The 121,896-nt window shown below is 42.1% G+C and overlaps 5 protein-coding genes across 9 annotated transcripts; 4 read left to right on the top strand and 1 right to left on the bottom strand.

The window, feature by feature from the left end:
• The first annotated feature begins 7,624 nt into the window (after window positions 1–7,624).
• On the top strand, window positions 7,625–23,190 carry LOC121683783 (integrin alpha-V-like). Its single transcript, XM_042063599.1, has 31 exons — window positions 7,625–7,888; window positions 8,032–8,162; window positions 9,470–9,555; window positions 9,662–9,776; window positions 10,516–10,577; window positions 10,930–10,981; window positions 11,607–11,729; window positions 13,083–13,127; window positions 13,234–13,277; window positions 13,391–13,447; window positions 13,538–13,590; window positions 13,796–14,001; window positions 14,148–14,342; window positions 14,926–14,971; window positions 15,083–15,190; window positions 15,548–15,609; window positions 15,905–16,056; window positions 16,190–16,327; window positions 16,471–16,538; window positions 16,801–16,945; window positions 17,645–17,737; window positions 17,847–17,926; window positions 18,060–18,140; window positions 18,234–18,339; window positions 18,820–18,978; window positions 19,276–19,407; window positions 19,710–19,823; window positions 20,856–20,963; window positions 21,286–21,408; window positions 21,753–22,454; window positions 22,704–23,190. Exons 1-30 carry the CDS (start codon window positions 7,722–7,724, stop codon window positions 21,840–21,842), a joined length of 3,141 nt encoding a protein of 1,046 aa, XP_041919533.1. The 5' UTR covers window positions 7,625–7,721; the 3' UTR covers window positions 21,843–22,454; window positions 22,704–23,190.
• Window positions 23,191–23,770: 580 nt separating this feature from the next.
• Window positions 23,771–51,934, top strand: LOC121683782 (dynein heavy chain domain-containing protein 1). Its single transcript, XM_042063598.1, has 43 exons — window positions 23,771–23,805; window positions 24,271–24,794; window positions 25,000–25,188; window positions 25,371–25,574; window positions 25,849–25,959; window positions 26,154–26,310; window positions 26,895–27,146; window positions 27,564–27,707; window positions 27,810–27,933; window positions 28,177–28,406; window positions 28,709–28,952; window positions 29,209–29,366; window positions 29,520–29,645; window positions 32,783–33,059; window positions 33,167–33,294; window positions 33,385–33,583; window positions 33,797–33,888; window positions 34,165–34,366; window positions 34,522–34,647; window positions 34,763–34,860; window positions 35,154–38,409; window positions 38,540–38,633; window positions 38,723–38,912; window positions 40,761–41,043; window positions 41,352–43,140; window positions 43,250–43,473; window positions 43,614–43,803; window positions 43,899–44,001; window positions 44,102–44,251; window positions 44,475–44,666; window positions 44,887–45,318; window positions 45,643–46,054; window positions 46,137–46,235; window positions 46,790–46,966; window positions 47,147–47,325; window positions 47,682–48,689; window positions 48,897–49,068; window positions 49,319–49,426; window positions 49,526–49,754; window positions 49,961–50,052; window positions 50,193–50,342; window positions 50,645–51,237; window positions 51,394–51,934. The coding sequence occupies exons 2-43, from the start codon at window positions 24,388–24,390 to the stop codon at window positions 51,778–51,780; spliced, it is 13,977 nt and encodes a 4,658-aa protein (XP_041919532.1). The 5' UTR covers window positions 23,771–23,805; window positions 24,271–24,387; the 3' UTR covers window positions 51,781–51,934.
• A 1,240-nt stretch (window positions 51,935–53,174) lies between these two features.
• rrp8 (ribosomal RNA processing 8) lies at window positions 53,175–57,675 on the bottom strand. Its single transcript, XM_042063600.1, has 7 exons — window positions 57,242–57,675; window positions 56,873–57,158; window positions 55,892–56,768; window positions 55,527–55,656; window positions 55,167–55,273; window positions 54,092–54,188; window positions 53,175–53,978 (listed from the first exon to the last, which is right to left on the bottom strand). The coding sequence occupies exons 1-7, from the start codon at window positions 57,329–57,331 to the stop codon at window positions 53,865–53,867; spliced, it is 1,701 nt and encodes a 566-aa protein (XP_041919534.1). The 5' UTR covers window positions 57,332–57,675; the 3' UTR covers window positions 53,175–53,864.
• Window positions 57,676–57,812: 137 nt separating this feature from the next.
• On the top strand, window positions 57,813–79,884 carry ilk (integrin-linked kinase). Its single transcript, XM_042063601.1, has 13 exons — window positions 57,813–58,013; window positions 59,516–59,811; window positions 64,701–64,866; window positions 72,880–72,975; window positions 73,161–73,257; window positions 73,519–73,602; window positions 73,861–73,946; window positions 74,356–74,465; window positions 75,597–75,724; window positions 76,697–76,818; window positions 77,085–77,184; window positions 77,869–77,999; window positions 78,398–79,884. The coding sequence occupies exons 2-13, from the start codon at window positions 59,723–59,725 to the stop codon at window positions 78,545–78,547; spliced, it is 1,359 nt and encodes a 452-aa protein (XP_041919535.1). The 5' UTR covers window positions 57,813–58,013; window positions 59,516–59,722; the 3' UTR covers window positions 78,548–79,884.
• A 438-nt stretch (window positions 79,885–80,322) lies between these two features.
• On the top strand, window positions 80,323–91,932 carry LOC121684029 (amyloid-beta A4 precursor protein-binding family B member 1-like). 5 transcript variants are annotated; one of them, XM_042063955.1, is made up of 15 exons: window positions 80,323–80,468; window positions 81,349–81,988; window positions 82,127–82,332; window positions 82,525–82,581; window positions 83,156–83,232; window positions 83,361–83,421; window positions 83,708–83,854; window positions 84,385–84,512; window positions 85,305–85,310; window positions 85,624–85,738; window positions 86,513–86,597; window positions 86,867–86,947; window positions 87,095–87,210; window positions 88,362–88,538; window positions 88,942–91,932. In XM_042063955.1, exons 2-15 carry the CDS (start codon window positions 81,361–81,363, stop codon window positions 89,095–89,097), a joined length of 2,040 nt encoding a protein of 679 aa, XP_041919889.1. In that variant the 5' UTR covers window positions 80,323–80,468; window positions 81,349–81,360; the 3' UTR covers window positions 89,098–91,932. The 5 variants fall into 5 exon arrangements, with proteins under 5 accessions (XP_041919889.1, XP_041919886.1, XP_041919890.1 ...); XM_042063952.1 differs by having other exon boundaries at window positions 86,867–86,962; XM_042063953.1 differs by lacking the exon at window positions 80,323–80,468 and adding an exon at window positions 80,598–81,125 and having other exon boundaries at window positions 86,867–86,962.
• Window positions 91,933–121,896: the final 29,964 nt, after the last annotated feature.

Below are 121,896 nucleotides of genomic sequence, written 5' to 3'. Positions count from 1 at the left end.
AAGAGAGAGCACCGCCATTTCTTCAATTGATGTAGATATTGAGATCAAACAATGGTTGTGGCTTTGGTGTGTCTGCGTCTGGTTGCCTGGCTCTCCAGTCGTCTGGGGAGAGAAACAGCAATAGTGTAACAGAGCCAATGATAAGTACACCAGACCGGTTGCCAAAAACATGATCTTGAAACAAGCCTTACAGAGTGTGAATGAATGTGAGGGCAAATAAACCAATGATGATCAGCTGTTGTGAAATGTTCAAAAACAGACGGTAAATGGTGTCATAGTGATGTCCAGGGACATTAAGAAGGTAGTAACTGCATGCAGACAGATCCACATTCAGGACAGTCCGACTCACCCAGACCCATGAAAAACCTATTACTTTCATCTGCAACCAATTCAGATTGTGTAAAACATTCCCCTTATTACATCTCACATCCCTTTGGTCTTTGACTGATAATTCAGACTAGGAAGCCACAGCACTTAAGCCTGAAGCAAACTTTTTATGCCAAATACTTTGTCTATCACTAGAAATACCACCTACATTTTTGCAGAGATGCAGTCTGACACAGTGAAAGACGATCCCAAAATAGTAATGCAACCATGACATTTCCTCTTATCTTAGATGGTGTTTCCTTTAGAGCTGATAACTGTCTGGATGAGGAGTTGTCAGCCAAAGAAAGCAGTGTGTGTAGGCCAGATCAAGACGGACAAGCATGAGGCCAGCGGGGAGGTATGTTGTCTGTGGAGGATCTGCGCAAATGTCTTCAGGAAATAACCGACACTTTTAAAAAACAGCCTCATGTTCAGCGTCTCTAATAAATGACCATCTTGTTTTTTACCTCTTGGACTTTGGAGGAATCACCAAAGCAGCTGTTTTCACAGCTGTTCTTGAGGTAAAGTCTGGAGCACTCTGTGAGCTGTAAATATGAAAAATGAAAATAATTTCATACAAGTTTCTTTGCTAATGAACAACACCAACATGAAAGTGCTGTTTAGGTTGCCTTATGTTCCCACCCATAACTAAAACTTTGCCTTTACAGTGTGGGTTTGTACAGTATTTGTACATTAGAACTACATTAGACACTTCAAACCCAGTATTAAAATGACCTAATTTAGTTTCACGAAATTTAGGTTAAATTTGAGTAATTCCATATCTCTGCATAATTACAGCAATTTGCCTTGTCATGTCACATCACTAACTACAAACACCCATGAGTGTGAAGTGTGAACTCCGTCTTTAATGTTTGTTTTAACAGATGTGACAGATGAAAGGCCTTTTAAGAAGCCTGTCACTGTTTTAAGAAGCCTGTTCTCAAATGTGCTTTGAAAATCCATCATATTACAAAAATGTTTGCATGTCTGTTCCACACATTTTCCACACTTCTTCTGAAATACCAAATGGGTAATGACACAGGTGCCTTGTTAAATGAGGACAGCAGCAAATGTTCATTTGCTTACGCTATTAAGTAGGTGTGTTTTCCATCCATTAAAATGGAATAATATAGATATAATCCTACCATGATTATTTGTACTTCTAATGAGGCACTGTCATGTTACTCTGCTTCTTAATAATGCCAGTGTTGTTTGAGCTAATGATCAGACTTCAGCAGGCCTATCACCTTTGGTGATGCAGACTAATGAATTACAAGTGAAATATATCCATTTTATATTTCCACTGTAATTATGGTATTAGAGTTCATGTACGTATCATAAACTGTAACTGTGTTGAAGTGGATCATGGTTAAACATGAAGAGGGTGCCAATAAGAAAAACAGTGTCTTTATCCAAGCCCTTTTTTCATTTTGAGAGAATGCTGCTGGCACGCAAGGACTCCAGACGATTGGAATTTTTACCATTTTGGTTTTCTGTGTGAGCGTGTGTGTGTATGTGTGTGCGCGCGCGTGTGTGTGTGTGTGTGTGTGAGCGTAAGCGCGCGTGTGTGTGTGTGAGAGAGAGAGTGCCAGATAGAATCTGATGAGATTGTACATGACTCTCCATAGCGTTCCCAGGCGTGCCTGCCCAACCCACATGAGCACAGTGTTGAAATTAATTTCATGCAACCACAGACACATTTCACAGGTTCACAGGATTATCTTTAAAAGCTCTGAGTGATGCAGCCAGCAGTGGTTCCAAACTGTAGGCTCTGGCCTGGGACCTCAAATTCCAGTCGAGGGTCGGATAAGGACAAGCATCTCGAGGAACAGTCATCTATAGGGCTAAAGGTGTTAGGGAAATGACTTTGTTATGGTTTAAAAAAACATCCACATACCTATCAGCAGGGCACCTATAAAATGAACATTAAGAACACCTGCACCCTCTGTTTTCCCTTGATAACATGTGCAACATGAACACACCTATGAGGTCAGTGGCTCCCAACCCCATGCTTAACAGAACAGGAACGCCTGGGGTAGAAAATGTTGAGCTGGGCATCACTTGTCATTCACCATTTTCAACATCTGCTTGCCTTACTACAAGTGTGGCAAACTAGCGGTGGAGAGTTCAGTTGGGTTTGAGTCTTACGCAGCCCAATAGGAATCCAAGCCAAATAAGTCACTAAGTCCGGTTTTTATCCAGCTGTCAGTTAGGAGTTCTGGGACGGGATAGCCATTCATTTGAGCCAGTTAGCTAAAGACCCAAATAGCCTCTAGAAAGACAGACATATTTTACCTCAATGGAATCTCCGAAGACCCCCCTTTGAAGCATTTCATGATGGTGCATAAAAAAGGGATTACATTAAATCCCTCCACAGTCCAATGCCACATTCCAGAGGTAAAGAGCATGTGTCTCAAGTCAAACATACAACATGTCAATTTTTTTTGGTTGTTCATCTCTTCTTCCCTCTTTGGTTCCTTGCACATGATGAACCAATCTCACTTTGTCCATCTCCTGCATCCGCACCCTATTCATTGGCAATCAGTGTAGGCGCACCAGAGGAGAGTAAGCTGCTGCTAAACACAATCTGACAGCGAGTGATGAGGAGAAGAAACACACAAGATGAAAAGGCCTCTCTGACACCAGCTAACGATCACATTGGCTATACGTCAGCAGCAAAGCATTGTCGCAGACAATGGCTGAAGCTGCGGTATATGTTTCGTTGCGGAAAGCCACTTCTATCATGTCATCCAGTGATACCTTAACCTGACTCTCGCCAGATGAATTTCGTTCCGCCTAGCTCCACTCAGGCGGAACGAAATTCATCTGGCGAGAGTGAGGTTAGTGATACCTTAGGCTACTGCAAAAGTATTTCCATTAATATGCACAATTTTACAAACATTGCTTATCCACAATTACAGTTTGTGTGTCAAACAAAAGACACATAATTCCGTCAGGCTGTTACATGGGTGTGCTACAGCTGCACACGGACCAGCGCTGGCTCATATTGGATCCCAGATCTCCTGAGGTTTGGGAGTATTTAAGCCAAAGTGTTGTGGTTTGCCGGTTGAACTCACTGACAGAGTGACATAAATTCATTTAATTATTCATTAAAACATTCTTTCATCAAGTTGGTTTACACAAGCAGACCCAGATTCTTCTCTTTTATTCACAGCCAAGCTTACAGTTTTAATTGTGGCTAGACAACAGACAAACAGAACTAAGGTAATAAAAGAAATGTGCTATGTCAGGGACTCTATATACTGTATTTGCTATGGTAGATACACCATATAAACAGCAAAATCGCAGATTGCTCCAATCAGTTGAATGAATGACAGTTGAGGTTTGCTTTATACACTGTATATATCAAAGACTAGCTATGACACAATCATGAAATAAATTGAGCTAGATCTAACCTGGATGTGTATTCTCTTTTGGGAAAGAATCATTAAGAACCAAAGCTTTGTAAATTGATTCAGTGATTAGTGATTAAGGTTAAATGGGTCTATTAGACAAAATAAATGTTTAGACAAAATATACTGCTCAAAAAAATTAAGGGAACACTTACAGTTTTCCACAATTGTTAAAACACATTTTTTGAAACCTTCCACCCTTTTCTCCATTCTCAAACTACATTCACAGAATGTCTGACAGTTCTTGCAAAATAAAACATTCGCCTCAAATGTTTTACTTGTGCGCAGAACCAAACAGTGTCAGAGTACCGATCCAGTGTATGATTAAAGTGTTCCCTTAATTTTTTTGAGCAGTATAGATTTGACCTATTAGGTATTTTTGTGGGCTGTATCTTGACCTAAATGTGCTGATGCCCATTGGGTGCTGGGTGCATTCAAATATTAATATAAATTTTGATGGTGTGTAGCGAAGGGAGAGAGCAGTGACCCCACCCGGTCATGAACCCGGGTCTCCGAGGCACTAATCCTGCAGCTTGACCACAATGCCAAAGAGCCAGGCCCGTTGGTATGGCAGTCAGAGCGCATACTCAACTGTAGTGATGGTACTCCGTCATGGTGATTTACTAGCAATAATTTGTCGACCTTTGTAATAACTGCAATACATTTATAATTGTAATGTAATGCTATAGTATAATAATCTGGTCTATTAATGTTGTCACGACAGTATAGTTTAGCACCTTTATATAAAGTCAGTCTTTAAAAGCCAGTTTGGCTCCTTGTAATCTAACTTTCTATTCCAGCAGCGATATACCTTTGTGAAGCAATATCTTTAATTGCAGAAACTTTGGAGTATGTTTCAGATTCATAGCATTATCTGACATCAGCTCACATAGTTTGGGTCATATAACATCCTGAGCCTGGCCTGTAACTTTCTGTGATATAATCTAAATCTGTAAATAAAACTGCCATTGCACTTGATGAAGCTGATCTGGCAGAAAGAAGAAAAAAAAATGTCAAAAAAATCATCCTTCAGGTCTTCAAACACAGCCACATGGGGGCAGTGAAACCCTGTAACAAATAGTGTGGCATTTCAGTGAAGTCAACTTGCCAACTATGAACTGGACAGAACCGCATCATCAAGTTCATTTAAGGATGCCATAGCATGAGAGGTTTGGAGCTTTATGGGTGCAGTTTGATTTGATTTCATATTGTTTTGGTGCAATTTCATCTTTGAGGGAGTGTTTTCTTTAAGTGTTTTGAATTCTTGCAATGGTCCTCATTGCGGCATGGTGCGCAAAGCCTGTCTAATAGACAACTCACAGGCTGTGGGTTTGTGTTCTTTTTTCTTCTTCTTTTCTCCTGGGGATGATAAAGATGTTTAATGTAAGTTAAACCTCAGAGCGTATAACGGGCTGGGTGGAGCCTGTGCGATTCATGCAACATGGATGATTCTGTCCGTCTGGATTCCAACTCGTTTGTGTCTGTGTGTGATGAGCACACCACACAGCTTACCCAGGGAGCTCGTTCCACTTTCAAAAGGGGGTAAATTGTTCCCAGGCTGAGGCCTGCATGTTTCTGAAGTCTCAATAGGCCCACATGCCCAGCTGCAAGCTGTGTTCGGCCTATGCCAGGGCCATGATTGAGGTCTCGGACGCCCCTTGCCAAGAATCACAACTGCTGGAATGCCTGGATGCAGGCTCCCCCCTTTTCACTTAATTCCTCACTGAGTGACCATAAAAGGCCGAGAGACGTGTTCAAAAGACCCATGACATATGGGAAAGGTCCAGGACCATTTCCAGTCATTTAGAGGTAACAGGAACATCAGCTGCCTGGACATGCATTCCTGATAAATGTCACATTTATGTTAAACAGTCACTTTTAACAAGAGTGTGGAGTCAGCAAAACAGATCACCATAACTCTTTTTGCCAACACTGAATTACATGCCATTGATTTCAGTAAAGAACTATAACACAGAGAACTATTATATTTTAAAATAAATTACATTTAAATAATTACAGGCAGAGGAAAAGTTTCAGGATCATGTTGGTGTTGGTGAAGTGAAAAATTCCCTCTGTGTTCAAAGTTGGTTGAACAGGTATTTATTTCATCAGGATGTGGCAAACAAGTGTGTGTGTGCCACCATGAGGAGTAACTATGTAACTGCATGAACTTTCATTTGCATTGGCAAAACACTTAATTCACCCTACTGGTAATGTAAAATATTTGCTTAACAACATCTCATACAGTATATAGCCTATTGAAAATACTTGTAATTCCAACTAAAAACATTCAAAAGCCAAAAATGTAGGTTATCAGAGGAAAGATTGTTCAAAAGAAACGCATGAGCATTCACCAAGAATGCAGCCTGTTCAGTTTTACAGTAACCCCTTAAACACACTCTTCACTCCAAAAACGGGTATTTGCTACGTGAATGTTGAAAAATAGCTATTTATTGCATGATGTGCTAAAAATGTCATCATGAAATATCAACTTGCACCGTTTGATGGAACAGATTTTTGAGTTTGTGACCGAAAAGCTGCTTTGTACTGCCATCTTGCGGCAGGAATTTTTGGCAATAAGTAGCCTAGATCTACCCTAGAAAATCAAGAGTTCACCCTGGCAATGAGTAATGATGCACGTTACTTTTGCCATAGATATTAGGAAGCTATACCGCACTGGACTTCAGAACGTACGTAAATAGCAACGCCATCTTGGTGGGGACAACAATCACTGGAGGCCAATAGAGGAGCATGTGACTCTGACTGGAAATCAGACAGGTTTCTCTGATTGCCCGGCAAGTGTTGCCCATAGACAATACAGTTGTTGCCCAATATGGCGGCCGCGTTCATGATACCACCTAATAGAACTCAACGGCCAATGGGTATCTATAACTTTTGCCACAAGTATCACGGGGAGCCAATCACATCGGCTTATTTGATATAGGCCGGCCAGAGGCGAGCTAAACAGATGACAGTCGTAGTGTTATCCAATTGCATCGAAGTCCGGAATCAGTCAGTAAACATTGGTCGTATTGTGTTATCCAATTGCGTGCCCGGTGTGAGATTTTCAAATGCACGCTTGGTGCCGCCTTCGAGTTGGGCCATTTATTCGTGGCCAGATTAGGGTCTGAATCTCCAGGCTAGCCTAGATCTTCATCAGCATACAAAAAGTAAAGCCATATCCTAATCACACAGACCAGATTCGAAAATAAACGTAAATTAATTAACTTAGCAGACATTTGCTCAGTTTAGAATTTAACTTTTATATGTACACTAAATCAATAAATCCTAAAACATGGGATATAGGCCTCTTGTAGCCTATGCCTCATAGTATGAACATTGCAGAATCTCTTTGCAAACATGCATAACGTGAGTTCACTGTGTGTGCACGGAAAACTCCTGCAATATTTTTTTTATATAATAAGTTAAGTGCTGGGAATCACATGTTAGGCTACATCAGAGATCTTGGGACTTTAATTTAAGTCATTTAAACGCCCCCGCCCCCCTAAGAGAAACTGTCCAAGCAAAATATACGGAACCTTGCTTGTACTGGGTTAAATTTGAAACACCATTGTGAACTATTTTCCTCCCATAACAGGAATGTCACATTATAATATAGGCAACATTCATTATGTTAGCAGGCTTTATGTCAATGTGAGAATGTTAAAGGATAGGCTAGGCCTATGTCAGGTTACTTTCGCAACATGAGTCGGGTGCAGACAAGCCAACAGCCAGGGCAACGAAATCCTTCCTGTAGCCTAGTCTATGTGGTTTACAAAACCACATGTGCTCTTTCGTTACTCACCAACATGGTAGGCGTTCCTCTTAGTACATCCGTCCTTTGCGCACCAGACAGTTCAAAAAGTGTGCAATCGAAGGAGGGTCGGAAAGACGCCAAAGCATATGATTTTGTTGTATTATGCTGCGGCTTTCTCTTATTGAATGACAATGGGGAAACGTTTTGTTTGTTTAGATACTTTGTTGTTTTTATTGTTTCAGTGTTCACAAATAAGTGCGTTTAATTTGGACATGGTCAATCCTTTAGAGTACTCTGGCCCAGTTGACAGCTACTTTGGCTATTCCGTGGATTTCTTCTCACCGGATAACCAGTAAGTTAGGTTATCTCTGTGTTTTTGAAGGTAGGCCTATCGTGGCTTTCTATTTACATGTTTACAGATTTTACAGTGTTCTCAGAGCATTCATAACTAAGCTACATCATTATCACTGTTAATTATACCTACTTATTCTGCAGGTTGAACCTCCTTATTGGAGCCCCCAAATCTAACTCGTCTTCATCAGCTACAGTGGTGGAGCGTGGAGCCGTGTACAGCTGCCCTTGGCAAGATGTAAGAAAGTGCCAACAGATTGTATTTGACAACACAGGTGAGTGCTGTAACGGTGTAGTGGTGACCCAGATTTTTTCCCCCGTGAAATATGGAACGTTGCCATGACGCGTGGTTAATTTCTGTGAAACACTTTCCTGTGCCAATGTGTAAATGTGAGAGTTTGTCTCTCCGTTTGCGTGTGTGGTGTATTCAAAATGAATAAACGGATCAACACACAGTAACATTGGTTGTGTTGAGGAACGGTACTGTTAAGGCGTGCAACCCATTAGACACTTTCGTGTTACAACTTGACCTGGAATGAGGAGCTTGAACACGTCAACCCATATAGGGCAATGACCAAAAAAGACAACGCGGAAGGAGAGTACTCATCTTTTCTGTGAAAATGAGGCTGTATGCAACGTTACAGGCCCTTTTCTTGAAGACTAACAAATGTCTTTATTTTTTCAAAAGTGTCCCTAAATGCAGAAGTTCACAAGAAATGCATGGCTCAGTGACTAGGCTATCACATTTCCTATCACATTTCATCACCTGAACATTATTATAATTAGAGCTGCTTTCTGCTAGTGAAGGACCTGTCCAATGTAATGCACATATTTATCCCATGTCGAAGTGAGCCAAAGGTCAAGCATTTAGTTTGTCAAGGCTCTTATGATGCCGTAAATTCACAGCAGTTCTCTAGAGGTGGCAGTGTGTTCCTGAAGAGTCCTTTACTCTAAACACTGTCCTTTATTTCATCACTATTGGCCAATATTGTGTGTCTGAGTTGTTTGAAACGTCTATCCAAAACTTCTCAGTCCCATTATGCTTTCTAATGCATTGTCATCCTGTGTCAAACAGGGTGTTTGCTAAAGATGCGTTATGGCGAGCCAGTCTTAGCATGTGTCGGAGCAGAATTATGAGGCAATTATGAGGCAATTCAAGTGCAGATGAATCTGCTTTAATCACCGAGGACCAGTCAGCTACAGTTCATGTCTTATCATGCCTTGCTGTGACATCACAGTGCAGATTCGATCACAATAATATTTCTGATCCTGTAAACTTTAGGTAAAGGTGCAGGTGATGACCTGTTCTATATCACAGAATAATGTTTTGCTTTGTTTCATAAAGAAGGGAGTTATTGTGTCATTGGATTCTGTAACTTGTGAGGACACATTTTGTGACAGTATGACAGGGAACTAGTGCATGCCCGTCCTGTCCAAGTACATTTCAAAGATGGATAGATGGATATATCCATCCTCAGAATGTCCATCTCTGCACATGTACTTGGACTAAATGCCCCTGGTATTTTCACAAAGCTCTGAAAACATTCTGGATGGCAGTAATACATTTGCCCTTCCCGTGCAGGTGATCGCAGCACTGCTTCGGGGAAAGAGTTCAAGTCCCATCAGTGGTTCGGTGCCACTGTACGTTCGGATGGAGAACACATACTGGTGAGCATTCCGGAGCTCTAAACAACAAGAGAGCACCCTTTATTAGCCTTTATTCAGGTGCAGCAGCCAATGCGTGGTCATTTTAATTCTCCCTGTGTCTTCCTAGGCCTGTGCACCTCTCTATCAGTGGTCCACCCCCAAGTTCTCGGACCGCGAACCTGTAGGAACCTGTTATCTCAAGAAAGGGTTAAAGATTGTGGAATACTCGCCTTGTCGGACCAGTATGTATATCATTGACTTTCTCACAAAGATTAATAAAGGAATATATGGGAAAATAATCATTCATTTGGTGACATGCAATTTTTTGCTAAAGCCACTTTTCACCTATTCTAGGTCCTGACATTTTGTAATTGTAACAAGAATACTTACTGTTTGTGACTCAAAATGGCCTCCACAACGTCACTCAGCATATAACATTTAGTAACATTAGTACCAATGGACAGTGTGCAAGAGCACTCTCGATGTTCTATCACACAGTAAGTTACAGTGTTGATAGTCATTGTGTTGACCATCTGATAGATATATTCAGACACAACTTTTCAAATAGCTTTTGCCAGTCTTGAAAATGTGTTGCAGCAACAAATGAGGAAAGAAAGCAATAATACTTCTGAATGTCCATTTACAACAAAATAGAAAGCATTGAATGGTCAGTGTTCATAGTCGTTAGGTCAGATGAATCACATAAACTGAGACAGAAAAACTAAGGAAATGGTTAAGTTCTACTTCTGTATTTGACCGTTGGAGTCTGAATATGGCATTGTGCTAGAGGACTTTTAAATTGAATTAGAGGGTCAGTTGAAACTGATTAGGCTGAATTATTTAAACCAGCTAGGAGTAATGGACCTTGGATCTGGCAAAACTGTTCTAAAAGTACCAGTGTCTGCCTTTCATACTGCAGTTTTAACACTTTTACATCCATATGCTCATGAATATGTTTGCATTGTTTGCATGTTCTTGCAGATTCTCTTTCTCCTGTTGGTCAAGGATTCTGTCAGGCTGGCTTCAGTGCAGACTTTGTGAAAGTATGCTTTGACCCTACTGCTCACACTGGCTTATCATATTTCAGAGTACAGTATATTAAAAACAACATCCATTCCGGGTTAGTGCAGAAGCACACATTTAATATGACCACAGAGATAACTTCTTATTTAGTCCATTAGATCGTAAACTGAGAACAAGACAACTTAAACTGAGCTTAAACTGAACTAAAAGAAGTATTCTGTGTTCTGTGGACAACAGTTGCAGGATAACACTGTGTAATCCATGAAAACTGAATTTGCATAGTTGTATTAAAGCTATGCAATTGTACTGAATATAGTCTTTCTCAAGCAGTTGTGGTTTTGCAGTTAGTGAATGTCTTTAATTGTCTTGCAGAATGATAAGAGCAGATTGGTGATTGGAGGACCAGGTAGCTTCTACTGGCAAGGTACGTTTCCAGATGTGTTTAGAAGGCTATTAAAGCTAGTTGTGTGTGATGTGTAATTAATAAGGCCAAAGCTACTACTTACCATTATGTTTAACTATTGAGCGCCCTAATTTAAATTTGGTGGGCAAAGTCTAAAGTCTAACTAATGGCGTTTTACAAACGGAAGTTGGGGAGGAGCGTGACAGAATTTGCCACTCCTCCTTCTTCAATCAGTCAGGTTATTTATTCGCAGTCTACCAGCCGAAGTTGCAGCTTCGGTGTTAATAATGAGGAAAACTCTATTTTCCAATTTAATAACATGAGCAAAATCCTAATTTGTGGGTCATTTAAATAAGGGCCCAGAGTCAATTTTCACAAGACTGTTTAAACATCTCTGTATACCTGTAATTTCCAGACTATTGACTGAGATTTATACATTGCAAAATCTCTACAGCTATGAGGTTAATACGGTACATGGTTTTGTGTTTTTTCATTTGCATAAAACATTGTCCTGTGGTTTATAGACAATGTGGCCAATACACAGGAAATTACTGTATTCATGTGGTATTATCTTAGTATAATCGGATAATAATTGACATTTCAGAGAATTTAAATACTTAAAAATTACAACCATTTCTGTTTACAGGGCAGCTGATCTCTGATGACATTGCAGAAGTCCTTAGCAGGGTCACCAACCAGTTTATCACACCATATGGGAATCAGCTCTCCACAGCATCGTCTAGTCCAAACTATGATGACAGTTATCTTGGTAAGAGCACACTCTATGGTGCAATGATGCGATAAAAATTACTTTTTTATAGTCTGTCTCTGTGGTCATTTACAGCAGCACTAAAGAAGATTTGCTCTTGGGGTCCCCCTGCAGTTGAAAAGCACAATAACAAACAAGCTAAATATCTGTCTTTTGCTACAAAGTATGAACACAACTCTATACAATATAGAGGGAATGCACCGACAGCAGTCTGTAGAAGGAGATCTCCAAATTCCTGTAGTATAGCAGCTCTTTTCCAATTTGATTTCGGAGGGGGGGGGGGGGGTATGTGCATTGATACCAGAAACATCTCTTCACTTCCTCTTTTGAATGGAAACGCTTCTAACACGCTTGTGCGTGTTGCATAAAAAATTGGCATCAGTCCTATTTCTAGCATGCACGCGTTTTCGGTGCGGCTTGACAAACGGGCATGCCACGCAGGCAGTCTGCAGGAGCCCTTAGGGCTGTTTCACATCGGGTGCGTGAGCGCGAACGTTGCGTGCCTCTGGTGAGGCGGCTGGGTGGCATTTTCTATGTCTTTGCTTACCAGAAACGTGTCTGACGCGGCGCTGTGGCGGCCTCTTTGCCACTGTTTTGAAAACTGTTTTGAAAACTGTTTGGAGACACTTCGAACACGCCTGCGTGTCGCGTGAAAAATAGGCGTCGGTCCTATTTCTAGCATGCATGCGTTTTTGGCTCGGTTCGAACAGCACCTGAGACGTGCGTCTCGCGCAGGCAGTGTGCAAGCCACGCCACGCAGCTGACACGCTTAAGCCACACACCCAGTCTAAATCAGCCCTTAGGGCCTAATTACACTACAGGCATGGCGACTGCATGTCAGCTGCATTACCGGTCTGTTTTCATTTCAGTGTCCATGTTAACAGGTTAGAGCATGCACACTGCCTGCGTGACACACACGTCTCAGGTGCGGCTCGAGCTGCGCTGAAACAGCATGCATGCTAGAAATAGGACTGGCGGCTATTTTTCGAGCGACATGAGAGCGTATTGGAAGCGTTTCCATTCAAAAGAGAAAGTGAAGAGATGCTTTAATAAGCAGACTGGCACAGCAGCAGCGCCATCAGAGATGCTTCTGGTATGAATGCACATAAAACGTGACACAGCAGTCACGGAACAGACGAAATACACACGCCACACTGGCGGTGTGATTAAGCCTTTACAAGCGATAAGTCCTGCTCAGAGTGCGGCAGAAGTGTCGTTGGCCCTATTAAGAGTTCATGTGCCATGAAAATGATTTTGGAAACGTTATTTTAAGGTAAAAAAAAAACTCTTTAGGGGGCCTTTAAAATGTCTTGCAGAACCTTCTTGAGAGAGTAAACTTGTGGTCTTTTTCAGGATATTCTCTTGCAGTTGGTGATTTCGATAATGATGGACACGATGGTATGAAATAATGTCATACCCACACTTTCACACTCACACATGAGTTTATTTGACCACACAGAGTAGCCTGTCACTTTCAAAGATGTCTTCTCCATTTTCTTTTTAGACTACCTCACGGGGGTTCCCAGAGGAGAAAAAGTTGTTGGCTATGTAAGTAATATATTGCATATGGATTTTGTTAACTGAAAACCTTACTGTAATTATTTGCCGGAAGTTGAAACTGAAACTCTTTGAAAATCTGAAAGCTTTTTTTACCATTATAGGTCACCATATTTAACGGGAAAACTATGGAGTCCGAGGCAAACTTCACTGGAACACAGGTAAGGGGTTTTTACATGTCACATGTAACATACTGTACTAAATGTCACAGGTATGAAGTCAGTGTGAACTGGATATGTTTGTCTTGGTAGATGGCAGCCTATTTTGGCCATGCTGTGGCAGCGGCTGATGTTAATAATGATGGGTGAGTAGTACTAACATTAGTAAGTAATAACATTAGCCATATTAGCAGCGTTATTTTAGTGTACTTGTTCCATGATGAACTTGCCTTACCTTTATGATGGTAGCTGTTTATTTGCTTAAATGTTTTTCTGTTTACTTATTCTTCTCTTGTGTGACCATTCCTCTTCACGCTGTCTTCCTCTCAATCTTCCCCCCCCACTTTTCAGACACTTGGACGTCTTTGCAGGTGCTCCTCTCTTTATGAGCCGCGGCTCTGATGGTAAATTCAGAGAGCTTGGACAGGTGTCTGTATATCTGGGCCTCGCCGGGTTTTCTTTCCGGGATCCAGTCCTCCTAACTGGCACTCAAGTGTATGGCCGCTTTGGCAGCGCCATTGCCTCACTTGGTGATCTTGATCAGGATGGCTACAATGGTGGGTCACGTCTACAGTATGTGTGCTGCACATCTGTTGTAGAGACAGACAAAGAAACTGAATGTTACATTTGCCTAGCTGTGTTCATTTACACTATTAAAAAAAAATAGTAAGAGTCATGAGACATCCTCTTCTCTACGTCTCAGACATAGCCATCTCTGTGCCATACGGCGGTACTGAAGGGAAGGGGTTGGTGTATGTGTATAACGGACGAGACAGTGGCATCGGTCGAGTGGCCTCTCAAGTTCTGCACGGCCAGTGGGCTTCCACATCCTCCTTGTCGCCAAGTTTCGGCTACTCACTGAAAGGAGCAACTGACATTGACAAAAATGGCTACCCAGGTGCTGTCACCTTCCATTTACTAGTGTACTTAAAAAGAATCGATCTGATTTAATGTATGCCATCTTTGTGTCACTCTAGTATCAGCAGATGGTAATTCTAAGCAGATGTTCTAATTAGGGCTTAAAGTAATGATCATTTTCATGGTTAATTGATCTATTGAGTATTTTTTGATCAATGTTGATCAGTTAGTTGAAATATGTTGTCCTCAAATGCCTTGATGATGTCCTCAAATGCCTTGTTTTATCCACATAAAGATATAGATAGACATAGATATTTAGATTATTGTCATAGAAGAGTAAGTAGCACAGAAAATATTCAAGTTTAAGAAGCTTATGTAGAGAATGTAGTAAATAAAAACACACAAATTGATTGTTTTGTATTGCAAATTGAGTAGTTACAGTAGTTGTTGCGGCTTTGTTTCCTAGTGTTGATGACCATAATAAGGCCATTTCTCCACCCTCGCCTTCATAATCAACTGCATGGATCTCTCTATAATGAACATGCTGTATATAAAAATGTATGATATGAATATATTTCTTGGAAACTGAAAGTGATTTAACATTCTATTATCTGCTCTCATAGATTTGATAGTAGGAGCCTTTGGAGCTGATAAAGCCATTTTATACAGGTAGAAGAGACATTTTTCTTTCTTTGTCAAACATTGATGAAAAATACTTGTTATTTTTAATACATGTCTGAAACAAGATGTCAAATGTACTCTGTGCCTTTGTCTACTCAGAGCTCGCCCTGTCGTTATCACAAACATAACTTTGGACATCATTCCTCAAACCCTAAACTTAGAGGACAAGAAATGCAAAATTCCTGGTACAACTACATCTACCACCTGGTATGATTACACCCACAACTATAGATAGATGGGATGTGTATATGATTGGGTGTCCCACATCTCCCGATGACAACATTAGGTTGCATTAAGTGTACTGTGATGCTAAAAATCCCATTCTGTGTAAAATTGTGCTTTCCAAGTCTCTAACTTGTGTAACCAGTGTGCAACCAACCAATTGTGTAATACTAAAGAAGCCAGAGGAATATAATTACTTTAGTGGATTTGGATGGATACAGATATGTATCCTGTCATTATTTGAGCTTTACCCCTCCTGTTGTGTTCTGGTCAAATTTGACAGATTATTTGCATGTTTTTTCCCTCAAAAATGCATGTTTTTTATTGTTATTATTTTTTTAGTTTCAAGGTCAAGTACTGTCTTCAGGCTAATGGCAAGGGTATAAAGCTGCCTTCTTCATTCAGTAGGTCACCCTCATATACACATTAACACACATTTGTGTTTTTAAAATGTTGCATATCTACAGTAAAAATTCTGCAATATTAATTTTGTAAATATGTTAATCATGTATAGCCTGATGTCTGAAGGAGGAAGGGATGTGTAATAACTTCAATAATCTTGTCACCAATTATTTTTATTGACATTTAAAGGTTGAGGTTATATATTTGCAGAAGTTTAATAAGAAATCTTGAAATTATTAAAACAAACCAGAAGCATAGTATTATGATGTGCTTACCATGTATCTTTTGTGTCTCTAGAGGTGCAGGTTGATCTGCAGCTTGATCGGCTCAAACACAGCGGGGGAAAGAGAGCCATGTTTGTCCTCAACAAAGCCTCGCAACGAATAGTCAACATTACTGTGCCCAACACCAACCAGCCTACCTGTCAGGAACTGGATGCCTTTGTCATTGTGAGTGACTAAACTCTTCTTTCATCAATGAAGAATTATATCAAACCGGAAACTCAAGCAACACACTCAGACTGATTAATCTTCTCAGGATGATTTCATAACCTCAACCAATCCCAAACGGTCTATGTTTCAGGATGATTCAGAGTTCCGGGATAAAATCACGCCCATCTCAGTCTTCCTGGATTACCAGCTGGATTACGGCACGGCGGCAGACTTGACAGGTCTTCAGCCTGTTCTTAACCAGCTCAGCCCAGGGAATGCATCCAGACAGGTGTGAACCTCTGTACATGTCCTGACACCTCACTGACCATCATGCATGAGTGTGAAGCTATGTGGTGACCAGCTATGTGGTGATTCACGAACATGCCACTGTTAGGATTAGGTTTGTGATGAGTGTCGTTTTGTGCTTGCCAGGCTCATTTTCTACTGGACTGTGGACCTGATAACATTTGTAAACCAGACCTACAGCTCATTGTGAAAAGGTAAATGTCTAAAGAGTAAAAAGAGAAAACCACACCTATTGGTTATGGTTGGAGACATGTTTTTTTTAATAGCAAAGGCAACTGTGATTATACGGAGAATCGAGTTGCACAACACATCTTACCACTTACCACATCTCAACACATCTTGCCACATCTCTCTCTCTCCCTCTTTCTTTCTGTCTCTCTCTCTCACTGTCTTTCTCTCTCTCTTTTCCTGTCCCTCTTTGTCTCCCTCCTCTGTGCTTATTCCTTTGTCCCTTAGTGACCAGGAGCAGATGTATATAGGTGATGAGAGCCCTCTTACTCTTGATGTCACAGCACAGAACAATGGGGAGGGAGCGTATGAAACAGAGCTTTATGTCTACATGCCCCCGCATGCAGACTTTATTGGCGCAGACAAAAAGGAGGTACGAGCAGACTGTTAATTAACTTTCAATTGTGTATAGTTTATATCAATGCAGTCTGCAACTGACAACTACAACATCTACGGTTTCAGGCAGTTTCAGGCTGGTACTGAATTAGGTAATACAGTTGTCCTGGCCAACACAGGATGTTTCGTATGAATGTTCCTGTGTAGACAAGCAGCTGCTAAGGCTGTTTAAGTTAACAGTAGCAATGTAGCAGAACTTTCATTCACAAACATCAAAGCATACTAGCTAACATTAAAATGATGAAATTGTAGTGGTATATGCTAATGGATTGCATATATTCATCTATTGAATCAGTAATTCTGAAATTTGTGTGACAAAAGTTTATGCAATTAAATACCGAAAAATATTGGATTCAAAATGGATGAATTCCATAACTTTAATCTAAAGAATTGGTTTAAGTGACAAATATCACTGATTTATCTGTGAAAACATGTACAACGTTCAGGGGGGAAACATATTTTTAAGTTTCCAACTCAATTTGCACCAACTTGGTAGAATGGCCCATGAAACAACAACAGTCAGCTCTATACTGTAGAAATAGAAAGGACATGGTTTGATGAATGTTTGGCTGTACACTAACATAGCTCCATTAGTACTGTATTTGCACTGTTACAATAACCATGACATTCAGAACACTGGAAAACCCTTGGTTCTGGCTTGCCTTTATCGGGTTAGGGCCAGCCTCGTCTGTCGTGTGCCTACAGACGTGAGAACCAGACCAGGGAGGTAGTGTGTGACCTCGGCAACCCCATGAAAGCAGGAACTTCTGTGAGTAGAGGTTTTACTACATTTGGGTAAACTCATTCAACAGGAATCCCCTGAGCTCTGTGTACATTTCACATGTACCGGTAACAATGATATTGTCTTTTTGCGGCAGCTGTCAACTAGCCTGAGATTTAGTGTCCACCAGCTGTCTGATGAGGACACTGAAGTAAAGTTTGACCTGCAGATCCACAGGTACTCTGTCACAGATAACAAATCAAATATGAACAACACTTATCCAACACTTATCCAAGTATCCATGAGTTATTCTGGCATTGCATTTCTGCTCACTGCATCTGATTTTACTGTATTGACTTTGTTGCCTCAGCTCCAATAAGTTCAATGGCAACAGTGCCTTGGTTTCCAGTATCACCAAGCTGGCTGTGTTGGCTAGGATGGAGATGCACAGGTAATGCAAGTACCAACACCAGTTTAAAACACTTTGTCTTTGTGTGAACCTTTTACATACTATAATACATTTGTATTGTATTGTTGTATTTAGTGCATCGGCACCCAATCAAATCCTTCTTCCCATTGCAAACTGGGAGCCTAAAGACCCACCAGTAACAGAAGATGACATTGGTCCAGGGGTACAACTCATATATGAGGTTTGTACAGTACGATTCTAAAAACAACACAGACAGACAACATGGAAAAATGACACGTAAACAGCAAGATATTGCATAGCGGTTACAAACAACTGATCAATTTGCAGTGCAAGAACACACTTCGTTTTACTTATATTGTTTATGAGGGCAGCCATGGCCTACTGGTTAGCGCTTCGGACTTGTAACCGGAGGGTTGCCGGTTCGAACCCCGACCAGTAGGCCATGGCTGAAGTGCCCTTGAGCAAGGCACCTAACCCCTCACTGCTCCCCGAGGGCCGCTGTTGTTGCAGGCAGCTCACTGCGCCGGAATTAGTGTGTGCTTCACCTCACTGTGTGCAGTGTGTTTCACTAATTCACGGATTGGGATAAATGCAGAGACCAAATTTCCCTCACAGGATCAAAAGAGTATATACTTATATATATACTATATATTGTGAATTCTAAATATCCTCACTGGCTTCTTGTTTCCCCCTGTTCCAGCTGCGGAACAATGGCCCAAGTGTGATCAGTAAGGCTACGATGGATGTCCTTTGGCCCTCTACATTTAACAATGACAGCTTGCTCTACATCACAACGTACGAACACGAAGGGCCCATACAGTGCCGCACAGACACCCCAGTCAACTCTCTGAACCTCACAGTGAGTGCATGCATGTGGTAATGTAGAATTCGCCTTATTCACCCGGGGGCCAGAACGAGGCTTAAGGGTACACTTGCCATTACACCTAAGTCCAGCAGATGGTGGTGGTAATGCACTCCATTTGCAAACTGCCAAAAAAAGCTCACTGAAGAAGAAGAACAGGCCAGTGGACCCTTTAGCCTCGTTCTGGCCCCCGGGTGAATAAGGCGAATACAAACACAGACTCTGAAATCTGTTAACTCTTAATTGTCTTCTGTACGTTGTTGTCTTGGTGTTAATGTCATCTGCATCTTGTAGAGTCCTGTTGTGCAGACTAACTACACAGACCTAGAGAGTGGAGACAGCAGGGTAGAGACACGGACGCGGACTCGCCGTGATGTCGGAGACAAATCAGATCTGACCAAAGCAGAAGCCGACCGGGTGACTTTGGTGAGCACATGCAATCATTACCAAATTCTTTTTAGTCTTACAATGTGTGTGCATTCACACACACACACACACACACACACACACACACACACACACACACACACACACACACCTACTATGTACATAGCAGAGATTGATGTTGCAATTACCCTCTAAAGTTTACATGCACAGGATGCCATTTGCCAGGCTTAATTGCATGTATTTGTAATGTACTTTATTTTTGTACAGTTCTGTCAAGGTTGTGGAAAGACTTGGAGTATGTCATGATTAAAAAATAAACAATATATGCATTCTTATTTTAGGATTGTAACAGAGCAACGTGTTCACTAATAAAATGTGAAGTGGGTCGTCTGGAGAGAGGGAAGAGTGTCATTGTGTTCATTAAATCACGACTCGCTGTGACCACCTTCCTCAAGGTACATACACTTCCCGATTGAAGAACAGATCTAAGAACAACCTAGAGTCTATTTTTGGATGATAATGAGTGTAAACTTTCGTTGGGAACCAAAAAGACATTAATCAGAGCAATTTTGAGTAAGACTAGAATATGCATAATAGCCCTAGGGGCCAGTTTGCTACGTCAAAGTAAATCACTACTTTAAGCCACTGTCAAGGCTCAAAATATCATTACAGAGAGGACAACAGATAAATGGAAGACATTTTAACCTTGTAAGTGTACAGAAAAGGCATAAAAGGGACGGCCACGGTATTACCTAAATTCTTCTTCTGGCTGCTGCTCCAAAAATAGACCCTACAGGGTTCCCATGGGTCATGGAATTTCTGGAATATCATGGAATTTTGGAAAGTCTATTCCAGACATGGAAAGTCAGGGAATTTTATCATTTTGGAGGCAAAGTCATGGAATATCAGGGAATTTTGTCGTAGGACTTTAAAATTGACTTGCCAAAATACATTAATACAAATATATCTCCAATCAGAATTAATCTGGTTATTAGCTTTATTAATTGCTTGAGTAGTTGTGGTTAGCCCAACTTTGTTCATTCAATACCCATTTTCCTTAGCCTGACGAGCCAGACCCACATCAAGAATTACTTTTGCTGCCGCTAGGATGCATCTAGATTTCTAGGCTACATTTTTTCATCTCCCACTCTAAAAAGAAGTAAAAGATTCTTGAAAGCTATGCGACTGTTCTGAAATATTTGGTCGGTATATGTACCCATCATTATAAAGTAGGTCATGGAAATTCAGTTTTTTTGTCAGGGAAAGTCAGGGAAAAGTCATGGAATTTTACACTTAGAGTTCACTTAGAGTGGGAACCCTGACCCTAGATGGTTCGTACACTATAAGATTAATGTTTTAGAATCAAGGGTAAGAATCACTTTTGAGACACTGATACTTCAAAATTGTTTGTCATATCTCAAAAAATATTTAACACTGTTGACAGATGTTGATGTTTACTAAAGAATCTGTGGTCTGTGTTCTCTCAGACAGAAAATCAAAATCGGTCGTACACTATTATTTCTTCTGCCTCCTTCAATGTCACAGAGATGCCATATAAAAATCTGGTGGCTAAGCTACCACACAACTCAACCACTGTAAGTATTGATGCTACTGCAAAACACAAAGGAAAGACACACACACACACACATACAAACACACACACACACACACAATACACACACACACACACAATACACAATACACACAGGGCTCGATAAGAAAGAAGTGATACCTGTTTCAGATGTAATGTGCGCCTGAAAACATGGCATCATATTTTACGAACAGATCGCACATGGATGAAAGCGCAGAACGGCAAACCGTGCTTTCCTTACTCGTGCATATGAATTTGCGGGAAGGACTAGGGAAAAGTGTGAGTACTGCGTAAAAACATACACATTCTAATGTCTGTCTGAGCAGATAAGCACTCTTGTGGATTCAGCGACAACTGGTACGCAACTGCCTGTACCCACATGGATAATCGCAGTGGCTGTCCTGGCAGGACTTCTCCTCCTGGTTCTTCTCATCTTAATCATGTACAAGGTGAGTCTCACCAGAGAATAAAAAAGCGAGGGATTTGAAGGCAGCAGTTCACAACAGATTTGTCAAGAGGGAGTGTCCATCATTTTGCAAGGTTATTTTCCCACTGGATCCTGAGAGACATACTATTCCTCTGAACATCTGTTTTAATGATAGCAATCAGAATCAGTAAAGGCAACTAGCTTATGTATTCTAAAATACAGCCCTCCATGGCAGTCTTAACCAAGTAGCCCATATATGGCGCATATGAAGCCTGAAGCCTGGCTAATCCTGCTAATCACTCTCTCCTGTGTGTTGACGCTACGCAGCTCTCCTCTGTTTGTCTGACCTCTCCGTCATTCTTTCAGTGTGGATTCTTCAAACGAAGTCGCCCCCCGCAGGAGGACAATGAGAAAGAGCAGCTCCAACCAGAGGCAGAGGCCAGTCCCGAGGCCTGAGTAGTGTGTGTGGCATAGCAGCAGTGTTTGTGTTTTTGTCTTGAAGTAACACCTGGTGACCAGTAGGGTGACTTACGAGCACAGCTTATACTACTGTTACTGTAACATCTGGTACTTCAAATTTAAAGTTGCTGTTGAAATGTAAATATAAGCGTCATTTGTTTTTAAAACTCCTACGACTGAGGAGTTACCATTTCAGCCTCTGATACTGAAGAAAATCAACTTGATACTCTGTAAAATCTTTTCCAAATGAATGGTTATGCGTTTATGCATTTCTCACCATCATTACATCAGGTTTAAAAATGTAAGTTCATAATAGATTGTATTTTTTGATAAAGAAATGTCCTTTTGTTTCACATTTGAAGCACATTGGAAGCCAAAGTTGGAACATTATTGTATTGCAAGTACAAGCTTAAGCACTAGTTTTAAGCAGCTTAAGCACTAGTTTTAAGCAGCTTAAGCACTAGTTTTAAGCAGCTTAAGCACTAGTTTTAAGCAGCTTAAGCACTAGTTTTAAGCAGCTTAAGCACTAGTTTTAATGGAGTTTCGCAGAGTTTCCCATGCCATTATCATGGAATCATACAGCACATACACGTAGGGCTTAAAGCAGTGGTTCTCACACTTTTTCTGTCATTTCTCACTTTGGAGGTGAGGAATTTTCAAGCCTCACTTCGGTCCGCTGGATCAGATGCTATTTCAATTCATATGTTGGCCTGTTTATGACTCCTATGTTTGTGTGTGTGGCTATTTTGTTTTGAATCTATAATCTTCCTTGTCAAAAAAGAAAGGCATTATTAATCTCTATTTAATAAATAATTCCCCATCTATTCCCCACTAGTGGGGCCCGCCCCACACTTTGAGAACCACTATTTCTGTGCCTGACGTAATCATAACCATCAAAGCCGTAATATATACATTTTCAAATCCTAAATGGTCTGGCCTATGCATGAATTCAGACACAGTGCCTGAGAATGTAAAGACCTACATACATACAGCACCTTGTAACTTTATTTTTTCACTATAGGGCATGTCATTCTTTCCACTGTAGATTAGCATTATTTCTGCTTTCCAGATGTGTTATTTGTTTTTTGTTGTGTGTGAACCCATTTTTTCATGGGGAGCATTTTCAGATGTGCACCTTACTATTTAGGCCTATCCAAACAGTTCAGATGAAGCTTCTTAACATTCCCATGTTTTGCTTTCCAAAACAATTCAGCTATTTACACGTCATAGATTGAGGCTGTCATATATGTCTGGAATCAGCAAGTGCATACTACTGAAACTGAAACACTGTAACACAAACTGTGCAATATTATTTATGCATTTATAACCACTGTAGAAAATAGAAACTTAGATCAACATCTTTTTTTTTTTTTATTTGAGTTGGGGTTGGGGTTACCATTGTCAAGGCCCTGCATGCCTACTGTAGGGCATCAATGTTTTACTGGGGGATTTAGACATGAAACCTTTACTAAATGTGTTTTTACATTAACACAACCCTGAGTAGATTACCCTACCTCATCAGTCACATAATTTAGATAGATACTGCACACTTCTTTCTTCGGGGTCATTCTTCTTTCTATTTTTCCCCCTCATGACCAATGTTTTTTTTTTTTTTACTTAATGCTGAGCTGTGTTGGCATTTAGCACATGTGTGTTGTTAGGCCTACATGCTATTTTGCAGATATGTTCATGTTGTAGCCTAACATGAAATATTTTTTTCAATAAACTGAACTGGGATGACAAAGTTGACATAGACTGTGTTACTGCTGGACTAAAACTTAATACTTTTAAGGGTAATGAATATTGGACCTAGTAGGCAACAATGTGATAGTTGAGTGGAGTTCAAGTTTTAAGTCACTTCCGAGCAAAGATTCTAGAGCCGCTCCACTCATGATTTAGTGTTTGGTGTCGTTACTATGGAAACATGTCGCGTTTTGTTGTGGAGAACGAAAGGCAACAGGTGAGTCTGATCAAACATTGTAACATGCGAACTAGCCTGTTTCCTTCTGTGTCTGCTTTAATCTCTGACTATGTTTTTTTACTTAGGAACTGTTTGTCTGCTCAAACTTCTTTAGACAAGTTTGATGTTTTGAAATTCCACAGCAGATCCGTAGGCTAACGTTACAGAGTGTCATGTTCTCAAATCATTGCAGCAGTAGGATAATTAGCCTAGATGCAACCTGAGTTTTGATCAGACAACTTGGTGACCTGTGAAAGGGACTGAGCGGACCGTGCATTTTCTGTTACATTAGTTAACATTGTATAGTCAACAACGATATCGTGTTGTAAATAAATGTAATTATGTACAATATATATCCATGTAGGCTAGGCTACTTTTTCTATGTTCAAGTCTGTGGTATAGTCTAATGTAATGTGTTATGTTTTGTAATATAATTGCACACAATTATCTGCCCATTCCCCACAGGGATGAACAGTAGGCTACAAATGTAGTCCGTCTTAAAGAACAGCCTGTTATTTTCCCTGAGAAATCTTTCCCCTGGAATTTCAACCTGATAAAAATGAAACGCCCTGAGCACTGAAAATGCCCTCTCCAAAAAGAGACAGGGATGACAGAACAACACTTCCAGGATGCACTGCAGAGGCTATCAACAGTAATAAAATGGACAAGACACAAGTTACCATGTCTGTTCCAGACGCCCCTTCCAAACTCCCAAAGCTGACGACAGAGTATCGGACAGGCCTTGTCCCCTTACCAGGCTCTTGGTCCAACTTGCCCCTAATTGGTACTCTAGACAAACCAGACCTGGCACCTCATTCACCACCCGTGTCCATGGTGGAGCTTCCACGGATGGTTTCCACAGTGGGCTCTGAGTTGGCCTCTGGTGAGTCACTATGGATGGAGGGCCCTTTGGTGATGCCGTCAGTGTTAGGAGCAGACATTCCTATTAAGGTTGAGCGGTCATCTTGTGAGAATTCAGCAGTAGACAGGTGAGTGAGATACGGACGTGAGACTTCTTCTAGATCTGTATATTGAGGTCTGTCTCTGCTTCAAGTAATATTACTGTGTAGGCCTACAACCTGTTCAAAGGTCTGAATTTGATTACAATATGTTTTAATTAATAGCAATAAGACCATAATAGCCATCAGATCAGACCATACGACATGTTAAAACAGACCATGCTACTCTTTACAGTTTCGCAAATGAAGGAGCTGACAAGCCTAAGTGCACTGATCAAGGCAATAAGACGATAGCAGTAAAAGAGAGCAAGTCCAAAGCTAAACCACTCACTGGTGTTGAAGCTGTAGAAATCCTGGCAAAAAAGCGGCACCTCGGAGAGTTGCAGTTCTATCACTTCCACAAGGTGGAGAGTGTGCATTTTAGGTAGGTCAAGACTTTTACATGCTTTTTTATCCGAAACACTTTTCCCCTGTTACCATTAAGTTAAAATGGTGTGATTTGTTGTGTTATTCCTAAATTAGTATTTGAAATACACCATCGATGCCCTACTACTCAGTGCATAAATACTCTATAACTATGCATATGTTTTTGTGTTTGTTTTGCAGGCCATATGATTTGCAGATGGTTCCCAGTAATAAGGCTGGAACAGATTACTACATCTTTTCACCGTACACTGTGATGCATGTGCAGGATGGCTGCAACACAACAGTCCTATCTCTGGCCGAGTGGTACAGAGAGGCTGTGCTCTGGCGGAGTCTCAGAGACATTCCATTTTTCCGAGACTATTTACTACGCAAGGCTTTTACCTGGTAACCCATGTCTCGTTGAAACATCATCTCTGAGTCAATGGTAGAATTGTGAGCACAGGCTAGTTTATTGGCATGGCATGCTATTCTTTCTGAATTGTAATAATTTCTATTTTTCTTAATTTGTAAATTAACCCAGTGCATAGACTGTAGGTTATATTAAGACCAATGGACTGTGCCACCTGAGGTGATTAAAAAAGGTTTTGGTAACATGGTTTAAAGTTTAAGTGCTTGTTTACATGTATAACTTACGGTAGTTCTCTCCCTGACGGAGCAGGTGGCAGAGGAATGTGCGACGAGTGACATTCCAACGCAGGGCCAACCTGCTGCAGGAGCAGCTCCCCATAGCTGTGCCGCACTTCAGGGATGCTCTCCTCCAAATGTCAAGGTGGATTTATCTGTGAAGTTAGGAAAATGCCATTTATTTGACAAAATGCAATTCTTGACATGTCCAAAGAGCAGCACTGCAATTTGGTTAACAAATACATTAAATTTGGTATGTTCTTTGGACAAAATTGTCCATTCAGCCTTTTAAAATGAATGAGTAGTTTTCTCTCTTGTCTCCTTGTTCTTATATTGAAGATTAATTGAAGAGTTGAAAGAGGTTCACTGGCTGCCGCAGGATGTCTCCAAGATGTACACACTTGTTGACTTCCAGATGACTCTCAATGAAAAGAACCAAGAGTCTCAAGTGTTTCTGGAGAAATTCCTTTTGTATCGCTCAATGATATTGAGCATGGTATGTCTTTTCACAGTTAGCATGCATAGAGAGTATAAATGCAACATTTCAGAACTACAAAAAGTGTACTATGAATGACATAAAAAAGACTATGTTTAGAAGACTATATTTTTCTATTTTCTGCAGTTGACATGCAGTGAGTTCAATCAACCTTGACTGGTCCCAGTCATTGGTGTAATTTCCAAAGAGGCTAGCTTTCACTTAATGGCTAAAGCCATTTCCTCAATGTTTCTCTTCATATAATTAGCTTTCCAACATAATTCAATTTGTTTTGAAACAGTTTAACTCATTGTCCTCAAAATTAGACCGGCTATTCAATTTTCTATGCTGGGAAACCCCTTTATAACCCCTTGAGTATGCTGATTTGATGCCGTTGGGGCACTGAATGTTTGGTCAACCCCCATCAGTGTTCATTTGTGTGGTATTTCTTGTACTGCATTGATACCATTGTTTTCCTTTGCACCAAGGAAAACAATTCTACATTGTGTGTTGAATAGAATATTGCAAAATATATATATATTAAAAAAAAGCATTGCTATGGCGTAATTTCTTACTATATTCTCTATCTTCTCCCTGCCATTCAGGTACATGAAGACAGTTATGCGGCCCACCAGGAGCTGCAGCTCCATATTAAGCAGTGCCAGACCAGCCAGCGCAGCCAACCCCTGCACCAGCTGCTGGAGCACCAGAGTGGCCTTCAGAGGGACCTTGCCCATGCTGAGGCCATCTTGCAGCGGCTCGGTAACATGGCCTCTCTGGTGGACTGCATGATTGTGCAAAGTTTGGTTACCATAATTCATCGTGAAGTCACGTCTTTCCTCCATGTAGTTTTGAAGGTGATACATTTTTACACTTTTCTGCTGTTAGTAGTCTTTTGGCTTGTGTGACCCCTGATGCAGGATTTTGTCTGTGAATCTAAGCTAATGATTTGGTTGATATCATACACAGTAATTGAGAATTTCTGTGCAAACACTGTTGCACAAATTGTTCATATTTGATGAGCAGTGTTTTCTACTGTATTTTAGGTCATCCATAAAGAATATTCTCAACTGAGAAACACTAGTGGTTAAAAGTGACTCAGTCTTATACTATCTTCAGATTTCATCTTCAAGATTGTTTGATCACTTGATGGAACTGCAAAGCAAATTCAAATACGCTCACAGATTTGTCTAGGTTCACTCAGGCTAGCTACCTGTGATTTTGGTGATAAAAATTGGTTGTTGAGAAATAAAATTCTTTGTTTTATTTTCCAGAGAGAGAGACCCGAGCAGGTCAGTCTGTTTCAAGGAGAGCTCATCTTTGGGGCAGAGGACAAGTTGACAATGTTCCCACCACTTCACCTGTTTAAGGATGTTTTACATGGCGCAGTGTCATCAGTTGCAGACTTGATTATGCAGGTGAAATCCAATGTTATCACTGAGCTACAGTTTAATCTCAGAACACATTTATGTTTGTGAACTCGCTGGTCTTTTTTCTGATTAACTGTTGCTTTATGTTAGACATTTGATTCCTGTAGCCGTCTGGCTGACGGAGTATCGACCAGCAGTTCCTTGACTACTGTGAAGGCTGGCTTTACTCCAGACATCAGTCTGAATCACAGTGCAGGGGAGACCATGACCTCAGGTTAGATTCTGTGATGCAACACTTTGCTAATGTTCATGGTTAATCATTATATTGATTTAAGGTCAGTCGATTTGTTCTACAGTACTTTTTACTTTAAGGTTATATTTTATAGTGGTTTTCATTAGGTTTGTTATAAACATACTGTACCTATGTATTTATGATTAACATTCAAAAGATCTCTGTCCATTTACTGTGGCAATTACGTCTTCAGGTTTACAAAATTGTTTCTTGTCATATCCTCAGTTCTGGAGCCTAAGGGCGGTGTGCTAACAGGTGTGAGCAACACAGACTCCAAGCGTGACACATGTGTACTGGGCAGCAGTCTAGTGCTGCCCCACCAGCCTCCCCTGATGCTGCATGGTCAGAGGTTGCGGGGGCATTACTTCCCCCTCTCCCAAAAACAGCTGGAGTGGTACCTGGGACTCAGTGCCACAGTGGAGGAGGTAGTGAGAGAACAGGCCAAGATCATGCAGGTAGTACTACAGCATAAGAAAATGGTTATGGTTATGTTTTTTTAACAGACACTTTTTGTACAATAACAATATTATAACAACATTATAATAAAAAATGTGTAATAGTGTAATAGTGTAGCCTATATAAAAATCTCATTCCATTAGTAATGTTTAGTATATATTACCATTATATAATAATAATAATAATAATAATAATAATAAATATGTTAGATTGAGAACTGAACCAACTGCATTAAAACCAACACTACTCATGGGTATGACATCCTGTCTGTGTCACTGGCATTATTGTCCCCCTCTCCCAGGATGCTCAGGCAGAAGTACATAAGCTTGGTAAGAGTTTCTCCTGGTTGGTGGACATTCATTTGTTCACTAGCCATTGGAGTGCAACCTCCCTGAATGCCATGAGGGGTTGGACCTTTGTGCAATATGAGGAGTGCATTCAGAAGATTCGCCTTTGGGCAGATCAGTTGCGCACCCTGCCACCTTTTTTCACAACATCTAATAAGCTTTTCACTGTGAACTGCATCCAAATCCAGAACAAAATAGGTGAGTGTGATTTTTATTTTATATAGCTTAGGGCTTTAGCCGACACTTTTGTTCAATGCTTGCTATATGTAAATAATAGATAAACAAATGTCCATATTGGTTGCAAAGACAAATGCAGCTGACACAAGGACCAGAGTTATGTTGTCCAAGTGTTGGAGATGATATCTGAGGATGGAAAAAGCTGCTTGAATAGGTCTCTCATGCAAATGGCATGATTACACATGCGTTGTCTTATTGAGAAGTTATGTTTTTGTAGGACCATTATTGAACTCTATTGAAGAGGATTTCCTCTCCCTGATAACAGAGGAGATTCAGCTGCGCTCTGAGAATCTGATCTCGGAGCTCAAGAGTGTTGTGGATGGCCTGCAAGCTCAGCCTGCTGACTTCAATGACTTTACTCATTTTGCCAGCATGGTACAGCTTTTATTGTATAGACTTTTTACTTGTATAAAATCGGTCTGTGCCACTCATACAAACATTACAATCAAATGAAAGCTAATGCAAATAGAGGATGCATAATATGGAGTTCAAGTGGTGTTTTTCTTCTTGCTGTGTGTTATTATGCAGGTGGAACGCTGTAAGAAGATGTCAGAAGAGGGACAGCCACAGCTAGAGTACATCCATTCCCTCCAGGAGACCCTCAGCAGAAACTTCAGACGCATCACTCCTGAGGAGGTGGCACTGGAGGAACAGGTGGGAAGGCTGTGTTGAGGCTGCTGTACACCAGATACGACATAAAATAACAAAAATGTTCACAAACCTGTAAGATACATGGCAGACACAAAGAACAGCATGTACTGTGTGTAAGGTCATGCATCACTTTTACACTCCTAGACAATCACAGCTGGTGAGCTATGCTGGAAGAACGTTAATAAGTACACGTGCAGCACTTGTGTCTTTCTCAGTGCCTACATACATAGATGCGAAAGCTAGTGAGATAGCATGATTTAGCAATGCCTTCTAGTAGTCAGTTGCTGCCTAAACTCAATTTAGCAATTAAATTGTCTCATTATAGGTGTAATTATAGTGGATGGAATCCACTATCTTGAAATCTCCTGGCTTCTTCTTCTTATTAGAGTGCATGAAAAATGCACTCTAATGTTATTCGATTTCTTCTTATTACAGTGCATGAAAATGCACTGTTCTGTTATCCGAAGTCTTCTTCCAGCTGCTAAACTAGGCCTCATCAAAAAGCCAGTTAAGCTGATTGCACCTGTATCAACTGCTTTCTGCTCAACTAGGCCAACTCTCTCTGTGTATCTCCATTCTACATATAAAGATAAGGATATAAGGCACATTCCATCCAACTTTCCATCCATTCATCCTCTTTAAACCATTCACTCATCCACCCATTAAACTATCCCATCAACATCCATTAAACAATCTGCCTATCAACATCTATTCAACTTTCTGTCTATCAACATCCATCTACATTTAACTTTTAAACTATATAGGCCTACTCTGTCTCAGGCTTTAAGCATAGTAGCATACTGTACAATCTGGCTCTCTTAAGACTACAGATCCTGCCATTTCAACTGTCAGTTGTAATCAACTATGACTCCTGCCAACTGTTTCCAAATAAAAGTTTGTTTTGCATTGTATGTTAATATACAGTATATTTATATTTTCATGCACTGGTAATTTCCTCGAAATTACATTTTCTAGTTATTATTCCGCTGACGCTTTTTGTGCGTTTAATGCGGCTTCAACCGTTTAACATAGAAACTTCGTTCAAACTGCGTTGCGTAGGTCTTACTTAGGTGACTTCAGCTATGTATTTTTCAACTTTGTAACTTTTATACTTTTTAAACTATTAATTAAAAACTACTAAAATTTCCCCACAGACTTAACATTGGATTATGACATCACAATAGAGCAATTAGAATCCTATGCCAAGTGTTCCGGCCACCTCCAGCAACTGTCTGTCTCAGGCTTTAAGCATACAATCTGGCTCTCTTAAGACTACAGATCCTGTTCAACTGTTTCCTCTGTCCACAACTTTTTCAAAATAAAAGTCCCCACTACAATAATTCCCTATTAAATAATTTAACCAACTATTTAACTGTTCAACCATTCCAACTGTCAGTGGTCATCAACTATGACTCCCGCCATCTGTTTACTCTGCCCACAACTGTTTCAAAATAAAAGTCCTCACTACAATTATTCCCTATTAAATAATTTAACCATTTAAACTACTCGACTATTTAACTGTTTAGCTATTCCAACCGTCATCAACTATGTCTCCCACCAACTGTTTCCTCTGCCTACAACTGTTTCAAAATAAAAGTCCTCACTACAATAATTCCCTATTAAATAATTTAACAATTTAAACTATCTAACTATTTAACTGTTCAGCCATTTTAACTGCCAGTTGTCATCAACTACAACTCCCGCCAACTGTTTCCTCTGTCCTCAACTTCAACTTTCAAAATAAGTCCTCAATACAATAATTCGCTATAAAATAATTTAACTATTTAAACTACTCAACTATTTAACTGTTCATCCATTCCAACTGTCAGTTGTCATCAACTATGACTCCCCACCAAACTTTTTTCTCTATCTGACCTCCATCTTTTTACTTGGATTATATTTTTAAAAATATTCAACAATATTTCATTCAGCAGCCATTTTTGCGTTTTCATGCACTCGTAATTCCCTGGAATTACATTCTCTAGTTATTATTATAACCTTTTCTTTTTACCTTTTCAAGAATGAATGCGACTCTAACCGCTTGACGTACAGACATGTTGAAATAACCGTTGTGTAGGTCTGGAGTTGGACAAGAGAGTTATTTTTTCAGATTTTCTTAAAAGTTTATACTTTTTGAGAAATAGGGGATTAAAAATGTTTAAAAGCTAATTTTACCCCCATAGACTTGAATGGCTGTGATGTCATAATGGCCTAAAGCCAGCTGCGCTTGTTAAGCTCCCAGAGTTAGTGATGGGCAAATTAAGCTTTGGTGAACCACTGAACCACAGCAGTGTGAACCTAGCGACACTAGCTGAAAAGCAAAAAGATGGCCGCCACACATACATTTTTCAACATAAAAGTCCTTAGCAAACCAATATTTTTGGTTACATATACTGGTTTGGGTAAGGACTTTTATGTTGAAAAATCTACATGTGGCAACCATATTGGAGTTTTTCATTAGTGTTGCTAGCTTCACTGCTGTGGTTTAGTGGTTCACCAAAGCTTCATTTGCCCATCACTACCCAGAGTAGTTCCCTGGCTAATCAGAACACAGGTGTCACCAGTGAATCAAACTGTCTCAGCTTCTAATGCATACAATCTGGTGCTCCCTAAAACTACACATCCTGTTTAAGTGCTTCCCGTGTGTCAAAATAAAAGTCACAGCCATACCTCATGCTTTGCGCATTATATCTCCAGAACGGCTTGACGCATATGCTTCAAATTTGGTACCAGTGTTTGTATGGACTCAAGGATGAAGTGAGTTGATGTTGGAGATCAGAGGTCAAATGTCAAGGTCAAAAACACCTTGAGTGTTATATCTCAAGAACGCCTTGACACACAAGGTCTTTTGGTACAAGGATTTGTATGAACTCAAAGATTAAGTGATTCAGTGTTTTTTTTCCAGGAATCTCCCCACCAAAATTAAGCCAGCAGCTTTCCATCCACTATTGTAATTCCTCTGGCATTACATTTCTAGTTTGTTTAAATATGCAGAGTAAAATGTTTGTATGAATACAGTCTCCCTCTCTCTCTCTCGTTGCAGATTAATACCATCCCTACCCATTCATAAAGTCTCTGGCTTTGAAATTGTTGTGATAAGATAATAATACGCAATTTGGGTTTGTGTGCCCTATGTGCAGATGCTCGATTTGTGGGACCAGTTTGTATTCCACCTCAAACAGGCAGAGGAGACAGTCAGCCAGTGCCTTCCCTCAATGGCAAAAACCCTTAATAAGAGCTTCCAGTCCCTTAAGCAGGAACTAGAGGACATGGTGGCAGATGTAACCATGGCTGACTACCTGGATCCCAACCAGAATGCTGCCCAGGTGGTCTCTAAACTCAAGGTTATGTGCAGACAGCTAAATGTTAGCTCTGCACGTTTGAGGGAGCTAAGCCGAACTAGTAGAACCCTGGGAAGTAAGTTACTATTATAATTTTTGAATGTTTAGATACTGAAAGTCCATGTTATGTTTTACTCATCAGCTCACACTCATCACACACTTTTTACACAATTAACCTTTTAGAGGAGCCACTGGATTTGACCTTTGTGGATGAAGCCTTGCGGAAGATTGAGACCCGAAAGGAACTTTGGGAGCTCATGACAGTCTGCAAATCACAAATCCAAGAATGGATGCAACTACTCTTCAGTAAGGTGAATATGAAGTACAACACTTTAGTTGTCACACTAAGTATACATTAATGACAATTCCACATGGTTTATATTGGACTGTGTGTTTGGCAGTTTGTGGTGGGAAAAGCTCAGGAGAAGGTAGAGGAATGGCAGCAACACGCGTCAGTTTTATCAAGAGTCATCCCATCTGATGATGCTGTGCTGCAAGGGGCTCTGCGTATCATGGAGGACTTTAGTCAACAGCTACCCATGTTGGCTGAACTTAGCAGTCCGACACTGAAGCACAAGCACTGGAAAAACATTTTTAAAGGTTGGTTGAAATGCTGCATGTTGAATCAAGGTATAGTAAACAATCGGGCATTTTAATAATTGTTATAAGTATAAGTATATATACTCTTTTGATCCCGTGAGGGAAATTTGGTCTCTGCATTTATCCCAATCCGTGAATTACACACTGCACACAGTGAACACACAGTGAGGTGAAGCACACACTAATTAATTATATGTGTATCCACCACTGAAGCTATGGGACTGCTATATGCCCCTCAATGGAATCTTACCGTGGCAGATCTCATGTCAAAAAAGCTACTGGAGCATCAAAAGGCAATCAAAAAGGTCAGTACAGACTATAAATGTCTTAGTGTTAATTATATAGCATCTTTTGTTGGCCATGGTGTAGCTTAATACCCATAGACATGTACTGTAGACATTTTCAAGTATGTAATCTTGAATATCAAGTATGTAGTCCCCTGTTTACTAATAAATCAATCATCATGCAAAGGCAGTCATTGATGTAACATCTCTACACAATGTACTTATGTTTTAAAGCTATCAAGCTAATTTAATCAAGCTCATTACCAGGACAGTGATTTAAGCTTTTGGTCACTGTAGATCTGCAGAGATGCTAAAGCAGAGGCAGATATGGAGCAAGTTTTCCGGAAGATTCAGCGGAACTGGGAAGGGGCTCACTTCCAGCTTGCAAAGTTCATAATCACCGTGTGGGATGAAGACAAATCACAGATGGGGAATACCCGAAAGAAGAAGTCCGTTATCACACAGCAGTCTTGTGACAGTGGCACATTTACCATAATTGGTTGGTTAAACATTTTTATTTAAAAATACTCAGTACTCTTAGCAGCTACTAGAGTTGTACAAAAAGACTATAGCGTTATAATAATGATGTTAACAGTTTTCTTTATCCTTGCTTTATAATTAACACTCTGATGTTTGATTGTCTAAATCATTCAGGACTGGACACACTCCTTTCTGAATCAGAGGACAGTGTAATGACCCTGTCAAACATGCTGGTCTCCCCTCATGTGGCTGATTTCAGACACGACATTGAAAATTGGGTGCATCTATTACAAGAGCTTGGTAATATTCTTATAGAGCTATGATCCCATTAAATTGGTTGTTCCCTGCCATGTATATATTTATTCATGTAAGGCTTATATTTCTCTTATGTTTTCTTGGTGTACGACCTTTGCAGAGGAGCTGCTTCACTATTGTGAAATGTACCAAGAAAAGTGGGTCTTTCTAAGTAAAATGTTTTGTGAGACATCAGTAAAAAATCAAAGCTCTGAACTGGTAAGTAGAGATAATATTATTGAATTATTGTCCTTCGATTTTTTTCCATTTTGACCCCTACAGGTCCCTTAATCTCTCAAAATTTTTGACTTGTCACTTGTCACAAAAAATTGAATCTCAGCTATAGGTTTTAATCATGCACACATAGTTTTGAAATATCTGGATGTGGGTGGCACATTTAGCGTTGTATGACTATCAAGACGAATCAAGATCAAGTATGTATATCATTATTATGTGGTTAGTCTCACAGAAATTATGGGCTTTATCACACATTCATTTATTTCCTCTTGCAGTTGGAGAAATTCCAACCGGTGGACAAGATATTCCGAAAGATGATTCAGATAATACTGAATGACCCACAAGTACTGAACATTGTGCATGATAATAAGGATGTACAATCAGCTCACTCCTTCCAGGGAAACAGTTTGCGTGAGCTCATCACTGATGGACTGTTGACTATGGATAAGATTTCCAGTGAACTGACCTATCACCTGGATGCTCCACGGAGGGCATTTCCCAGGCTATGCTTTCTCAGCGATGGTGAGGTGATCAAACTGCTATCACTGCATCCAACACCCATGACTCTGCTGCCAGTGGTGCGCAAGTGTTTCCCAGGAGTACGCTGGCTTGAAGTCGACAGCAAGACAGACATACCCACCGGACAAAATGCTGTTAATCCTAGCAGTGGGATAGATCTGTCAGGGAGCCAGATTTGGGTAAATGGTGTGTATGGTACTCTTAGAGAATATGTGCCATTTCCCAGTCCTTTGGAACCAAATCTTAACCCCTTTGCTTGGTTTGTTCTGCTGGAACAACAACTGAAACAAGCTATGGTTCAGCAGATGATGAAATGTGCCATTGCTCATCAGATGTCTGTATTAACAGAACAAGATGGAGAATGCCATAGAAAAATGAGTGAGACTCTACTTTACCCATCTTCACTTAGAATCTCAGCAGACTTTGCAAGAAATGAGGGACAAACTGAAATGAACAACTCTAGTATCATGGCCACTCTAACTGACTTGCTGTCTCAGTTCCCTCTACAATGCCTTTTGGTGTCAGAGGAAGCCAGGTGGTGCAGTGATGTCCAGAAAACCTTTCAGAACACAAGCAGGGTCAAATGGGAGCGCATCAAAAGCAGGTCCACACTCAAACTTCAGATCCTCTGCCGGGCTATCCAGGATGGGATTATGGACTCCTGTGAAAGAACACACAAGTACCGTCACAAAATGGCATCCTTACGAGCTCTGATTTTACTTAACATGAAACACTCCAGACAGTTGTCCCAGCTGATGCAAGTGAAAGGTGAATTTGAATCGTCTTTTGTGTGGCACAGGCTAATGAAATATCACCTTGATTTACATGCTAATCAAAATGACAGGGAGCCACCGTTAGGCACCCAAGAGAGTCACTGCAATGCTACAAAGTCATGCTATGTTGAGATTTTGGGAAACAAACTCACCTATGGTTATGAATATGTAGGACCTGAGAACTGGATGATAGTAAGCAGTCCTAGCACGGAACGAGCTGTCTTGGGAATCCTACTTGCCCTCACCAACTATAGGTGTGGGTTAGTCAGTGGGCCTTGCATGTCTGGAAAGAGAAAGACTGTGGTTAACTTAGGACAAGCTTTAGGACAGCATGTGGTGACATTAAAATGTCACACCAATACGCATCCATCTGTTGTTGGCCAGATGTTGTTGGGAGCTCTGAAAACTGGATCATGGCTTGTGCTGGAATCAGTTGACTCTTTGACTCAGGGAGCTCTGTCGACATTGGGACAGCAATTATCAGACATACATCAGTCCTTTTTGTCATTGCTTGGCAACACCCAGTCAAACAAAGACACAGGGCACTGGTCAAATTACAGGTTTGAGGAAACTGTTGGAGACATTTTCAACAAACCTGATATGATGGAGGGCCGGATGGTTTTCACAGGGAAATCCATTTTAGCAAAGCTCAGTTATGGCTGTGTTGCCATCTCATCAAACAGCTACTCAGTTAAGATGCCAGAGAATTTAAGATTTGCGACTCGGCCTATCTCTTTAACTGTACCTGACTATACCATCATTATGGAGGTATTGCTCACCTCCCAAGGATTCACAGATGCCCCTGCAATTAGCCAAAGGTTAATGTCTCTCTTTAGCATGGCAAAAGACTCCGTCTGTCTACCTGACATAATCAGTGGTAGCCAAACATCCTGGCTTGCTCTTATCAATAGTATCATAGCTACCTCCAGTTCCCACTTACACAAGTCTAAAGTAGAAGAATTCCGTAGAGACAGCATGGTCACAGAGGATGTCCAACGAGTTGTCAAGCCATCGGAAGAACTTAGCATTGTAAAAGGTCAGACCTCCAGATTCAACAAGACTGCGGCAATTTTGAATTCTTTGGCTGAAGAACAGGCGGTTGTCAAGGGAATTCTTTCAGTAGTAATACCTGCCATTTCAGACCACCAGAAATCCTGTCAATTTCGCAGAATTTTTGAGGAGCTCTTTCCAACCTTTCGGTCCTTACCAGTCCTTCATCACTTCAATGAAGAAAGGGACCAGTTCAATCTCAAAAATGCTCTGGCTGAAGAGCTTCAAAAAACAGGTCTTCATGCTGACAGTGGGGTGATTTCCAGTGCCCTGACCCTATTTCAGTCCCTGAAGTTCTCTCAAGCCGTTCTAATGGTTGGTCCAGCTGGTAGTGGTAAGACTACATGTTATCAAGCTTTAGCAGGTGCACTCCGCAAACTTGCTTCCAGGATAGTGGAAGTTGATGAGGAAAATTTCAATGAAGGACAAACCTCAAACTCAGAACTTCAGGTCCCGGCCTCCACTAGTTGGTATTGGGTTTACACTGTGGTCTTGTTCCCCAATGCAATGTCACATGAGGAAATCTTTGGTGGCTGCTCAGAAAAACAATGCACATGGCGGGATGGGGCTTTCACAAAAGTGCTTAGAGAGTCAGAGCGACATGACCTGTCAGCCAACCCTTTCTACAAGGTGGGAAAAAGAAGAGTCCTGGTACGAAAAATGAAATGGTTAGTTCTAGATGGTGACCCATTGGCAACACCTGGTTGGTTGGACAAATTAAGCACACTTGGAACATCACAACCCTTTCTTTCTTTATCATCTGGAGAGAAAGTGTGGCCTTCAAGAGAAGATATGAGGGTATTGGCTGAAGTAACTGACATTAGTGGTGCTTCACCATCTGCAGTGACACAATGCTGTTTAGTGTATTTCTCCGGGAAAGACTTGTGGAAGTCTGTTTGGAAGGCTGAGATGGATGTCCTCTACAGGGAGCACACACTAGAGCACAAGACCCTCAAAATGTGGAAGAGCATGGCAGCAGACTTGTTTGCTAGGACACTGACATTCATCAAGCTAAACGCCCTTACTTCGGTGTTGCTGGGTGATGAAAATTCAGTGAGAAAATCTAGTCATGGTGTCATAGATGGACTGCAGGAAGTTATGTCTTTCATCAGAATCCTCCATGCTCAGTTAGAACACTGGCGGAAAGGACATGGTATGAAAGCTTCACCAAAAGAAATTGAAAAACAAGGTAAATGTTTGTTCTTTCTTGGTTTGTTTAAGTAAAGCCCTTTCAGAATTCCAATTGATAGAAAATAACAGTAATATAGAAGTAGTCTTATATTTGTTTAATTTGTAGATGGCTCTCAACCTTTTTTCAGATTCACTGAATGCTTCCACTTCCACTGAGATCTATGTCAGAAATATGTTTGTGGTGGCCTACATCTGGGGCTTTGGTGGGCATCTACACCCAAGGTGAGTGGAGTGCAGATATAAAATGCAGAACATCACAGCTTATGGTGTTTGACATCAGGTTAATCATTTTTATATCTCTGTCATTTCAGACACTGGCCACAGTTTAGCCATTTTGCTCGTCAGTCACTGTATGAGAGTCGATACAAAGTGGAGTTTCCCAAAGAGGGCTCAGTCTTTGATCACTGTTTCACTCTCAGTGAAGGTAACCAAAGAGAAACTAGTAACACTCTAAGCTGCTCTATTGGCAAAAGTCTGCAACTCCATGCAAATATACCCCAGGTTAGTGCAATATTTAAAATTTATGTAAATGAAATTATATAATAATTTGATGAAATTATATGTACCGGTATAGGTCATTTTCCAGAAAAGGTGCTGATATTTGGGGAAATACTATGGTTTATTGTTGTCTTTTGCTGAAAATATATAGATATATAAGATGCTGAAGTTTAAGTCACTGAAATTGGCTGGCATTACCAGTAACCAGTACCAGAACCAGTACCTGTTTCCAAAAATGGTGGGACACTGTTAAAAATAAATAAAAACAAAATGTGATAATCTAGAAATTTAGTTGTGTAAAGGACAGACAACATGTCAATGTTGTTGTGGAACGTGGAAACTGACCATTATATGAAAATGGTCCAGTGAAAACCTGTGTGGGCAATTAATGGAGCAATGTAAGAACAATGCTCTTCAACCTGAAGTTGTTAATAATTTGGGGATTCCATCATCTATAGTACATACAGTACTATCATTTAAATGTTCAGACAATCCAGAAAAATCTTTGCAAACACAAAGCAGACGAAGGTATCACCTGAAGCCCAACTCGTGCTTATACATACCTGTTCTATTGAAACACCCTTCCATGCCACTCAAGAGGAAGCCAAGCTCCTTGTGGAGTGGACTTTTAAGCGTTCGGCTGAGGTTTTGTACACTAGAGTGATGGTCTTGACCAACCAGTTGGAGAGCCTTTGTTTCGATAACACACAGCCGACTGACTGCCTGGAGGCGTGGAGCACGCTCATTTGGCAGAGTTTGTGTAACCACATCTCTTCCTGCTGAACGTCAGGACAAAAAGCAGGTAGCTCGCTGATGCTAATCATAATGGCTGAGGTCAGCACTTTGAGTTGGTTGAGTGATTTGGATGAGGAACAATATTAATAATCTGCAGGGAAGTGCATGCAAGCTGGGCTCCCTCATAGGGACATCAGGTCAATCACTCACTTGACCGATGTGCAGATGGCTGCCAGGTAAACTTTGAGGGTGGAGGAGGAACGTCCCAGCTCAAATAGATGTTGTAGGAACGTAAGCACTGGTTCGATGGGGCACGGCTGTGGGTCACAATCATTGTCAGTGCAATGTAACTCTTCTCGACTTGGTTAAATTTAATTCCCACCATTTAAATGAGAAAACCATGTTAACAAATGACTTACGATGGACCTTACACCTACTGTAGGGAGAGGGAAGTGTAAAATTTAAGTCATTACTTAGTGTTACAAATTTAAAAAATGGTGTTATAAATTTTAGTAGCTCGTAAACTCCAGCGTAGTGGCAGTTTACATTAGAACTAAGCTAAAATGGAACTTAGGCCTACCTATGTTCAACTGGTGCAACCGGCTGCGGCTCTCAGCAGTCTTGCATATTCAGGGGCCAGGTGCCCAGGCCCCAGCTCTAGGGCTCTGGGTGCCATACCGCTCCCTGCCCTTGTGTCAGAAGCTGCCAAAGCTGGTCGTGCAGCTTCGGCCTGAGATTGGCCTGCCACCCATGCCTGGTTTGGCCACTGGGGGGCAGTAAGGATAACCGCGTAGCCAGCGCGCACTCCAATAGGGTGCGTGCAGGAGGGTTTGCGGCCATGTGTGCGCACATTCAGCCAAATGTTTGTCGCAAACCTGCGGGTGAAGGTGCCACCCTGATTAATGTGGGCGGCCCATAGAGAGCAGATCTACTCCAGTGTTCTGCGCACCAGGCATGTAGTGATCACAGATTCTGAATGGCCCATGTATTTTTATTTTGTAAATATTTGTTGTCATTTTTTGTGTTGTTTTCATGGTGATAAATGCTGCTATTTTTGAATCAGCCTATAATTTGTGTATTTACTTGGAGCATTTAAAATATTCTGATTCCTTGTAGTATGAGAGGCATGCCTATCTGCTGGAACTACTGGTGGATGCCAATCAGCCAGCAATTCTGGTTGGGGAGACGGGGTCAGGGAAGACCACACTCTGCCAGTCTGTTCTCAATAAAGGCAGACAGCTCATTCGAGTGCCTGCGACCCCTCTTCTTCACATCCCTGACCTGAGGAAAGCTCTAGAAAGCATGAGATTCCAACATTCCAGAGCGAAGAGAATGGGGAAGAGCATGAATCAGTCTGGAATGTTACTGTTTATTGATGACCTCCATGATGCCCCCCTTGGTAAGTGTATGACTCATTATGTTTACATTACGCCGCTCATGCTCGCACACTGTCCCGTCCAGCATCTTTTGTGTTTGTTAACTTTTAAATGCATTTGTCATGTCTCGATGTCGCGGGAATGCTGGCGACTTTGTTGCTCCGTCCGGCCATCTTTTGTCTTTTTGTTATGTGAGTTATTAGAGACACTTTGGGTTGCACACTGTGCATGTTAAATGCACTATAAAAATAAAACTGACTTAACTTGACTTGACTTTAAACAATCTGATTGTCAGCATTTATTAAAGGTTTCACTTCAACACTCTCTCTAGATGCGTCAGGAAAGGAATCGATGGCACTGGAAATGCTGAGACAATGCATTACAAGGAGAGGATTTATGACCAATGATGGTTATCATTTCAAGTTGTTCAGGTCTGGAGCAGTATGTTATTTGGGCACCTGTAGTATACCAGGAAAAGGAAGAAACAGCGGTAACAGAATATCCCAACGCCTAACCAGACAATTTTCTATTCTCCCACTACCAAGTTTGGAAGTTGATATTCTGTTTTCATTTCACTCATCACACTTGCAGAGGTGGCTTAATAGCTTCGCCTGTAAGCCACCAGATATGGCAAGATGCATTATATCAGCAACGCTCAATTTGTACCAGGCAATGTGCAAGAATTTCTGTCCACAAACAAACAGATCCCTGATTTTCTTTTCAGTACATGACCTTCAAAAGGTATTTCAGGGGATGTTTCTCTGGAGTCTACGTGCAGCTACACAACAGGTTACCCAGAAAATGTGTTCTCTTCCAGCTGTTTTACCACCCTCCGCACTGCCTTTATTTCCTCCGGCAGTTTTGGGTCCAACGGCCAATGTGCTCAATATTGCTCGCCTCTGGATGCATGAGTGCTTACGAACCTTCAGGGATCGCTTAGGCTCTGAAGAGGACATCCAAACATTCATCAAGCTTTTAGCAGAAGTGTCGGAAGGACACTTTGGTAAAAGATTAGCTGTTGAGCCTCTGACAGACAAACAGGACACATCTAGATCTGCATGTCCATCACCACATGCAGGGTCTGTTAGGGCTAACTCAACAGACTTAAAGCAGAAACAGACAGTAGATGGGAACACACTAATAAAGGCCTTGAATAAATCTCAGTTGTCCGAAAAAGTACACTGCAAGGAGAAATCACTCTTCAGTAGCTCAGACTCAAGTAGTGGAAGTGACGAGGACATATGTGGTGAAACGCCTATGAAAAGTAATACAAAGATAACCCCCAAAAGAAGAAGATACGTGGAAAGAGGCAATAAGACAGATGATTTAGAAGGTGTTCAGCTGAACACTAAATTTGGAGCGGTGGTGACAATATTGAAAAGCCCGATGTTGAAGAAGCTTCATAAAAAAAGTCAACAGGCCAAAGAGCAGGTCTATTACAGTCCTTGGGCAACGGCTGTTGATTCTGTTCCTCCTCTCCAGTTCCTTAAAGACATGGGAGCCACCATACCTAGCGCAGTGTTCTGCCCAGAACTCTCAGAGCCCCTCAACTCCGTTTCACAGCAGAATAACTTCAAACGCAACTCAGTGTACCAGGAAAGAGACTTGGACCTATTAGCGCAACAGCTAGCGCTCACTGTAAAGGGCAGAGAACAGGAGGAGGAGACAGAGGGCAATGACCAGTGGAAATGCACTGCCAGTTATGCAGTATACAAAGCAAGGGTGCGGCAGCTCAGTCACATCCTGCGTGTCTTGCTAATACCTGGTGGACATGGGGCTCTCTTTTGCACTGCCAAGGGCACAGGACGCAAAACCACGGTGCGTCTAGCAGCCCTTCTGTCTGGGTACAAGCTGATGGAGGTCCATGAGAGGAATGAGGACAAGTTTAGGGAAATGCTCAGGGATGCAGGAAGCCTCACTGGCATGCTGGGTATTAAGATTATATTGCTTGTCCATGAGAATATTAATCAGGCCATCAGGGATGAGCTTCTCATGGTAATGGCAAGTGGAACTGTGCCAGACCTTTACTCAGAAGAAGATCAGAAAGAATTGATTCAGAGGATCATTACCTCCGGGAACAGTTCACGAAATCGGCTAAGTGATGATCAGGCACTTGATAAGTAAGGGTCAATAACAATCTGATAATAAACTGTTAACTAGAAGAATGGTATATTTATGAATATCAACAATTATTAAGAATAAAATAACATAATCCTTTTTGTTTTATAGATACTTCAGAAATATTCAAAGGAACCTTCATGTATTCTTGCTCCTGCCCTTAATTAAAGATGGTGCTGACAGATTTGTCAAGTGCGCAGTACTTTCAGCACATATTAAAAAAGCGCTGCGTCTTTGCCACTGTGTAGAAATCTACTCACCTTGGACAGGTCAGGATTTGGTTGAGATTGCCCGTCACCAATTTAAAGACCACCCCCTAAATGCTGACATTGAAGGTAAATGTGTTGCCATTGAAGATGCATACGCCCAAATCACCAGTTTTCCCTGATGACTGATTCTGTTGTACTTTTTTGTTGTTTCAAATCACGTTTTACCTGGTATGTGTTGCTAATCCCAGTGTCTTCCCTGTTCTCAGTCGATAGAGACACTTTAACAGTGAGCATATCTTGGGCTACGGCCTGTATTCATCAATCAGCTGTGAGATACGCTGACAACTATCTTCCAGGCCAACAACCATTTACCTCTCAGAAATATGTGGAACTGATAGCAAACTACCTCCAACTCTGTAGCCATATGCGTAGCCATGGTCAAAGCCATGCCAATAGGTGAGACTGGGGGTAAGGGGAATGACCAACACAGAAATTAAAATAAAGAAGTGGAATTGACTTGATAAACACCAATGCCTCCACTCTTTTGTCAGGATGGTTATGATTCTTTCACGTGTGAGCGATATTGCAGACATAGCTCAACAAAGCAGACAGCAAGTCATCACTCTGAAGGATAAATTGAAAACTATGCACAAGGTAGTTATTAGAATTTACAAAAATGTTTGTACGGTGTATAAATGGTGTATAATGGACATGGAACAATGGACCCAATATAAATCATTTGAATGTTTTTAAGGACCATGCTCTGTTGCTACGAGCTAAGGAAACAGAATGCACAGTGTGTGCCCGGACACATTGGCACTATATTATGGAGAAAAACAGCCTTGCACAGCTAGAGGAGCAGGCTTACGAAGCCAACAAGCTGGTCGAAGATGCTTTAAAGCAGGTTAGTTACTGATGATAAAACAGGGGAGGGTCTGGACATTGTAGCTCCAGAAAATATTTATCTCTTCAAAAAGCAATTTTTCAATCCCGTGGGATCGAAACATTGTCTTTTGCTGAGATAATAAAATAAATATGTTGTGGAGCTATACTGTGCAGACCTTCTCTAAATCATGAACTGATGACTTTATGCCTTTTGCCGACTTTGCCCATGCTTTCTTGTATAGGTAACCCAACTGTACAAGAAATCTGTGAATGCTCTGAAATGTTTAAGTCAAGTTGACCTGGAAGAGGTCAGGCGATACCGTTGCCCACCTGAAGGAGTGGTGTTGGTCATGGATGCAATATGCATGCTCTTTGACTGCCCCAGGAATTGGGAAAGTAGCAAAAAGCTCCTGGGGCAACCTAATTTCTTTCAGGTATGAGACCAGCATAAAGTGATGCATTTTTAATTAACCAACAAAAACATTCACTCATTAGTTTAGATGAAATAAGAAACATTAATGCAACATTATGGATGAACTATTTTATACATGCCTGAATTTAAATATTAAAATATTTACAATATTATTTTTTTTTTTTCGGTTATTCACCCACCCTTTATTTAAATTGTCCTTGTATTATGTCTGCTGCATCTAGGAATTGGAATTTTATGACCGCAGTAGCATTAATGACAAACTTTACAAGAAGCTCTCCAGTATCGTGCACATGACAGAGTTCCAGCCAGGTGTGGTGCGCTTCAAGAGCCACGCCTGCGAGTCCCTCTGCAACTGGGTGCGGGCGCTGTACGAGCACGCCAGCGTGCTGCGCACCATAGCTCCGCAGCAGGCCCAGAAGAAAATTATGGATGCCAGCGTGGAGGAGAGCCGCAAGCACATGCAGGAGGTCTGCATGCAGGAGGAGTTGTCAAGAGAGCGCTACCAGGAACTAAAGGGCAGGATTGAGGTCAATCGCCAGGGCATGGAGGACGTGTCGATGCAGGTGCGGTTGAAGGACGTGCAGGAGCGGGAGGCGACCAACACCCTGAAGCAGATTGAGTACCACATAGCTAAATGGAAAGCTAGAAAAAAGGTACCAAGATTCAGCACATACAGTACGATAGTGCAATTTTAATAACTTTGCTAACTTCAAATACATTACTGGCTATAATTGGTTTAGCTGAAAATCTTCCAAGCTTGGTTAATTCTCACAGGAGGGTTTTCAGGTTTAGCCTTTGTAGACTCATATCGCTAGACATTTTGCAAAAGGTATTGTTGAACATATTGTGTATAAAGTCCAGGTTTTTGTGTTAGAGACTAATGCCAAATTGTCCTATGGATAAAAACAATGTCTCAGTCCACTCTAAATGCTACTTTCAATATTGAATACATTTGTTCTGCATTTTGCTGCCCATAGGAAATAGAGATGAACATTCAAACAATTCCTGGTGATGCCCTTATCTTGGCGGCTGTTATCACTTACTTTGGTCCATTTGGATCCGATGTCCAAATGGAGCTCCTTGATAAGTGGCGTGAGCTGTGTCTTCATGGTCAGACCAAGTCCAACCTTAGAGATCCTAGAGCATCGTTAGTAACTGACTCTTTGGTGAGCTCTTTGGATATCCCCCCAGCCTTCGCCATCCCCATGGACAAGCATCTGCAGAGGGCTTTAGCAAGGACCATAGGAGATGAGCAGTGCGTGGATCCGTGTGTATCTCCAGGCTCTGTCATAAAGTTGCTTTTATGGTTCTATAGAAGTGCTTGGGTCTCACGTTGGCCTTTACTGGCCGACATACAGCAACATGAAGAATTCCGTTCACAGTGCATGGGTGAGCATGTAGTACCTGGAATTGTGCATTACACAAATACATTGATACTTTCTTGAGACGTACATTGTTGTTTCTTTTCCAGGAATTAAAGGTAAAGTTAATGTGGAGAATGAGTACGGGCTGGTTGTCAGTGCTGATGACCCAGATCTTCTGGACAAACTGAGTCATGGAGCAGAGAAAGGTTTGGATACTATGTAATGAAAAACTGACAAGAGACAGATGTTCGACAATGAGTTTTCTTTTAGTACTGTCCATGTGGGTCTGTTATGCAGATGTGGTTTGTATTAGGTGCTGAACTAGAGCTATAACCAAATTTGCAAACAATTAATACTGAATAGTTAATCAAAATTGTTGTGTTGGGACAGAAATTAATATATTGATTGGTGTGATTTTACGATGAACTCACAATCAAAATCTGCCAGCCAACAATCTAGCATACTCCTGGAAGACACATAAAGATGTTGGCCAATTATGTAATTATGTCATTCATTTTTATATCAGAATAAAAATACAGGCACAAAGTCAGCCTCTTTTTTCCTTCAGTGTTTTCAGGGCATGCTAGAACATCATGAGAGAGACAAGCCAAGACATTTTTTCAATAAAAAAAAACCTTGCAGATGTTACATCTCAGACAATGCTATAAAATAATTGAAAAGTGTGTGGCATGACTCCTTTACGTAAAAAAACGTCTTAACTTGCCTCACTATCCCCTATATTGTTTGTTTGTGACTACAGGACTAAAGGTCATGGTGACTCACCTTGAGCGTCTTATGCCCAGCCCAGAATTTCTGAAGTTCCTGGTTCATCCATCTGGTAGCCGAACTCCTGGTTTCATATGTCCTGTTTGGTCCTCCCATCCCGATTTCTGCTTGTTCTTCAGCACCCCACTATCAATGAGGGCTGTGCTAAGGGGTCAGACATATTTCTACATAGTTCTCATACTTCTCTAGATGCCTGGTTAACCTCCTGTACCTTTTATGACTTACCAGTGGATCAAATGCAAAATGAGAGCAACACTGACACCAGTTTTATTGTTATATTTATTTAGCTCTAAGCTTAGCTTTTGTTTGTGTCCTTGTCTAATGATTGTAGAGATTCATCCTGCGATATTGAAGGAGGTTCAGGTCATTGATCTGTCTCTGAGCTCTGCTGAGCTGAAAGAGCTCATGATGAGTGAGATTCTACAGTCGGAAAATCCAGACCTGTGGACACAGCACTTCCAGATCAGAAGTAACAAACAGTCACTGGAAAACAAATTACACCACGAGGAGGTCAGGGAGAAACAAGTGCTTTTGAAGAATTGTACTGTAATGGAAGACAGGAAAAGGGGTGTTGTTCAGGAAAAGATATGGAAATGAAACTTCCTTTTGGGTTGATGTAAAAATTGTTTCATAAAAGTGTATGTATGTATGTATGTATGTATTTATTTATTTATTTATTTATTTAACCAAATGTGAGTAAAATATGAAGTGTACTTTGATGAGCAAGGCATTCAAGTATTAGCTGAAAACTGTCTTAAGTAGTAAGTCAATTCCAGGCAAATGTTTACAAGAAAGTATGTATATCACCGAGTGAACTGTTGGTCTGGAGAGAATAGTGTGTGCCTGTTTGTCACCTCCCAATGCAGATGTCGCTCATGGAGTACGTCCTCCAGTCCTATACCCCTCTTCAGCAGGACCTTGCCTTCCTCCCGCGTGTCGCAGCCTGTCACAAGGCCAGTCAGAAGCGGCAGGGCGACATTGAACAGTGCTCCCAAGAGCTTGAGCGCCACAGGCCACTGCTGTTTCACTACCGCTTCATCACGGACCTGGCCGTGGCCTTCTACCAGGCCCTGCAGCAGGTGGCCGTCCTGTCCCCCCTCTACCTGTTCACCCTGCACAACTTCCTGACCGCCTTACGCCACGCTCTTCTGTCCAAGGGGCAGCCGAACGTGTCGTGCAACAGCGAGGGCTCTGCGATGGCCAAGGTGACCAAGCGGATCGTGCTGCAGCTGATGGCCCACTATCGGCCCTGCGTGTTCCAGAGCCACTTCACCTTGCTCCGGCTGCTGGTGTCTGTGGCCTTGTTTGGGCACAGCGAAGACTACACCAAAAAGGAGCTAGAGGCCTTCCTCTATGGCCTGAGCGGCCCCCTGCAGGTTTCACTAGATAGTGCGCCATGCCTCGAACTCCCAAGTTGGATCCCTTCCAGCGTCCACGCAGAGCTCATGCAGCTTGAGAAAATCCCACCCTTCCGCGGGCTCATCAAGTCGTTGGCAGCCAATGCCGACCAGTGGCAAGAGTACCTGAGTTTCCCCTCCTCCACTGTGATTGGTCCCATCCCCTGCCAATCACATGCCCATCTGTCCACCATGGAGCGGGCCCTCCTTTGGAGGACGCTCTTCCCCAGCTGGCTGGCGGCCGTTGCAGAAGACCTCGCCGCCTGCCAGCTGGGTCAACCGGTTCACTCGGCCCCACAGGTGGGCTTGACTCGGGCCCCGCACACAGGCTGCCCGGAGGCTCTCGCCCGCTACCTGAACAAGAACGATGGACCGGTGATCATACAGCTGCCTCACCCAAGCCAGGGGGTGTCAGCAAGCGCCCACCCGATCCACTGGCTCACCCAGATTGGCCAGATCCCCGGTGACACGAGAGTGGTGAGTTAAATTATTCTACTAAATGATGTTTCCACATAAGTGTGTAGAAAAATAGTTTGTTATTGTGACTGATGCCACAGAATTCACACCAGTCTGTGTCACAAACAGTAGAATACTATCCAATTACAAAGAAAATGTCATGTCAAATTAGGTTAAAATAGTGACTACAACCTTGCACTAAAGCACTGTTTTTGAATGTGGTCAAAGGTCAAGATGATCTCTTTAGGGACAAATAGTGAGAAAGACTTGATCCTCAGAGAGCTTGAACAAGGTGCTGAGAGAGGCCATTGGGTGGTCCTGAACAACTGCCATCTTGTGAAAGAATGGGATGAGGAGGTAGTCCGCAAACTCACTCATATATTATCCCTAGCAGCTAAAGGTGAGTATCACGTGGAGACTTGCTTACATTTTATGAGGGATATGCAGTTGCAACATGAGCTTAGAGCAGACATATGAATTCTGAGCTAAAGACATTTTAACCATTTTTGCCATATTCTCTCACATGTAATGATGGCCACTGCATGTTTGAATATGGTTCACTACAATGAACACAAGTAAAGCCCCTCTGCAGCACCAAGATGGATGTGCCTACAGTGTATTGTATACATTGTATACCTTTTTCACTCCAGGACCCAAAGTGGAGGTAGACGAGACATCCCCTTTTCCTATGGATCATGTCCATCCTCTGTTCAAGGTTTGGTTCATAACTCAGGGGGAAAACCCACGTTCGGTGCCAGGTACTCATCTTTTTGTATTATTATTTTCACTTTGTATATGACTATTTATTAGTTGACTTTTTTATTTTAACCAAATGTAAATGTAACCTCTCGTTGCAGCTGTTGTGAGAGTATGTGCCCTTCGTCTGGTGTGCGACTCTCCCTGGGACCTGAAGGAGCAGCTGTGCTCGTCCCTGTACTGCGTTGCGTCTCACCTCGCCTCCAGCCCACCCCCCCACAGCTCCAGCTCCAGCTCCATGGAGGCCATTCTCCGCTGTGCCACTCTGCACTCTGTGCTGCTTCAACGACAAGCCTTCCAGTACTTGGGTCAGGGCAGCCTCTACAACTGGTGAGACATTTGCCCACCTCTCACAGCAAATTAAACTGAATGAATACTCAACTCTGTGTACATCAAATGTTGTTCTTTCATGCATGACATGTAGGTATAGTAACAAATAAATTCTGATTAGAAACGTAAAATCTGTAGCTGAAGTAGTTGGCTAGTACATGCAGGCTTTTAGTGGGTGCTTTTGTGTGGAATTTGTTGTTTTACAGGACACAGGAAGACCTTGTGACTCTGATAGAAGCTCATATCCAGTTAAGCAAACACTGCAATGACACAACTGAGGCATTGGAGTATATTGCAGGTAAAGGCTCTCTTGGCCATGTTGAGAATTAAGGTAGATCTCTAGCCATCATTGTTGAAGGATTTTCTGATATGAAAATGTCATTTAACTTAAAGATGAGGGAAAAAATGTACTGTTGCACTGATGTTGTTTTGTCCCAGCGTATCTGGTGTATGGTGGTCATGTGTCTGACTCTGCTGATCTGGAGGCTGTGGTGGGGGTGACCAGGGCCTGCCTACGGTCTCCCTCAGCCTCGTGGGGCAGCGGTCCACACACTCTGGCACACATCATCAGCACTTCTGGCCACTTAGGTAAGCACATGTGTGTGTAGATCTCCTCCAGCTGTCAGGAGTGCAGCACTAATGGTCCTTTGGCCTTCTAATATATCTGGAAGTGAATTAGTCTGTAGAGGTTTCAGAAGTCACAGTCCAAATTGCTATATTTTGCTGCAATTGTGTGACTTTCTATTTCAAGTAATACACAACAATGCACAAGAAGTCTGTCAGTCGTCACTCATTACCAAGTTTTGATTTGTGAGTTTCTTTTAATCTTATCCATATCCACAGTCCCGAACTCAATCCCTTTTCTCTGCAATCCTGTATTGCGTTTTCAGGCTTCCAGGGTCTTGACCACCATGTTCAAAACCTCCGCGACACCAACAACCCTCTCCTGCTGGGCTTCAGCTCTGGGCTGGCCGTGGAACAGGTCAAACTGCACAGCCACTGTCTGTGCACCCTGCTGCACCTGTCACAGAGCCTGCTCAGTGGCCCCCGAGCTCTGACCAGCACGTGGAGGCATCACACCTTACCTGACTACAAGGAGACCCGGGCAAAGCTGTTGGCCATTCAGACCTCTCTGCAGCACACGATAGATGGTAAAGGGGTGGGAAGTGGACCCATGCGTGACTTCCTGCTCATGGAAAGGGACAGGTTGGTAGAGCACGTGGCTTCCCTGCTAGCCAGCCTCACCTCACCAAGCCACAAGACGCCATCCTCTTGGACCGAGTGTACAGTCCAGGCTTTCGGTAAACTGGAGAAGAGAGCCAGTCTGCTGCAAGACTACCTGGGGGAGGACTTGTCCAGCTCGACGTTCTTCGCCTGTTGCCTGTCTGTGTTCCAGAATCCACAAGGCTTCCTTGCTGCTCTCATCAGACAGACTGCTCAAGACAAGCAGAGGGACGTCAGCCAAGTGTACCTCCAATATCAGGTACCATACTTCATACTTTCCCTAAAAAAAAAACATGTACCAATAAATAATTCAGATATTTCTTTTTACAACTAGGATTATCCCAGAATTTTGCAGGTAACATCTGTTGTACAATTGGTTAACATCCTTCTTCTCCATGTACGTCTCCCACTCCAGGTGCAAAACATTTCCGCGTCTCCTTCATCCCTTCCCCTCAACCATGTCTACTTGGGAGGGCTGGAGCTGCATGGTGCCGTGTGGGTTTCCAGGTATGGGGCTATACAGGACACCCTCTCCCACAAGCCATGCCCCTTACCACTGGTACTGGTCTGGGGGCTCGACAGAGCCGACGAGCGGACTCGAGAGAGCCTCTCCCCTTGCAGTCCCCAGAGTAGTACCTCGGCCTTCCCCGTGTACAGCTGTCCCCTCTACCTGGACCCACAGCTCACGGACGGAAAATGGGGCCTCTCGGAGAAAAACATCATAACACATATTCCTCTGGTGTCTAAGATTGACCCAGTGCTTTGTGCTCAGAGGCGAGTGAGGTTGATCTGCACCCTGTAAAACAAGCTCGAAATCATAGTTTGACCATTATGTGTTGATTTGTTATAGATTTTGTATAGAAGAAACTGAAAATTCAGTATCTGATTTTTGTATGGCCACTCACTGAAATCCATCTCACAAAATAAAGTTTATTAAGTAAGTACGTAATTAAAAACAGTTTTGCAACAGTAATTTCCTATGTAGTACTTTTATCACTGTATAGAATTGAAAATCAGTAAGTAGGCAACATATTTTTTTACCTTATCAGATGAGAGATTCATAGAGATAAGCAGCAATAACTCATGCTTCCGGTTTCCTTTAAACGTGGTAGTATCTTACACAAGTTTCCTGTGAAATGTGGAAGTATGACAGGCTTTCACATGCAGCATCCCATTAGATCTATTTATATGTAGCTTATGTAAGCTGCGTTGTGTTGAACCTGCGCGATTCAGCCCCGCAAACAGCAGCACCACGGATCGGGAGGCGAGCGCGCTAACAATTGAGCCAATAGCCCAGGCTACTGGCTCGCATGCCAGCAGCACTCTTGTGGCGTCGGGGAGTGAGGTTTACCAACGTTCCACAAGCACAGCTAAGCTAGCTGGCATCCGTTACACTTACACTACATAACCAATAAAATCGTGATTTGTCAGTTGGTGAATATTGAAATAGACTGATTGTAATTGTATTAGAATGAAATAACTATGCAACTAGACCAAATGTCATTAGTAGAATAAATGTCTGAAAACATTGTTTTGTTTTGTTATATTGCAAAAATGTGTCACCATAGAGGTTTTAACTATTCTTTGACTAATGTATGCTTTTATGGTTAAGAAAAGTTCTGCCTTCACATCTATATGGTACATAGTAGCAAAGTCAAGGTCAAGGATGTCAAAGGAGGCACACAGGAGAAAACATAGCGTCATTGTGTTGATGGTGAGGATATAAGAGCTCTTAAAGTTCATTAACTGAGCCACTCAGTTAATGAACTCTCTACTCTTTTTACTCAATCCAATTAGCATTTAAGTGAAAAGGGGATTGTCCTAATATACATCTATTCTTAGGTCATCACAGGAATGTAGAGAATTGTTTTTACTTTGTGTTTACAAGGTTAGGTCGGTCATACATAGTATGTGGTTGACATCTGCCGCCTGTTTCTTTATATGCCTCCTGTCTCTCAGGCAGTGTGAGGGGACTGCTCATCAGAGGCCAGTCTGGGTACTGCTCCTATGCCAGATCAGTGGCTACCGGTCTTTTTAGGAGTGGCGAAGAAGTTGAAAACTGGGTAATTGTTAGGGCTTGCTGCAAATTCTACACCCAAAACTACACATTCCTCTGAACATTTCTGAGAGATAAACTGTAGATGGGGGACAAACTAACTGTAGTAGACATGAGATAAATGAACCCAGCAAACTTAACAGGATGCCATAATCTGATTTAATGGTAATGATTTGAGGAAGGAGCCGCCCAACGCCCCATCATGATAGACAAACTAGAAAAGACCTGAGGGTGCTGTGAAGAAAGACACTATCATATCATGAAATGAATCATGAAGTTGTCACTTTCATACCAGATAAACTCAAGGTAAACTAAATCCATAGAACGTTAGAACATATAAGTACTATAGTAGCCTATGTATGATTATTCTCCAAATATTACTTTTGTAATATTACAGATAATGAAATTGATAGATCATTATATATTTTACATGTTTCAAATATAACACAAAAGCACCAGAAACATCAACACATTAATGTAAATTAAAAAAAACATTACTTTCTTATACATAAGAAAAAAAACTCAATGCAGTGACATTTCTATACTCAAAATTATATGAGGATTGAGATACTTAAGTCCAGGTTAACTGTTGAATCCCTTGATTTGATTTTGCCAGGAAATAATTCTGGTGCTGTCCATAGTCTTCCCTCTTCCTCATTGTGTATTGAATTGCAGACTACACAGGTGTATTACAACCGTAGCAATTCACTTTCAACTATAACACCACATGTACAAAAATAAGAACTGCTGCTGGTCAACATATCTACAGCAGATTTCTTTATCCTTCTTATCTTTCTTCTCCTGGTCCTGAGTGGCTTTCCCCAAGTTTCTTATCGTTTTTTGTACACACATGGTCTCAGTGTCAGTCCTGCCTTCTTGGTATTCTCAGGAGGATTAGCAACTTTAATAAACTCAAATAGGTAGAAATAGTTGTTGTTTGTGTCCTGTGGGGGAGGGGGTTTGAGGGGAAAAAAAGATCAATTATGCAATGGTAATATGATTTAAAAAAAAATAACTTAATGCAACTCAAACAGTGTACTTTTGATGGTAGCCTCACCTTTGATGTTAACTTAAATCCAAGACTTGATAATGCACCTACGAAGCCACGCACATTCTCAAACCGACTTGCCACCTCAGCAATCTTGAGCACTCCACTGAAAATTGGAAAATAAATAAATAAAATGGAATACAATGCTGGTTGGCTGATAAAAGATGCTATTCAAAACAAGTTAGGGCCATATTCTCCAATTTGCGATTAAGTCTTTTTTACACGCTTCCAGTTACGCACTTTTGAGTTATGATCATTCTCCCATCCACACTTCTGTCACACCCACAATACTCAAGTTCAGAATCAATGCAGGCTTATGAAAGAGGGAACCATGGAAGCATGCTCAAGGCGCTTATGACTGGGGATGTACATATTAACTGCTTTCACACATAAGTTCTGCTCATATCAAGAGACGTTGGGCTGTATATATCTGAACAACATATTCCAACATTTGGAACTCCAAACTTATGCGATTCTAACACTAGTCGCCACCAAGTATTTTTAACGGACATTAGGCATATGAGCTCAGATCTGAACGAAGTGACAAAAATAAGGTTAGGGTCTGTATTTAAGTTTATATTACCCCTCACTCAACCACACAGAGATTCTGTTTATACACTATATTGCCAGAAGTTTGGGTCATCACCTCGCAGTCAAGGCAGGTGACCCAATACTTTTGGCATTATAGTGTATGTGAACAAGAACCGCGCACATGATGTCCGCATGCGAATCATGTTTCAATCACCTGAAGGGTCGGACATCTGTTTGACAAAGATTTGAATATAGTACAGAGGTCATGTCTGAAAGCAGTTATAGTGACATGCTTAACAGATATCAATGTTTGAAGTGACAATTTGGCCGATAACCGCTACAATTAATAATAATCATTATATATATTAAAAAAATCAAAATGTTCAAGTCTTTCCGGCCTTCATAGCACTATCTCTGAATGTGTCAGTCTGCACATAACATATTCAGCTGGTCCAGAAAATATGCAACATAACAGATAAACATCAGCCACTGCCATCAGTATTCAGTAAAGGTCATATTATTTGCCTCTACTTGACTTTACAAAGTTTCTTACCTCATAACCAAGACTCTGTTGGCCTCGGCGAGAAAGTCACTTAGGTTAGTCCCCATAAGTGAGAGACAGAACACCGCAATATGTACAGTACTATCCCCAAGAGGAACCTACACACATTAGCAGAAACATATATAAGATCATATCTAAATAGGCATATTTTAAAATGTTTTTTATTTTAGATCTAAAAATGATTCATATAAATAAACTTTTATCAAAAGTGTATATTGATGGCAGAATCAATGTGGCAGTATTTGAAAGATAACTAAAAAAAAAAAAAAAAAACTGAGCAAAATTTAAGTGTATAAACAAAGGAATAACTTTTGGTATGTTACTGTATGCAGATTATCTTAAGTCACTTACATTGGCCATGTCACACACTGTCACCAAGTCACAAGTGGGTGCCAGATCAAAGCTATGCACTTTGTTTTTCACACTACGTGCAATTTTGCAGTCACCACAGCCAAAGTCAGCAACTACCAAAGATGCTGGCCTACAAATAATGAACAAACAATGTCATACATGTTTTAACCCAATTTGAGCCACCCCATAGGCAAGGAATATTACAATCAATTATTACAATCATTCTACAACATTACGTCATTCCTAGCTACACTTTTTCAGATGAAAGAATAAAGCTAAGAATGATAATGGCCTATTAAAAATGACACCTGTCCAAAATGTGGCACACTGTTTTCACCATTACTTTACTGTTGTAAATCACTTACTTTTGATGAATGAAGGAAATTATTGCATCCACAGGATTTTCAGGCCAGTGCTGGACTTGCGTGGTAAAGCCAAGGTGGTAGACCTCAAAAGCCTTTGGATCCTGTTTGAACATGCGCTTGGCCTCACTGCTTGAGGTGGTGTACAGAACCTCGTTGATGTAGCGGAATCTGGCTGCTTCCAGGCGCTTTTCCATTTTGGACCGCAAAGCAGCAGAGCGATCCAGGGGCTGCACTTCACCATTCACCACGTCCTCCTCTTCAGTCTCTTTCTCTGTCGACTCCTCTCCGTCCTCTGCAGACTTTGCTTTGGCCTCCGAGCGATGACTATCCAGCATATGCCTCAGTTTATCTGCTCGCATTTGTTTCTCCTTCTGTTTCCTCTTGTCAGAGGGCTTCAGAGGCTCCGCTTTCTCTGGTGACTTGATAAGATTTTCATTTGAATCATCGTTTGTAATGTTGCTGGTGTCAGTCAAGTTATCCACGGGTACTAATACCTCATCTGTATTAGAGGGAGGAATAGAGCTACTCATTTTCTTTGCTGCTAGTTTTTTTCTTTTTATCTCTGCTTTCCTGGACATCTTAGACTTAGCCTTATTTGTATCACAAGGCTCTATTTGTTCCGGCTTGTTAGAAGTGTCTTTTTTCTCAGATCCTTTCACCGGTCCTGTGCGGTCCTGTCCTGTCTCTGATGTGGACACCTGAAGTGGATGGGTCTTCTCCTGGTACTTGTTTTTACATTTTCTTTTGTTTTTCATTCTGTTCTTCCACTGCTTGCGACTTAGAGGCTTCTCAATACTGCTACTGGCCCCTTTATCCGTCTGGGCATCTTCCATCTGTTCCATTGTTGGTACTGATTTGGTACTGATTTTGTTGGAGACTGTTACAGAGAGACAATAACCATAATATATGGTCAAGGGGTCTTTTCTAAACACCTTGCACAAATAAGCAACACAATCATACTCTTTAAAAAGAGACACTTACCTTTAACTTGAGGGCTTAACTTCCGCTTTTTGGCAACTTTGGGAACGTCATCCTCAACATGATTTGCCCCATCTCCTTCTTCTGTCTGACTTTTTGCCAGCCTACCTCTTTTACGCTTCTTAATTCTTTTTTTCTTTTTCTTAGGATGTGATGTTGGAGCCTCCTTTTCTGCTTCACTGTCACTATCTTTAGGAGCAGGACAACTGCTCCAGTCAGGTGCTGATCCCAGAGTTTGGAGAGTTCTCAACAAACTCTTCTTCTTCCCAGCCTTTGCCGTTAACTTTACCTGTAAAACAAACGGGCAGGTTGCATTAAGAGCCCATGTTAAGCAGTATCTATGAGTTGGGCAACAACTTTCATTAACCTCACCTTTTCTTTGATTGAATCAGTCTCTGTAATGCCACACTGAGTCAAAGGCTCTGCCGAAGCAGTATCATTCCATTCCTCTTCAGCAAACATATTTAGTTACGGACACGTAGTAGTAAAGTAACGTTAGTGAATACAGCATTAAAACATTACTGATAGCTCAGTAGCGTTGGCTAACTAAACTTCCATTGCTTGCGACATACGAATTCGTTTTTGTTCGCATACGAATTTGAATTATTTAATGGATATTGATGACCTCCCCACTGTGCGCTAAAATATTTTTCAAATTACGCACACACAATAGTAATAAATCCACGTTGTTTGTGAAACCATGTGTAGATAGGCAGGCTAGAGGCTTCATAAGTGTAGACGCATAGTTATGACGTATATCAAACAGCTAAGGACCATGGGATTGTAGTTATTTACATAGCTCAGCCTGTAAAACGTTCATTTTAGATCATTCTGAGAGAACTGTGTTTGGGAATGATTCATTCCTTTGCTCGTAATTGTGCAAACATGATAGAAAAAACTGGGTTCACACGGTTTTAATTGCCATTGAAAGAATCGAGAAAGCTGGAAAGAATCAGCTCAGTCAGTCGCTATGACTGTTGTTTTCCACTAGAGTGCGCAATGATTGAAAATTCTTAGCCAAAGAGCTGCTTTTAAGATTTGATGAGGGTGTGGACTGTTGGGACGTAAGCAGTCTTTGCTTCAATCTGTCAAGGCAACTAACATATATTGTTGAATTCTTATGAAATATAACTGAAAACGACAGGTAAGTTACAGTTATTTAATGTTATATCGATGAAATAGATTAATGACAGACAGCGTTCACTATACACTTGTGGAAAAGCTAACTTGGTTAGCATATTAGACTAGCTAGCTACGTGCCCGGTTCAAGGGAATGAAAGAAGGTTGCTATATCAGTTGCCAAATAACCTCAGTGTAGATGGCTAGCTTGCTTGCTAATGTAAACCAATGCCTCCTACCTAACCTTTGCTAAAAGTTGAATTAACAAAGAAATATTCTCTATCTACGAAGATAGTTTTACAAGTCAACATTCATGTTCGCTTAGGATAACTCGAACTCATTAGTTCTAATGGCGCTAACGTTAGCTAGGTCGCAAACTAGCTGATAAGCTAATGTAACGTTAGCTGCCTAACTGCAGTAAATAGTCAGTTTCTCCACTCAAAGTACCGTCCAAGCTTTTTTGCTAACGGTAAAAACTACAACCGATTATTTTTGAACTAGTTATTACTTGTGAATGAACAAGTAGATAGGGTGTAACAATGGCGTACGTTTTATTAACCTGACTTATCTATAACTTACGTATCAGCTATTTTGAGTTGTGTTAAAGTTACTGTAGCAGTTACTGTATTGCTACTCAACTTAGATTTAGTTGCAGCTCTTGAATGACCCGTCAAACGTAACGTATGCAACTTTATTTTAGGGCGACCATCTAATATAATGTTGTATTTAAGTTGGCTGCACATGCCTTATTTCGAGTAAAGGCCGAAATTACTATTTAACGTTAAGTGTTTTTCCCAGGATACTTCTAATTGGTAGTGATTAGGTTTTCTGTGTTGAAATGATACAGATAGTGTTTACTATAACGTTAGAGCAGTCCTTATACAACGCAACCCTGGCACGACACAGAGAGCGCCGTAGCAGGAAAAATCTGAGTGAAATTTAACCTCAAAACACATTGAACAGCAGTATATAAGATTACGACCATAAACTCCATGAAAGGATGGGTGGTCCCATCCAAACCTGTGTAAAGTTTCTTGTGGGTGTAACTTCACAGGTAGTTATGAGGTGTGTCATATAAGTTCGCCAAAATAGTATATCCTCTACCAGTTTGCCAAGAACATTGATAGGTTAAAAAATGTTTTGTCTTGGGCCCAAATTTGTCTGATCTAGCTGAAGCCGTTCTTATAGTTGTTAGCTGTCCAAGCATGAATAGATATCACTGACTTGTGCTATTATCAAGGATGCCATATTATCAAGGATGCCATCAGCCAGTTTTTAGCATTTCACTAGTGTCACAGATTAGGCCAATCATTTAGAATGCATGGTTCATTTTACTTTAAAATGAAGCAATGAAATGAAATGATTTAAGAATAAATTTAGAACATAACAAAATCTGAAAAGTGAAAAGTACGTATGTTTATCAAAGTAAAAGTCAGTATTGATTTAGTAAATGATCATAAATCTATATGATAATCTCTATATTGATGTTCCTGTTGGTACATATTTTGTCATTGTTTTTTTTTTCAGGAGTAAGGAGCACTCCTGCCTCTGTCCCCTGGTCACTGTAGGGGTGTGCTCTGAGCCTGGGGACGAATGCTTTCCAGGCCTCCGTTGAATCTCCGCGGTTACCTCTGTACTGTATCCCTGTCCACCCACTGCTATCCAGTCATATCTGGAGGAAAAGTTAGCTGGAAGAGTCAAAGTTAGCCTTGAGAGTTAACTGAAGAGGCAGTTATGGATGACATCTTCACCCAGTGTAGGGAAGGCAACGCAGTTGCTGTTCGCCTTTGGCTGGACAATACAGAAAATGATCTCAACCAAGGGTAAGACATGCTGATTTTCTCCACAGATATCCAGAGCATACCAAAGCATGTTTACAATTCTGTCCAAGGAATGGAACATACCACTGTCATTTACCCGCAGGTGGCTGTTTAGCTGAACTCACCTCAAAGAGTCCTATGTTGACTGTTCTTGGAATGCAGTTCAAGCTGAGCTACTGTGTGTTTAAGTAACTTTGGATATTTCACATAATTACTTTAAAGGATGCATAGAAAATAGGGTTTTGTCCTCTTAGCAATGTTGTCTCTTCAGCACTCCCACGCAGTTCAGCATGTGAACTATGCCCTGAACCCTTAATTTTACTTAGTTGTGTTTGTTTCAATGTATCCTTACGTGACTCAACAAATGTCTCAGCTACAGATGGATTTCCCATGCCTCCAAGCAGGAAACGCTGTTTATTTTTTCCCCATCTGTTTTGTTTTTTTAACCCTGTCAGAGCTATATTTAATTTTGATGTGTAAAATGAGAAACATGTGAAAAACATTCCAGAGGCAATTGGTATTACATGCTTTTTTTTATGTACGTAAGGCAAGTAGGTTATTCAAAATTAATTTAGCATGCTCGGAGCATAGGTTTCTGTCTTGTCTTTTCCTTTTTTGAGAATAAATATAAATCACACTGACATGCAGGCTTAGCCATTAGCAGATTGCCTGTTGATACTGGCCACTGACGTTTCAATTGCAGCTGAACAGACATCTACTCCCCTCTCTGTTGTTGTGCAAGTTGCTGGCTGGCTGCGTTGTGTCAGCATATAAGGTGCTCTGTCCCCCTCTCTCCATTTATCTGTGAATTTACCAATTTACTGGCACACAGGCTCAAACCACTGGCCAGCTCTGTGGAATTCACAATGTCCTTACATGGAATACCACGGAAGCCTCAGGGGAGCAGTCCTCACAGCCCACCAAATGAGCAGGAGAAAGGGGGAGGAGAAAAGCACGTTTGTTCTACACTGTGTGTGTGTGTGTGTGTGTGTGTATACTGTGTACATCTGGGAGATGTGGGGGGAGCCTTTGAATTTATGGGAGGCAATGCACAAGGGGCTGTATTAGAGCTCATTAGCTCCCTGCACCACGTTTGGCCCATTGCTGTGGAGTCTGATAGGTGGCGTTTGATAGTGGCCTCCGTTTCCTGCCTCTCATTTCCTCATGTTTGCACGGATAATTCTTTGCCCTTCCTACACATGACGAGGCATTCCACACAAGTATTTGAAGGGTTAAGTAAACAACAAGGTTTTTTCTCCCTTGAAACACCCCCTGAATTCTAACTTTGCAGTTTCACAAATGCCTCCAGGACTTTGTCATTACTGCATGTCAGGCAGTTGTAGAAAGACAGGGGGAATAGGAAGAAGGTTGGGGGAGGTGTTTTTTGAGTGCCTTTTTTGGATTGGAGGCTGGGCTGTATACAGAAAGATTTCTTGTTTATATTTAACCCCCAGCAAGCACCTAGCATGTCCGCTAGTCAGGCTAACGGCGGCCGCACCCTTCACACAGTGAGCTAGAAGGGTCATTAACCATGTAGTGTGTTCAAAGTATTGGTGGAGTCATGACAAGTCTCAGTTCCAACACTGATACAGAATGTGAAGAGAAAAAGATGGGAGAGCGCTGCACTGGGTCACTAGTGAATAAAAATGTTTCAGGTGCTCCTCAAGTGAAATTGGCAGATAGGATTGAAGCGGATGAAGGTAGATCCCGAGGCACTCTGCTGGTTAAAAAGTCCTTTATTGAGCAGACACTGATGCGTAAGGACTTTTTAACCAGCAGAGTGCCATGGTATCTACCTTCATCCGTTTAACTGATACAGAATGTGTCGGAATGATGTGTCTCCTACTGAGTAAGCTGAGTAAACTTCTCTATTAGGGCAGTTGAAATGTCTGACTTGTGGTGTGGTCAGCTGTTGATGTGGCTCTTTAACTGTAAAAGTATGACCTTATAATGATTGTGGTGGTAAATATGACGCAAAGCACAGCGTCCAGGCATGTGTGGAAGGGTGAGTAACTGTGTGGGGGTGTGTGGTGACTGGCCGGCCCCTAATGAGCTCACTGGGCTGGGCCTCCCCGTGGTGGAGACACACAGGGTGCAGACAGGGAACTCTTCCGCCTGCCACTCTGAGCTACGCTGGCAGGTGGCACTGCCTGAAATAACAGCAGTATTACGGGGCAGCAACAGAGGAGAATTCCTCCATTTCCTGGGCACTGGGACATCCCTGTCCTGCCAGGGTGAAGAGATATCACCCAGTTCAGAACTCACTGTTCTGGGAAAGACTGGCAGTCTTCAAAACTGGTTGTGTTATGTAGGGTTTATAACAGATTAGGGGTGTCACGATTCTCCAAATCCTGGATTCGATTTCATTTTCAATTTTAAAGTCACAATTCCATTTCATTTTCAATCTATTTTAATATTACTATTAATGCATTCCTTATGTTGTTTACTTTTTTTTGGCCTTTTCCTATTCTGTTTCGGGGGCTTTTATTTTGAAACCATTCCAACTGCAAGGTTGTAAACAAAACATGCTCTAAGCGATGTTACGCGGTTTCTAAGCTAAAACATTTTTTGCCATATACAGCAAACATCACCTCACCATCCGCTAGCTGCGTGTGCCCTGAATACACTGTAAAAAAACGCAGTCTCTGTGAACAGCCCAGGCTCCAAAACGGCAACAAAAACAACTTGGTCCAGCCTGGACCATAACAACATAACAAACTGTTCCAGCCAATCACCGACAAGATTTTAGGAGTTTAGGAGAATTTCAATTGCACGGGAGGTAGGGGGAGGGAGTAGCGAACTAGCTCTTTGTTTTGTTTCAACATCAACAGAAGTGACGTTACCCAACATCGCTTAGAACGCCTTTGTACATAGATATGAACATAGTGAAATGAAACAACACAGAATGATAATTTAAATGTTTCAGCACAGTCTGAAGTGACCCAAGGTTAGTGTGCATGGAATATGCACTTATCAATATGCATTTTATGCCTTGAAGTAATTTTGGACTGTAACTAGATCATCTTTTCACTTGCTAAGTTGAGTAAGTTAGTGTTAATTGACGTGAATGAACAACAAAATACTTTGACACCGGTGATTTCAGAGTAGCAAGAGGGGCTTCGATTTCGGTCGGTTGATGTTTTTTTTTTTTTTTTAACTGGCTGCAGCCTAAAGTTAGAGGAGTGTTGACGCCACAGTTTAGTGTGTACGTTTTTGCGTCTTGGCATACATGCTGGATGTGACATTGGGGGTGTGGCTACATCGTTGATTTTACCTTTGAGTTCGAAGTTTGAGATTGAGATCGATTGAGAATTTCGATCGATTTCGACTTGAAATCAAAATTGTGACACCCCTATAACAGATGGATATCCCATGGCTTTTTTGAACTTCCTTGTAACTTTATTTGTTTTATTAACTTAAAACATTACTGAGACGTGAACTTAAAGCTTATTTTCTGAAAAATAATTCCAGAGGATATCCACACGCTTCCATTGTCCAGTGAATGCACAGTGCTACAGTGTTACAGTTACTAACTCTACTGGCAGTAGCAGTTTTCCATAATCAGCTTCTATTGTGGAGAGTGGGTCTTCCTTCAGTCTGTTGCCCTGGTAGAAAGTAGGATCTCTCTGGTGCAACTCAATGATCCTCTCTCTGCGGGGAACACATGCCCCTCTGTGTGGGGAAAGGGTTCACCCTCCACCCCACAAAGCGCCATCAGTTTGCCACCAGATCATTCGGCTCCCCCTCTTCATGGCCACATTCATCCACCACTTGACTCATGTTAACAAGTGCATAATGAATAGTGTCTGAATGGAGAAGTTGGGCTGCTATTTAGGCCTGTTGCCAACACGCAAAACAAAAAAAAGGGCCTCCTGGAATTTTGATGTCACAGGAATGGGAGGAACTGGAAACTGGAGGGAGAATTCCTGCTGCTTGCTGAGGGCACTTGGAAGTATGCGTCCGGCACGTCTCCCCTGGCGTTTTTGCCGAGCGTCTCTGTCTCCACCAGGGAGGAGAGGCCAAGCTCTGGAGCACGAAGGAGAGAGGGGGGTGGCAGAGTGAGAGAGGGAGGATGAAGTCTCAGTCAAAGTCAGCAGGCTGAGCAGATGATGCATAGCAGCTGAGGGCCCAGTGCGTAGCCTACTCTGTGCATGGATGATGAAGGAAGTCTTCTGGAGCCTTATATGGCCTGACAGTGTAAACCAGGCCTGCTGATGTTTTTTCCTCCCTTTTCCTGACTGAGGGAGACTGCCAGACACTCTCTCTCTCTCTCTCGCGCTCTCTCTTTCTCTCTCTTTCTCTCTCTATTATTTCCACTTCTCTTGGATCTGCACTCCTTGCCTTTGTCTTTGGTCAGCTGGTTAGCTTTTTTCAAGGGTGTCATGTGTGGCCATTGTTTGGAGGATGCGGCTGGTTGTAGTAGAGGTCATCTGTAGACTAATCGGTGTCTTTGTGCCAGATGAAACCTCAGAATAAAATCAGAATAGATTTATTTTAGTGTCTGAAATGTCCTATTTTACTGCTGCCATCTCAAGTGTGATCCAGGAGTCCTCCCAAAGTGTATTTAAATATTATTGCTAAATTATCATTACATTACAGTTACATGCTTGCTTTTGTAATGTTAATACCAAGTGTGTTTTAAGTGCATTTGTCTACCATCTCAGTCAGTAGGTGTGTAATTTTCGCTGGCTTGCTTTTTGGTGTGAACAGAAGATTGACTGCTTTCTACAAGTCAAAACAGTGTTTCAGTGCTCAATGAATGTCATACATGCTATCCCAGAGTGGTTGCTAATTGACAACCTTTGCTAGTAAAGCTCAATTTAAAGGTACAGGCTATCGTTGTCGCGGAGGCTCATGTGCATGCTCTGTCTCCTTCTGTGCCTTCTATTCAGGGATGACCACGGCTTCAGCCCCCTCCACTGGGCGTGCCGCGAGGGCCGCTCCAACGTGGTCGACATGCTCATCATGCGCGGAGCCCGCATCAATGTCATGAACCGCGGAGATGACACACCCCTGCATCTGGCCTCCAGCCACGGCCACCGGGACATTGTAGGCAAGGTGAGGTGCCATCCGCTACCTGACCGTCATGTGACCACAGTGTTTCCTATAGATTACAACTACAACTGATTGAGGAAAAGAAAAGACAGAGATGAAAGGCCCAAATGATGATGAAGATGCTGGATCATATGATTAGACAGTCTCTTTGTTGTGCTGTTGTGATGTATGACATCAAACTTAAAGGTCCAGTATGTAGGAAATAATGGAAAATAAACTGTAACCATTCCAAAAATGATCACCATATGTTGTCAGAGAGTAAGGAAACACGATTAATTGAAGTAATGGCTTATTTGACAACATTACTCTAACCCGTAAAACCCATGAAAAAATGAGTTACGGGGCGGAATCTCGTTTATGTTTTGAACGATTAATTCAAGAATAGCGTATTAATAATGGGCTAGCGCGTCCTCCTATTTGGGTTGCCAAATTAGCAAAGGGCAACTGTCAACAGCTGTCAGTTGTAGTCATGAACGCCTACGAGAGGCAGGAAAATTTCCAAAATTAAAACAAGAAACAAATTAGGCCTAAGTGGACATCGGAGGAGCTTCCTGAGATGGTGACGTCTTCGTCAAACGAAGAATATCAAGTCTGACGCAGAGCTGGCCATATTTCTCCACAACAGGTAGCCTAGGCTAAACTTCATCTGCATCGCTAACTTCAGCTAAATATGTTACGTTGGTTAGAGAGGTACTTTTTGTTTTCACTGTTTCCGTAATGTGTAGTTGGAGAAACGTTAAAGCAGCTGCAGGTCAACTAACATTATTAGCTAAGTCTTCATTACATCTGGCAACCCAAAAGAGGCTCGCGTCTGGTAGTATACGTTCACCAGTTCACCAGTGTTTTGATTTTGGCCTACAGAACGTTCGGTAACAATCCTACAAATCGCACCTTTAAGTTGTGGCGGCCCACCACAATATCAACATTGACCACCACTCAATGATTTTCCGTGTTGTACTATTTCAATTGGATGGAATTCTTTCATTGTAGAGCTATGTTTGGGACGTTACCTCAACCAAGAGCAACCTAGCGGCGAGTGCAGTGCATACTGTGTACAATGTGATGGGCCCTTGACAGTCATGGGACCACCAAATTCGAAACAGTCAATACCCCCTGTGATCGATGTGACGTGTGTTGCCTATTGTTTGCTAGGCCCGTAATCCCCCACCCTAATTCTGAAATAATCCTGGAAAGATCTTTTATCAAAGAAATGGAGTAAATCAAAGTAAATAGAATTTGTGAAATGCACTCTGCAAACAACAGGATGCATGAATTGAACAAAATACATCGATTAATGAAAGGTCTGTCTGTCTGTCTGTCTGTGTGTGTGAGAGAGTGTGTGAGTGTGTTTGAGTGTGAGTGTGAATGTGTTATTTGCATATCGAAAGATAACATTAATGAATGTTATCACGTCTGACCTCAACAATATAGAGGCTGCTTCTAGATGCGGTTTGCTTGCATAACATTATTCACAATATACAACACACCTACCCACATGGCTATGCAATGCCTATTCAACGACAATGAATCATTCCACAAAATTGACCGATCGCAAGCCCCGCCCATCAAACGCAGATGAGCCAATGGCAGTTCAGTAGCTCCGCGCAGGCAGACACACTCAGACAGCTTCAACTTACGGCTCCATAGAAATGCATTGGAAGCAGCTGATTTTTTGTTTTATGGGATTTTATAGTGATGTGAGTTGAAAAGGACGACCAAATGACATGTATGGGATTAAGGCAACACCGATACACAGAATAATGGCTTTCGATCTTGATTATGCTTTCTGTAATTATGTTAAATTAGCGAAGGGTCAATTGTGTATGTCTTTTCTATTATCAAGTTCTTAAATTAGGCTAAACAGCCTTAACACAAAACTGCTGTTACTGTAAGGCCTATGTCGATTTTGATCTGTAAAAAAATGTCCAATGCTTACATGACGCTTAGGCTACTGCATGTTTATTACAATATTATTAGGGCTGTCAATCGATTAAAAAAATTAATCTAATTAATTACATACTCTGTGATTAATTAATCTAAATTAATCGCATATATAATTTTTGCTGTGAAAGTATTTTAAATATTTCAATTCAAATGAATCATTGAATAATCAGCATTAGTGACATTAAAGTTCAAAGACTCTTTTATTATTATTTTAACTGTTCAAATAATTGCGATAATAATCTATGATATGACCTAATATGCTGAGGAAATAAATTCAAAAGTGCTTCGGGAAGAAGGTTTTTTTTTTCACATACAAGGCATTTCAGGCCACAGTTATAACCTAGGGGACACAATGAAAATAAATTAACACTCCCCTCAATGTCTACACTTATTTCTTTGCATTGATGTGCGACTATATGGTTGATGAACTCCAGTGATATGCAAATTCCTTGCTGCAGACATTGCAGAGGACTTTATTTTCAACACTTTATTTTTTATCAACACCATCAGGCCGTTTTTTAAAAGTAAATGTTCCAATCAAGGCAGCACATTTTCTTCTCTCTCCTTCATTTTACTGTCTAATTTTTACTGACTAGAACGGCTCGGGGTCATACGGAATCGATTAATCTGCACTAATTTTCAGTTATTCTAAATCAGTTATTTTTTCTCAAATTAATTAATCGAAATTAATCAGTTATTTTGACAGCCCTAAATATTATATTATTATATACCGGGGTGTTGGTGGCTAAGCAAGTAGAGGAGATGTTCACCTGGAGGGATAGATAGATAGATGCATACATACATACATACATACATACTTACTTACTTACTTACTTACTTACTTACTTTATTGATCCCCAGGGGAAATTCAAGGTCTCAGTATAAGTATATATACTCTTTTGATCCTGTGAGGGAAATTTGGTCTCTGCTTTTATCCCAATCCATGAATTAGTGAAACACACACAGCACACACTAATCCTGGTGCAGTGAGTTGCCTGCATCAACAGCGGCGCCCGGGGAGCAGTGAGGGGTTAGGTGACTTGCTCAAGGGCACTTCAGCCGTGCGTACTGGTCGGGGTTCGAACCGGCAACCCTCCGGTTACAGGTCCGAAGTGCTAATCAGTAGGCCACGGCTGCCCGTAACATACAGACAACACACACACATTCACTAACAGCAGAAAAAGTAATTAAAAGTATATAATATAAAAACACAAGCAATAAGGACAGTAGAAGATGAAGAATATACTAAAATACAAATTATACTAACTAACACTTAATCTAAATCAATTCTAAAAACAGTAGCCACATAGTGGTGATTAATCAATCAAGAGGCGCTTGCAATGACTGAGGCAGGGACTGAGCCTGTGATTCTCTGTGCATAGTAAGGTAAGGTAAGGTGCTCTGTGTGAGTGAGTGTCACGGTAATAGTGCAATGATGATGGTGGTCATGGTTATAGTGCAAATGAGTAAGTGCAACAGTGCAGGAATAAGTCTATATATCTATATATATATATAACTATTTTAAGAAAAGGTATAAGTGTGGCCACAGTTCGGCTGTGGCATGGAGGGAGGGGTTATGCATATGTGCTAATATAGCACGCAAACAGTGAGGCAGAAAGACAGTGGTAAAAAGTGGCTAGTGGATAGGCAGTATCCAAACATGGAGGGGATGAAGAGGCAGACAGACTATGCAGAGAAGTCTATCTCTCCTCTTCCCTTAAATGAAGCATTGAACAGTTCATGGCCCTGGGGACAAATGACTTCCTCAGTCTGTCTGTTGTGCAAGGCAGTGAGCGGAGTCTCCAGCTGATCAGGCTCTTCTGCTTAACAATAGTTCTGTGGAGTGGGTGACACTCATTGTCCAAGATGTTGTTCAGGGTCCTTTTGTCAGATATTGAAGTGATGCACTCCAGTTCAGCTCCCACTACAGAGCCAGCTTTCCTTACCAGCCTGTCAATTCGCCCCGCATCCTTCTTCTTTGTGCTTCCTCCCCAGCATACCACTGCATAGAAGAGGACGCTGGCAACAACAGACTGGTAGAACATCCTGAGGAGCTTGCTGCACACATTGAAGGACCGCAGCCTCCTCAGGAAGTACAGCCTGCTCTGCCCTTTCTTGTAGAGTGCATCAGTAGGCCCTTTCACACTGGCGAAATCGCCACAATTTTATGTACCAGAATCACGGAACGACTGTCCCTTTCACATAGACCGAGGCGGGACAAAGTGTCTCGCCAAATTTACTACCAAGCCCCCTAGACATTTTGCCGAGTTTTTTTCGTTCCGGCACCAGTGTGAATGGGTCAAGGCGGAAAGGGGAATCTGGGCGGGCATTTCGATGCTATGTCCAGCCCACCACAGGAGATTACAAAAAAATCTAACTGATCAAAAGCAGCAATAGCAGAGACAGCACATTATGTCAATCTATAAATTCACAAAGTCTCCAGTCATTCAATGCCTGCTAGAGTTGACTGTAGCTTGGAATGCAATCAGTTGCCATAATAGGCTATCCTAAAATCCAGCGAAAAAACAAAGCATGAACTCATGAGCGTCTGTCTGCCCTATATGTATATCCTCTGATTGTAATGCTTACAGATATCTAGGCGATATTTGTAACATTTGTTTTGTATTTGGCCTGTTATAAAATCATGTATACCTATTGAACAATTTAAACACATTAGGAACCGCAAAGTTGGAGACATGCATAAAGACATTGCTGCAAATTTAAAACCGGATTACTCTGGAATGGCTAACTAGGGGCATGCTTTACACCTTTGTGTTCGGTAAGGTCTGCTGTTTATTCTGATATTATGGTTTGTCATGTGTTGAGGTAAAGTTCGCGAAGTATTCCACCAAGATGAATGGGTAGGGAGACGGGCGCAAAAAATATGATTAAATTAAAGTTACTTTTCTAACTAACCACTAACATCGTTTAAAAGCCGAGAAAAAGCTCTTTCGTGTGATGCATGTGATGTCTGTGATAATAGGCTACTTCGCAAGTAGTTCAGCAAAATTGGGTGGGACAGAATACCTACATGTATACAGAGCAGCAGCTCTGGCCATATCGTCTCTGGCTCACATGATGTACTGCTTTAAATGCATTATCGCTTCACTACCCAACACGCGAACAAGAAAGAAAAGAAAAAAGAAACCAATGTGCTTATGTCGCGATTTCCGATAGGCCCAGGCCTAGAGAAAAGACAGCTATGGTAACCTAACAATTAGGATTTGCTTTGCCTACACTGCTGTTTGGTTGTCCCAAACTTTGAGACGATCCATACTCGCATTAACTGAATCTTATCAACCCGAACTGCGATGTTCCAAACAGAGTGACAGGATGCAATGCCTAATAATCTCACTGCCTTCGGCATAACTGCTAACAGTGCGCCTAGGCCTACTGTTAAACACCTGAAAAATAAGCTTCTGTTTTCTTTTCATGACGAGCACTAGGCCTATACGCTTAAATGATTTATGACTGAATGGAACGTTGCGTTTTTAAGCGCCAGAACTGCTTATCACGTCGTGTGAGAAAGTTTACACCAATCATCATCTTCTAATGTATCCTTATGTTGAGATGTCCATTCTCTTTGCCCTAGGCTATCATTTTATTGTTGTAATATTGAATGATTTCATGAATAAATTGTACGCACAGTGCGTACAGGATTACGGCTGGCAGTGCCACTGACCACAGTAGCCTGTGAACCTCTGATTTTCAAAGGGAAATCACGGCGAACGCAAGGGCAACTCTTCTCTTCAATTTCCCTTCCAAATTACTTTTAATTGTCTGAAGACATCTATCGCAAGAATCTAACATTCTAACAGCAACAGCAAAGCAAATGCAAGCTAACCAAAGTGCAGTCGGTTCTCCCGCCATGGTTTTTGAAATCACACGCCTGCTGTATCTGAAGCCCCACGCACGCATAATAAGGCCTACGACGATCACTCTACACGCCACCTGTTGCACGTCACAATTTAATTTACTATAGCTGATCCTGCCTTCTGGCTCCCCAAAATGCCGCATCATGTGAACAGATCAGCAGGCCGGCAAATTTTCACCTCGCTTTCAGACACAAAAAGACGGCAAAAAGACGTCTCCTCTTGCCGCACATTTAGCGGGATCTCTGTGTGAAAAGGCCTAGTGTTGGCTGACCAGTCCAGTTTATTGTCCAGGTGGAGACCCAGATACTTGTAGGTGCTTACTACCACCACCATCTCCTTGGTCTTTGAAGTGTTGAGTTGAAGATGATTGAGTTTGCACCATTGCACAAGTCCTCCACCAGGCTCCTGTACTACTCCTCCTGCCTGTTCCTGATACACCCCACAATTGCAGTATCGTCAGAAAACTTCTGCATGTGGCATGACTCTGTGTTGTAGCAGAAGTTAGATGTGTACAGGGTGAACAGGACTGGAGAGAGTACAGTTCCCTGTGGCGCTCCGGTGCTGCTGATCACAGTGTCAGAGAGACAGTTCTTCAGTCTGACGTCTGCTTGCCCGAGCCCGACATGAACACCAAACTGCTCCCGACCCAATGTGTACCTTGCATGGCAGCCACCGCCATCGGTGTATGAGTGTGTCTGTGAATGGGTGAATGTGAGACATGAAATTGTGAGTTGAGTGCCCGGAGGAGTAGAAAAGTAGTCCATTTACCATTTTCCATTTACCATATAGGAAATTACTGAATGCTTAGCTGGAATTATGTTTTTGCCATTTTCCATATAGGAATTACTGAATGCTTAGCTGGATTTATGTTTTTTCCTACTATCATCATGTTTTTAAAGAAGTCCATCTTGCGGGCATGTAATTGGGCTATGGGTTCGCCACAGAAATAGCATGTTTTGAACGGGCACTGAACTAGTAGAATAGTATATTAAATTTACATACAAAACACAAACTACATACTCTACCTTTCACACAGTTTTTATTAGATGGTTTTTTTGCTGTTGCAAAAAGGGAGACCAACTGCCTGGTTAAAGGACATGGCATTGATGACAAATAAATGTAGCAGGCGAAAGCAGCCCATTTCCAGGACAGTTGAGACCTTGTGTTTAAACTGGATGTCACAGTAGCATCTGGACAGATTGGTTACAGAGGCTTCTCAGTTCTCAGGAAATATGTGTGACTTCATGTATTAGACAGAGTCATGATTTGCACCAAGGAAAAGTACAGAACTGGTCCCAATGATGGATATAAAAAAGAAAAAAACAGACTGATTTGTTTATTGTTATTAGGGCATTGTATGATGGTAAACTATTCACTTTTCTCTCAGTTAATCAATTTTTGTTGTGTCTGCAAAATTCCTACTGCGATACTCTTTGCAGTTTTGTGAGGGCTGAATTTCACACTTTTTTGTCTGGCTTTTGTTTTGCCCTTTTTAAAGACGAACAATCATCCAGGCCTTACAGTCCCCCAAGGAAACCAAGCTAAAACCCAGACATGTGTGACTCTGACACGCATATCCTTATAGTATACGAGTGCCTGGCCGTGGTGAATCATTGGATTTGGGCTGCTGCTGTGGGCCATTGTGGCTGCTGCGTTTAATATTAGACATGTTATAATAGTTTTGGAATGCTGCAGGAGAGCTTCAGAGGCCTGGTGGAGGTGTACAGTGTGTGCTTTCTGCAGATGGCTCAGAGTCAGACCTAACCTGCTACTGCTCTTATTATGTAATATTAAGAAGTAAGTGTGTGTGTGTGTGTGTGTGTGTGTGTGTGTGTGGAGATTGTTATGCACAGCTGCTGGGGAAGGCCACAGCGTGTAAAAGCTGGTAGAGAAAGAATGAGTGTATTTATTATACATTGAAATCAATGGCATAAATATTTATCTAGATGGTATACATGGTCAAAAGTGTGCGAAGGGGGTGTACATATAAAACAAAACGCATGAAATGCAGCAAAAGTCACTTCGACCTCTTATAGTACTATACATAGAAAAATAAGTAGTTAAAGCGGTTGCAAACGCAGTTCCAAACACGTAGATGATGGTATCACCTTCCGTTGGTAAGCATGTTGATTCACGCACGTCTCCTCCTTAATCCTGTATCATGTGTAAACCGCGCTGTTGTGCTCTTGTCCCCCAGCTGATCCAATGCAAGGCGGACACCAACGCGGCCAACGAGCATGGCAACACGCCGCTGCACTACGCCTGCTTCTGGGGCCAGGACCTCGTGGCCGAGGTGAGTGCTCCCCCTGGTGGTCAGTCCCCGCTTCTCAGGGCTCCTGACTGATGCAACACATGTGGTCCTGACTGTCCTGCAGTACACACACACACATACGCACGCACGCGCACACACACAAACACACACAATCCTGCCTCTCAGGGATAACGACATTTCCTTTTTTGGTGCTTCTCTCCCCTCAGGACCTGGTAACTAATGGCGCCCAGGTGAGCATCTGCAACAAGTATGGAGAAACCCCACTGGATAAGGCTAAACCACACCTGCGTGACCTTCTCAAAGGTATTAATCAAGCCGCATAGACAGACTGATAGGAGAAGAAGGAATACAGCTGTCTATCCTTGTTGATGATCATGAATCTAAAAAGCACCTTGTGTTAGTAGATTAGAAGTTAAGCAGCTTGTAGCTCAGTTCCTTCATTGCATTGCAGATGCACTACATCATTAGTGTTATTGGTGCCCAAATCTGTCCATGTGGTGGCTGTGTGTTTTTTTTTTTTTTTTTTCTGTTGTTTTCTAAGTGATTTTCCTCCTTTTGTTGCAGAGCGAGCAGAGAAGCTTGGGCAGAACTTGACCAAAGTGCCTTTCAAAGACACTTTCTGGAAAGGCACCACTCGAACACGGCCCCGTGAGTCATGCTTAGTCGTTACGCTCCACTTGGGCTGGCAGATCAATCTCTCTGACTGCCAGCCCCTCTGTGCACGCTCGCACTGCACACACTCGCTCTATAAATCTCTCTGAACACAAACAGCTGTTAGGCTACATGAAAAATTGTCAGTGGTAAATCACAGGAACGTTTGAGTTCATTAAACACATTTTCAAAAAAGAAATGCTTGGCTTAGGATATATGCATGACCATGTGTGTGGATGTGTTTTGCATTTTTAGGTAACGGCACACTGAACAAACATGCAGGCATTGACTTCAAACAGCTGTCCCTCCTATTGAAAATCAATGACAACCACTCTGGAGAGGTATGAAGCCTTCATTCATTAGTCATACTGTAACAATTAAATATATAATATAAAATAAATACATTTAGTTAATACAGAATTCGCTACATATGTTTTGTATATCACTTTTCAACTTCCTGATTTAATTTATGGCCTAATGTATGAATGATGTACTCCAATGACTCGATGATGTTTTAAGCCCGTCTTCCAGGCAGCGCTGCCTCCATCGACCTTACCTTAACCCATGCCTAACCCTAGCGCCTTCCAGGCAGCGCTGCCTTGAAGACAATGTTGGGGGCTTAAAACCCCAAGAAACAATGAGCTCGACGAGCTGTCTATCTACCAGGTTATGGGACATGATTCTGTTTCACTGGATTGTTGCCTGTGCTCGTGTGTAATGTTTTTCTAATGACTTTGTTTTTCTGGGTAGCTGTGGCAGGGGCGCTGGCAGGGCACTGAGGTTGTGGTGAAGCTTTTGAAGGTCCGTGATTGGACCACCAGAAAGAGCAGAGATTTCAACGAGGAATATCCCAAGTTAAGGTATGCGACTATTTGTGTCTCCACAGGGCACCGCATCTCTTTTGTCTCTGCTATTTGTCTCATCTGGAAAACATTATGTCCTTTACGTTTCATTTATCCGTCCAAATGTCTGTGTATTTCCGACAATACGTCCGGGAAATGGAAAAGGTGCCATGTGGCAGTAGAACCAGGACACTGAACAGAACACAGGGATTGTCTTTTTGTGACATAGCAATTATACATATTACTTTTGCTAAATATTTATCATGTACATATACTGTATGCCGACATGCCTGCTAAAATATTTATATTATGCGGCGTTGCAGGGGTAATTAAGTACTACTGCCACTGAAAGTGCTACTCTCATCTGACATGCATTAACCTTCCCTGTTAATAAACATGCTGTTACATCAAATATCTTTCGAGTTTGCAGTGGAAGTCTTTTTAAAAGCTTGAAACTTCTTGGAGATTTACCTTGTTTATGAACAATGTCCCATGTCAGATGTGGCTGAGCTGTTTCTAAGGGGACATCCAGTGAGGGGATATACATATATACAAGTTGCTTTGGGTTTGTCAAATGTGGTATTAGTTTTGAGTAATGGTAAGTTGAGTTAGGAAGTGACAGCCAGATATACAGTATCTTTTTCACATCTGCACTTGGAATACCGTAGGAATAAAGGCAAGTGATAATGATGTGTACCTTCATTTTTGCTTATGTATCATCATTCAGTTGTTTATTCAGGGAAATTAACTTTCCTTCAGTAACGCCCTGAGCAGGCACACTGGCGTCATTTCAGATAAAGGTGGACATAACAAGCATCACCCTAACAATAAAATGACAACAGGATTAAGCTGTTGGACAGATGTAGTTTAAACTTTAACTTGAAACTTACACAAACTGATCTTTACGATTCCGAACACTGCTTGTACACAATTTATTGTTTTGTATTTTAGTTATGCAGGTCTATGTTAAATTCAGTTATTATTGCCATGGAAATAAGCGTACATCATGATACTACCTGAAGTATCGGATGATGTACTTCTGCTGCCCTCGTCTATGTAGATGTGCCTTTTGATTTCCATCCTAGTGATGCCCTTGTGTCTGTCTTGTCCTGTCCTCCCCCATCCTCCTTGTCCCTGCACCCATCCCAGGATATTTTCCCACCCGAATGTCCTTCCTGTTCTTGGGGCATGTCAGTCACCCCCTGCCCCCCACACTGTCATCATCACACATTGGATGCCGTATGGTTCTCTCTATAACGTACTTCATGAGGGCACAAGTGAGTACTGTGTCAGTCACCTCTGTGTTGTGTCTGCTTGTGTATGCACAGGGATTAGTGTAGAGGCCCACCCATATGCAGTGTTTGTCTGAAATGCATGCTTTTCCTTTTTTCTTTTGTGGAATAATGTTGAATTGGCAATGTACATAGACATCTATTTTGTTGATTTGAATTGTATTATGATCAGGGCTTCAAACCAGATTTTTTTTTTTTGATCGTTCCAAACAAACCTTAATGTTTCCTTTTTGAGGTTCCACCTTAACATTAACATACCAGAATTGGTAGAAACCAAAATATATTGTTTCTAGAACTAATTAATAACGTTCCATGTAAAATTGTGTGATATAACAATGGGTAGGCCTGACCCTTGGACTTTAAAGTAATGGTTCAGAGTGAATTTCACCCTACTGTCATTTGCACGATGACCACGAGCCAAACACACCCCCAGAAGCTTTTTACCCTTGGTCAAACATTGGTCGAGTTTGCGCTATCAGTTGTATTTATCAACCCAATGGCTTAGCGTTATATTGTATCTCGTAAATTACCCCAGTAATAATGCCCGGAATATTACCAAACTTCTACAGTAGTACAAAAAGGGTCTATACTCATAAAACGAGTTTGTAAGTAGCCTACACCAGGAGTTTATTTAACACTAACACTTAACATTAACACTTGCTTGATTGCTTCTACTCTCTGCCGCTACCGTTTCCGGTACGTCGACGTCACTACCGTGATTTGGGAAAAAGCCTGTAAAAACTTTTTTTGTTTTCCGTGAACTGATTCAATGTCCTGATCATGAGGCATAGTTTTTAACAGGGAAAGTGTTGATTGATTTAAAAGTTCTGTTGGATTTTTGTGCACTTGCATAGGAACATAATCTGTCATAGGTCACAGCAGGATGCATTGATTTATGCAATCCAGCACAACAACGCAGAATGATTGAACTGGGTCTTTTTTTCCCCCTGAAAACAGACTTCGTGGTGGACCAGACTCAGGCGGTGAAGTTTGCCTTGGACATTGCCTGCGGAATGGCTTTCCTACACACACTTGAGCCAATGATTCCCCGCCACTATCTAAACAGCAAGAGTGTCATGGTGAGCCTACTGTAAATATTTACCACCAAATCTGTGCACCACATGAAATAGAAAATCTTCTTCCTCCACCGTTCTGTCTGACCTTCAGCTTTACTTGAATGCCAATGGAGTGTTTTCTTCTCTCAGATGTATGTTCCAGTGGTGCTACAAACAGACCCCAGGCTTCTTGATATAAAAAAATGTGCACATTCTTTCTTTACTGACTTACTTCCTTTTATTAGCTCTAGTTTTTTGTGCTTGACTGCTTTTTTTGCCGTCACTCACAGATTGATGAGGACATGACTGCTAGGATCAGTATGGCGGATGTGAAGTTTTCGTTCCAGTGCCCAGGGAGGATGTACTCTCCAGCTTGGATGGCTCCTGAGGGTATGTCACTCTATCTTGGCATTTCGGTCCGATCACTTAGCAGATCAACACAAGCCACTGCTCTATTCTTTTATTATGCTTTTTTGGACGTTTACTACAGTCAGTAGCATGAATATACTGATGCACGGTCTGAGATGGTGCTCCACACTAAGATTTGTAACCAAATCCAGACTCTGACAATTCCTTGATAGATATGCATTTCTCATAACAGAGTTGATGCAGAGTGCTACTGAAGACACTTTTCAGACCACATTAACTACATTTACCATAATGCCAATTACTGAAGACCTAAATACATTTCTTTGAGTGAAGACTGAAGACTGAAAATCGGCACTCATGTTCAGTAATCCATGGCAATTCTTTTTCTGGATGTGAATCTATAAGTCACATTGTGTATAAACCGCAGGACAGTGTTTTATGCAAGTTAAAAAACAAAACCAAAACATATTGATACCATAAGTGAAAGATCAAAGTTTTTTTTTTTTTTGGAACGAACAGTGCGTTTTGCTAAGGGCTTCATGAGGTCATGAGGTTCATATTAATAACATATGAACTGCCCCTTTGTATTAATCTCATAGCTAAAGACATTTTGCAAAATCAATGTATAAACCGCGGCTAATAGTTAGGAAATTACGTTACAGAGGCCAGCTGTAGAGCTCTCTCTCTCTCTCTCCCCCCTTGCAGCCCTGCAGAAGAAACCCGAGGAAATTAACAGACGCTCTGCTGATATGTGGAGCTTCGCCATACTGCTCTGGGAGCTGGTGACTAGAGAAGTCCCTTTTGCTGACCTCTCAAACATGGAGATTGGCATGAAGGTTGGACATTAAAAGTTGACAAATTCTTATTAGATTTTCTGTATTTACTCCTGCCAGCAAAAGCCCCAGAATGAAGTGAGAGATTTCTGCCTTCTTCAAGTAACAATATAGGATTTAGACAGGAGATGCAATGCTAAATGATAAAATGTATGTAAGGTTTCAGTGTCATTCATGGCTATAAATATATTTTTATTTATTTACTTTTATATATATATATATATATATATATTCCTCTATCTATAAATAATGTCAACGCTTTACATGAGGGAAATACTTTTTAATATTTTAATGATAATTTATAATGATTTATAAATATTTATAATGATTATTTATTTATATTTTGCCTCAGTTTCAAGTATTTGAAATGGTGAAGTCGTGGTTTTCTTTGTTTGCGTCAGGTGGCCCTGGAAGGACTGCGCCCCACCATCCCTCCCGGCATCTCGCCCCACATCTGCAAGCTCATGAAAATCTGCATGAACGAGGACCCGGCCAAGAGACCCAAGTTTGACATGATTGTTCCCATCCTGGAGAAAATGCAGGACAAGTGAAGCATCTCCACTAGTCGCTCACTCACCCCCCCCTCCTCACCCCACCCCCACTGTATGCATACCCGATATCTCACTCCTGTAAGCACCGGTGGTGAGCTGTGTTACCAGTGTTGCCTTAAACTCTTTCCTCTCACTACTTTACGCTATGCTGTACACCACTTTCACTCGATTCTCTGTTGAAAAAAAAGAAAAATAGAAAGAAAAGAAAGAGCATCAAAGATGATACATTTACTATTAATTTGATTTTATTACATCTTTTTTCCCTAATTTTTCTAAGATATGTTTTCTCATTAATATTATTGTTAATATGATTTTACGTAAGCTACTGTCTGTTCACATCCCGCCCTGAAATGTATTGCATTGACTATTATTATGTCACATGGCTCAGTGGAATTTACTAAATTAATGATTTACCTGCGTGGAGCCAAAAGATCCTACCAGTGCCTCTCTTCAAAATGGTTTCTTCTTCCTCTCTGTTATAAAAAAAGAGAAGTCAAATACAGTCTTCTGCCATTTGTCTGGACGGACGCTGTGAACACTTCTGCTTTCTAACAGAAAGAGGACTACTCTGCTTCTCCAAACCGCTATGTATATTCCCTCAGTGCCATTGCAAAAGTATAGACTGTGGTGATTGTATATGTTTGTCTCTCTATATGCAGGTGTATTGTGTGTGTGTGTGTGTGTGTGCGTGCGTGTGTGTATATCAGATTGTGCAACTGCTGTAAGCTGCTTAATCAGTCCAATCATTTCACTGTGCCCAAAAGGGAAGCAGATTGTGCGAACCTGCAAATTCACATGTGTAGGCCTTAATTGTATTTCAACACCAGATAGGTGGAAGATTTGAAGCCAAGGCAGGTCTCTTGTGAAGCTGGAGCGTTGTGCCTAAATGCCTTGGCTTCTCACACTCTGCTCTCCATTGCATTTGACATCCTGTGTAGCAGTCCGGTACATTTCACACAAGTGCTCCTTTGTGCAGATTTATTTTTGCTATGAATTTTTTTTTTTTTTTTTTGTTACATATCTCGAAATACTGAATCATGCGCCAGAAATACTCCAGCTCTTACATTAACTCCCCAAAGGAAAGGTCACATTAGATTTTTTTCACGCAGTGCTTGTTTTTACTTTACTTTGGGACTTTGCTGCTTTACCTCTTCTCAGTCATTGCCATGTTAACTTTGCGTTGCATTATATATTTCTTTATTTTTAAAATTGTATTTCATCGTCCATCCACTTGCTTGCTTGTTCTGAAAGAGGGGCATAAGCCAAAACCAAGCATGTCTTTAAATATATGTAATTTATATATGTGCATTAAAGAATTATACTTGTTTAAGAAATAACTTTGTCTTTGACAGTTCATGCACATACATACCTTGAATGTGTGAACCGTTTCAAAAGGAGACATTTTAATGTTATTTTATGAATTGTTATGGACCTATTAGCCTTAAAATATTAGCCTATTTTTTGTTGTAAACTTGGAATTTTAAATGGCGTTATTTATCGAAATACCTTTAATTGTCTACTGGTATGAAGGCTTGCAGACTGACGAGCATACTTAGGCCTACCTGAGCTACGCAGGTGTCTTTCGAAGAACACGACAATATCGAAGCTCGCTCAACGAATGAAAAAAAAAGGATTATATTATTGCACTTTGTCATAAATGTGAACTATTTATGGAAAAAAAGATTTGATCTGCGCTTTAGGCTGCATACGCGTTATTTAATTATTTATACATTTTGGAGAGGAGATTACTGCCAGCGTGATGGTCCTGTGTGACATTGCAGTGACGTAGCCTGCTGTATTCTTGTCCTCCTACTCCATCATAACAGTCGCCGTTAATCCAGATTAAAGACCACTAATACTACTTTAAACGGCGTTAAATATAAAATGAAAATATCATAAAAGAAGACTTTAAACACCAAGGGTAAGTACATGTTTCAATTAACTAAGCTTATGGTGGCGTAATCTTTATTATGGTATTGTACCACCTAGGCTCAGCCTCCATCCAAAGATGATGCAGGCTGATGGCGGACGGTGGGTTCAACCAGCTAGCACTGTGATTTAATTTAGTAGCCTACATGCTAACGTTAACGTTGCTGTGAATGTAAAACCATGTCAATGGCTAGATGATAATCTTTATAATTATAGATACATTGAATCTTATTCTGTCATTCTCTAACCTTATGGTGACGAATTTAGCGCAAAAGGCTTTGGATTGCTTTGCGATGCAATTGCGATGTCTTGCTAGTTAGCCACGATAGCCGACGAGAGCTAATGTCAGTACATTAATTTGCCATCGCATTTGATACCAATAAGGTGGCTAGCAGCAGTTGGGCAGTTCATGACAGGCCTGTGTCCAGTGGCTTTATGTAGCTCCTATTATTTAGTCGATAACAGTTAGATGTGTGGATTGTTTCACGGTCTATTTAGCCCGTTTTGTTGGCTAGTTAGATAGCATACATTTAGCAGGATATGCGCAGTATAGGAGCTATAACATTTTTATTAGCTCGCAAGATACACTGGTAGTTTTAAACATTACTTGATGTGCAGAACATTAGCAGCAGATCTCCGTTATAACCAGGTAATATTGCATGGTCATACAGTTGTTACAGCTATTCATGTGGTCCTGCTAAGCTGACACATTATAATGAGCTGATAAAATGATGAAATAATTTACTTTAATTATAAGAAACCTTTAATATAACGTTAGTTATCTTGTTGGAACAAATTAAAATGGAAAAACCTGAAAAAGGCGATCTGTCTTTTCTAACTATAAAGAAATAGCCTTCTCTGATCTTCCACAGGGGTAGACGAACATGGGTGGCAATGATGAAGACATGTCAAACCATCTGGTCAGTAAACAACGCACAGATGAAGAGTTGAACGAAAAGAATCAGCGGAATAGCCAGGAGCACAGCGGCAACAGCGCAAAATGGGTGAAGGAGGGCCAAAACCAGCAGCGCAAAGTGGCGGAGAAACAGCAGGACCCCAACCACAATGATAATGTCAACTGGAACGAGGACAGCTCCCCAAATCAAAATAATCAAGATGACGTGCAGGGCAACGAGGAACAGATTAACACATCATCAAAAATACTGCACTCCCTCCGCCTGAACCTTGATGTGGAGTCCAAGAACATCCTAAATGAACCTCTCATTATTGAGGCACTGGATGGAGAAAAGGGCAAAGAGAAAGACAAGAATGACAAGGAAGATGAAGGTGAGGAGTTGGACAGAGACGAAGAGAAGGACGTCTCGGCACCAAGCTCAGGAGAGAAAAATATGTCCCCAGCTGAGGCTGGGTCTGTGGAGGAAGGAGAGGACCTTGGCAAAGACGCCTGCCAGTTGTTCTCCGACATGAACGCAACACCTAGCGAGGAAGATTCCAGCTGGACAACGGTGTCACAGGACAATAGCGCAGACAAGTCTCCCAATGGCAATGGCGGTAAGACCCAATCCTCTAACATTTGTCCATCTGTTCCTGTCCATCTGATGTGTTCTGATTCTGGCTCACTGAAGTGAGTGTCCGGTGATTCTGTGATTGTTTTCACCACTGTTGTCTTCAATCTTCTCTCACATACAGACTCCATCTGGGACTCCAATGCTTTCGAGACAGACAGTGACCTGCCTCCAGGGTGGATGCGCATCCGAGACACCTCAGGAACCTACTACTGGCACATACCCACAGGCACTACTCAGTGGGACCCCCCCTTACCCTCTGACAAGGTGGAGGAGTCCACAATGTCTTCCAGCATGTCTCTAGAGACGACCCCGTGTGAGGAGCCAGAGGTGAGTTGGACAGGCCGCAGAAACCTAGCTCGCCCCTTTCTAGTCTCTCAAAGTCTGGTGGTCAGGCCGAAGGCTTGTAAATGACTTCATTATGATAAACAGATGTGCAGAATTGAATTAGTAGAGCAATAATGTGAAAGATGTCAGCAAGTTGTTGTGTTTGCGATGTCTCTAACATTTTTGACTTTCTAGATCACTTGGGGCACTTCAACTCGTCCAAATATATTTGATGAGGAAGAGCCTTGGAAGGTAATCAAGCTTTGCAATTTTTTTTTTTTTAACAAACTACACACGTAAATGATAAAAAATGACTGTTCCTTTCTTATGGTTCTTTTGTTTGAAGCCATGGGAAAGATTCCCATGACTGTAGGGCACTGGCTACATTTAAACATGTAATTGCTACCTTGTTGTCAGCAGACCCACATTACCACAGGTCATTACTGTTGCAAAAGTATATGATGATGTTATGGAAACTGGTCAGCAGAGAGAAAATGGCAGCGCCACTCAGGAAACAACTTTTATTACCCTGGCTCTGCATTGGTGCATAATATGAGAGGACATGTAACTCAGTCAATGCAGCACAAATGAGTGGAGCAGTACTTGCTCTCTGTATGAAAAGTAGAGTGATAAAGTTATAACAGAGTTATTCTTTTGACAAATAATGTGACAAATGATGTGTTGGAAGTAGAAAGGAAATGGAAACAAAAAGAATTCACCGTTTTCCCACAACTGCCATAAACTGTTATCAGAAAATTGTTGCAATTTCTTGTAGCGAAACCTCTATAGCTGAATTGAACTTGTTTGTCATAACTCCTGTCCACAGGATGAGGAGGCCACATCAGATGAGAGTCTGAAGGAGTTTGAGGGAGCTACTCTTCGCTATGCATCTATCAACCTGAAGTAAGTGGCCCGCGTGGAGCTGTACAAAACGCGCTATAAAATTCCCTGCATTTCCAGGTGCCAGAAAAGATTAATTCAGCCACCAGCTGCTTGTCTCACTCCATCTTTGCTGTCTTGTTCCCTCTTAGCTGCTCCCAGTCTGAGGAGGGTGAGACATCTGCCGCACTCTGCACTAACCTGGAGGCTAAGGTACAAACCAAACACGTGCTCTGCTCTGTTTTGAAGAGACACCTCTCCCAATCCTACTCTTCCTCCAGCTCCACGCACACCAACCCCCTCACACAACCCTGATCAACCCCATCTCCCCTCACTTGCCCATTTAGCCTAGGATCGCCAGCCCATTAAACGTCACAGAAAGGAAACTCCATGCATAAAATTTAATGGCTCGCTGAAAAGACTTGTCTTTCCTGAGAGAGTTGCCCTATTGCTGTGAGGGCCCCTGTTTATGACACTGTGTCTGCCCCCCTCCTGACAGTGTTTTGCCGTGCGCTCCCTGGGCTGGGTGGAGATGTCCGAAGAGGAAATGGCACCGGGAAGGAGCAGCGTGGCCGTCAACAACTGCATTCGTCAGCTCTCCTACCACAAGCATAACCTCCACGACACGGCAGGCATCTGGGGAGAGGTGAGGGAGGGAGAGAGAGAGAGAGAGGGAGGGAGGGAGCCAGACAGGAAGTGCCTGTGGGGTACTTCCTGTTTGGGGACGAGGTTTGAGCTTGTGGTATTGATCTTCGCCCAACTGGCTCTTGTGTCTTTTTTTCCCTCTTTGTGGTATTTGCGCAACTGAATGAGAGCAATTTGGTGGTTTCATCAAGAGCAAGTCTCTGCTTGTGAGCGTTGCTGCCCAAGTGTAATAAATTGCATGTGTAATAAAAAGCAGTCTTAGAAAGATCACCAGAGGGGCATAAAATGAATAGGAATATTGTTCCCTAATGGCACTGATCCGATCCACTACATTTCTTAGCAGAGATCCAGTTTGAATTGGACCGCGATTCTGTTCCACTATAAATTGCGGTTCTTCCTCAACTCATTCATGCTGTGCCTAGCAAAACTCCTGATCAGTGCGTCCAAATGGGAAAAAAAATGCATGATGGGGAGCTGATGATGATTAGATGATTACTGTGTGTGTGTGTGTGTGTTTGTGTGTGTGTTCAGGGCAAGGACATGCTGATGGTGCTGGAGAATGAGCAGATGAACCTGATCGACCCGCTGAGCCAGACTCTGCTGCACACCCAGCCCATCGTGAGCATCCGCGTGTGGGGCGTGGGCCGAGACAACGGCAGGTCAGTGTGACGCCGGCCTCATCAAGGGGATGTGCTTTTACTGCGCGGAAGAGTACGCTGCAGGGTTTTAGTTTTAACACTTTTAGCTGAGATGTTTATATTATATTTATGTTATTATATAGTAATGCTAATTATGTTCTTAGATATATTGTTATGGTTATGTTGGAATATAAGATTGTATTATTATCTATTTTTCACTATTTAAAAAAAAAAAAAAGTCATAGCTGTACATTAGTTATGCCAATAATAGTACAGAGCATTTATTTGAGGCGTTAATTGTGTAACGGGAAAAGACAACAGAAGGAAGAGTGAGGTGAGGAGGAGGACAGACCGCATGTGCCACGGGGCACATTTTCCTCTGCCACAGCCGCCTGAAGGAATGTTTTTTTCTCTCTCTCTTTCTCTCACTCTCTCTTTCTCCTCGGTGTGCGAGCAAGTGCGCTATTCTCTGCCCTTTAAAAGCAATGTGTAGCGAGCAGCATGAGTCAGAATGAGTCATAGCACAGGCCTTGCATTCCACACAAGCCCTTCCTGGCAGCGGGACAAGAGTGGCATTCAGGGTGGGAATGCACTGCCCTCTGGTGGAATGTAAATGTTATAGCAACTAGGAGATGGGTGGCATTTTGGTTGTGATTTCTGTTGCCTGAAGGGAATGAAATTAAAGGATAAATTTGTGGTCGCAGAGTATGACTAAAACTGACTTTTATAAAGAGAAAATAGTTTGGTGAAGATGCAATTATACAATTTAACTGTTTTTTTATTTCCTTTTTTACTTGCTGCATTATGGTACAGAGAAAGGTAAAGTGGCCATATTTGTTTACGCAATGCTCATAGTATTTTATTCCATTGTAGCTTGTTGTGTATTTGTGTATTACACCCCACCAAGATCTGTTTGTCGTGTGTTGTAATATTTCAAGAAGCCAACTGATAAATGTAGCATGCATGCTTGTTTAAGGCCAAAAAAAGTTACAACATCTTCAGTGAAAGTTAATGTTATGTTTCATTTGTGTATATGTATTTGTAACTGTCATGTTGACTAAAATGTTTATGTTTTGTAGACTATGCGTTTCATACAATCTTATCCTTAACATGTTTATGTTTTTGCCATCAGGGATTTTGCATACGTAGCCCGAGACAACCTGACCCAAGTCCTGAAGTGTCATGTGTTCCGCTGTGACACCCCTGCCAAGCACATTGCCACCAGTCTGCATGACCTGTGCTCCAAGGTGAGCCCTTAGCCCTGGCCACTGTAGATGGTTGTAGTGTAGAGGTGTACGCACATCTATAGTAATTCTACAGGTACTGGAGACTAGGAACAACAAGTAAGAAGAAAGGAAAAAAATCTGCACTATGCCTCTAAAGCTCCCAGTTTAACGGTAGGTTACACAACGCTAAGACTACTCAGGTCTTCGTCAGGTGTGTGCAACCTACCGTTAAACTGGGAGCTTTAGAGGCAGTGTGCGGGTATCTTTTCTTCCTTCTCACTGTAGATGGTTCACATATTATATCTGCTCTTATTTTTTCATTATTATATGTGCCCTCTTATTTACTTATTTACTTACTTTTTTGTTTACTTGAATGTTATGTTTGTCTGTGGACTTAAATTGGTAAAATATGTCCTGTCTTCACCGTGGGATAGTGAGAAACGTAATTTCGATCTCTTTGTATGTCTGGAACATGTGAAGAAATTGACAATAAAGCTGACTTTGACTTTGACTTTGACTTTGATATGGGTTGGTTCCTCAAGCCCAGGCTTGAATAGCGGAATAGCCTGTCTCTCACACAGACTGGAACTGTCTTGCATTTTCTGGCATCCCTAGACGTACTCAGGCCTGATGACTTTAACAGATTTGTGGAACCCAGATTTTAATATGTAGTCTACACCCATATTTTGCCTGAAATAAAAATTGTGTAGGCGCCTTATGAAAAGTGTTCCATTGCCTTCATGCTTTCATCCCCTGCCTGTAAAGCCACAGTCTCTCGGGTTGTTTTTGCTGCAGATCATGGCAGAGAGAAGAAGTTCCAAGCACGGGCTGAGCCGCCTCAACTCTGACTCCTCCAGTCTGGGAGCCATATCAGTGCAAGGTACCATACCACTGAAGAGCTCCGCTCTTGTCTTTCAGGAGGTGGTTTTCTCCATCATCGTTCAAATGTGTCCCAATCCCAAACACACATAAACACACACGCACACACTATTTATGATGCTCTTGACAAATTCAAGATCATTCACCCAGCATGATCATGTCTCCATAATATTTTGCTTATTTTTGGACCTTTTTAAATGTGTGCCTGTAGATTTATTCGTGTATGTATTTATTTCTTTGGCCAATTCAACCTCCTACCCCCTTCCCCAGAATTCCCTGTGCCAAAAAATGAGCTGTTCCAGCGTTTCCATGTCAACTACCTTGGCAATGTGCCCGTGGCTAGGCCAGTAGGTAAGGAACGCTTGGGTAAGGAGTCTTTTCATACGCACATCCCACACTGCCCGCTGACGGACTCACTGGCCTTTGACCGATGAGGATTGCATTGCTGTTTTTTTAGTGCAGAGATGTTGCTCAAGAGTGTCTTTCCTGTTTCCCCAGGCATGGACACCATCAACGACGCCCTGCAAGCCACAATGGACAGCAAAGAGAAGCACGAGTGGACAGCGGTGTCTGTCGACGTCGCTCCCGCTACACTGACCATCTTAAAACGAGAGGTGAGACTATAGCACTCTCTTCATTTTACTTCTCCTAACTTATCGTGAAGGGAACATAAATGCTATGATTATGTACACTGGCGTTCAAAAAGTGGGGTCACTTAGAAATTTACATTCCACTCCATTATAGACAGAATACCAGCTGAGATGAGTTGCATTGTTTGTTTGTTTTTTATCAGGAAGGGGAAGCAGTTTTCAGATTACATTATGTGCTTACATAATTGCAAAAAGGTTCTCCAATGTTTTCTCAGTTGGCCTTTTAAAATTATATCAGATTAGTAAACAGAATGTGCCATTGGAACATTGGATGAATGGTTGCTAATAATGTTCAGTGTAGATATTGCATTAAAGATCAGCCATTTCTTTCTACAACAGTCATTTACAACATTAATGATGAAAACAAGTGAATCCAAACGTTTGAGCGGTAGTGTAGATTATGTACGCTTCTCCCCATTTCCCATGAGTTTCCATTTAAAAATGTGTTGCGTAACTCTTAGAACTAGAAGGGAGTGAAGTATCAGTGGAGATTGATGATGATGTAAAACGTTTTAGAAAGGAAACAGTAAACAGATGTTGTGACACAGGTCATTTAAGATTTCAGGCCAAATGCCACAGTCTATAATTGTTGTCCTCACATCACCTCGTCTCGCTCTCCTCCCTCCTTCCTCTCCCCCCCTCCCTCTCTCCATCTCTCTCTCCTCCTTCCTCTCCCCACCTCCCTCTCTCCATCTCTCTCTTCTCCTTCCTCTCCCCACCTCCCTCTCTCCATCTCTCTCTCCTCCCCCCTCTCCCCACCTCCCTCTCTCCATCTCTCTCTCCTCCCTCCTTCCTCTCCCCACCTCCCTCTCTCCATCTCTCTCTTCTCCTTTCTCTCCCCACCTCCCTCTTCTCCTTTCTCTCCCCACCTCCCTCTCTCCATCTCTCTCTTCTCCTTCCTCTCCCCACCTCCCTCTCTCCATCTCTCTCTCCTCCCCCCTCTCCCCACCTCCCTCTCTCCATCTCTCTCTCCTCCCTCCTTCCTCTCCCCACCTCCCTCTCTCCATCTCTCTCTTCTCCTTTCTCTCCCCACCTCCCTCTCTCCATCTCTCTCTCCTCCCCCCTCTCCCCACCTCCCTCTCTCCATCTCTCTCTCTCTCTCTCTCGCCCTCCAGACCGAGGAGGTCCTGTGTGAGTGCCGCGTGCGTTTCCTCTCCTTCATGGGCGTGGGGAAGGATGTCCACACCTTCGCCTTCATCATGGCGGAGGGCCCTAGCGACTTTGTGTGCCATATGTTCTGGTGCCAGCCCAACGCCGCCAGCTTGAGCGAAGCCGTCCAGGCCGCATGCATGGTGAGTGCCCGCAGGGCTGCAGTGCCCAGACATCGAGAGACTAGAACTGCACATACCACCAGAATGTAGAGTGGATTGGAAATGTGAACTTAACGGAGAAGCACTCAAAGGCTACTTTCTTCTTAAAATGGTGTTTCTATGCTAACCACATCTTATGGCTTGATACCAGGTAATGAGATAAAACCCTACCTGCCTATATCTTAAGAAGTTATCATTAAAGTACAGTCCTTGTAACTCAGCAGCTGCTAAAGTGCACAGGACATAGGTTGATGTCTCATGCACAATAACCTGGCAAAATGAGTATATTTGCTATGTCACTGAGCAAGTAGTGATATTTTTAGTATGTGTAAAGTACCAGGATTGTGTAGTAACTAGTGTTTGGTTTTTGTGTTTGTGTGTCCAGCTGCGCTATCAGAAGTGTCTGGATGCACGCCCGCCCAGCCTGGGCTCCTGCCTGCCGACCCCCCCTGCAGACTCGGTGGCACGACGGGTTAGAAAGGGAGTGCAAAGCCTGCTGGGCAGCTTCAGGCACTACACCTCCAGCTCCCAGTCTCCCTGAGACACACACACACACACACACACACACACACACACACACACACACACACACACACACACACACACACACACACACACACACACAGAGAAACACAAATACACATACACAAATGTACTCCAAGACACACAAATAGTTGAAGGAAGACACAACCTAATAATCGAAAATTCATCTATTATCTTGACCACTTGTGATAGTAGGCAGTAGGTCAAGCAGTTTCCTCTAGTTCCTGCCCTCTTCCTATCGGCATGGGGAGAAGTGGATAGTGGCCGCACTTTCAGTTTGACTGTTCCTTTCATACAAAACACACAAACACACACTCAAACAGATATACTTTTTAACACATAGTAGTAGAGTAGAAATACACTCATACAAGACACAGTACTTGCACACACAATCACACATACACATCTTAGACACACACACACACACACACAAACACAGAAAGTCATCTCAACTGTCAAAGCCTCTTTGTAATAATGCATGACTCGGTGGCGATAATAGTCTCTGGCACTTCAAAATTTGTTTAGTTCTTATTTTTTTAATCAGGTGCAGCAAATGAATCTATTTTGACTGTGGGATATTGACCGTGTAATAGTCTCTAGTTTTCAGGGTTGTTAATGAGTATCAAGAAATGTTTACAATTACGTTCAGTTGCACCAATGTCCATGCGGCATCTTGCCTTTTTTTTAGCGTTGTGTAGTTTCTTTACTTTTTGTTGTTATTGGTTTCTCTTGCGTTTCAGCACTTATTTTTAATAATCACTTAGTAATAGAATATTAGTATATAATTATACTACACATATTTCCATTGGGAAGGTAGCCACGAATTAGTCAAGCAAAATGCCACCGTGATACACAGAAATGTTAATATACCTTTTACAGTTAAAAAAAAAAGTTGCTAATGATAAATGTGTAGAATATAGTGTGTCATGGTGTTAGACTTTTGAGGAGTCCCATTTGTCTCTGTACTTTGTATACACTTGTCTCACGTCGCAAGTCCTTATCAGAAACGCCATGTTTGTGAATTAGCGTAGCATAGAGCTTTATGTCAACTCGACGACGAAAGTAGAATGCACTTAGTTCACAGTTCCGAGGAATGTGTCCAAATCCTCCAAAGACAGTCTGTCAAAGTAATGTAAAGAAGACAAAAAAAAAAAACACAAGCACCCACCGAACCAGATGTTCATGTAATGCGGTGCTTACTCGTATGTTTGCATGAAAGTGGATCCGAATCACTACAGTACTTGTGTGCAATAATAGGCCGACTCCATGGGCCAACCCACGGAGAGCTTAAGGCTCGGGGTAGGGCCAGTTAATAAGCGGTGCCAGTCAGTTCTGGTCGGGGTCAGTTGGGGAAACTGGTGCTCCTTTAATCGGCCTTCACATACAACGCGACAACGGCACCACCACTGCGCTCTGAAACGCGTTAATTTTCAATGTCTTGCACAGTGCAGCACTGCGCTGCTCAGAGAGCTCTCACGCCCACCGCTGTCAAAGTTGAACAACGTTGAACTGCAAGGGCAGATGCTCGGTGGTGACTACTAGTGGCCAGCGCAGCTCATACCGCTTTGTATGTGAAAGCCATATTACACAGAAGAGACTTCTGAAGTCTGTGTCATCCCCCCCCCCCCCCCCCCCCACCACCACCACCACCACCACCACTTCACCACCCCCACCCTGTGCAAAGTCATCCAGGGCAGTGGCGTTGGCTCAGCTGCAGCGAGAGTTTGCTTACAACTGCATGTCAGGCACCTTATTAGTGCTGTCATGCATCCCCACACACCGCATGTTTAAATAGCTTTGAGTAATAAAGCATGTAAGTGCTGACGTGACGTGGCGACTTACACCACTGTCACTGCCAGCATTTACGCCTCAGTCCTCTGAGGGCCTGGAGTATGTACTAGTTGTGTGTGTGTGTGTGTGTGTGTGTGTGAGTGAATAAGTGAGAGAGAGAGTAAGTGTGTGTGTGGATGTGTGTGCGCGTATGCTTTTGTAGGGAATGCCATGCTAGTAGTGTCAGTCAGTGTCGATGTGAAATTAGATTAACGTTAGATCTCCTTGTCGATTTGATATCCTGATATCCACCGAATAGCAGAACGCATGTCATTGCCTTTTCCATTCCACCCCCGAGAGCGCCGTGCGGCGCTGCGCCTTGACTCCCTAGGCCCACTCTCCCTGTACAGTGCCCTTACACAGCACTTATCTAAAGGCAAAGCCGGCTTTTTGTGTTTGTACTTTCTGTTACTCTTTCTACTCTTCTCAGGCCCCTGGCCTCACTGGAAAAAAATGTTTTGTATCATTTGCACACAACATAGTGTACACACCACTGCGTAGAAATTGCACACGACCTCTTGGTAGGTGAAATGTCGTAGAATACTGTACACCAGAGAACACTTGTCAGAAATATTCATGTTTTTTGTCTATTGAATTGTGTTGAGAAAATAAGAGTAAAAAGTAGAATCTAACCTGTATAAGGCGCCAGTCTTTATCCTAGTAGAAATTGGCCTCCTGTCAAATGGAATTAGCGAAAGCTTGGATTTGCTGTCTTCAAACAAACAAGGGTGTTTAATCCGCCTTTGAAATGGACACTAATGTATTGTTTGGGTTTACGAGTAATTAGTCGGATGTTTGCTTTTGCTTATGCTAAATGCATATCCCTTGTCAACTCTGAGATAAAACTGCCCCTTTTCTCCACTGTAAATAATTGATACTAAATGCAAGTCAGAACATTGGACATCTCATGAATTAATTTTATTTATTTAAAAAATGTGTAAATGTGGTGTAAAACATGTATATAAAAGTCACTGCACAAAAAAATAAACGTGTATGTCTTGTGTCTAGTTTCAGATGCTTTAATGAATATGATTCATTTTCAGCAGTGGTGATTGGCATGGCTTTGGTTAGAGGAAATTGGTTTGGAATTAGAATATTGTTCTAAAGGCATTCCCTGGACTGGACTGAAAATCTAATATGTGTTGCCCATGGTTACCTGGCAGCTTTACATCATTCAAATCAGCTGTTCTCAATTAATGTATCTTTTTAGCTTTGGAAATCTCATTTGATTGCTCCAAATCAGCTCACCGCCACCTATCTCTGTGATTGCATGTTTCTGAAGACGTAGATGTTTTCCATCTGCCTGCGGTAAGGTAATAATAAACAAAGACTGACCCCGCTGATTACTGTTTCTGCAGGCCATGGTCAGCAGCCAGTCTGTCGAGTTAAATAGGGGAAAAGGGAACTAACTGTGTTTGTTTCCGTGGAGACGACTTGAACACAAATGCTGCCCATGGAGCCTCAGGCGCATCTGGGTGTGTGGTCATGAATCAGGCTCTCCACCCTACACACACTCGCAGGCATAACACACACTGACACAGACTGTCAGGATCTAAAAGCTTTGTTTCATACAGTACCCAAAGTAAAACACTAACAGAAAATTAGACTGGTTGAGTGTGTATGTGAACTATCACTGTATACAGGCGATACATTACGCAATCTTTTTGAAGTATTCTGGTACTCCTTAAGTTTTCCAGAAAGAGTATTTTGGTGCCTTGTTCTGGAATTTGTAGCTAGATTGGTTTTAAACAGTCGCTTTCCATAAAACCCATTTTCCATTGCTATTTACCATATCTATACTGTTGTCTTTAACTGTATTTATTCAAATTGTGCACTTGTGACACCCAGCCCTCAAAGGGTGTCAATCACTATTTGGAAGGGAGCTCTCAGAGAAAACCGTCACAATTATAATTATTCTTATAATTATGCATACGCTATTTGTGTAATGGAGATTTATTTGAAGTAATGAATGTGCAGCCTAGTGGAACATGGATCTCCTGCCTCTCATTTACTGCTGACGGAATGGAAGCACTGCCATATCTGAGACCGGGGTTCTGACTATTAAAGGTCAGGACCAACACGTGGGGGTGACTAATCAGATCCTGACCGACTCACAAATAAGACTAGTCCAAGTAAATGCAAGGTGTGGAAGGCAAATTGAATTACCAGAGTTGCTTTTTGTTGCTATTGAATTTTGATTTGTTACCATTTTAATTAAAAGCGAGAGAGGGAAAAAAAGAAATTACAGTTGTTTAGGGCCCGAGTGATTCAGAGGGAATAGAAATAACAAGTTGCATCTTCAGTCTCTTCTCAAGGGAAATGGCCATTATTTAACCCACACGGGGGGGGGGGGGGGTAGTAGACGTAGACCTGTGGTTGCAGGTGTTTACCAGATGAGACCTTCTGTCTTTAGCCATCAGTCAGGTGAATCAATCATTGGCAGATAAGCATGTGGCAATACAAATAAAGAGGCAGCTTCACAAAGCGTCGAGAAATCAAAAAAGTTGATAAGAGAGAGCATGGTGGAAAAGAGATAGAGAGGCTGGTTATCCAGCTGTGCATTTCTCCCTTTCATGTCTGGGAATAAACAAGCTTGTAGGCGTCTTCTCTCTCTCTCTCTCTCTCTCTCTCTCTCTCTCTCTCTCTCTCTTCCACTACTTTCAGATCTAATCTGCATATCTCTTTGGTGCATTGAGGATGCAAAAAGAAATGCTGAATGGAGCAGTTGACAAGCAAGGAACATATACAGACGATCAATATGAAACATTGTTTTTTTTTGTTGTTGTTGTTGCTCTCCGAGTGTGCAGCTGGTCTCTCAGCCTTTTCATCACTCTCTTCTCTTCCCATCACGCTTTGTGTTTTGCATAAATATGGACTTCACAAGAAATTCATTTTGAATAAAGAGATTGATTGATTCAATGTGATGGTGGTGATGTTAAGTGGGAATAGGTATGCAAATGCTGCTGTCTAGCCCTATTAGAGGCAGGTTGTTTGGCTTCTTTTTTTTCTCCCTCGTCTGTGCTTTGAACAAAGGGTTCAAAGTGCCAGCCTCTTTGTCCCGGCTCGCCATGAAATCAGTGCGGTTGTAATGACATCCCATCAATGAGATGAATTAACAAGACAGTTCAGCAAGGGAAATGATACTCGATTGGTAGAATCCAACCAAATGTATTTGCCGTTTTTACAATCGTATGTTGTGGCTGAAGTCACTCATCATTTGCATGATTATATGTATCATCAGTATGTCTTTGTATGTGGTCATTAAATAATGTGGAGGGAAATTTGCATCCTCCTAGTCCATTGGAAGCATGAAGACGCATATGACTTTTACCTTTCACCTTGATTATATGACACCTTCCAGTTCTCTGTACTCCCTAAGAAGCAATGACTTGTCACTTAAAACTCTCTCATTTCTCAGGCAAATACAGTCCCCTCTGATCCTGTTCTCTGAACCATCCTCTGTCTCCATTGTTCATGTTCACATTGGTAAAGTTCCATTATAATATAATTACTTAGTGGAATAGGAACTGCCAGTCTTACAAATTAAATACATTTTTCACAGCATTCGAAGCAATGTCTTAACAGTGAATATATGGCTATTATTCACAATTTGCTCCAGTTTAGGGTTCATTGTCTTTGGAACGATGGTCATGCTTGCAACATGTCCCCGTGGAGGGTCACCCATGTGTGTGATAGGGGGGGCTGCATGTGCCCATATCCCCCTGTGAAAAGACAGTAACATGTATGGGTGATTAATGCAAAACCAGCCAGGAGAAAAGCAGTAGTCAGAGAGCAAGGTTAAAGCGGAGCTAGTAATCAAGGATCTTTGCAGTAGTCGTCACCTTCCCTTACTCTATCTGCCATGCCCCTGTAGACATTATGCCAGCAGTGGAAGAGACTGCAGTTGTTTTCTCGCCCCGCCATTTCATTGTAAATTGCATTGTTACTTGCAAATTTGTCCAAGCAATCAACTCCATCTCTGCTGGGATGCTGGTCCGACAGCCAAACATGATTATAACCCCGCGCAGCTCACTACTGTCTGCTGGGGAGTGTGATGAGAGTCGCATGACAATGAACCCACGGACGTTGTTCTTCTATCTCTCTCTCCCCCTCCTCCCTCCATGCTCCTTCTATTCTTTATCCCTACCTCTCTCTCTTTATTGGATGAAGCTACTCCGTCTCCATGTTTTAACACCTGGAATTATGACTACAATCTGGACTGGGGGTTTGCATCAGCCTAAACTGAGATTCTTGTGTATTTTGATGTGGAAAGGGATTTGAGATTACCTTTGAATTTTTTTTTTACCACTGGTGTTCCATTGGGTGGGTGGGTGGGGGGTGGGTGTTGAAATGTTTGGGGAATTTCAAGTAGGCACCTTGCCATACATATGTTGGCGTAGAAGATTTAAGCATCTGAGAAGAAAAAAATCTGCAGCTTTAAAATGGCTTTGGGAGGCCAGAGTGAGAAAGAGAAAGAGGGAGAGAGAGAGAGAGAGAGAGAACTCACAAATATATCGCTCCTGCTTATTGAAGTGTATGAATGCATGGGGAGAGAGGTTACTTAGCGTTGGGTGATGAAATTTTGCTCAGACCAAGTGCAGTAAATTAACTTGCAGCAATGCTTGGGGAGAATCTAGGACCAAGAAAAAAAAAGTGGTTAGGCAAACTGCCAGAGTTACTATTTATCCATTTCTTTTCACAGAGTACCCTTTTGTGAAGGACAAGGCGAAAATGACCCGATGGAAAGGATGGCGGGGCGTCCGTGTGTGTCGTGGAGGTGGGCAGAGCAGAAGAGGGAATCTGTTGATTGTTATTCTGTGTTCTCAGTCTCCCAGTGGGATTGCCTGAGACAGAGATAAATACTGCCTGAACTGTGCTTTTTGGGCTACTGCAGCTACCATGGTTTTCCCCATTACCTGGCTGGCTCACCGGGGCTTGCAGTCAGTGGGCCTCCTACAAACAGACCCTTTTCTAAACTCCATTTTTTAGACCACCCCCCTAAAAAATACAATCTATATGCACCCCCGGTCATCCACTGGCGATTTAAAATTTTACACTCCAAAGGCTGTGGATAAGTGTGTGTGTGTGTTTGTGTGGGTGTGTCTCTGTGTCTGTGTGTGTGTGTGTGTGTGTGTGTGTGTGTGTGTGTATGTGTATGTGAATGCGATATTCAGTTGTGGTATTCGTGTGTGTGTGTATGTGTTTGTGTGTGTGTTTGCGTGTATGTTTGCGTGTATATGTGTGTGTGTGTGTCAGTGTGTTGAATGCTGGCCCCAAAAAGCAGCCTTTCATGTCTGACACCAGTCTCAAATAAAACGCTACCAACAACATAAAGCAAACTGGCTATAACCTGTTTGACCATTCATGTCCACTCCTCTGCTATCGGCCCTCCTTTTCTCGTGGGGCTTGATGTGAAAGCCCAGTTGGGTTTCATTTTCTCCCGTGTCTCTCTATTGGCTCAGAGCCCTCGGCTGTAACCTCTGAAGATATTACAGTCTCAGCCTCGATTCAGGAGCCCGGCGACTGCATTACACTGTGTCTATCGATTCAAGGGCCCGGCGACTGCATTACTCCACGCCTATCAACTCAGGGATCAGAATGGAGCATGGATGGATGCAACTGACTTCGACTTGACATGCCATATGTTTGGGTTCTTTCTTAGATATCAGAAATGTGATGGGCTGTCTCTTTACATCCTGTGTTTGCTCTTCCTCTCGAGCAAATAATCCCAGCTCTATAGAATTTTGCATGTAGGATGTTCTTTTATATATGCTTCTATTTTGTATGTAGTTGATAGTTATGGCCAGGGGTAGGCCATTAATTTGTCTTACCAAGTTGTCAAGGTATTTCAGATCACTGGAGTTGAATACAGTATTTTGATTACATATGTTAGCTATTATTCATTATATAAGTAGGCTGTCAATCCATGCCAGCCAGTCAGCAAATTCAGCAGCTTTGCACATCACTGACATAGAAAGTCATCTACTCCTAAAAAACATGAAATAATAGTTACAATCCAAACATTTTGTTCTTTAATTCATATAGTACACGATTTCCTTCTTCTGCATCCAAGATTTTATCAGCTCAGTGTAAATTGTAATATGTGTTATGATAGTGTTATGTCAGTGTAGAGGAGCATTACTAGCAGGTATGCAATAGTTTCAGAATCTGGGATAAGAGCTATATGAACCTTCACTCTGACTAAATCAACCAGCACGGCACAGAGTTAAGGGTTAAATCAAAGTCTTAAATCAAGCAGCCAGGTGCAATCTATGAATGTTAAAAAACTAATTTGCATTTGACTGCAGGTCTGCTTTACCTGTTTCATGGTGTCTAATACATAATGCATAATGCGTACTCCCAATCTAAGAAGCGAGTTCAAAACCACAAACAAATTTAGGTGTTTTAACAAAGCGGACGTCTGGAAATAGGATCATTTCTGACTTGTGTGGCTGTTGTTTTGCCTGACGCATTAGCTACCTCCAGCTCCCCCTCCATACTCATTCAAAGTCAGATTACTCCTCCAAGGCCTGCCGGTAATATGGGTTAATTGTTCTGGATGGCTGGATCACTTACAAGCAGTTCATCCAATTTCCATTTAAATTAAGCTATCGGAGCGTGACATGAGTAATGCAGGCTCTGTCACTGGAGTTTCGGAGGCCGTCTACCAGGGCGCCACCCAGACAAACGCTTGTTTACAGAGATGCCTGTGACATCTATTAGGTGTCCCCCAGATGATTTGCGAGAGCGCATTTTCCTCTCTAAATGACTATCACCTCATCAGGTCATAAAAACTTTGCTTATAAAAACAATACAACAAAACAAAGAAAAGAAGTGTCATTACCCGATTCTATACGGGTAGTGGTGTTGGCTCTGCATGAAATGAGGGTCCAAGACAGAAATGCTTAACCCTTGTCTGGCACGTCAGTGAAGCTCTACTCTCCAATTTGGTTTTGAATAGTTCTTATGGATGACTAAACCAGGCATCTGCAGAACCACAATGCTGTAGCAATATATGACAATATGCAATGTGATAGGCTACTTGTATTCATATGCCATTGAATATGAGGAGGCTTTATGGAAGCCTAGCTTCCTCACAATGCAGATTCATCAATGCCATTCTGCCAGTGGGCATCATGACCATTGACCAGTGATATAACAGTGTCATGTTGACTCAATCCATAATAGTCAAGACGACAATTCACATTCAAATGAAATGGTACAGCATTAATCGTTAATAGCTTTGTCTTTCAGGCTCAAGTACAATGCTTCCACAATGACAATCAACACTGTCATCCTAGAGATATTTTCTAGTGCCATTTTTATGTGTGTTGTCTTCTAATTCTCTATTTGGCCTCTCATTCTTACTCCTAATTCTTATTTGCTTCTAATTCTTGGTTATTTATGTGGTAAAGGCTTGAGGCAGGGAACAGCGTGAGTAGTAGTCTATTGTTGCACTTCGCAAGCACAACATGCTCATTGTTTACGTGGAGTTTCCAAACAGCAGTCTCCTCTCCCACAGGCCCTGGCAGTATATGCTATTACGAGCGCTAGCGTAGCGAGAGGGGTAATCTGGATAAAGTGCCCTTCTCTGGGGTGCAGTTTAAGGGACCTGCCCTGTGCATGATGGGCCTCCACTCCCTCCATTGGGCAGCCCCACCCTCCCTGCCCTATACATCACAATGACAGGCCAGCGAGATACATCGGTGGCTCATATCACTCGCGTTGTTATGCGGCTGCGGGCCCGGTATAACTCACACCGTAAAAGTAGAGCACCGACTGTATTATCGATTAGCACTGTTTCTGGAGCAGCAACCCCCTGTACGTCACGTGGTCCGTCTGGAAGATGAAAGAGCGAGACGGTGGAGTGGAAATATGGGCACCAGGGTATTTTCCCCAGAATGCCTGTTGCGTGGTACTGTATTTAGAAAGTGAGCAGTACTGGGCTTTGGTGATAAATAATTGCATCAGGAATATTTAATTGCATCATAAAACATTTAACCATCACAATAGACATTAATGCTAGTCTTGGTGTACAACAAAAACAGAGGTGGCACTCTGTCAGTTCTGCTTTGTTAGAGTGACACCACTTACAGGCTCTGTAGATAGCTACATGATGTCTGTCAATCAGTGATACCACAGCTGATCACCCCTCACTTAAAATCCAGACCCTTTTCTTTGAATGTTGATAGCATCTTCTTTTCATTACATTTAGTCTAAAAATCTTTTTTGTTTAGACTTTATCCCACTCGTATGTTTGTTGGATGGATTATTTGGTTGGATGGATGAACAGAAGAGAAGAGAACAGAAGATTTAATTCTCTCTCTGTTCTCCTTTCTCACTTCTCATCTCTGTTAACAAAAAAATAATTAAATTCGATGCAATGATTGTATGCCGTTCTCCTCAAACTCCAGCTTCTCATCTGCCAGTTCCTAGAGTGAGCCTTCGTGGCTTCTCACATCCGTCATCTAGCCCAGACAGGACACGAGGATGGATGAGGGGTCTTCTCCACTGAGGATAGACTCTGACTCACGCTTCATCTGTATGGAAAACCAACACCTGCTCTCGCTCTCGCAACACACTCTCTCTTGTTTGCTCTTCTCCGATCCACACGCATCATCTTCACATAACAAACATTCAAAATATTACTAAGCAAATGCAGTCCTCTTTTTCCAACAGAGAAATGTCTGACCTTTATGTCTTGGCCATGGTCCAGTGCTCCAGTATTTTTTATCTGTATGTCACTCACTGTCTTGTCTTTAACATTTCAGTATTCAGTGGTTCATTGGAATTACTGGTGTGTTTTAGCCTGGCTAGCGCCACCACTTCTCAATGAGACGTGGTCTGGGAACCAAACGTTCATTTTCTCGTATTTGAAAAAAATGCCCAGATCCGTTTATTGGGTGCCACGGATGTCTATCAAATGCGTCTGTGCATAGCTCATCATCGTCTTGCTTTCCCCCCTGTTCTGTGATTGGTTCCCTATCTCAGGCGAAAATTTGCTCCATGGTCTCCAGGCTGCCTTAGCAGCGTGAATCAAATCGCGCGCAAGGCAGCATGGGAACACCCAGGCTAGGTGTGTTTCAGGGTCTGCATAAATGCATCTGCCATTTGAATGGCGCTCAGGTTTACTGAAGACATGGTCTCCTTGAAAAGCCCTTGACTTTGTTACCCAGAGCCTGGGGCACATTGAAGCCTGGCTTTCACAGGGGTCTGCCCTCCTTCTGGGAAACCTCTGGAGTTCCGGAGACGGGGGGAAATGCACAGATATCCCTGTCCTTTTGCTCTCTGATCTTTTTTTACAGGTTTCTAAAACAAAGGGGGCTTGGTATTAATATTTATTGGGCCCTCCGATGGGGCAGGATCAATAGGTGCAGAGAGAGAGAGAGAGAGAGAGAGAGAGAGAGAGAGAGAGAAAGAGAGAGAGAGAGATACTGGTGAATAATCATGAGATATCTAAAATACCTTCTGCCTCTTCTCTGCTCTCTGAAATAAAGGTGATAGAAGGGTGAGGAGAGAAGAATGGAGAGGAGGAGGAGGAGGAGCAAGAGGAAGAAGAGGGTGGGAGCGAGCACGTGAGGAAAATATTTTTGCCTTTCTTTATATGGAAACCTGATTTATTTAGTATTTCTACAGGGAAACAATATATCATTTATATAATGAAATACATTGTGTAATGCTTAGAGGACCTTTAGTAAATGGCACATTTTATTTTACAAGTCTATTGTCATTATGGATGCTCATGCCAAGCTTAAGCTGGCTGCCTACTCTCATCACTCTCTCAGCATCACATAGCTGCCTCTCTGGCTGACACCAAGGTGGAGGAGACACTGGTATTTTCATCGGCGTGCCTGGCATTGGGCCTCATCTCTGATAAAGTCCAGACGACCCGAGACGTTCTCTCCCAGTGCGGGCACACTGCCCAACGCTCAGTAAGCGAATTGGATGGGCACAATGCCCACCACAGCCCCCCCCTCCCCCTTCCTTCACTGATGGACAGTCTGGCCCCCACCGACCGGCCATTTAATGGCACAAGGAGAGAGACATTAATCAGGGCAGTTCGACTTTCCAGGCTTTCACCATGTGCCGCAGAGAGAGAGAGAGAGAGGGAGAGGGGACGGCCGTGGAGTCCTTTGTGATGAATGCTCCGGCCTGCGTGCCTTTTAAAAGTACAGTTTGTCTGGGGTGAATGGAGGCCTACTGACAGTAGGTACAGGGAGAATTGCCTTTCCATTTGCCAGTGAGGGTGAGGAGATGAATGGGAAGGATTGCAGCCCTTTTTAGAAATTGGGCGTGTTTTCTTCAGAAGTCGCACAGCCATTCAACCTATATCCAATGCTTCAACTTAGTTCACTTTCTTTTACCCTTTCTAATTTCAGCCTCTCTCTCCTCTCTCCTCTCTCTCTCTCTCTCTCTCTCTCTCTGTGTCTCAGCAATGCTTACCCCCTTCTTCAGCTTTCTGTTCTTGTAAGATCTGTCGGGTTTGTGCGTGTCGGCAGGGATGACAGGCTAAGCTCGGCGAGGTCAGAGGGGTGGAGGGCGCTGTGCCGAGACTCCTGGACAGAAAGCTGAGACAGCAAGGCCTCATGCGCCGCACGAATACAGACACTGCACACAGCACGAGGGAGAGGTGACCTTCAGCCTCAAAGCAGAGGAACGATTTCCGTTGAAACATGGACCTCCTCGTACTTGCTGCAGGACTCTTCCCCGGTCTGTGGGATCAGGCATGCGCAGATTGGCGTGTGTTATTTTGGCTACAAGTGGATTAAATGTAGCCCCTCATGTCTCGTGGTGTGTGGGCCCATGATATTGTTGTCTATCGCAGAGCACCAAACAAATGAGCATTTTCACGATGTCTCTGGCTTATTGTTATTCATGAATTCAGCCATTTGCATGCCACAAATGTTCTGGTGTGAAGCCCAACGTTGCAATTTTGATTATTAATCACTATTATAACCAAATCATCCCATGGGCAAGTGCTTGCACGTGTGTTTAAGGGAATCTTTTGCTTGCACAGATTTGACTAAATTAGTTTCGGCGTCAATTATTTCGCCCCACAGCCATCTCTTTTCAGGGAGATTGGCAGCGCCATGTCTGTGGGGCTTTCCGACAGAAAACAAATAACAGGCACATCCTCCCCTGCACTGAGATTAAACCCAGCTCTCCAGGCTCTATTGTGAAGCCTGGTGTCAGTCCTCTCCATAAAGGCATGCTTGGCCCATTCATTTCTGGTGCCCCTCTCTTTTGCTGTTCTAAACAGAGCTATTGTCTGGTTTAAAATCCTCTGAAATTGATGAAGCTCCTCTCCCATAAAACCAAACCATATCTTCTCAGAGGAAAATTTGATTTCATGAGGGCAAAAGATGGTTATATTTTGATGTCCAACTCTATATTCACTTGAAATGGGATTCTGCTTTGGTCGTCTGGCTCCATAAATACATCGATCTTGGCTGTAATACAACAAACATTTAAATAGAGAGACAACCATTATTCTGCATTGTGATACTACAGTATGCTCTGCCTGCTCTCAAATCTGGCCATATGAAGAGATAAAGTCATCATACAAAAGATATATTCACAGAAAAGATACAAGATGTAGTCATTGGACCTGGCGTATTGTGGGCGAGCTGGTCTGGTCATAGATTGGAGGATGTTCAGATACTAGTTACATCAACACTAGGCTATTTGTTTTGGTGAGATCGGGTTCAATCATCACTCAGTTCCAATGAACTTATTGCACAGTTAGATGAGCAGCCTCTGTATGCCAGTGAGGTTTCAGTGGCCTAGACCATGCTGATCACAGGAGCTGAAATGAAATACTTTGGTTGTTTGGCAAGGATCTCGAGATGATGCAAGCCCAATATTCCTAACTCAGTGTCAGTGACAAAATGCAGGAAATACACTGTTTTTCAACTTTGGCCAAAGATGTTGTACCCAGGTCACCAAGATATTCCTTACTAGACAGAACCGGAGTAAAAGTTCCATCTTCCATCTTTCCCATCTGCTTGATCCAATAATTTATAGAAGTCCTTCATATACTTCAGGCTTTACAATATTAAGATACATTGATCTAAGTAATGGAATTTTAAACTGGCACCTATATTATTTATGAACATTTTTAAGGGAAATATATCACAGACTTTTATCTGTAAATGTAATGAATGCATATTTATTCAACCAAATTGGAAACAAATGGACCATTTATTGAATCAGATTAGAATATTACCCTTCAGCTGTTATCAAGACATTCTTATTACAGTGCTGATTGTATTATTCTAGATCATTCTTGGTTGTAGAAATGGAAAGGGGGGGGGGGTCTGCAGAGTACTTGAATTGATATAGATTATTGTGGAATGAATGCCATAAATAGGTTGACTGGAACAGTCAGGGTTCTACATAATTAATGTACAATATAGGACACACAGAATAGATTCCATTCTAATGTGATCGTGTGTGGCGGTATTAGGCCTACTCTTAAATTATTACACAGCTCTATCCACTTCTTTCTATCTGCAGCTCTATCCATAGTTCTATCTTCCTCAATTCCATAATGACTTTCATCTTCAATATATACTGTATGGTTGTGGGTATAAACTTCTGATGATTGCAACACTGACAACACTGAGAATGTTGGGTCAATAGTTTTGCCTAATATTACAGTCACAGATGGCCATTTTTCACATTTTGTTACTTTTACTGACTGAAATGATAAGCTTTTAAAGTACAGAATAATGAAAATGTGTCATTAGTCATAAAAAGGCTTTTGATGTAGTAATAATGTAAAAGAGTACACATTTTGACTCAATCATTAATCTACCAAAAAGAAATTTAGACTTTATAATTTAGAGTTTATAATATGGTGATACTCCAAGTCTTCTACATTCCTCCTCCTGGCCAGACAGCTGTCTTCACAGGGTCACAGATAAAATGGGTCATAATGATTTAAAAACACAGTTACACTGAAAACCACTGAAAGTTTTGACACCGACCCAAATAACATTTATCTGATGAACACTCCATATATCAAGAAAAAACAAATGCTGTCATGACTTTTTGATTTGAAACAATTCATCATCATCGTGTGAATAATGTTCTTCTCTTTTGGACGATAGCAGAGCACGCATCAGGCATCACCTGTGTAACCACAGTAGCGTACCAGCGTTCTGGCAGCTCTTTGTTTTATGTGAGCAGACATGCCCTCCTCTGTGTGTGTGGGGAATGTAGGGGGTGGTGATGGTTGGTGGTGGAGGTGGTGGTGATGGTGGTGGTTGGTGGTGGGGGTGGCAGAAAATGGTGGGGAGCCTCTTCGGTGTTGGCGCCAGGCCTGGGCAGACACCAACATGGAGACCAGATGGCAATGAATCTGTAATCAAAATGGTCTGGTGCAGAACGTGGCACTGGAGGAATGTTATTCTGTCCCTGCGTCAAATGGCAGCCTCTCAGAAAGGGGGGGGGGGGGGGGCATCTCGGTTTATCTTGTCAAAAGCTTGGACAGTTTAACAGGTTTCCATGGAGACATCTGTTATCGTTGTCTCACCGTTTGAACAGACATGAAGCACACCTATAGGAGCCGTGTGGGGGATGAAGTGCACAAATTGCATCCTAGCTTAATTTCCAGCAGAGTCTTCCTATATGACTAAACACCTATACTTTTTATAAGCTGTTTATATCAATACTTTTATACATTTTTACATCTTCACATCTTGCTTGTCTTGCAATTGAGCCTTCTGACTATTAACAACAGTTACAGTACTCACCTATTTAAACAGCCTCATTATCTATTCCTCTTTGCACCAGGCTCAGGTAGACTAGCCCAGAGGGCCGCACCTGTAAAGGCCAGACCCATGAGCCCATTTGACAGCGCTGCACTCTGGAATCTGGGGGTGGCACCTCTCCTGTGACCCCATATGCTCCAATTCCCCGGGCGGCCCCATAATTGCCTAATTAAACCAAGATCCAGGAGAGACAAAGGGCCCAGCTCACCTCATTACAGGCACCGCTCCGTCAGCTCCCTGCGTTCAGGGTGAGCGGGCGGGGTGGGTGGGGTGGACAGGATGGGGGGGACGGGTGCAAGGAGATGTCCCCCATCCTGGCAGGAAAGGTCGGACTGAGTGTGGCCAACAGAGAGTGGGTAAGGAAGGAACTCTCACTGGGCTAGGACTCAACATTCATTTATATTCGTTCAACGATATTTCTATATTCGCTCAACGATATTTCTATATTCGTTCAACGATATTTCTATATTCGCTCAACGATATTTCTATATTCGTTCAACGATATTTCTATATTCGTTCAACGATATTTCTATATTCGCTCAACGATATTTCTATATTCGTTCAACGATATTTCTATATTCGTTCAACGATATTTCTATATTCGCTCAACGATATTTCTAATGTTGAAATTGAGAATCTTTTTTCTCGTACTAATACTAAATACTTACTTTTTTTATAGAAATGTATGAGGGATTTTCTGTGGCCATGGATGGATTTACTCACATAAATGATATGGTCACACTCAGGAGATTTTCTTCTATTATTTTCTGAGTTTAAGAAATGAAGAAAAAAAGAAATGAATAACATGTCAAGAACGTCATATATGGATACTTTTTCAGAGAGACTCTGAGGTCTCATAAAGCAAACCACCGTGCCATTGTGTATTTCTCTGCTTTGTCAAGCTAACTGATGAAAACTGACCTCTCAAAGTCAAGTTATTTAATGTGGACACACACACACACACACATGGCACACCCCGATTGACCTCCTCTCTTATAGAAACACTAGGCGCCATGCTGCCACCCTCCCCCCTCCACTGACACTGGCTCTCTCACTTCCCCTCCATTTTTGAGCAGATTCGCTCTCTTTGTGTCTGTGACAGGGGGGGGGGAGCCTGATATGAGTTTTTCACTGAAATGTCACCACTGACATCACTGATATGACAACATGGCTGACATGTCTGCAGTGTTTGCCCATGAGTGGGCACTTTAAATGACCTCCTCCTCCTCCGAGGGCGCCGAGTTAATCTCGACGTTGGCGCTCTCTCTCGCCGTTATTGCTGTGCAGTGTGTGCTTTTGGGGGAGAATCATCCCTCTGCCTGCCCTCCGGGTCAATTAGGACTATACACCAGCAGATGGGATGAACAGGAAGACTTGAGTATTATATAGAAAACCGGGGGGGGATCAAAGTTGAACCCTTCAACCATTTACTTGTATCAACAGATTTTGTGCCTAGATAGAGACAGTAAGCATTTCTGTGGCTGTTGGTGCTGAAAGAAGGCTAGAAAAGCATTGGATTCATTTTTATCTTTTGCTTGAGGGTAGATGTTTGGAAGTGTTAAAACCGGTGGGGACTGAAGCTGATTTCGCTCTCTTTTTGAGAAAAACGCAAATTTAAGAAACATACCGGAAACTTTTCTTGAACACTCCTGGGAGGTAAAAAAATCAAACAAAACTGTGTATGTTTATTATCACGATTGACCTTTCCAACAAGCTGGCACGATACAGTGAGGCGTGGAATGAATTCTGAAGGATTGGATTGGAATTCATGGCATGCTGGGTTTTTTTGGAAATTGTTTTGCCTCTTTTTATTTAAATATTTCGGAAGCTGATGGATGGGTCTGGGCTCTGCGGCATGGCCCCATCCATAATTCATCACAGACAGAACTGATCTGTTTAGGACTCTGGCTCTGTTTGACTGGCACGGTGATTACACAAATGTTTGGATTAGCTGTATCTAATGAAAGTGAATCTGCCGCTGAATCCATCTGAAAAGGGTTCTGGCGCGTTTTTTTGTGGATTCATTGCACTTAACAGGAAGTTGGCCTGGCGGGGATGTGAAATGAGATGAGGGCTACATTCACTCGCCATTGTGGGGTACAATTTGCCCAAACAGCTTTGATGCAAATGGGGGGGGGGGGGGGGGGTGGGGGTGGTGTGGGGTGGGGTGTGGGGTTCGGATGCCAAATTGAAATGCAGGTTGGCAGACTCTGTAAAAATACAGCCATTTGCTCAGAAATGTTTTTCTGTTTCTGTTTTAAATTGATATCCCGGTTCCAGAATTTGACTGCTGTGTTTGTGTGATTTAGTGTGATTGCAAATTAATATATTAAGCAATGTTATTAGGCATAACACATGTCATTCTTTAACCACATTTTGTAATTGCATCTATAGGATTTAGGAATGGGCTCCGAAGTGACACATATGAGATTGAACCAGGGTGCCTTTCAAAGTCTTGCACACATTGGCCAGAATTCAATCGACATGTGAGGAAATTGTTTTCATCTAAGTATCATGTAAAGCTCTGGCACTGGCTCAGTGCACCCTGCTGGGCTAATAGGAAGTGTTTATAACCCATGTGCTTCTATTCATTCTCAAGGGCCAGACCGATGTGTTCAAACCAATAGAGGGAGCTCACCAGCCATACCTGATACAAACAACCAAACTCGCCGGCAGGGTAGTGACATCTGAGAACGCTACCTCTCTCTCGTCATGATGGAGGCTACTGGGTATAATGTGGGACATCTTACTTGTTTCCATGGAAGTATTAGTAGCTGTCTTATGTTGTGGTAAGCCATTGTTGTGGCTTCGACTGGAGCTGAATCTCTTTTCGGGCACAGTTGGAGTCCCTCTGTGGATGTTTCTCTGCAACTCTGGGCGAGCGGCTTAGCTGATTATGTGCATCACTGAGGAAGAGAGAATTTGGAAGGAGAGAGAGGGAGGAGAGGAGAAAAAGTGAGAGACGACGAGGACACACAGAGGGAGGTAGGGAGAGAGACAGAGGAGGAGGAGAGAGAGAGGGATGTGCCGGACAGCTGTCCCAGCAGATGCCTGGACTGAGGGAGGCTAGAAGCTGTTGGCTCAGCTACTGGACAAGGCTGCACAGTCTCTCTCCACCACCCCCCACCCCCCCTCAACATCATCGCCCCCCACACACACACACACACACACACACACACACACACACACACACGCACACACAGACACACACACCACCTCCCTCTACAAGCTTGAAGGACTTCCAGAGCGCTCAGGCAAGCTGGAGCTGTCAGCTGTGTGCGGGGGCCTCGGGTAATCGAGCCTCCCCGAGGAGGGGGGCCCCAGGAGGACAAAGAGATTTTCTATTAGCAGCCATCTCATAAGCATCACTCTGTTAGTTACCGCCACCGTCGCCACCGCCGATGGTCACGCTACACTGGTGCCCTTGGTTTCATTAAGCGCCTGGATCAGCCCAAGACTCAGCCTCACACAGATTGCTGTCGTGGCACCCCAAGGCAATCTGAACATAAACTGCACTCTGTAACTCTCTTACGGTTGGTTTAATGCATCTCTTTAATACATTTTTTGTGTGAAATGCCACTTAAATTTGAAAATGTTGGCTTTTAATGCCATGATTTTGTGACTGTAACACAGAAGTGAATGCATATGAGGTATATGCGTAAGTATTAAATACATATGTAAAATATTTGTATATTGGTATAATAGGGTAGTTTAGTAATTATTTCTCTGTAATTACTATTCAGTTCATGAGCCTCTAGCTTGTTTCTCCCACTTTTCTAGACATGTCCACAGAAATAAATTTGATCCACTACCTGAATACATTGGAATTGTTAGCTGGTAGTATGTTGGATATGACATTTGCCTAACATGAGTATATAGGCAAAAATGGTTATCTTTTCATTCTGAGGCATATGCAGACGCAATGACCTGATAGGCTGGAAAATATCACCTGAATAAATATTTAATGAAAGAGGATGAGCCACCAATTCATTAAACCACTAGAATGATATGTGTTCATTAGTGGACCTAGAGAAAGTGTGTAAAGTGTTCTTCTTTTGTTTACTGTGGAAGGCCATGGAGGGGCTGGCTATGAATATGCACGAGTCGGCCTTCACTCCTGCCCACCATGGCCTGTGCCACTGACACTACGCTACATATAATCAACACACACACACACACACACACACACACACACACACACACACACACACACACACACACACACAGCTGTCTGCTGCCCGCCTTTAATTAAAACAATTAAAGTCATTTTGATGACATGCTCGCATCTCAGGGAGATGGGTGGTGGGGAGCCAAGGTGGAGAGCTGTGATCCTGGTGTTGTGCAATTTTTACTGCTTGTTTTTTCCTTGACTCCACTGCTACCCCCCACAACCCAACCCCTTCCGCACTCTTTTTTTCTACACCGTAGGCTGCTAACCGTACGCCGCGGTGCTCCGATTCCCATTCCTCTAAGCCAGGAGTGAGAGGAAACACTAAACAGGCTGTAGGCTGCACTGGAGGAGAGAGAGAGAGAGAGAGAGAGAGAGAGTGTGTGTGTGTGTGTGTGTCAGTGTCAGGCTCAGACTCAGGTGTTTGTAATGCAGGAGTGTGTGTCTGTGTGTCTGTGTGTGTCTGCAGCAGGGCTGAGGGGAGAAGGGTGCATAGCTACCGGGGAGGATGGGGGAGGGTTCAGAGCTACAAGGGGGATGTGGAGCCAGTGAGGTGGGGGTAGGAGACATAGAAAGGTGTGTGTGCTTGTGTGTGTGTGTGTGTGTGTCTGTCTGTCTGTGTGTGTATGTGTTCTGGGGGCGGGGGGGGGGGGGGGGGCATGGCAATGGCCTCTGGCATTAGACATAAAGGGCCTCATGTTTATGTATACTGTCCAGTCTCTCTTGCCGAATGCAGACAGATAAGGGCAGCGTTGGCTCCGTAATGAAATGGCCACTAAAGGTTTGCGTGAGCCGGGCGCGGGCGCGAGCGCAGGGCCTAATTGCGCTTGGCTCTCACTCATGTGCTGCTCCATGAATGTCCTTCCTATTCATGTTTTGGCTCCCCCCTCACCATGTATCTCTCTCACCCCACCCCTCCCTCCCAATCAATTTCCCTATTGCTTCTGCTTCACAGAGAGGATATTGCAGAGAGGACCAGTATCTTGCAAATCACATGCATGAAAATACATTAGCTTGCACATAATACAAATATTCAGTATCTCCAAGCGCATATAATACCACCAGACCAACTCCCCAAAGACACACACACTCACAAACTACAAATTCATACCCCGTGCCTATCTAAATTGCAAATACAATATCTAGCCATGCCATGCCCAAGACGGGATCCCATTACTAGCATGCTTCTTTTGTTTGTTTTTTTTCTCCCTCTTCGGACAGAGTGGGTTTTGGGTAATGGGATTCATCCAGGTGAAGAGGTCACCATGAGGGGCTCTGAGAGCGCTCTCTCTCTCTCTCTCTCATGCTCTTTTTCCATCTCTCTCTCTCTCTCTCTCTCTCTCTCTCTCTAGCATGACTGTACCAAAGAATGGTGTGACAGCTGTTTGCCGTGTCCAGAGGGGAAAACATATTCATTCTCATCCTCTGCCGGCCTCATTTAGGGAGAGATGGAGTGTAGCCAAAACACTCCTCGCTGGCTGTGAGGCACCAGCCTTGGAGAGATGGGATTTAGGCAGGAGGGGAGGAGGAGGAGAGAGGCTTGTTTGGGAGGAGAGAGATGCTGGGGGACCAGAGGTTTCCAATTTTCTCTGAGCCTCAGGGAACAAAGGTGTGGTAAACAAGTGTCTCATTAAGACCAAGACAAACAAAAAAAGTCATTGTTTGGGATGCAATATGCATGTGATTGAGTCATGAATGTTCATTATGCTGAATTCTCCATAGCTCATAAAGTGTTCTGTGAAAAGGGTGATATTGATATGAGAGCTGTAAGGTATCATGGCTCTTGCTTAGCCTCATTTTACAATAAAAGTAATACAAAAGAGTGCAAAAACAAGCTCTCGCAAATAAAGAAGAGTGAATGGTCATAGGCATGAATAATGATCAGAGTATGGCCATTTTGCTACATGGGTAATCAACACAGATCTGTGACGTCCACCACATCGATTTCCAGACTAGTCTGTTATTATAATTAACCCAGTGAAATGGAAATAGTAGAGACAAAACATAATTATGAAATGCAGTGTTAGTGTGTCTTGAATTAGAGCAGTTAAGCAAACCACATCAGGGATGAAATCATTTGCTTGCGACAGCAACAATTAGTTATGCGTGGAGAAAAATGTAACCTTGAAGCCAGGTCTGCCCACAGAATTAACACAAGCTAGAATGGCTCTCTTGTGGTTGTCTCATGCCATTAGGATGTTTGGATTACTCAAGCAAATGTAGACTTGATTGGAGTACTGCATTCAGTGCACTACATGCCAGGGTGTCCATGCTTGTGTGGGAGAGTCATGTGCAAGAAAAGGTTAGTCACATCTGTGAGTGATTTGTGCAAATAGAACCTTTCTAGTCTAAACATGGCATGACATCATAAAGCTAGCATACCACATCAACAAATGCTCTGAGCAGTCAGACATCATTTGCCATGATTTTGTGAGTGCCATGCTTGTTGTGGCACAGGTAGCAGGTTATCTTTAACTGGTGTTATTTTATGCTATACCACATGTTAAACCTTGCTGGTCTCTCCTCTCATCCACAAGGAGAAAGTAAGGACACTCATCTGAGCTAAGGTTAGCGCTACTGGCATTTTCTCTCAGTGTGTTGTATTGACGGTTCTCAACAGAACTCTCCCCAGAGTTTCTGCTTTCTCTTAACTCGGCTTCACAGTCTAACACTGCCTCCTCCTGACTTCCATGCTCACCACATCAGACTGCCATGTCATCAACAGTTTGCTTGGTGTTTTGTATGAGTTATATTGGTGCTGGAAATAAAACTGTTTCAGTATCTGAACAAGTATCTGAAGCCTACTGTGAAATTCTAAAATGAAACTGTTAAATCTACTACAAAATGAGAGTTAGCCATGATTGGTCAGTAATCATTCAGTATTCAGTAATCATTCATAATGTCACTCTAACAAATTGTGACTGTGATTACATGATCCTTTGTAGCCTTGTGATTGAGAAAGTGGACGGTACTCAAGTATCTGAGCAATACAGCTAATGATGAATGTGTAGTGAGCCCATGCAGACCTCCTTAAACAACAGTCATTCATGCTCTCCCTGGACACTCACACAGGTAGAAAGAAAGACATTATATACATGAGGCACTTCAGTCCATTCGCCTCACTCTTTTTTAAACAATAAATTGGCGCATGTGTGTATTAAGTGCGAGCATACACACTCTTATAGACCACTTACAGGAGCCCTGAGTGGATGCTTTGATGTCTGCCAGCGTGGATCAAAGACGCCTGCCCACCGAGACTCCAACAGGTGCACTCCTCCTTTCATCCCCAGGGAGAGACCGATCTGGCCCACCCTGCCAGTCAGCAGAGAGGCCTACCATACTACCCTGCAATTCAACTGGACAATGGACGTCCTCCCCCTCCTCATCCTTGAGTCAGGTCCTTTGTGTTAGACATCATTCAGAAATGGCGTGTTTACTCAGTGGAGCTTGTTGTTGTTCAACAGCTCTGCCGATTGAAATGGTGTTCTCTGCAGGTGTGCCTGGTTTTCTTATTCTTTGGAAAGTTTTAATGAAGCATCGATATAATGGATGTGGTGTCTGTTTGGTAGGCATGTAAAGTAGGTATCAATACAGTAATAAGCCTCCCAACCAAGAACCAATATATATTTGGTTAACACTTTATAATGAGGTGTGTTTTACATTTACAACCATTTACAAGGTATTACTAAATGGTTAGTTAGTTACCATTAGATAACAAGAGTAGATTACTTATAAAAGAGTTTATAAGACACTAAATATATTATATGCACTGTTTAATTCATGCATACTCGCTTTAGATTGGGGAGCTCCAAAACAACTTACAAACTGATATTAGTTCTCACTTTCTTATACACCCTTTATTAGGATCTTTCTAAACAATATTTGTAACTCTCTGATGAAACGTTCTAATTTGATCAGAGATACTAATTATTTTGCACTCTTCCATTTACAATTTCACTTCCAATAAACAAACAGATGTAAACATATACATTTTAGAATGTTTTGCATATTTCACGATGTGCGGCTTAGAAATCTGTCTTAAAATCAATCCTGTTATGTTCTGGAAGCAGCGCAAATTTCTGTTGAAGGATCAAAGTCAATGGTTGCACACTTCTACATAATTCAGGTGATAATACAGATGTCCTTTCTCGTTTTCTCTCCGTCTGTCTCATGTCTTGACATTTGAAGATTCCAGAAGCCCGGTGAGACTACTGAGAGTCCCTCTGAGAGTACTGTGGCATCGATTGCAAATAGGATGCTGAAAATGACAATGATTACACGGACTCTCAAGCACACTGACTCAGCTTCATTTACATATCTGGTAATGGTATCTGTTTGTGTATGTTTCACACCCCATCTATTCTCCCCCCCCCCCCCCCACACACACACACACCACCGAGTTTCATCCTCTGAGACATCCCTGTGGCCAGGGAGGTGGATGCATTGAAGCTTTGATCTCAGTGCAAACACATGACGTCCAAATACATAATGAGAGCATTGATTTTCCAACCCTCCTCTCCCTCTGAATTGATTAGTTAACTAATTGTGTCCTTTCCCTCTCAGGGACATCCCACCTAGATTTGGTTCCTGTCAGCATTGCTGCGTTTACCGGCAAGCAGTACGAGTTGTTCTGCTCAAGGTACACACAACCCACACTACATAAGCAGTTTCAAAGCATTTTAGTCCACCTTAAACATTTCCCATAAGAATACTATTGGGGAGGAGTGAGTATCTTTTTAGCTTTATTTAGTGCTTCAGGAAAAACAAACCTGATCACTGTCTTTACTGCTGAAAGGGATACCCTAAAGCCTTCTACAGTACGTAGCAAACCCCTCTGTCTGTAAATACTTTATGTGTTTACACTGGTGGTCTAAGGCCTTCACTGGGGCGAGGAATCCTTGTCGTGTATCGTAAAAAGGTGTAAAAAGGTGTAAAAAGGTGAATTTTCAGTGTACAGCACAGCAACTACTGTATGAGCTTGATAAAATGAATTTACCTGGACATTCACTATCTAGTCCTTTATGTTATATTCATATCATACCTTTGACTTCATAGGCTACTTGGATGTGTTACAGTAGTACTTCATAAATAATCTTGACTTGTTATAAAACTAATACATTTTTGCTTTGGTCCTTGAGAAGTTTCTGTGAACAAAATATGATTAAAAAATCCTGGAGGAGCTAAATTGTTTTTTTGAAATGACATATATCAACACTGTCTGAAATATACATGCTGTCATGCAATTGAGAGAGAGTGATTCATTGCTTTCTCTTCCGCCACCTGTATCTTAATAACGTCACAGCCCTAAGAGAAACACTGTGAGCTATTGGATATTAGTGGCTGTGGAAAGACTTGTGGAATTTTGATTAGTCTATCAGGCTCCTCAGCCACTGCAGAAGCCTTCTTCCAGTCAACATGGAGGCTATCTGACAGGATTCATTTCAGAGTAAAATGGAGCGTTATATTCCAGCATTTTGTCACTGTCACTTCTCTACCTGTAATACTTTCAGTACCTTCAAAGTCTCTACCAATGAAGGAGAAAAGATGAGTAATGTAAGCTTTTGAGGGTAAAATTCAGAGCAGGGCTTGAAAACAAAATTATTTTTCAAACGTTCCGTTCCGAACGGTTCAGGTAGGCCTATGTTTAACGTTTTCGTTCTTGCATACTTTCCGCCACCAACATATCGGTCCTGAACCGGTTCGGAACGCAAAATATCGTTCGTTCTTAAAGTTCCGGCAGTGTTTGGCGGGCCTATCAAGTCTATTTTTGTGGACTTTACCTTAGAATAGACGTACTCATTATTTCTCCTTGATTTAGCCTATACCATAGCTATGCCCCAAAATAATATATCACAGGCGGCATCCAAAAACATTCAGATGGGCTATCCATCCCATAGCCTACAGACTTACTGTAGGCCTAACCTATGCCTATAAATAATTTCTTATCAAAAATATTTCCTGATACGTGCTAAACTCCTTACCTGGTTGTAGCCTAAGTTTTATCCATATGGAGATCTTCAAAGGCTTGCGCTATAATTCCAACCCTGTTTATAAACTAACCTGACGGTTGCTGACAAGGCCTATCTCAAATTTCCCGTTTCACTCTTCTACATAGAATAGGCTATAATTGCGCAAACATTTCAAATCCCGACTTGGTCAAGGCGACAAGGCGTGGACAGGCAAAATAGGCTATTACACATAGGCTACAAACAATTTCCAAATCAGTTTCAGTAGCCTACGCTACGAGCTGGCCTAAGATCCGAAGTGGCAGACGGATAGGTTAGCCTACATTACAACAGCAAGACAAAATATACACATTTGGACCAAAGGTCCATTTATTTTTCTTTGGACTGCAGAAATCAAATTATTAGGCTGTTATATAGAGAACGAAAATAAACGTTATTAACCGGTTTTGTGGATTTCAGAATAACGTTTCTGTTCCGGAACAGTTGAAGACCATTTTGTTTTCGTTTCCGTTTCCGCTCCTCGTAAAATTCCGTTTGTTTTCGGTTTTTGTTCCTTGAACCGGTTCGGAGCCCTGATGCAGAGTTTGAAATCCACCGGAACAAGAGATGAAGGCTAGCTGCTTAGTTGATCTATGTATGAAACATTTATAGCACAGCAATAGCATGTAGCATTCTATCTTAGTTTCATCAAAGTCTGGGTTTAAGATGGTCTCCCAGCCTGCCACGTTTCCTGTCTAAAGGCACATTGCAGAGTTGCTACAGCTCTGCCTGAAAAGGGCATATCTGTCATGATCCCAGTGTTTCTGTGGCTGGTAGGCTCTCTAGACATTCACTCACCTCTCCCCCTTCTCCTCCTCTTCTCTCCTCACCTCCCCTCCTCCTCCTTCTCCCGTTCCCCTTGTGCTATCTCCCATCAACGCTCTGACCTTTGAAGAGACTGTTATCTGCGTCATCCAGTGTTTGTTTTGTCGGGCAGCAGGGGTAAAAGAGTGAGGGAGTCCATCATTGATTGTAAAGGAAAGGGGTGATGGTTGCGCCTGTAAATAAGTGAAGGCTTGGATGAATGGAGGAATTTGAATGGCAGTCCTTGGCCCTAAGTCCCAACAAGGAGAACGTCCACATTTATTCAGCCGCGTTGCATTTATAAAAGCTACATTTGATGTCAAGGTGAAATATAGCTTTTGTTTGTGCAGTCAGGTAATGCATAGTTGATGTAGTATAGTTGTTATGGAATGGAAGTATGATCACTCAACAGATTTGCATTTGCATTTTGTACAGTACATTGCCATTTCGGTTCATAATTTTAAATTTGGTGCAAAGCCTATTATGTAAAACCGTATGATGACAATTTGTCTAATGTAATTCTCACAATTCTGAATAAATTAGACTTGAAATATGAAACTGTAAGAATGTATTTGTATAATGTATCCAAACTTTTGTTTCACAATGTTTACCCAAGCTATAAGTAGTTTGAGAGCTTTAGAACTAATACTTTGTCTTCTGTGCTGCACTTCCACATAGTTAATGCATTTCCCTTCCACTGAAGTAGCTCAGAATACAGATGAAGTGGACAACCAGAGGCATTGCCAAGATTCCAGCTCCCATTATTCCCCACCTGTGTGGCGTCTAATAGTTTCACGCTTACTTCATCCTCCGTAGCTAGTCCGAGATGCTCGCTTCAGGGAACGCAGGCTTTCTTCCACGTGGAGATATTACTGCTGGCCAGTTTGCATCCTTCACTGACAATTAGGTTGATATGCCTGCACATTATTCCTGGGAGCCATAGTGAGCACTGTAATAATCCATATCAATTATTGAGCCTCTGACATGGCTATTTACATTGCCTGAGTGGCTCCGCCGTTCTGACTAATGGCTCCGCCATCTGGATCGGGTCCCTGACTTCATGAGAAAGAATTCATGGCTGTTGGGAAAGCCCATGATATGCCATCACCTTTGGCCAGCTGATATGGGAGCAAATCATTCAGCTGGATCCACAGGGCTAATTGTGAGGCTACCGCATGATGAGAAAATGTTACTTTAAAGACCTTATGTATCATAAACAACAGTTTGTACGTCGAATTTACATTTAAATGTTTCAGATGTATAGCTGTGAAAATGTGTATTTGTAAAACTCTTATTTGACATTGCCAAATATCAACATGTTTTAGATAATTTTATTATTGTTGTATATATGTTTGTATTTTTTTTTTAAGTTCTGTTGAGTAACTGCCTATATGCCATGCACTTGCTAGAAGGCTTTTATGTGTGTCAAAGTTGAATAAAGAGTTGCCCTGTTGGGCATAAACAAGATATTCAGTGTTGGAGTGTACACGAAAGGAGCAGAATAACAGAATATGTCATTACACTGATGTTTCACCAGAAATATACTGTATGTGCTGGCTGAAGAGCCTTCCGTGACATATAGTCCATTGCTGTCACACAGCCACTACATTGACATAACAACCAGGTTGCCATATGCTCAGTACACAGTGTCTGTCCCTTCTCTGTCCGTCTCTCTCTCTCTCTCTCTCTCTCTGTATCTTTTCTCTTCAAAAAAATGCCGCCTAGGTTTCTTGACCTTTCACACTCCATAAGGTACAGTAGCATTTGGCTCCTATTTTGATGTGTGCAGTCTGTCTGCCAGGGTCAGTAGTTTTAATGATGGTGTGCTTAATCCACTGGAGTCTACATCGAGCCATTCCTTACTACGAAAGGTCATTGAGATGCAGTGTTATTGGAAACGGTTCAAGGCTTCCTGAAATATCACCCCTCTCATTTGCACCTCGATCCATTTGTCCCTTTTGCCAGTAGTCCTGGCCTCCCCAAACAGGCTGCTGTTTTGTAAAGAAAGGGTGGGGTATGAAAGATACTGCTTAACTCAGTAAAGGTCCCTGTAATTCCAAAATAACTTCTGTGCTAATGTGAGTGCACTGAAAAGGATTGCAAATCGCTCCATTCAGGAGATTGATGTCTCCCGTTCCCTATGGTGTCTTGAGTGACCATCTGGCCAGCGATGTCAAAAGTGTGCAATGATGAGTTCTCATTTTTTCCCTCATTTCTCATCAAAATTTCTTTTTTTCTCTCTCTCTCTCTCTCTCTCTCTCTCTCTCTCTCACACCCACACACACACATTTTTTCACACTGTCAATCATCACTCAGGACCTGGACTGCTTGAAATGTTTTCTTGGCAGACACTCCAGAACATTTGTTCAACTTAGCCGTGACAGCTCAAGGTTAATTGCTGGACAAAATCAAATATTGACACAGATAGACGCCGTGGTGGTGCTCAAAATTAGCAGACAGTTCGCCCGGCACTCCAAACTGGGCCACGGCAAATACGTTATATTTTATACGGACAGGGATATGGAAATAGCACAGAGCCCCCTGAAGTCATTGGCACATGTGGGAGATGGGCTAATGAGAGTTGCTTTTTTGGAACTTTGATAGCAAAAGTTCCTGTCATGCCCCGAAGAACTGCATGCTAATGATTTGATTTATGGATTGTAGAGGGATGGAGGCGGCACGTCGCACACTTTTAACATCTCAAAGGGCCGTCCATGGGAGGTCTGCATGTTGGCTGTACAGAAACTCATCTCTCTTTGTGCAGTTGTTAGTTTAGCTCCCCCCCAAGCACGCACTAAAGGTACCAGAGATGAGGTGATGTATCAAACATTCCTTTTATCCCGTCATCACGACCTGCAACATTTGCAATTGATGACACTCAATGGGACATCGGATGACAAAGCAAGGCAAACAGAAAATAGAAACAAACAGCTCTGAGCACAGTTGCAATGAAATGACAAAAGAAATTCTCACTGAAGCCAAACACTGCCAGTACCCCTCATCACATGTGTAAAGTCTAGAGTGTTTTATGCAAATTGGACCGCACCATTATCAATTGTCACACACGAAGGGGGGTGGCTTGATATTCTATTGTGGCTTGCTTGTCGGAATTTTGGTATTCCATTAATCTGTCAACTATTGACTCTGGAAAGCTACACTGTGGTCCGTGTCTCCAGTCTGTGTGGACTGTTCCCAACCGGATTAGGGCTTTTCTTCTGGGCATTAGGAAGCGAGTGGCTTTCTCTGTAATACAAAAGGCAAACAAACAATCTTAAGCCCCATAATACAGCTCAGGAACACATGAATTGTGTGCTGCTCCCTGAGCACTGTGACTCATGAAAGTACACCATGTTTGAGGCTTAAATCTGACTTCAAATTCAGCAATACAGCGAGTGAGCGAGAAAAAACACCACAAAGAAAGACTTGCTTTATAATTGGTTTGCTTATCAATTATATTGTGGATGCAATTCTTCCACCAGGATGTTCTTGGTGAATTATCAGTAATTGTTAAGGACTCAGAGGAAAGCACAATATCAGACATTTCACAAACAATAGACAGCTTAACCTTGCCTTCTATGAATGACAACTGAAAAGAAGGACCGTTGATAACAGTATAGGAAATGCTTCTGTGTGGAGATCTATATTGCTTTAAACCAAATAAGTAATATTCAGCATGTCAGCATTCATATGCGATTATTACTGTGGCTGGCTCATGAGTTCTACTTCCATATCTGCAGGACACAGGCTAACAGAGGGAGTGTGTTTGGCTAGGTCTCTGGCCAGGGTGCTGAAATGCCTTAGCCGGGATACCAGACTCTCTGACTTCGCAGAGGCTGGCCTAGATCCATTGGCAAACGTTTATTTCCTGGTTGGTGGATTCTTGTCTGAAATCATTGGAGTTCAATCACTAATGTTTGATAATGATGTATGTTAACCACGGGGGACACAACAATAATGATAGGCTTACAACTTAAACGTAATCGCTCTCAGGAACGCCCTCTGTTCACTGGTTGGTTCGGAGACAAGTTACCGAAGTAAACGAAGTGAACAAGAGCTATTCCAGACGGAGTACTGTAGGGAAAAGAAATCGAGCGGAAGTACGTAGGCAGGCGGAGGCCAGGCTAGAAATGCCTTCCATAGATCCTTATAACTGCTGTGCACAGATCTGTATTGCTCTCATCCAAGTAGTCAGCATTATTACAAATGACTGATAACACACTCAAGGTATACAGTAAATACTACTGGACTACCATTTCATATGACGGTCATATTGGTGCTTAGATCATTTATATTTTTCATCTTTATGATGTAAAAGCATTACACATGAATAGTTTGTTTACATGATAAACCAGTTCACTGGCGAAATTAACTCCTCTTCAAAATATTATACTAAAAGGCCAGAGCTTTTTCTGCCAAAGTACTAATGCAAATATGGTTGATTACTACAGTAAACCTATTCTTCTCAACTGAAGTTACATAAGTTCACATACATGCAACTCAATTAATTAGAAAAGAAGATAGGAAACTTAATGAGACACCTCATTAATTTACACCATTAGAGGAAAGCTTTTTATGATTATTATTTAAACAACAAATGAAGAAAGCTTTCAATCAGAATAAAACACAGCATCCTGTTTGAATATCTTTTTAAGGCATCTTTCTGTAGCTTGAGTGTTCGCCTGTATACCATGTTGTTTCCATGATGGTCTATTGTTATTGCTGAATACAAATAGAGGAGGGCCATAATCAGCAGGACATTGGCCCTGGTCACAGTGTCACAAGCAGCTCCTCTTGCCTGTCACATTGCTCTTTGATGCTTGCTGAGAGGAGAAAATAGAAAATAAATCATTTGGAATATTGTGTTCCTCCTGATGCAGCTGCTCTTGATGCCAGAAGTGACTTATGGATAACAGCACGCTTATTTTCAAACACTGCACACACATACATATCCGCCTCATAACCACCTCTGCTACAAAGTGCAAGTGTTTGTGGAGACATGGTGTCTTGGTAACTGTAGAAAGACAAATAGATTGATGGGACTGGTTACTAGAGTTATTTATACAGTATATGATGATCCAGTGTACTGTATGTTCCAGTTGTCTTGGCTGAACAACTGAAAATCAAACAGCAGATAGTATCCTTGTTAATAGTGAAACATGAAGTTAAGTTTTCTTTGACCTCTTTAAATAAACATCTTCATTGGGAAAGTATAGCCCTAGTAGGGCAATGTCACTCAGAGATGGATTTCAGGGATGACTCAAAAATCATCAAGTTTTTTTTCATCGCAGATTTTCAGTGTCCTGCTTTTTGCCAGGTAGCTTTCTCACAGTTGTTGCATGTGGTTCTGCCGTCACATGCTATTCTTCTGGGATCCTTCAGTCCAATGCTGTGGCTATAGGCACACAAGACCCTTGCACCACTGAACTACTGTCTAGCCCTCCAGCTAAGAACAACATCCCAGACATTTTCTGGCCCTGCCATTCCCCGTGTCCCCGCGATCTGAGAGAATTTTCTTACCTGTGACTCCAGCTCACCCTTGCACTGACTCGCGCTGACTCTGTGAAAGCGTTGCTCCCCAAGGCTAGGAGTGACTCTTCCCCTCGCCGGGCCGTGGAGGACGAGCGTGCCCGGCTGCCAGACCCTTTCTTCTCCTCTCCCTTGGAACCGCTCTCTCGCTCTCGAGGTAGAACCACAGCCCCTCGGCAGCACGTTTGGTTTGCATTCGCCTTTTGAGGGAACGTGTGACAGGGGATCTAAAAGGGCTTGACAGAGATTCTAGACATTTTTCATGGGGAGCACTGGGATTAACTGTCACCACCAGGCCTGCCAGCTTTTATCCAACTGCAAATTACTAATTAATAATTGGTAAAAAGGTAATTAATTCCAGTGAAGGTAAGAGATGTGTTTCATGACAGCGCTATAGGATCATGTTTAATTCACTCACATGGACTTAACATTCTCCACAACACCAACCCCATGTGGTGCCAGACGTTTTTGTGTGGACATGCTGCTGGCCTTTCATGAGACAGAGCAAACAGCAGATAAGCATGGACTGGATTTTCTGTCGACTGAACTGGGACCTGAAATGCTTACAAAACTAGGTTAGCCATGCTGTGTTGTATAGAGTGCTGCACTTACATTCAAAAAGGTAAAGCGGCATTTAGTTAGGTGTGAGATATACATAGTATTTAGTCTTTTACCTTAACGAGGATGGT

This window comes from Alosa sapidissima, chromosome 15 (assembly GCF_018492685.1).
Source record: "Alosa sapidissima isolate fAloSap1 chromosome 15, fAloSap1.pri, whole genome shotgun sequence".
In the NCBI taxonomy this organism is placed as follows: Eukaryota; Metazoa; Chordata; class Actinopteri; order Clupeiformes; family Clupeidae; genus Alosa; species Alosa sapidissima.
Note: the sequence above shows the minus strand (reverse complement) of the source record. Positions and strands in the feature narration are given on the sequence as shown.

Bases quoted from the DNA above. Each gene is read 5' to 3' on its own strand.
- LOC121684029 (XM_042063952.1), top strand. From the start codon at position 81,361: ATGGGTGGCAATGATGAAGACATGTCAAACCATCTGGTCAGTAAACAA. The intron at 85,739-86,512 runs GTGAGCCCTTAG...TTTTTGCTGCAG, and splicing joins TGCATGACCTGTGCTCCAAG to ATCATGGCAGAGAGAAGAAG. The intron at 86,598-86,866 runs GTACCATACCAC...CCCCTTCCCCAG, and splicing joins GGGAGCCATATCAGTGCAAG to AATTCCCTGTGCCAAAAAAT.
- rrp8 (XM_042063600.1), bottom strand. From the start codon at position 57,331: ATGTTTGCTGAAGAGGAATGGAATGATACTGCTTCGGCAGAGCCTTTG. The intron at 55,657-55,891 runs GTAAGTGATTTA...CATTATTTGTAG, and splicing joins ATTTCCTTCATTCATCAAAA to GCCAGCATCTTTGGTAGTTG. The intron at 54,189-55,166 runs GTAAGAAACTTT...TCCAATTTTCAG, and splicing joins AACAGAGTCTTGGTTATGAG to TGGAGTGCTCAAGATTGCTG.
- LOC121683782 (XM_042063598.1), top strand. From the start codon at position 24,388: ATGCCCTCTCCAAAAAGAGACAGGGATGACAGAACAACACTTCCAGGA. The intron at 46,055-46,136 runs GTGAGCATGTAG...TTTCTTTTCCAG, and splicing joins ATTCCGTTCACAGTGCATGG to GAATTAAAGGTAAAGTTAAT. The intron at 46,967-47,146 runs GTCAGACATATT...TAATGATTGTAG, and splicing joins AATGAGGGCTGTGCTAAGGG to AGATTCATCCTGCGATATTG.
- LOC121683783 (XM_042063599.1), top strand. From the start codon at position 7,722: ATGACAATGGGGAAACGTTTTGTTTGTTTAGATACTTTGTTGTTTTTA. The intron at 13,448-13,537 runs GTAAGGGGTTTT...TTGTCTTGGTAG, and splicing joins CAAACTTCACTGGAACACAG to ATGGCAGCCTATTTTGGCCA. The intron at 16,328-16,470 runs GTGTGAACCTCT...TGTGCTTGCCAG, and splicing joins CAGGGAATGCATCCAGACAG to GCTCATTTTCTACTGGACTG.
- ilk (XM_042063601.1), top strand. From the start codon at position 59,723: ATGGATGACATCTTCACCCAGTGTAGGGAAGGCAACGCAGTTGCTGTT. The intron at 73,947-74,355 runs GTATGAAGCCTT...TTTTCTGGGTAG, and splicing joins ATGACAACCACTCTGGAGAG to CTGTGGCAGGGGCGCTGGCA. The intron at 77,185-77,868 runs GTATGTCACTCT...CCCCCCTTGCAG, and splicing joins AGCTTGGATGGCTCCTGAGG to CCCTGCAGAAGAAACCCGAG.